Raw genomic sequence first — 141,171 nt, 5'->3', positions numbered from 1 at the left:
CCCAGCTCGTTGCTTTAACGTGCACATGCCGTCCTGGCATTCAGTGCACAGTGAAAGCAATCGCAAAAGTCCAGCAGCTGCTGACTCCCAAACACAAGGCGCTGGCTATGTTCTTGCTTCTCGACAACTCAACGCAGCCCTTCATTTCTGCAGTTGCCATCGAGGTCTCTGCATGTCGGAGACTCAGAGGACGAGCACGAGTTTCCCACGAGGGGCTGCATCAGGAGGAATTCAAAACTCCAGAAAATTGTCCTGGAACACCTTCCATAAGGATGCTAGAAGGGAATTGAAGAGGCAGGCGAGCGGCCACCACCGTCCTCTAGCAGTCCTTAGGGTCTGCGCAAAAGCCCGGTGCTCTTCGGCTTCGTTCTTCGCCCCCGTACAAGCTACCGCTCTGTCCGGCTCCGAGAGCAGGAGAAGAGGCTGCTTCGCGCACACAACAGCGGAGCGGCAGCCGTACGCTCCGAAGCGCTGCTTCAGACGAAAGACGCCGGCCACCGGCGCTTGGCTTCGGACAGCAGCCGAGAGCCGTAGTGTGCGTCTGCACTAGACTGCATCATAGCGAAAAGCTTTGACAGTGTGTCTCGCAGGGAGATACCTTAGGAGCGCAGCGCACTTATGCCTCCCTTGCCCAGAAACACGGATTTGCTGCACACTCTAAAAGCACTGCTCTTTCCATGGTACTATGTAAGCTGCTGTATGACGCCCGTTCACTTCTGCCCACTCTTGCCCAGCTCGTTGTTTCAGCGTGCACGTGCCGTCCTGGCATTCAGTGCACAGTGAAAGCAATCGCAAAAGTCCAGCAGCTGCTGACTCCCAAACACAAGGCGCTTGTCTACGTTCTTGCTTCTCGACAACTCAACGAAGCCCTTCATTTCTGCAGCTGCCATCGAGTTTTCTGTATCTCGAGCCTTCTGGGACGAGCACCAATTTCCCAAGAGGGGCTGCATCAGGACTAAGCCAAAACCCAGGAAAGTTGTTTCGGAACACCTTCAATAAAGCATGCCAGCAGTGCATTGAAAAGGCAGGTAGCTTTAGCCACCGTCCTCTAGCAGTCGCAAGGCTGTGCACACAATGTCGTCTCCCTGCGGCAACGTTCTTCGCCCTCGTGCAAGCTACCGCTCTGTCCGGCTCCCGGAGCAGGAGAAGCGGCTGCTTCGCGCACACAACAGCGGAGCGGCAGCCGTACGATCCGAAGCGCTGCTTCAGCCGAAAGACGCCGGCCACCGGCGCTTGGCTTCGGACAGCTCCGGAGAGCCGTAGTGTGCGTCTGCACTAGACTGCATCATAGCGAAAAGCTTTGGCATTGTGTCGCGCAGGGAGATACCTTAGGAGCGCAGCGCACTTATGCCTCCCTTGCCCAGAAACACGATTTTACTGCACACTCCAAAAACAGTACTCTTTCCAGGGCAATATATAAGCTGCTTTCTGACGGCCGTGATCTTTCGATTACTCTTGCCCAGCTCGTTGCTTTAACGTGCACATGCCGTCCTGGCATTCAGTGCACAGTGAAAGCAATCGCAAAAGTCCAGCAGCTGCTGACTCCCAAACACAAGGCGCTGGCTATGTTCTTGCTTCTCGACAACTCAACGCAGCCCTTCATTTCTGCAGTTGCCATCGAGGTCTCTGCATGTCGGAGACTCAGAGGACGAGCACGAGTTTCCCACGAGGGGCTGCATCAGGAGGAATTCAAAACTCCAGAAAATTGTCCTGGAACACCTTCCATAAGGATGCTAGAAGGGAATTGAAGAGGCAGGCGAGCGGCCACCACCGTCCAGTAGCAGTCCTTAGGGTCTGCGCAAAAGCCCGGTGCTCTTCGGCTTCGTTCTTCGCCCCCGTACAAGCTACCGCTCTGTCCGGCTCCGAGAGCAGGAGAAGCGGCTGCTTCGCGCACACAACAGCGGAGCGGCAGCCGTACGCTCCGAAGCGCTGCTTCAGACGAAAGACGCCGGCCACCGGCGCTTGGCTTCGGACAGCAGCCGAGAGCCGTAGTGTGCGTCTGCACTAGACTGCATCATAGCGAAAAGCTTTGACAGTGTGTCTCGCAGGGAGATACCTTAGGAGCGCAGCGCACTTATGCCTCCCTTGCCCAGAAACACGGATTTGCTGCACACTCTAAAAACACTGCTCTTTCCATGGTACTATGTAAGCTGCTGTCTGACGCCCGTTCACTTCTGCCCACTCTTGCCCAGCTCGTTGTTTCAGCGTGCACGTGCCGTCCTGGCATTCAGTGCACAGTGAAAGCAATCGCAAAAGTCCAGCAGCTGCTGACTCCCAAACACAAGGCGCTTGTCTACGTTCTTGCTTCTCGACAACTCAACGAAGCCCTTCATTTCTGCAGCTGCCATCGAGTTTTCTGTATCTCGAGCCTTCTGGGACGAGCACCAATTTCCCAAGAGGGGCTGCATCAGGACTAAGCCAAAACCCAGGAAAGTTGTTTCGGAACACCTTCAATAAAGCATGCCAGCAGTGCATTGAAAAGGCAGGTAGCTTTAGCCACCGTCCTCTAGCAGTCGCAAGGCTGTGCACACAATGTCGTCTCCCTGCGGCAACGTTCTTCGCCCTCGTGCAAGCTACCGCTCTGTCCGGCTCCCGGAGCAGGAGAAGCGGCTGCTTCGCGCACACAACAGCGGAGCGGCAGCCGTACGATCCGAAGCGCTGCTTCAGCCGAAAGACGCCGGCCACCGGCGCTTGGCTTCGGACAGCTCCGGAGAGCCGTAGTGTGCGTCTGCACTAGACTGCATCATAGCGAAAAGCTTTGGCATTGTGTCGCGCAGGGAGATACCTTAGGAGCGCAGCGCACTTATGCCTCCCTTGCCCAGAAACACGATTTTACTGCACACTCCAAAAACAGTACTCTTTCCAGGGCAATATATAAGCTGCTTTCTGACGGCCGTGATCTTTCGATTACTCTTGCCCAGCTCGTTGCTTTAACGTGCACATGCCGTCCTGGCATTCAGTGCACAGTGAAAGCAATCGCAAAAGTCCAGCAGCTGCTGACTCCCAAACACAAGGCGCTGGCTATGTTCTTGCTTCTCGACAACTCAACGCAGCCCTTCATTTCTGCAGTTGCCATCGAGGTCTCTGCATGTCGGAGACTCAGAGGACGAGCACGAGTTTCCCACGAGGGGCTGCATCAGGAGGAATTCAAAACTCCAGAAAATTGTCCTGGAACACCTTCCATAAGGATGCTAGAAGGGAATTGAAGAGGCAGGCGAGCGGCCACCACCGTCCAGTAGCAGTCCTTAGGGTCTGCGCAAAAGCCCGGTGCTCTTCGGCTTCGTTCTTCGCCCCCGTACAAGCTACCGCTCTGTCCGGCTCCGAGAGCAGGAGAAGCGGCTGCTTCGCGCACACAACAGCGGAGCGGCAGCCGTACGCTCCGAAGCGCTGCTTCAGACGAAAGACGCCGGCCACCGGCGCTTGGCTTCGGACAGCAGCCGAGAGCCGTAGTGTGCGTCTGCACTAGACTGCATCATAGCGAAAAGCTTTGACAGTGTGTCTCGCAGGGAGATACCTTAGGAGCGCAGCGCACTTATGCCTCCCTTGCCCAGAAACACGGATTTGCTGCACACTCTAAAAACACTGCTCTTTCCATGGTACTATGTAAGCTGCTGTCTGACGCCCGTTCACTTCTGCCCACTCTTGCCCAGCTCGTTGTTTCAGCGTGCACGTGCCGTCCTGGCATTCAGTGCACAGTGAAAGCAATCGCAAAAGTCCAGCAGCTGCTGACTCCCAAACACAAGGCGCTGTCTACGTTCTTGCTTCTCCACACTTCAACAGAGTCCTTCATTTCTGCAGCTGCCATCGAGTTTTCTGCATCTCGAGCCTTCTGGGACGAGCACCAATTTCCCAGGAGGGGCTGCATCAGGACTAAGTCAAAACCCAGGAAAGTTGTCTCGGAACACCTTCAATAAAGCATGCCAGCAGTGCATTGAAAAGGCAGGTAGCTTTAGCCACCGTCCTCTAGCAGTCGCAAGGCTGTGCACACAACGTCGTCTCCCTGCGTCAACGTTCTTCGCCCTCGTACAAGCTACCGCTCTGTCCGGCTCCAGGAGCAGGAGAAGCGGCTGCTTCGCGCACACAACAGCGGAGCGGCAGCCCTACGCTCCGAAGCGCTGCTTCAGCCGAAAGACGCCGGCCACCGGCGCTTTGCTTCGGACAGCTCCGGAGAGCCGTAGTGTGCGTCTGCACTAGACTGCATCATAGCGAAAAGCTATGGCAGTGTGTCTCGCAGGGAGATAGCTTAGGAGCGCAGCGCACTTATGCCTCCCTTGCCCAGAAACACGATTTTACAGCACACACTAAAAACACTGCCCTTTCCAGGGCAAGATGCCAGATGCTCTCTGATGGCCGTGCTCTCTCCCTGCTCTTGCCCAGCTCGTTGTTTTAACGTGCACATGCCGTCCTGGCATTCAGTGCACAGTGAAAGCAATCGCAAAAGTCCAGCAGCTGCTGACTCCCAAACACAAGGCGCTGGCTATGTTCTTGCTTCTCGACAACTCAACGCAGCCCTTCATTTCTGCAGTTGCCATCGAGGTCTCTGCATGTCGGAGACTCAGAGGACGAGCACGAGTTTCCCACGAGGGGCTGCATCAGGAGGAATTCAAAACTCCAGAAAATTGTCCTGGAACACCTTCCATAAGGATGCTAGAAGGGAATTGAAGAGGCAGGCGAGCGGCCACCACCGTCCAGTAGCAGTCCTTAGGGTCTGCGCAAAAGCCCGGTGCTCTTCGGCTTCGTTCTTCGCCCCCGTACAAGCTACCGCTCTGTCCGGCTCCGAGAGCAGGAGAAGAGGCTGCTTCGCGCACACAACAGCGGAGCGGCAGCCGTACGCTCCGAAGCGCTGCTTCAGACGAAAGACGCCGGCCACCGGCGCTTGGCTTCGGACAGCAGCCGAGAGCCGTAGTGTGCGTCTGCACTAGACTGCATCATAGCGAAAAGCTTTGACAGTGTGTCTCGCAGGGAGATACCTTAGGAGCGCAGCGCACTTATGCCTCCCTTGCCCAGAAACACGGATTTGCTGCACACTCTAAAAGCACTGCTCTTTCCATGGTACTATGTAAGCTGCTGTCTGACGCCCGTTCACTTCTGCCCACTCTTGCCCAGCTCGTTGTTTCAGCGTGCACGTGCCGTCCTGGCATTCAGTGCACAGTGAAAGCAATCGCAAAAGTCCAGCAGCTGCTGACTCCCAAACACAAGGCGCTTGTCTACGTTCTTGCTTCTCGACAACTCAACGAAGCCCTTCATTTCTGCAGCTGCCATCGAGTTTTCTGTATCTCGAGCCTTCTGGGACGAGCACCAATTTCCCAAGAGGGGCTGCATCAGGACTAAGCCAAAACCCAGGAAAGTTGTTTCGGAACACCTTCAATAAAGCATGCCAGCAGTGCATTGAAAAGGCAGGTAGCTTTAGCCACCGTCCTCTAGCAGTCGCAAGGCTGTGCACACAATGTCGTCTCCCTGCGGCAACGTTCTTCGCCCTCGTGCAAGCTACCGCTCTGTCCGGCTCCCGGAGCAGGAGAAGCGGCTGCTTCGCGCACACAACAGCGGAGCGGCAGCCGTACGATCCGAAGCGCTGCTTCAGCCGAAAGACGCCGGCCACCGGCGCTTGGCTTCGGACAGCTCCGGAGAGCCGTAGTGTGCGTCTGCACTAGACTGCATCATAGCGAAAAGCTTTGGCATTGTGTCGCGCAGGGAGATACCTTAGGAGCGCAGCGCACTTATGCCTCCCTTGCCCAGAAACACGATTTTACTGCACACTCCAAAAACAGTACTCTTTCCAGGGCAATATATAAGCTGCTTTCTGACGGCCGTGATCTTTCGATTACTCTTGCCCAGCTCGTTGCTTTAACGTGCACATGCCGTCCTGGCATTCAGTGCACAGTGAAAGCAATCGCAAAAGTCCAGCAGCTGCTGACTCCCAAACACAAGGCGCTGGCTATGTTCTTGCTTCTCGACAACTCAACGCAGCCCTTCATTTCTGCAGTTGCCATCGAGGTCTCTGCATGTCGGAGACTCAGAGGACGAGCACGAGTTTCCCACGAGGGGCTGCATCAGGAGGAATTCAAAACTCCAGAAAATTGTCCTGGAACACCTTCCATAAGGATGCTAGAAGGGAATTGAAGAGGCAGGCGAGCGGCCACCACCGTCCAGTAGCAGTCCTTAGGGTCTGCGCAAAAGCCCGGTGCTCTTCGGCTTCGTTCTTCGCCCCCGTACAAGCTACCGCTCTGTCCGGCTCCGAGAGCAGGAGAAGCGGCTGCTTCGCGCACACAACAGCGGAGCGGCAGCCGTACGCTCCGAAGCGCTGCTTCAGACGAAAGACGCCGGCCACCGGCGCTTGGCTTCGGACAGCAGCCGAGAGCCGTAGTGTGCGTCTGCACTAGACTGCATCATAGCGAAAAGCTTTGACAGTGTGTCTCGCAGGGAGATACCTTAGGAGCGCAGCGCACTTATGCCTCCCTTGCCCAGAAACACGGATTTGCTGCACACTCTAAAAACACTGCTCTTTCCATGGTACTATGTAAGCTGCTGTCTGACGCCCGTTCACTTCTGCCCACTCTTGCCCAGCTCGTTGTTTCAGCGTGCACGTGCCGTCCTGGCATTCAGTGCACAGTGAAAGCAATCGCAAAAGTCCAGCAGCTGCTGACTCCCAAACACAAGGCGCTGTCTACGTTCTTGCTTCTCCACACTTCAACAGAGACCTTCATTTCTGCAGCTGCCATCGAGTTTTCTGCATCTCGAGCCTTCTGGGACGAGCACCAATTTCCCAAGAGGGGCTGCATCAGGACTAAGTCAAAACCCAGGAAAGTTGTCTCGGAACACCTTCAATAAAGCATGCCAGCAGTGCATTGAAAAGGCAGGTAGCTTTAGCCACCGTCCTCTAGCAGTCGCAAGGCTGTGCACACAACGTCGTCTCCCTGCGGCAACGTTCTTCGCCCTCGTACAAGCTACCGCTCTGTCCGGCTCCAGGAGCAGGAGAAGCGGCTGCTTCGCGCACACAACAGCGGAGCGGCAGCCCTACGCTCCGAAGCGCTGCTTCAGCCGAAAGACGCCGGCCACCGGCGCTTTGCTTCGGACAGCTCCAGAGAGCCGTAGTGTGCGTCTGCACTAGACTGCATCATAGCGAAAAGCTATGGCAGTGTGTCTCGCAGGGAGATAGCTTAGGAGCGCAGCGCAATTATGCCTCCCTTGCCCAGAAACACGATTTTACTGCACACTCCAAAAACAGTACTCTTTCCAGGGCAATATATAAGCTGCTTTCTGACGGCCGTGCTCTCTCCCTGCTCTTGCCCAGCTCGTTGTTTTAACGTGCACATGCCGTCCTGGCATTCAGTGCACAGTGAAAGCAATCGCAAAAGTCCAGCAGCTGCTGACTCCCAAACACAAGGCGCTGGCTATGTTCTTGCTTCTCGACAACTCAACGCAGCCCTTCATTTCTGCAGTTGCCATCGAGGTCTCTGCATGTCGGAGACTCAGAGGACGAGCACGAGTTTCCCACGAGGGGCTGCATCAGGAGGAATTCAAAACTCCAGAAAATTGTCCTGGAACACCTTCCATAAGGATGCTAGAAGGGAATTGAAGAGGCAGGCGAGCGGCCACCACCGTCCAGTAGCACTCCTTAGGGTCTGCGCAAAAGCCCGGTGCTCTTCGGCTTCGTTCTTCGCCCCCGTACAAGCTACCGCTCTGTCCGGCTCCGAGAGCAGGAGAAGCGGCTGCTTCGCGCACACAACAGCGGAGCGGCAGCCGTACGCTCCGAAGCGCTGCTTCAGACGAAAGACGCCGGCCACCGGCGCTTGGCTTCGGACAGCAGCCGAGAGCCGTAGTGTGCGTCTGCACTAGACTGCATCATAGCGAAAAGCTTTGACAGTGTGTCTCGCAGGGAGATACCTTAGGAGCGCAGCGCACTTATGCCTCCCTTGCCCAGAAACACGGATTTGCTGCACACTCTAAAAGCACTGCTCTTTCCATGGTACTATGTAAGCTGCTGTCTGACGCCCGTTCACTTCTGCCCACTCTTGCCCAGCTCGTTGTTTCAGCGTGCACGTGCCGTCCTGGCATTCAGTGCACAGTGAAAGCAATCGCAAAAGTCCAGCAGCTGCTGACTCCCAAACACAAGGCGCTGTCTACGTTCTTGCTTCTCCACACTTCAACAGAGTCCTTCATTTCTGCAGCTGCCATCGAGTTTTCTGCATCTCGAGCCTTCTGGGACGAGCACCAATTTCCCAGGAGGGGCTGCATCAGGACTAAGCCAAAACCCAGGAAAGTTGTTTCGGAACACCTTCAATAAAGCATGCCAGCAGTGCATTGAAAAGGCAGGTAGCTTTAGCCACCGTCCTCTAGCAGTCGCAAGGCTGTGCACACAATGTCGTCTCCCTGCGGCAACGTTCTTCGCCCTCGTGCAAGCTACCGCTCTGTCCGGCTCCCGGAGCAGGAGAAGCGGCTGCTTCGCGCACACAACAGCGGAGCGGCAGCCGTACGCTCCGAAGCGCTGCTTCAGCCGAAAGACGCCGACCACCGGCTCTTCGCTTCGGACAGCTCCGGAGAGCCGTAGTGTGCGTCTGCACTAGACTGCATCATAGCGAAAAGCTTTGGCAGTGTGTCTCGCAGGGAGATAGCTTAGGAGCGCAGCGCACTTATGCCTCCCTTGCCCAGAAACACGATTTTATTGCAAACTCCAAAAACAGTACTCTTTCCAGGGCAATATATAAGCTGTTTTCTGACGGCCGTGATCTTTCGATTACTCTTGCCCAGCTCGTTGTTTCAGCGTGCACGTGCCGTCCTGGCATTCAGTGCACAGTGAAAGCAATCGCAAAAGTCCAGCAGCTGCTGACTCCCAAACACAAGGCGCTGTCTACGTTCTTGCTTCTCCACACTTCAACAGAGTCCTTCATTTCTGCAGCTGCCATCGAGTTTTCTGCATCTCGAGCCTTCTGGGACGAGCACCAATTTCCCAAGAGGGGCTGCATCAGATCTAAGCCAAAACCCAGGAAAGTTGTCTCGGAACACCTTCAATAAAGCATGCCAGCAGTGCATTGAAAAGGCATGGAGCTTTAGCCACCGTCCTCTAGCAGTCGCAAGGCTGTGCACACAATGTCGTCTCCCTGCGGCAACGTTCTTCGCCCTCGTGCAAGCTACCGCTCTGTCCGGCTCCCGGAGCAGGAGAAGCGGCTGCTTCGCGCACACAACAGCGGAGCGGCAGCCGTACACTCCGAAGCGCTGCTTCAGCCGAAAGACGCCGACCACCGGCGCTTTGCTTCGGACAGCTCCGGAGAGCCGTAGTGTGCGTCTGCACTAGACTGCATCATAGCGAAAAGCTTTGGCAGTGTGTCTCGCAGGGAGATAGCTTAGGAGCGCAGGGCACTTATGCCTCCCTTGCCCAGAAACACGATTTTATTGCAAACTCCAAAAACAGTACTCTTTCCAGGGCAATATATAAGCTGTTTTCTGACGGCCGTGATCTTTCGATTACTCTTGCCCAGCTCGTTGTTTCAGCGTGCACGTGCCGTCCTGGCATTCAGTGCACAGTGAAAGCAATCGCAAAAGTCCAGCAGCTGCTGACTCCCAAACACAAGGCGCTGTCTACGTTCTTGCTTCTCCACACTTCAACAGAGTCCTTCATTTCTGCAGCTGCCATCGAGTTTTCTGCATCTCGAGCCTTCTGGGACGAGCACCAATTTCCCAGGAGGGGCTGCATCAGGACTAAGTCAAAACCCAGGAAAGTTGTCTCGGAACACCTTCAATAAAGCATGCCAGCAGTGCATTGAAAAGGCAGGTAGCTTTAGCCACCGTCCTCTAGCAGTCGCAAGGCTGTGCACACAACGTCGTCTCCCTGCGGCAACGTTCTTCGCCCTCGTACAAGCTACCGCTCTGTCCGGCTCCAGGAGCAGGAGAAGCGGCTGCTTCGCGCACACAACAGCGGAGCGGCAGCCCTACGCTCCGAAGCGCTGCTTCAGCCGAAAGACGCCGGCCACCGGCGCTTTGCTTCGGACAGCTCCGGAGAGCCGTAGTGTGCGTCTGCACTAGACTGCATCATAGCGAAAAGCTATGGCAGTGTGTCTCGCAGGGAGATAGCTTAGGAGCGCAGCGCACTTATGCCTCCCTTGCCCAGAAACACGATTTTACAGCACACACTAAAAACACTGCCCTTTCCAGGGCAAGATGCCAGATGCTCTCTGATGGCCGTGCTCTCTCCCTGCTCTTGCCCAGCTCGTTGTTTTAACGTGCACATGCCGTCCTGGCATTCAGTGCACAGTGAAAGCAATCGCAAAAGTCCAGCAGCTGCTGACTCCCAAACACAAGGCGCTGGCTATGTTCTTGCTTCTCGACAACTCAACGCAGCCCTTCATTTCTGCAGTTGCCATCGAGGTCTCTGCATGTCGGAGACTCAGAGGACGAGCACGAGTTTCCCACGAGGGGCTGCATCAGGAGGAATTCAAAACTCCAGAAAATTGTCCTGGAACACCTTCCATAAGGATGCTAGAAGGGAATTGAAGAGGCAGGCGAGCGGCCACCACCGTCCAGTAGCAGTCCTTAGGGTCTGCGCAAAAGCCCGGTGCTCTTCGGCTTCGTTCTTCGCCCCCGTACAAGCTACCGCTCTGTCCGGCTCCGAGAGCAGGAGAAGCGGCTGCTTCGCGCGCACAACAGCGGAGCGGCAGCCGTACGCTCCGAAGCGCTGCTTCAGACGAAAGACGCCGGCCACCGGCGCTTGGCTTCGGACAGCAGCCGAGAGCCGTAGTGTGCGTCTGCACTAGACTGCATCATAGCGAAAAGCTTTGACAGTGTGTCTCGCAGGGAGATACCTTAGGAGCGCAGCGCACTTATGCCTCCCTTGCCCAGAAACACGGATTTGCTGCACACTCTAAAAACACTGCTCTTTCCATGGTACTATGTAAGCTGCTGTCTGACGCCCGTTCACTTCTGCCCACTCTTGCCCAGCTCGTTGTTTCAGCGTGCACGTGCCGTCCTGGCATTCAGTGCACAGTGAAAGCAATCGCAAAAGTCCAGCAGCTGCTGACTCCCAAACACAAGGCGCTGTCTACGTTCTTGCTTCTCCACACTTCAACAGAGTCCTTCATTTCTGCAGCTGCCATCGAGTTTTCTGCATCTCGAGCCTTCTGGGACGAGCACCAATTTCCCAGGAGGGGCTGCATCAGGACTAAGCCAAAACCCAGGAAAGTTGTTTCGGAACACCTTCAATAAAGCATGCCAGCAGTGCATTGAAAAGGCAGGTAGCTTTAGCCACCGTCCTCTAGCAGTCGCAAGGCTGTGCACACAATGTCGTCTCCCTGCGGCAACGTTCTTCGCCCTCGTGCAAGCTACCGCTCTGTCCGGCTCCCGGAGCAGGAGAAGCGGCTGCTTCGCGCACACAACAGCGGAGCGGCAGCCCTACGATCCGAAGCGCTGCTTCAGCCGAAAGACGCCGGCCACCGGCGCTTGGCTTCGGACAGCTCCGGAGAGCCGTAGTGTGCATCTGCACTAGACTGCATCATAGCGAAAAGCTTTGGCATTGTGTCGCGCAGGGAGATACCTTAGGAGCGCAGCGCACTTATGCCTCCCTTGCCCAGAAACACGATTTTACTGCACACTCCAAAAACAGTACTCTTTCCAGGGCAATATATAAGCTGCTTTCTGACGGCCGTGATCTTTCGATTACTCTTGCCCAGCTCGTTGCTTTAACGTGCACATGCCGTCCTGGCATTCAGTGCACAGTGAAAGCAATCGCAAAAGTCCAGCAGCTGCTGACTCCCAAACACAAGGCGCTGGCTATGTTCTTGCTTCTCGACAACTCAACGCAGCCCTTCATTTCTGCAGTTGCCATCGAGGTCTCTGCATGTCGGAGACTCAGAGGACGAGCACGAGTTTCCCACGAGGGGCTGCATCAGGAGGAATTCAAAACTCCAGAAAATTGTCCTGGAACACCTTCCATAAGGATGCTAGAAGGGAATTGAAGAGGCAGGCGAGCGGCCACCACCGTCCAGTAGCAGTCCTTAGGGTCTGCGCAAAAGCCCGGTGCTCTTCGGCTTCATTCTTCGCCCCCGTACAAGCTACCGCTCTGTCCGGCTCCGAGAGCAGGAGAAGCGGCTGCTTCGCGCACACAACAGCGGAGCGGCAGCCGTACGCTCCGAAGCGCTGCTTCAGACGAAAGACGCCGGCCACCGGCGCTTGGCTTCGGACAGCAGCCGAGAGCCGTAGTGTGCGTCTGCACTAGACTGCATCATAGCGAAAAGCTTTGACAGTGTGTCTCGCAGGGAGATACCTTAGGAGCGCAGCGCACTTATGCCTCCCTTGCCCAGAAACACGGATTTGCTGCACACTCTAAAAACACTGCTCTTTCCATGGTACTATGTAAGCTGCTGTCTGACGCCCGTTCACTTCTGCCCACTCTTGCCCAGCTCGTTGTTTCAGCGTGCACGTGCCGTCCTGGCATTCAGTGCACAGTGAAAGCAATCGCAAAAGTCCAGCAGCTGCTGACTCCCAAACACAAGGCGCTGTCTACGTTCTTGCTTCTCCACACTTCAACAGAGTCCTTCATTTCTGCAGCTGCCATCGAGTTTTCTGCATCTCGAGCCTTCTGGGACGAGCACCAATTTCCCAGGAGGGGCTGCATCAGGACTAAGTCAAAACCCAGGAAAGTTGTTTCGGAACACCTTCAATAAAGCATGCCAGCAGTGCATTGAAAAGGCAGGTAGCTTTAGCCACCGTCCTCTAGCAGTCGCAAGGCTGTGCACACAACGTCGTCTCCCTGCGGCAACGTTCTTCGCCCTCGTACAAGCTACCGCTCTGTCCGGCTCCAGGAGCAGGAGAAGCGGCTGCTTCGCGCACACAACAGCGGAGAGGCAGCCCTACGCTCCGAAGCGCTGCTTCAGCCGAAAGACGCCGGCCACCGGCGCTTTGCTTCGGACAGCTCCGGAGAGCCGTAGTGTGCGTCTGCACTAGACTGCATCATAGCGAAAAGCTATGGCAGTGTGTCTCGCAGGGAGATAGCTTAGGAGCGCAGCGCACTTATGCCTCCCTTGCCCAGAAACACGATTTTACAGCACACACTAAAAACACTGCCCTTTCCAGGGCAAGATGCCAGATGCTCTCTGATGGCCGTGCTCTCTCCCTGCTCTTGCCCAGCTCGTTGTTTTAACGTGCACATGCCGTCCTGGCATTCAGTGCACAGTGAAAGCAATCGCAAAAGTCCAGCAGCTGCTGACTCCCAAACACAAGGCGCTGGCTATGTTCTTGCTTCTCGACAACTCAACGCAGCCCTTCATTTCTGCAGTTGCCATCGAGGTCTCTGCATGTCGGAGACTCAGAGGACGAGCACGAGTTTCCCACGAGGGGCTGCATCAGGAGGAATTCAAAACTCCAGAAAATTGTCCTGGAACACCTTCCATAAGGATGCTAGAAGGGAATTGAAGAGGCAGGCGAGCGGCCACCACCGTCCAGTAGCAGTCCTTAGGGTCTGCGCAAAAGCCCGGTGCTCTTCGGCTTCGTTCTTCGCCCCCGTACAAGCTACCGCTCTGTCCGGCTCCGAGAGCAGGAGAAGCGGCTGCTTCGCGCACACAACAGCGGAGCGGCAGCCGTACGCTCCGAAGCGCTGCTTCAGACGAAAGACGCCGGCCACCGGCGCTTGGCTTCGGACAGCAGCCGAGAGCCGTAGTGTGCGTCTGCACTAGACTGCATCATAGCGAAAACCTTTGGCAGTGTGCCTCGCAGGGAGATACCTTAGGAGCGCAGCGCACTTATGCCTCCCTTGCCCAGAAACACGGATTTGCTGCACACTCTAAAAACACTGCTCTTTCCATGGTACTATGTAAGCTGCTGTCTGACGCCCGTTCACTTCTGCCCACTCTTGCCCAGCTCGTTGTTTCAGCGTGCACGTGCCGTCCTGGCATTCAGTGCACAGTGAAAGCAATCGCAAAAGTCCAGCAGCTGCTGACTCCCAAACACAAGGCGCTTGTCTACGTTCTTGCTTCTCGACAACTCAACGAAGCCCTTCATTTCTGCAGCTGCCATCGAGTTTTCTGTATCTCGAGCCTTCTGGGACGAGCACCAATTTCCCAAGAGGGGCTGCATCAGGACTAAGCCAAAACCCAGGAAAGTTGTTTCGGAACACCTTCAATAAAGCATGCCAGCAGTGCATTGAAAAGGCAGGTAGCTTTAGCCACCGTCCTCTAGCAGTCGCAAGGCTGTGCACACAATGTCGTCTCCCTGCGGCAACGTTCTTCGCCCTCGTGCAAGCTACCGCTCTGTCCGGCTCCCGGAGCAGGAGAAGCGGCTGCTTCGCGCACACAACAGCGGAGCGGCAGCCGTACGATCCGAAGCGCTGCTTCAGCCGAAAGACGCCGGCCACCGGCGCTTGGCTTCGGACAGCTCCGGAGAGCCGTAGTGTGCGTCTGCACTAGACTGCATCATAGCGAAAAGCTTTGGCATTGTGTCGCGCAGGGAGATACCTTAGGAGCGCAGCGCACTTATGCCTCCCTTGCCCAGAAACACGATTTTACTGCACACTCCAAAAACAGTACTCTTTCCAGGGCAATATATAAGCTGCTTTCTGACGGCCGTGATCTTTCGATTACTCTTGCCCAGCTCGTTGCTTTAACGTGCACATGCCGTCCTGGCATTCAGTGCACAGTGAAAGCAATCGCAAAAGTCCAGCAGCTGCTGACTCCCAAACACAAGGCGCTGGCTATGTTCTTGCTTCTCGACAACTCAACGCAGCCCTTCATTTCTGCAGTTGCCATCGAGGTCTCTGCATGTCGGAGACTCAGAGGACGAGCACGAGTTTCCCACGAGGGGCTGCATCAGGAGGAATTCAAAACTCCAGAAAATTGTCCTGGAACACCTTCCATAAGGATGCTAGAAGGGAATTGAAGAGGCAGGCGAGCGGCCACCACCGTCCAGTAGCAGTCCTTAGGGTCTGCGCAAAAGCCCGGTGCTCTTCGGCTTCGTTCTTCGCCCCCGTACAAGCTACCGCTCTGTCCGGCTCCGAGAGCAGGAGAAGCGGCTGCTTCGCGCACACAACAGCGGAGCGGCAGCCGTACGCTCCGAAGCGCTGCTTCAGACGAAAGACGCCGGCCACCGGCGCTTGGCTTCGGACAGCAGCCGAGAGCCGTAGTGTGCGTCTGCACTAGACTGCATCATAGCGAAAAGCTTTGACAGTGTGTCTCGCAGGGAGATACCTTAGGAGCGCAGCGCACTTATGCCTCCCTTGCCCAGAAACACGGATTTGCTGCACACTCTAAAAACACTGCTCTTTCCATGGTACTATGTAAGCTGCTGTCTGACGCCCGTTCACTTCTGCCCACTCTTGCCCAGCTCGTTGTTTCAGCGTGCACGTGCCGTCCTGGCATTCAGTGCACAGTGAAAGCAATCGCAAAAGTCCAGCAGCTGCTGACTCCCAAACACAAGGCGCTGTCTACGTTCTTGCTTCTCCACACTTCAACAGAGTCCTTCATTTCTGCAGCTGCCATCGAGTTTTCTGCATCTCGAGCCTTCTGGGACGAGCACCAATTTCCCAGGAGGGGCTGCATCAGGACTAAGCCAAAACCCAGGAAAGTTGTTTCGGAACACCTTCAATAAAGCATGCCAGCAGTGCATTGAAAAGGCAGGTAGCTTTAGCCACCGTCCTCTAGCAGTCGCAAGGCTGTGCACACAATGTCGTCTCCCTGCGGCAACGTTCTTCGCCCTCGTGCAAGCTACCGCTCTGTCCGGCTCCCGGAGCAGGAGAAGCGGCTGCTTCGCGCACACAACAGCGGAGCGGCAGCCGTACGCTCCGAAGCGCAGCTTCAGCCGAAAGACGCCGACCACCGGCTCTTCGCTTCGGACAGCTCCGGAGAGCCGTAGTGTGCGTCTGCACTAGACTGCATCATAGCGAAAAGCTTTGGCAGTGTGTCTCGCAGGGAGATAGCTTAGGAGCGCAGCGCACTTATGCCTCCCTTGCCCAGAAACACGATTTTATTGCAAACTCCAAAAACAGTACTCTTTCCAGGGCAATATATAAGCTGTTTTCTGACGGCCGTGATCTTTCGATTACTCTTGCCCAGCTCGTTGTTTTAACGTGCACATGCCGTCCTGGCATTCAGTGCACAGTGAAAGCAATCGCAAAAGTCCAGCAGCTGCTGACTCCCAAACACAAGGCGCTGGCTATGTTCTTGCTTCTCGACAACTCAACGCAGCCCTTCATTTCTGCAGTTGCCATCGAGGTCTCTGCATGTCGGAGACTCAGAGGACGAGCACGAGTTTCCCACGAGGGGCTGCATCAGGAGGAATTCAAAACTCCAGAAAATTGTCCTGGAACACCTTCCATAAGGATGCTAGAAGGGAATTGAAGAGGCAGGCGAGCGGCCACCACCGTCCAGTAGCAGTCCTTAGGGTCTGCGCAAAAGCCCGGTGCTCTTCGGCTTCGTTCTTCGCCCCCGTACAAGCTACCGCTCTGTCCGGCTCCGAGAGCAGGAGAAGCGGCTGCTTCGCGCACACAACAGCGGAGCGGCAGCCGTACGCTCCGAAGCGCTGCTTCAGACGAAAGACGCCGGCCACCGGCGCTTGGCTTCGGACAGCAGCCGAGAGCCGTAGTGTGCGTCTGCACTAGACTGCATCATAGCGAAAACCTTTGGCAGTGTGCCTCGCAGGGAGATACCTTAGGAGCGCAGCGCACTTATGCCTCCCTTGCCCAGAAACACGGATTTGCTGCACACTCTAAAAACACTGCTCTTTCCATGGTACTATGTAAGCTGCTGTCTGACGCCCGTTCACTTCTGCCCACTCTTGCCCAGCTCGTTGTTTCAGCGTGCACGTGCCGTCCTGGCATTCAGTGCACAGTGAAAGCAATCGCAAAAGTCCAGCAGCTGCTGACTCCCAAACACAAGGCGCTTGTCTACGTTCTTGCTTCTCGACAACTCAACGAAGCCCTTCATTTCTGCAGCTGCCATCGAGTTTTCTGTATCTCGAGCCTTCTGGGACGAGCACCAATTTCCCAAGAGGGGCTGCATCAGGACTAAGCCAAAACCCAGGAAAGTTGTTTCGGAACACCTTCAATAAAGCATGCCAGCAGTGCATTGAAAAGGCAGGTAGCTTTAGCCACCGTCCTCTAGCAGTCGCAAGGCTGTGCACACAATGTCGTCTCCCTGCGGCAACGTTCTTCGCCCTCGTGCAAGCTACCGCTCTGTCCGGCTCCCGGAGCAGGAGAAGCGGCTGCTTCGCGCACACAACAGCGGAGCGGCAGCCGTACGATCCGAAGCGCTGCTTCAGCCGAAAGACGCCGGCCACCGGCGCTTGGCTTCGGACAGCTCCGGAGAGCCGTAGTGTGCGTCTGCACTAGACTGCATCATAGCGAAAAGCTTTGGCATTGTGTCGCGCAGGGAGATACCTTAGGAGCGCAGCGCACTTATGCCTCCCTTGCCCAGAAACACGATTTTACTGCACACTCCAAAAACAGTACTCTTTCCAGGGCAATATATAAGCTGCTTTCTGACGGCCGTGATCTTTCGATTACTCTTGCCCAGCTCGTTGCTTTAACGTGCACATGCCGTCCTGGCATTCAGTGCACAGTGAAAGCAATCGCAAAAGTCCAGCAGCTGCTGACTCCCAAACACAAGGCGCTGGCTATGTTCTTGCTTCTCGACAACTCAACGCAGCCCTTCATTTCTGCAGTTGCCATCGAGGTCTCTGCATGTCGGAGACTCAGAGGACGAGCACGAGTTTCCCACGAGGGGCTGCATCAGGAGGAATTCAAAACTCCAGAAAATTGTCCTGGAACACCTTCCATAAGGATGCTAGAAGGGAATTGAAGAGGCAGGCGAGCGGCCACCACCGTCCAGTAGCAGTCCTTAGGGTCTGCGCAAAAGCCCGGTGCTCTTCGGCTTCGTTCTTCGCCCCCGTACAAGCTACCGCTCTGTCCGGCTCCGAGAGCAGGAGAAGCGGCTGCTTCGCGCACACAACAGCGGAGCGGCAGCCGTACGCTCCGAAGCGCTGCTTCAGACGAAAGACGCCGGCCACCGGCGCTTGGCTTCGGACAGCAGCCGAGAGCCGTAGTGTGCGTCTGCACTAGACTGCATCATAGCGAAAAGCTTTGACAGTGTGTCTCGCAGGGAGATACCTTAGGAGCGCAGCGCACTTATGCCTCCCTTGCCCAGAAACACGGATTTGCTGCACACTCTAAAAACACTGCTCTTTCCATGGTACTATGTAAGCTGCTGTCTGACGCCCGTTCACTTCTGCCCACTCTTGCCCAGCTCGTTGTTTCAGCGTGCACGTGCCGTCCTGGCATTCAGTGCACAGTGAAAGCAATCGCAAAAGTCCAGCAGCTGCTGACTCCCAAACACAAGGCGCTGTCTACGTTCTTGCTTCTCCACACTTCAACAGAGTCCTTCATTTCTGCAGCTGCCATCGAGTTTTCTGCATCTCGAGCCTTCTGGGACGAGCACCAATTTCCCAGGAGGGGCTGCATCAGGACTAAGCCAAAACCCAGGAAAGTTGTTTCGGAACACCTTCAATAAAGCATGCCAGCAGTGCATTGAAAAGGCAGGTAGCTTTAGCCACCGTCCTCTAGCAGTCGCAAGGCTGTGCACACAATGTCGTCTCCCTGCGGCAACGTTCTTCGCCCTCGTGCAAGCTACCGCTCTGTCCGGCTCCCGGAGCAGGAGAAGCGGCTGCTTCGCGCACAGAACAGCGGAGCGGCAGCCGTACGCTCCGAAGCGCAGCTTCAGCCGAAAGACGCCGACCACCGGCTCTTCGCTTCGGACAGCTCCGGAGAGCCGTAGTGTGCGTCTGCACTAGACTGCATCATAGCGAAAAGCTTTGGCAGTGTGTCTCGCAGGGAGATACCTTAGGAGCGCAGCGCACTTATGCCTCCCTGGCACAGAAACACGATTTTATTGCAAACTCCAAAAACAGTACTCTTTCCAGGGCAATATATAAGCTGTTTTCTGACGGCCGTGATCTTTCGATTACTCTTGCCCAGCTCGTTGTTTTAACGTGCACGTGCCGTCCTGGCATTCAGTGCACAGTGAAAGCAATCGCAAAAGTCCAGCAGCTGCTGACTCCCAAACACAAGGCGCTGGCTATGTTCTTGCTTCTCGACAACTCAACGCAGCCCTTCATTTCTGCAGTTGCCATCGAGGTCTCTGCATGTCGGAGACTCAGAGGACGAGCACCAATTTCCCAGGAGGGGCTGCATCAGGACTAAGTCAAAACCCAGGAAAGTTGTTTCGGAACACCTTCAATAAAGCATGCCAGCAGTGCATTGAAAAGGCAGGTAGCTTTAGCCACCGTCCTCTAGCAGTCGCAAGGCTGTGCACACAACGTCGTCTCCCTGCGGCAACGTTCTTCGCCCTCGTACAAGCTACCGCTCTGTCCGGCTCCAGGAGCAGGAGAAGCGGCTGCTTCGCGCACACAACAGCGGAGCGGCAGCCCTACGCTCCGAAGCGCTGCTTCAGCCGAAAGACGCCGGCCACCGGCGCTTTGCTTCGGACAGCTCCGGAGAGCCGTAGTGTGCGTCTGCACTAGACTGCATCATAGCGAAAAGCTATGGCAGTGTGTCTCGCAGGGAGATAGCTTAGGAGCGCAGCGCACTTATGCCTCCCTTGCCCAGAAACACGATTTTACAGCACACACTAAAAACACTGCCCTTTCCAGGGCAAGATGCCAGATGCTCTCTGATGGCCGTGCTCTCTCCCTGCTCTTGCCCAGCTCGTTGTTTTAACGTGCACATGCCGTCCTGGCATTCAGTGCACAGTGAAAGCAATCGCAAAAGTCCAGCAGCTGCTGACTCCCAAACACAAGGCGCTGGCTATGTTCTTGCTTCTCGACAACTCAACGCAGCCCTTCATTTCTGCAGTTGCCATCGAGGTCTCTGCATGTCGGAGACTCAGAGGACGAGCACGAGTTTCCCACGAGGGGCTGCATCAGGAGGAATTCAAAACTCCAGAAAATTGTCCTGGAACACCTTCCATAAGGATGCTAGAAGGGAATTGAAGAGGCAGGCGAGCGGCCACCACCGTCCAGTAGCAGTCCTTAGGGTCTGCGCAAAAGCCCGGTGCTCTTCGGCTTCGTTCTTCGCCCCCGTACAAGCTACCGCTCTGTCCGGCTCCGAGAGCAGGAGAAGCGGCTGCTTCGCGCACACAACAGCGGAGCGGCAGCCGTACGCTCCGAAGCGCTGCTTCAGACGAAAGACGCCGGCCACCGGCGCTTGGCTTCGGACAGCAGCCGAGAGCCGTAGTGTGCGTCTGCACTAGACTGCATCATAGCGAAAACCTTTGGCAGTGTGCCTCGCAGGGAGATACCTTAGGAGCGCAGCGCACTTATGCCTCCCTTGCCCAGAAACACGGATTTGCTGCACACTCTAAAAACACTGCTCTTTCCATGGTACTATGTAAGCTGCTGTCTGACGCCCGTTCACTTCTGCCCACTCTTGCCCAGCTCGTTGTTTCAGCGTGCACGTGCCGTCCTGGCATTCAGTGCACAGTGAAAGCAATCGCAAAAGTCCAGCAGCTGCTGACTCCCAAACACAAGGCGCTTGTCTACGTTCTTGCTTCTCGACAACTCAACGAAGCCCTTCATTTCTGCAGCTGCCATCGAGTTTTCTGTATCTCGAGCCTTCTGGGACGAGCACCAATTTCCCAAGAGGGGCTGCATCAGGACTAAGCCAAAACCCAGGAAAGTTGTTTCGGAACACCTTCAATAAAGCATGCCAGCAGTGCATTGAAAAGGCAGGTAGCTTTAGCCACCGTCCTCTAGCAGTCGCAAGGCTGTGCACACAATGTCGTCTCCCTGCGGCAACGTTCTTCGCCCTCGTGCAAGCTACCGCTCTGTCCGGCTCCCGGAGCAGGAGAAGCGGCTGCTTCGCGCACACAACAGCGGAGCGGCAGCCGTACGATCCGAAGCGCTGCTTCAGCCGAAAGACGCCGGCCACCGGCGCTTGGCTTCGGACAGCTCCGGAGAGCCGTAGTGTGCGTCTGCACTAGACTGCATCATAGCGAAAAGCTTTGGCATTGTGTCGCGCAGGGAGATACCTTAGGAGCGCAGCGCACTTATGCCTCCCTTGCCCAGAAACACGATTTTACTGCACACTCCAAAAACAGTACTCTTTCCAGGGCAATATATAAGCTGCTTTCTGACGGCCGTGATCTTTCGATTACTCTTGCCCAGCTCGTTGCTTTAACGTGCACATGCCGTCCTGGCATTCAGTGCACAGTGAAAGCAATCGCAAAAGTCCAGCAGCTGCTGACTCCCAAACACAAGGCGCTGGCTATGTTCTTGCTTCTCGACAACTCAACGCAGCCCTTCATTTCTGCAGTTGCCATCGAGGTCTCTGCATGTCGGAGACTCAGAGGACGAGCACGAGTTTCCCACGAGGGGCTGCATCAGGAGGAATTCAAAACTCCAGAAAATTGTCCTGGAACACCTTCCATAAGGATGCTAGAAGGGAATTGAAGAGGCAGGCGAGCGGCCACCACCGTCCAGTAGCAGTCCTTAGGGTCTGCGCAAAAGCCCGGTGCTCTTCGGCTTCGTTCTTCGCCCCCGTACAAGCTACCGCTCTGTCCGGCTCCGAGAGCAGGAGAAGCGGCTGCTTCGCGCACACAACAGCGGAGCGGCAGCCGTACGCTCCGAAGCGCTGCTTCAGACGAAAGACGCCGGCCACCGGCGCTTGGCTTCGGACAGCAGCCGAGAGCCGTAGTGTGCGTCTGCACTAGACTGCATCATAGCGAAAAGCTTTGACAGTGTGTCTCGCAGGGAGATACCTTAGGAGCGCAGCGCACTTATGCCTCCCTTGCCCAGAAACACGGATTTGCTGCACACTCTAAAAACACTGCTCTTTCCATGGTACTATGTAAGCTGCTGTCTGACGCCCGTTCACTTCTGCCCACTCTTGCCCAGCTCGTTGTTTCAGCGTGCACGTGCCGTCCTGGCATTCAGTGCACAGTGAAAGCAATCGCAAAAGTCCAGCAGCTGCTGACTCCCAAACACAAGGCGCTGTCTACGTTCTTGCTTCTCCACACTTCAACAGAGTCCTTCATTTCTGCAGCTGCCATCGAGTTTTCTGCATCTCGAGCCTTCTGGGACGAGCACCAATTTCCCAGGAGGGGCTGCATCAGGACTAAGCCAAAACCCAGGAAAGTTGTTTCGGAACACCTTCAATAAAGCATGCCAGCAGTGCATTGAAAAGGCAGGTAGCTTTAGCCACCGTCCTCTAGCAGTCGCAAGGCTGTGCACACAATGTCGTCTCCCTGCGGCAACGTTCTTCGCCCTCGTGCAAGCTACCGCTCTGTCCGGCTCCCGGAGCAGGAGAAGCGGCTGCTTCGCGCACAGAACAGCGGAGCGGCAGCCGTACGCTCCGAAGCGCAGCTTCAGCCGAAAGACGCCGACCACCGGCTCTTCGCTTCGGACAGCTCCGGAGAGCCGTAGTGTGCGTCTGCACTAGACTGCATCATAGCGAAAAGCTTTGGCAGTGTGTCTCGCAGGGAGATAGCTTAGGAGCGCAGCGCACTTATGCCTCCCTTGCCCAGAAACACGATTTTATTGCAAACTCCAAAAACAGTACTCTTTCCAGGGCAATATATAAGCTGTTTTCTGACGGCCGTGATCTTTCGATTACTCTTGCCCAGCTCGTTGTTTTAACGTGCACATGCCGTCCTGGCATTCAGTGCACAGTGAAAGCAATCGCAAAAGTCCAGCAGCTGCTGACTCCCAAACACAAGGCGCTGGCTATGTTCTTGCTTCTCGACAACTCAACGCAGCCCTTCATTTCTGCAGTTGCCATCGAGGTCTCTGCATGTCGGAGACTCAGAGGACGAGCACGAGTTTCCCACGAGGGGCTGCATCAGGAGGAATTCAAAACTCCAGAAAATTGTCCTGGAACACCTTCCATAAGGATGCTAGAAGGGAATTGAAGAGGCAGGCGAGCGGCCACCACCGTCCAGTAGCAGTCCTTAGGGTCTGCGCAAAAGCCCGGTGCTCTTCGGCTTCGTTCTTCGCCCCCGTACAAGCTACCGCTCTGTCCGGCTCCGAGAGCAGGAGAAGCGGCTGCTTCGCGCACACAACAGCGGAGCGGCAGCCGTACGCTCCGAAGCGCTGCTTCAGACGAAAGACGCCGGCCACCGGCGCTTGGCTTCGGACAGCAGCCGAGAGCCGTAGTGTGCGTCTGCACTAGACTGCATCATAGCGAAAAGCTTTGACAGTGTGTCTCGCAGGGAGATACCTTAGGAGCGCAGCGCACTTATGCCTCCCTTGCCCAGAAACACGGATTTGCTGCACACTCTAAAAACACTGCTCTTTCCATGGTACTATGTAAGCTGCTGTCTGACGCCCGTTCACTTCTGCCCACTCTTGCCCAGCTCGTTGTTTCAGCGTGCACGTGCCGTCCTGGCATTCAGTGCACAGTGAAAGCAATCGCAAAAGTCCAGCAGCTGCTGACTCCCAAACACAAGGCGCTGTCTACGTTCTTGCTTCTCCACACTTCAACAGAGTCCTTCATTTCTGCAGCTGCCATCGAGTTTTCTGCATCTCGAGCCTTCTGGGACGAGCACCAATTTCCCAGGAGGGGCTGCATCAGGACTAAGCCAAAACCCAGGAAAGTTGTTTCGGAACACCTTCAATAAAGCATGCCAGCAGTGCATTGAAAAGGCAGGTAGCTTTAGCCACCGTCCTCTAGCAGTCGCAAGGCTGTGCACACAATGTCGTCTCCCTGCGGCAACGTTCTTCGCCCTCGTGCAAGCTACCGCTCTGTCCGGCTCCCGGAGCAGGAGAAGCGGCTGCTTCGCGCACACAACAGCGGAGCGGCAGCCGTACGCTCCGAAGCGCTGCTTCAGCCGAAAGACGCCGACCACCGGCTCTTCGCTTCGGACAGCTCCGGAGAGCCGTAGTGTGCGTCTGCACTAGACTGCATCATAGCGAAAAGCTTTGGCAGTGTGTCTCGCAGGGAGATAGCTTAGGAGCGCAGCGCACTTATGCCTCCCTTGCCCAGAAACACGATTTTATTGCAAACTCCAAAAACAGTACTCTTTCCAGGGCAATATATAAGCTGTTTTCTGACGGCCGTGATCTTTCGATTACTCTTGCCCAGCTCGTTGTTTTAACGTGCACATGCCGTCCTGGCATTCAGTGCACAGTGAAAGCAATCGCAAAAGTCCAGCAGCTGCTGACTCCCAAACACAAGGCGCTGGCTATGTTCTTGCTTCTCGACAACTCAACGCAGCCCTTCATTTCTGCAGTTGCCATCGAGGTCTCTGCATGTCGGAGACTCAGAGGACGAGCACGAGTTTCCCACGAGGGGCTGCATCAGGAGGAATTCAAAACTCCAGAAAATTGTCCTGGAACACCTTCCATAAGGATGCTAGAAGGGAATTGAAGAGGCAGGCGAGCGGCCACCACCGTCCAGTAGCAGTCCTTAGGGTCTGCGCAAAAGCCCGGTGCTCTTCGGCTTCGTTCTTCGCCCCCGTACAAGCTACCGCTCTGTCCGGCTCCGAGAGCAGGAGAAGCGGCTGCTTCGCGCACACAACAGCGGAGCGGCAGCCGTACGCTCCGAAGCGCTGCTTCAGACGAAAGACGCCGGCCACCGGCGCTTGGCTTCGGACAGCAGCCGAGAGCCGTAGTGTGCGTCTGCACTAGACTGCATCATAGCGAAAAGCTTTGACAGTGTGTCTCGCAGGGAGATACCTTAGGAGCGCAGCGCACTTATGCCTCCCTTGCCCAGAAACACGGATTTGCTGCACACTCTAAAAACACTGCTCTTTCCATGGTACTATGTAAGCTGCTGTCTGACGCCCGTTCACTTCTGCCCACTCTTGCCCAGCTCGTTGTTTCAGCGTGCACGTGCCGTCCTGGCATTCAGTGCACAGTGAAAGCAATCGCAAAAGTCCAGCAGCTGCTGACTCCCAAACACAAGGCGCTTGTCTACGTTCTTGCTTCTCGACAACTCAACGAAGCCCTTCATTTCTGCAGCTGCCATCGAGTTTTCTGTATCTCGAGCCTTCTGGGACGAGCACCAATTTCCCAAGAGGGGCTGCATCAGGACTAAGCCAAAACCCAGGAAAGTTGTCTCGGAACACCTTCAATAAAGCATGCCAGCAGTGCATTGAAAAGGCAGGTAGCTTTAGCCACCGTCCTCTAGCAGTCGCAAGGCTGTGCACACAATGTCGTCTCCCTGCGGCAACGTTCTTCGCCCTCGTGCAAGCTACCGCTCTGTCCGGCTCCCGGAGCAGGAGAAGCGGCTGCTTCGCGCACACAACAGCGGAGCGGCAGCCGTACGCTCCGAAGCGCTGCTTCAGCCGAAAGACGCCGACCACCGGCTCTTCGCTTCGGACAGCTCCGGAGAGCCGTAGTGTGCGTCTGCACTAGACTGCATCATAGCGAAAAGCTTTGGCAGTGTGTCTCGCAGGGAGATAGCTTAGGAGCGCAGCGCACTTATGCCTCCCTTGCCCAGAAACACGATTTTATTGCAAACTCCAAAAACAGTACTCTTTCCAGGGCAATATATAAGCTGTTTTCTGACGGCCGTGATCTTTCGATTACTCTTGCCCAGCTCGTTGTTTCAGCGTGCACGTGCCGTCCTGGCATTCAGTGCACAGTGAAAGCAATCGCAAAAGTCCAGCAGCTGCTGACTCCCAAACACAAGGCGCTGTCTACGTTCTTGCTTCTCCACACTTCAACAGAGTCCTTCATTTCTGCAGCTGCCATCGAGTTTTCTGCATCTCGAGCCTTCTGGGACGAGCACCAATTTCCCAAGAGGGGCTGCATCAGATCTAAGCCAAAACCCAGGAAAGTTGTCTCGGAACACCTTCAATAAAGCATGCCAGCAGTGCATTGAAAAGGCATGGAGCTTTAGCCACCGTCCTCTAGCAGTCGCAAGGCTGTGCACACAATGTCGTCTCCCTGCGGCAACGTTCTTCGCCCTCGTGCAAGCTACCGCTCTGTCCGGCTCCCGGAGCAGGAGAAGCGGCTGCTTCGCGCACACAACAGCGGAGCGGCAGCCGTACGCTCCGAAGCGCTGCTTCAGCCGAAAGACGCTGACCACCGGCTCTTCGCTTCGGACAGCTCCGGAGAGCCGTAGTGTGCGTCTGCACTAGACTGCATCATAGCGAAAAGCTTTGGCAGTGTGTCTCGCAGGGAGATACCTTAGGAGCGCAGCGCACTTATGCCTCCCTTGCCCAGAAACACGATTTTATTGCAAACTCCAAAAACAGTACTCTTTCCAGGGCAATATATAAGCTGTTTTCTGACGGCCGTGATCTTTCGATTACTCTTGCCCAGCTCGTTGTTTCAGCGTGCACGTGCCGTCCTGGCATTCAGTGCACAGTGAAAGCAATCGCAAAAGTCCAGCAGCTGCTGACTCCCAAACACAAGGCGCTGTCTACGTTCTTGCTTCTCCACACTTCAACAGAGTCCTTCATTTCTGCAGCTGCCATCGAGTTTTCTGCATCTCGAGCCTTCTGGGACGAGCACCAATTTCCCAAGAGGGGCTGCATCAGGACGAAGTCAAAACCCAGGAAAGTTGTCTCGGAACACCTTCAATAAAGCATGCCAGCAGTGCATTGAAAAGGCAGGTAGCTTTAGCCACCGTCCTCTAGCAGTCGCAAGGCTGTGCACACAATGTCGTCTCCCTGCGGCAACGTTCTTCGCCCTCGTGCAAGCTACCGCTCTGTCCGGCTCCCGGAGCAGGAGAAGCGGCTGCTTCGCGCACACAACAGCGGAGCGGCAGCCCTACGCTCCGAAGCGCTGCTTCAGCCGAAAGACGCCGGCCACCGGCGCTTTGCTTCGGACAGCTCCGGAGAGCCGTAGTGTGCGTCTGCACTAGACTGCATCATAGCGAAAAGCTATGGCAGTGTGTCTCGCAGGGAGATAGCTTAGGAGCGCAGCGCACTTATGCCTCCCTTGCCCAGAAACACGATTTTACAGCACACACTAAAAACACTGCCCTTTCCAGGGCAAGATGCCAGATGCTCTCTGATGGCCGTGCTCTCTCCCTGCTCTTGCCCAGCTCGTTGTTTTAACGTGCACATGCCGTCCTGGCATTCAGTGCACAGTGAAAGCAATCGCAAAAGTCCAGCAGCTGCTGACTCCCAAACACAAGGCGCTGGCTATGTTTTTGCTTCTCGACAACTCAACGCAGCCCTTCATTTCTGCAGTTGCCATCGAGGTCTCTGCATGTCGGAGACTCAGAGGACGAGCACGAGTTTCCCACGAGGGGCTGCATCAGGAGGAATTCAAAACTCCAGAAAATTGTCCTGGAACACCTTCCATAAGGATGCTAGAAGGGAATTGAAGAGGCAGGCGAGCGGCCACCACCGTCCAGTAGCAGTCCTTAGGGTCTGCGCAAAAGCCCGGTGCTCTTCGGCTTCGTTCTTCGCCCCCGTACAAGCTACCGCTCTGTCCGGCTCCGAGAGCAGGAGAAGCGGCTGCTTCGCGCACACAACAGCGGAGCGGCAGCCGTACGCTCCGAAGCGCTGCTTCAGACGAAAGACGCCGGCCACCGGCGCTTGGCTTCGGACAGCAGCCGAGAGCCGTAGTGTGCGTCTGCACTAGACTGCATCATAGCGAAAAGCTTTGACAGTGTGTCTCGCAGGGAGATACCTTAGGAGCGCAGCGCACTTATGCCTCCCTTGCCCAGAAACACGGATTTGCTGCACACTCTAAAAACACTGCTCTTTCCATGGTACTATGTAAGCTGCTGTCTGACGCCCGTTCACTTCTGCCCACTCTTGCCCAGCTCGTTGTTTCAGCGTGCACGTGCCGTCCTGGCATTCAGTGCACAGTGAAAGCAATCGCAAAAGTCCAGCAGCTGCTGACTCCCAAACACAAGGCGCTGTCTTACGTTCTTGCTTCTCCACACTTCAACAGAGTCCTTCATTTCTGCAGCTGCCATCGAGTTTTCTGCATCTCGAGCCTTCTGGGACGAGCACCAATTTCCCAAGAGGGGCTGCATCAGGACTAAGCCAAAACCCAGGAAAGTTGTCTCGGAACACCTTCAATAAAGCATGCCAGCAGTGCATTGAAAAGGCATGGAGCTTTAGCCACCGTCCTCTAGCAGTCGCAAGGCTGTGCACACAATGTCGTCTCCCTGCGGCAACGTTCTTCGCCCTCGTGCAAGCTACCGCTCTGTCCGGCGCCCGGAGCAGGAGAAGCGGCTGCTTCGCGCACACAACAGCGGAGCGGCAGCCCTACGATCCGAAGCGCTGCTTCAGCCGAAAGACGCCGACCACCGGCTCTTCGCTTCGGACAGCTCCGGAGAGCCGTAGTGTGCGTCTGCACTAGACTGCATCATAGCGAAAAGCTTTGGCAGTGTGTCTCGCAGGGAGATAGCTTAGGAGCGCAGCGCACTTATGCCTCCCTTGCCCAGAAACACGATTTTATTGCAAACTCCAAAAACAGTACTCTTTCCAGTGCAATATATAAGCTGTTTTCTGACGGCCGTGATCTTTCGATTACTCTTGCCCAGCTCGTTGTTTCAGCGTGCACGTGCCGTCCTGGCATTCAGTGCACAGTGAAAGCAATCGCAAAAGTCCAGCAGCTGCTGACTCCCAAACACAAGGCGCTTGTCTACGTTCTTGCTTCTCGACAACTCAACGAAGCCCTTCATTTCTGCAGCTGCCATCGAGTTTTCTGCATCTCGAGCCTTCTGGGACGAGCACCAATTTCCCAAGAGGGGCTGCATCAGGACTAAGCCAAAACCCAGGAAAGTTGTTTCGGAACACCTTCAATAAAGCATGCCAGCAGTGCATTGAAAAGGCAGGTAGCTTTAGCCACCGTCCTCTAGCAGTCGCAAGGCTGTGCACACAATGTCGTCTCCCTGCGGCAACGTTCTTCGCCCTCGTGCAAGCTACCGCTCTGTCCGGCTCCCGGAGCAGGAGAAGCGGCTGCTTCGCGCACACAACAGCGGAGCGGCAGCCGTACGCTCCGAAGCGCTGCTTCAGCCGAAAGACGCCGACCACCGGCTCTTCGCTTCGGAAAGCTCCGGAGAGCCGTAGTGTGCGTCTGCACTAGACTGCATCATAGCGAAAAGCTTTGGCAGTGTGTCTCGCAGGGAGATAGCTTAGGAGCGCAGCGCACTTATGCCTCCCTTGCCCAGAAACACGATTTTACAGCACACACTAAAAACACTGCCCTTTCCAGGGCAAGATGCCAGATGCTCTCTGATGGCCGTGCTCTCTCCCTGCTCTTGCCCAGCTCGTTGTTTTAACGTGCACATGCCGTCCTGGCATTCAGTGCACAGTGAAAGCAATCGCAAAAGTCCAGCAGCTGCTGACTCCCAAACACAAGGCGCTGTCTACGTTCTTGCTTCTCCACACTTCAACAGAGTCCTTCATTTCTGCAGCTGCCATTGAGTTTTCTGCATCTCGAGCCTTCTGGGACGAGCACCAATTTCCCAAGAGGGGCTGCATCAGGACTAAGTCAAAACCCAGGAAAGTTGTCTCGGAACACCTTCAATAAAGCATGCCAGCAGTGCATTGAAAAGGCAGGTAGCTTTAGCCACCGTCCTCTAGCAGTCGCAAGGCTGTGCACACAATGTCGTCTCCCTGCGGCAACGTTCTTCGCCCTCGTGCAAGCTACCGCTCTGTCCGGCTCCCGGAGCAGGAGAAGCGGCTGCTTCGCGCACACAACAGCGGAGCGGCAGCCCTACGCTCCGAAGCGCTGCTTCAGCCGAAAGACGCCGGCCACCGGCGCTTTGCTTCGGACAGCTCCGGAGAGCCGTAGTGTGCGTCTGCACTAGACTGCATCATAGCGAAAAGCTATGGCAGTGTGTCTCGCAGGGAGATAGCTTAGGAGCGCAGCGCACTTATGCCTCCCTTGCCCAGAAACACGATTTTATTGCAAACTCCAAAAACAGTACTCTTTCCAGGGCAATATATAGGCTGTTTTCTGACGGCCGTGATCTTTCGATTACTCTTGCCCAGCTCGTTGTTTCAGCGTGCACGTGCCGTCCTGGCATTCAGTGCACAGTGAAAGCAATCGCAAAAGTCCAGCAGCTGCTGACTCCCAAACACAAGGCGCTGTCTACGTTCTTGCTTCTCCACACTTCAACAGAGTCCTTCATTTCTGCAGCTGCCATCGAGTTTTCTACATCTCGAGCCTTCTGGGACGAGCACCAATTTCCCAAGAGGGGCTGCATCAGGACTAAGTCAAAACCCAGGAAAGTTGTCTCGGAACACCTTCAATAAAGCATGCCAGCAGTGCATTGAAAAGGCAGGTAGCTTTAGCCACCGTCCTCTAGCAGTCGCAAGGCTGTGCACACAATGTCGTCTCCCTGCGGCAACGTTCTTCGCCCTCGTGCAAGCTACCGCTCTGTCCGGCTCCCGGAGCAGGAGAAGCGGCTGCTTCGCGCACACAACAGCGGAGCGGCAGCCGTACGCTCCGAAGCGCTGCTTCAGACGAAAGACGCCGGCCACCGGCGCTTGGCTTCGGACAGCAGCCGAGAGCCGTAGTGTGCGTCTGCACTAGACTGCATCATAGCGAAAAGCTTTGACAGTGTGTCTCGCAGGGAGATACCTTAGGAGCGCAGCGCACTTATGCCTCCCTTGCCCAGAAACACGGATTTGCTGCACACTCTAAAAACACTGCTCTTTCCATGGTACTATGTAAGCTGCTGTCTGACGCCCGTTCACTTCTGCCCACTCTTGCCCAGCTCGTTGTTTCAGCGTGCACGTGCCGTCCTGGCATTCAGTGCACAGTGAAAGCAATCGCAAAAGTCCAGCAGCTGCTGACTCCCAAACACAAGGCGCTGTCTACGTTCTTGCTTCTCCACACTTCAACAGAGTCCTTCATTTCTGCAGCTGCCATCGAGTTTTCTGTATCTCGAGCCTTCTGGGACGAGCACCAATTTCCCAAGAGGGGCTGCATCAGGACTAAGCCAAAACCCAGGAAAGTTGTCTCGGAACACCTTCAATAAAGCATGCCAGCAGTGCATTGAAAAGGCAGGGAGCTTTAGCCACCGTCCTCTAGCAGTCGCAAGGCTGTGCACACAATGACGTCTCCCTGCGGCAACGTTCTTCGCCCTCGTGCAAGCTACCGATCTGTCCGGCTCCCGGAGCAGGAGAAGCGGCTGCTTCGCGCACACAACAGCGGAGCGGCAGCCGTACGCTCCGAAGCGCTGCTTCAGCCGAAAGACGCCGACCACCGGCTCTTCGCTTCGGAAAGCTCCGGAGAGCCGTAGTGTGCGTCTGCACTAGACTGCATCATAGCGAAAAGCTTTGGCAGTGTGTCTCGCAGGGAGATAGCTTAGGAGCGCAGCGCACTTATGCCTCCCTTGCCCAGAAACACGATTTTACAGCACACACTAAAAACACTGCCCTTTCCAGGGCAAGATGCCAGATGCTCTCTGATGGCCGTGCTCTCTCCCTGCTCTTGCCCAGCTCGTTGTTTTAACGTGCACATGCCGTCCTGGCATTCAGTGCACAGTGAAAGCAATCGCAAAAGTCCAGCAGCTGCTGACTCCCAAACACAAGGCGCTGGCTATGTTCTTGCTTCTCGACAACTCAACGCAGCCCTTCATTTCTGCAGTTGCCATCGAGGTCTCTGCATGTCGGAGACTCAGAGGACGAGCACGAGTTTCCCACGAGGGGCTGCATCAGGAGGAATTCAAAACTCCAGAAAATTGTCCTGGAACACCTTCCATAAGGATGCTAGAAGGGAATTGAAGAGGCAGGCGAGCGGCCACCACCGTCCAGTAGCAGTCCTTAGGGTCTGCGCAAAAGCCCGGTGCTCTTCGGCTTCGTTCTTCGCCCCCGTACAAGCTACCGCTCTGTCCGGCTCCGAGAGCAGGAGAAGCGGCTGCTTCGCGCACACAACAGCGGAGCGGCAGCCGTACGCTCCGAAGCGCTGCTTCAGACGAAAGACGCCGGCCACCGGCGCTTGGCTTCGGACAGCAGCCGAGAGCCGTAGTGTGCGTCTGCACTAGACTGCATCATAGCGAAAAGCTTTGACAGTGTGTCTCGCAGGGAGATACCTTAGGAGCGCAGCGCACTTATGCCTCCCTTGCCCAGAAACACGGATTTGCTGCACACTCTAAAAACACTGCTCTTTCCATGGTACTATGTAATCTGCTGTCTGACGCCCGTTCACTTCTGCCCACTCTTGCCCAGCTCGTTGTTTCAGCGTGCACGTGCCGTCCTGGCATTCAGTGCACAGTGAAAGCAATCGCAAAAGTCCAGCAGCTGCTGACTCCCAAACACAAGGCGCTTGTCTACGTTCTTGCTTCTCGACAACTCAACGAAGCCCTTCATTTCTGCAGCTGCCATCGAGTTTTCTGTATCTCGAGCCTTCTGGGACGAGCACCAATTTCCCAAGAGGGGCTGCATCAGGACGAAGTCAAAACCCAGGAAAGTTATCTCGGAACACCTTCAATAAAGCATGCCAGCAGTGCATTGAAAAGGCAGGTAGCTTTAGCCACCGTCCTCTAGCAGTCGCAAGGCTGTGCACACAATGTCGTCTCCCTGCGGCAACGTTCTTCGCCCTCGTGCAAGCTACCGCTCTGTCCGGCTCCCGGAGCAGGAGAAGCGGCTGCTTCGCGCACACAACAGCGGAGCGGCAGCCGTACGCTCCGAAGCGCTGCTTCAGCCGAAAGACGCCGACCACCGGCTCTTCGCTTCGGACAGCTCCGGAGAGCCGTAGTGTGCGTCTGCACTAGACTGCATCATAGCGAAAAGCTTTGGCAGTGTGTCTCGCAGGGAGATAGCTTAGGAGCGCAGCGCACTTATGCCTCCCTTGCCCAGAAACACGATTTTATTGCAAACTCCAAAAACAGTACTCTTTCCAGGGCAATATATAAGCTGTTTTCTGACGGCCGTGATCTTTCGATTACTCTTGCCCAGCTCGTTGTTTCAGCGTGCACGTGCCGTCCTGGCATTCAGTGCACAGTGAAAGCAATCGCAAAAGTCCAGCAGCTGCTGACTCCCAAACACAAGGCGCTGTCTACGTTCTTGCTTCTCCACACTTCAACAGAGTCCTTCATTTCTGCAGCTGCCATCGAGTTTTCTGCATCTCGAGCCTTCTGGGACGAGCACCAATTTCCCAAGAGGGGCTGCATCAGATCTAAGCCAAAACCCAGGAAAGTTGTCTCGGAACACCTTCAATAAAGCATGCCAGCAGTGCATTGAAAAGGCATGGAGCTTTAGCCACCGTTCTCTAGCAGTCGCAAGGCTGTGCACACAATGTCGTCTCCCTGCGGCAACGTTCTTCGCCCTCGTGCAAGCTACCGCTCTGTCCGGCTCCCGGAGCAGGAGAAGCGGCTGCTTCGCGCACACAACAGCGGAGCGGCAGCCGTACGCTCCGAAGCGCTGCTTCAGCCGAAAGACGCCGACCACCGGCTCTTCGCTTCGGACAGCTCCGGAGAGCCGTAGTGTGCGTCTGCACTAGACTGCATCATAGCGAAAAGCTTTGGCAGTGTGTCTCGCAGGGAGATACCTTAGGAGCGCAGCGCACTTATGCCTCCCTTGCCCAGAAACACGATTTTATTGCAAACTCCAAAAACAGTACTCTTTCCAGGGCAATATATAGGCTGTTTTCTGACGGCCGTGATCTTTCGATTACTCTTGCCCAGCTCGTTGTTTCAGCGTGCACGTGCCGTCCTGGCATTCAGTGCACAGTGAAAGCAATCGCAAAAGTCCAGCAGCTGCTGACTCCCAAACACAAGGCGCTGTCTACGTTCTTGCTTCTCCACACTTCAACAGAGTCCTTCATTTCTGCAGCTGCCATCGAGTTTTCTGCATCTCGAGCCTTCTGGGACGAGCACCAATTTCCCAAGAGGGGCTGCATCAGGACGAAGTCAAAACCCAGGAAAGTTGTCTCGGAACACCTTCAATAAAGCATGCCAGCAGTGCATTGAAAAGGCAGGTAGCTTTAGCCACCGTCCTCTAGCAGTCGCAAGGCTGTGCACACAATGTCGTCTCCCTGCGGCAACGTTCTTCGCCCTCGTGCAAGCTACCGCTCTGTCCGGCTCCCGGAGCAGGAGAAGCGGCTGCTTCGCGCACACAACAGCGGAGCGGCAGCCGTACGCTCCGAAGCGCTGCTTCAGCCGAAAGACGCCGACCACCGGCTCTTCGCTTCGGACAGCTCCGGAGAGCCGTAGTGTGCGTCTGCACTAGACTGCATCATAGCGAAAAGCTTTGGCAGTGTGTCTCGCAGGGAGATAGCTTAGGAGCGCAGCGCACTTATGCCTCCCTTGCCCAGAAACACGATTTTATTGCAAACTCCAAAAACAGTACTCTTTCCAGGGCAATATATAAGCTGTTTTCTGACGGCCGTGATCTTTCGATTACTCTTGCCCAGCTCGTTGTTTCAGCGTGCACGTGCCGTCCTGGCATTCAGTGCACAGTGAAAGCAATCGCAAAAGTCCAGCAGCTGCTGACTCCCAAACACAAGGCGCTGTCTACGTTCTTGCTTCTCCACACTTCAACAGAGTCCTTCATTTCTGCAGCTGCCATCGAGTTTTCTGCATCTCGAGCCTTCTGGGACGAGCACCAATTTCCCAAGAGGGGCTGCATCAGGACTAAGCCAAAACCCAGGAAAGTTGTCTCGGAACACCTTCAATAAAGCATGCCAGCAGTGCATTGAAAAGGCAGGTAGCTTTAGCCACCGTCCTCTAGCAGTCGCAAGGCTGTGCACACAATGTCGTCTTCCTGCGGCAACGTTCTTCGCCCTCGTGCAAGCTACCGCTCTGTCCGGCTCCCGGAGCAGGAGAAGCGGCTGCTTCGCGCACACAACAGCGGAGCGGCAGCCCTACGCTCCGAAGCGCTGCTTCAGCCGAAAGACGCCGGCCACCGGCGCTTGGCTTCGGACAGCTCCGGAGAGCCGTAGTGTGCGTCTGCACTAGACTGCATCATAGCGAAAAGCTATGGCAGTGTGTCTCGCAGGGAGATAGCTTAGGAGCGCAGCGCACTTATGCCTCCCTTGCCCAGAAACACGATTTTATTGCAAACTCCAAAAACAGTACTCTTTCCAGGGCAATATATAAGCTGTTTTCTGACGGCCGTGATCTTTCGATTACTCTTGCCCAGCTCGTTGTTTCAGCGTGCACGTGCCGTCCTGGCATTCAGTGCACAGTGAAAGCAATCGCAAAAGTCCAGCAGCTGCTGACTCCCAAACACAAGGCGCTGTCTACGTTCTTGCTTCTCCACACTTCAACAGAGTCCTTCATTTCTGCAGCTGCCATCGAGTTTTCTGCATCTCGAGCCTTCTGGGACGAGCACCAATTTCCCAAGAGGGGCTGCATCAGGACTAAGCCAAAACCCAGGAAAGTTGTCTCGGAACACCTTCAATAAAGCATGCCAGCAGTGCATTGAAAAGGCATGGAGCTTTAGCCACCGTCCTCTAGCAGTCGCAAGGCTGTGCACACAATGTCGTCTCCCTGCGGCAACGTTCTTCGCCCTCGTGCAAGCTACCGCTCTGTCCGGCTCCCGGAGCAGGAGAAGCGGCTGCTTCGCGCACACAACAGCGGAGCGGCAGCCGTACGCTCCGAAGCGCAGCTTCAGCCGAAAGACGCCGACCACCGGCGCTTGGCTTCGGACAGCAGCCGAGAGCCGTAGTGTGCGTCTGCACTAGACTGCATCATAGCGAAAAGCTTTGACAGTGTGTCTCGCAGGGAGATACCTTAGGAGCGCAGCGCACTTATGCCTCCCTTGCCCAGAAACACGGATTTGCTGCACACTCTAAAAACACTGCTCTTTCCATGGTACTATGTAAGCTGCTGTCTGACGCCCGTTCACTTCTGCCCACTCTTGCCCAGCTCGTTGTTTCAGCGTGCACGTGCCGTCCTGGCATTCAGTGCACAGTGAAAGCAATCGCAAAAGTCCAGCAGCTGCTGACTCCCAAACACAAGGCGCTGTCTTACGTTCTTGCTTCTCCACACTTCAACAGAGTCCTTCATTTCTGCAGCTGCCATCGAGTTTTCTGCATCTCGAGCCTTCTGGGACGAGCACCAATTTCCCAAGAGGGGCTGCATCAGGACTAAGCCAAAACCCAGGAAAGTTGTCTCGGAACACCTTCAATAAAGCATGCCAGCAGTGCATTGAAAAGGCATGGAGCTTTAGCCACCGTCCTCTAGCAGTCGCAAGGCTGTGCACACAATGACGTCTCCCTGCGGCAACGTTCTTCGCCCTCGTGCAAGCTACCGCTCTGTCCGGCTCCCGGAGCAGGAGAAGCGGCTGCTTCGCGCACACAACAGCGGAGCGGCAGCCGTACGCTCCGAAGCGCTGCTTCAGCCGAAAGACGCCGACCACCGGCTCTTCGCTTCGGACAGCTCCGGAGAGCCGTAGTGTGCGTCTGCACTAGACTGCATCATAGCGAAAAGCTTTGGCAGTGTGTCTTGCAGGGAGATAGCTTAGGAGCGCAGCGCACTTATGCCTCCCTTGCCCAGAAACACGATTTTATTGCAAACTCCAAAAACAGTACTCTTTCCAGGGCAATATATAAGCTGTTTTCTGACGGCCGTGATCTTTCGATTACTCTTGCGCAGCTCGTTGTTTCAGCGTGCACGTGCCGTCCTGGCATTCAGTGCACAGTGAAAGCAATCGCAAAAGTCCAGCAGCTGCTGACTCCCAAACACAAGGCGCTTGTCTACGTTCTTGCTTCTCGACAACTCAACGCAGCCCTTCATTTCTGCAGCTGCCATCGAGTTTTCTGTATCTCGAGCCTTCTGGGACGAGCACAAATTTCCCAAGAGGGGCTGCATCAGGACGAAGTCAAAACCCAGGAAAGTTGTCTCGGAACACCTTCAATAAAGCATGCCAGCAGTGCATTGAAAAGGCAGGTAGCTTTAGCCACCGTCCTCTAGCAGTCGCAAGGCTGTGCACACAATGTCGTCTCCCTGCGGCAACGTTCTTCGCCATCGTGCAAGCTACCGCTCTGTCCGGCTCCCGGAGCAGGAGAAGCGGCTGCTTCGCGCACACAACAGCGGAGCGGCAGCCGTACGCTCCGAAGCGCTGCTTCAGCCGAAAGACGCCGACCACCGGCTCTTCGCTTCGGACAGCTCCGGAGAGCCGTAGTGTGCGTCTGCACTAGACTGCATCATAGCGAAAAGCTTTGGCAGTGTGTCTCGCAGGGAGATAGCTTAGGAGCGCAGCGCACTTATGCCTCCCTTGCCCAGAAACACGATTTTATTGCAAACTCCAAAAACAGTACTCTTTCCAGGGCAATATATAAGCTGTTTTCTGACGGCCGTGATCTTTCGATTACTCTTGCGCAGCTCGTTGTTTCAGCGTGCACGTGCCGTCCTGGCATTCAGTGCACAGTGAAAGCAATCGCAAAAGTCCAGCAGCTGCTGACTCCCAAACACAAGGCGCTGTCTACGTTCTTGCTTCTCCACACTTCAACAGAGTCCTTCATTTCTGCAGCTGCCATCGAGTTTTCTGTATCTCGAGCCTTCTGGGACGAGCACCAATTTCCCAAGAGGGGCTGCATCAGGACTAAGCCAAAACCCAGGAAAGTTGTCTCGGAACACCTTCAATAAAGCATGCCAGCAGTGCATTGAAAAGGCATGGAGCTTTAGCCACCGTCCTCTAGCAGTCGCAAGGCTGTGCACACAATGTCGTCTCCCTGCGGCAACGTTCTTCGCCCTCGTGCAAGCTACCGCTCTGTCCGGCTCCCGGAGCAGGAGAAGCGGCTGCTTCGCGCACACAACAGCGGAGCGGCAGCCGTACGCTCCGAAGCGCTGCTTCAGCCGAAAGACGCCGACCACCGGCTCTTCGCTTCGGACAGCTCCGGAGAGCCGTAGTGTGCATCTGCACTAGACTGCATCATAGCGAAAAGCTTTGGCAGTGTGTCTCGCAGGGAGATAGCTTAGGAGCGCAGCGCACTTATGCCTCCCTTGCCCAGAAACACGATTTTATTGCAAACTCCAAAAACAGTACTCTTTCCAGGGCAATATATAAGCTGTTTTCTGACGGCCGTGATCTTTCGATTACTCTTGCCCAGCTCGTTGTTTCAGCGTGCACGTGCCGTCCTGGCATTCAGTGCACAGTGAAAGCAATCGCAAAAGTCCAGCAGCTGCTGACTCCCAAACACAAGGCGCTGTCTACGTTCTTGCTTCTCCACACTTCAACAGAGTCCTTCATTTCTGCAGCTGCCATCGAGTTTTCTGCATCTTGAGTTTTCTGGGACGAGCACCAATTTCCCAAGAGGGGCTGCATCAGGACTAAGTCAAAACCCAGGAAAGTTGTCTCGGAACACCTTCAATAAAGCATGCCAGCAGTGCATTGAAAAGGCAGGTAGCTTTAGCCACCGTCCAGTAGCAGTCGCAAGGCTGTGCACACAATGTCGTCTCCCTGCGGCAACGTTCTTCGCCCTCGTGCAAGCTACCGCTCTGTCCGGCTCCCGAAGCAGGAGAAGCGGCTGCTTCGCGCACACAACAGCGGAGCGGCAGCCCTACGCTCCGAAGCGCTGCTTCAGCCGAAAGACGCCGGCCACCGGTGCTTTGCTTCGGACAGCTCCGGAGAGCCGTAGTGTGCGTCTGCACTAGACTGCATCATAGCGAAAAGCTATGGCAGTGTGTCTCGCAGGGAGATAGCTTAGGAGCGCAGCGCACTTATGCCTCCCTTGCCCAGAAACACGATTTTACAGCACACACTAAAAACACTGCCCTTTCCAGGGCAAGATGCCAGATGCTCTCTGATGGCCGTGCTCTCTCCCTGCTCTTGCCCAGCTCGTTGTTTTAACGTGCACATGCCGTCCTGGCATTCAGTGCACAGTGAAAGCAATCGCAAAAGTCCAGCAGCTGCTGACTCCCAAACACAAGGCGCTGGCTATGTTCTTGCTTCTCGACAACTCAACGCAGCCCTTCATTTCTGCAGTTGCCATCGAGGTCTCTGCATGTCGGAGACTCAGAGGACGAGCACGAGTTTCCCACGAGGGGCTGCATCAGGAGGAATTCAAAACTCCAGAAAATTGTCCTGGAACACCTTCCATAAGGATGCTAGAAGGGAATTGAAGAGGCAGGCGAGCGGCCACCACCGTCCAGTAGCAGTCCTTAGGGTCTGCGCAAAAGCCCGGTGCTCTTCGGCTTCGTTCTTCGCCCCCGTACAAGCTACCGCTCTGTCCGGCTCCGAGAGCAGGAGAAGCGGCTGCTTCGCGCACACAACAGCGGAGCGGCAGCCGTACGCTCCGAAGCGCTGCTTCAGACGAAAGACGCCGGCCGCCGGCGCTTGGCTTCGGACAGCAGCCGAGAGCCGTAGTGTGCGTCTGCACTAGACTGCATCATAGCGAAAAGCTTTGACAGTGTGTCTTGCAGGGAGATAGCTTAGGAGCGCAGCGCACTTATGCCTCCCTTGCCCAGAAACACGGATTTGCTGCACACTCTAAAAACACTGCTCTTTCCATGGTACTATGTAAGCTGCTGTCTGACGCCCGTTCACTTCTGCCCACTCTTGCCCAGCTCGTTGTTTCAGCGTGCACGTGCCGTCCTGGCATTCAGTGCACAGTGAAAGCAATCGCAAAAGTCCAGCAGCTGCTGACTCCCAAACACAAGGCGCTTGTCTACGTTCTTACTTCTCGACAACTCAACGAAGCCCTTCATTTCTGCAGCTGCCATCGAGTTTTCTGTATCTCGAGCCTTCTGGGACGAGCACCAATTTCCCAAGAGGGGCTGCATCAGGACGAAGTCAAAACCCAGGAAAGTTGTCTCGGAACACCTTCAATAAAGCATGCCAGCAGTGCATTGAAAAGGCAGGTAGCTTTAGCCACCGTCCTCTAGCAGTCGCAAGGCTGTGCACACAATGTCGTCTCCCTGCGGCAACGTTCTTCGCCCTCGTGCAAGCTACCGCTCTGTCCGGCTCCCGGAGCAGGAGAAGCGGCTGCTTCGCGCACACAACAGCGGAGCGGCAGCCGTACGCTCCGAAGCGCTGCTTCAGCCGAAAGACGCCGACCACCGGCTCTTCGCTTCGGACAGCTCCGGAGAGCCGTAGTGTGCGTCTGCACTAGACTGCATCATAGCGAAAAGCTTTGGCAGTGTGTCTCGCAGGGAGATAGCTTAGGAGCGCAGCGCACTTATGCCTCCCTTGCCCAGAAACACGATTTTATTGCAAACTCCAAAAACAGTACTCTTTCCAGGGCAATATATAAGCTGTTTTCTGACGGCCGTGATCTTTCGATTACTCTTGCCCAGCTCGTTGTTTCAGCGTGCACGTGCCGTCCTGGCATTCAGTGCACAGTGAAAGCAATCGCAAAAGTCCAGCACCTGCTGACTCCCAAACACAAGGCGCTGTCTACGTTCTTGCTTCTCCACACTTCAACAGAGTCCTTCATTTCTGCAGCTGCCATCGAGTTTTCTGCATCTCGAGCCTTCTGGGACGAGCACGAGTTTCCCAGGAGGGGCTGCATCAGGACGAAGTCAAAACCCAGGAAAGTTGTCTCGGAACACCTTCAATAAAGCATGCCAGCAGTGCATTGAAAAGGCAGGTAGCTTTAGCCACTGTCCTCTAGCAGTCGCAAGGCTGTGCACACAATGTCGTCTCCCTGCGGCAACGTTCTTCGCCCTCGTACAAGCTACCGCTCTGTCCGGCTCCCGGAGCAGGAGAAGCGGCTGCTTCGCGCACACAACAGCGGAGCGGCAGCCCTACGCTCCGAAGCGCTGCTTCAGCCGAAAGACGCCAGCCACCGGCGCTTTGCTTCGGACAGCTCCGGAGAGCCGTAGTGTGCGTCTGCACTAGACTGCATCATAGCGAAAAGCTATGGCAGTGTGTCTCGCAGGGAGATAGCTTAGGAGCGCAGCGCACTTATGCCTCCCTTGCCCAGAAACACGATTTTACAGCACACACTAAAAACACTGCCCTTTCCAGGGCAAGATGCCAGATGCTCTCTGATGGCCGTGCTCTCTCCCTGCTCTTGCCCAGCTCGTTGTTTTAACGTGCACATGCCGTCCTGGCATTCAGTGCACAGTGAAAGCAATCGCAAAAGTCCAGCAGCTGCTGACTCCCAAACACAAGGCGCTGGCTATGTTCTTGCTTCTCGACAACTCAACGCAGCCCTTCATTTCTGCAGTTGCCATCGAGGTCTCTGCATGTCGGAGACTCAGAGGACGAGCACGAGTTTCCCACGAGGGGCTGCATCAGGAGGAATTCAAAACTCCAGAAAATTGTCCTGGAACACCTTCCATAAGGATGCTAGAAGGGAATTGAAGAGGCAGGCGAGCGGCCACCACCGTCCAGTAGCAGTCCTTAGGGTCTGCGCAAAAGCCCGGTGCTCTTCGGCTTCGTTCTTCGCCCCCGTACAAGCTACCGCTCTGTCCGGCTCCGAGAGCAGGAGAAGCGGCTGCTTCGCGCACACAACAGCGGAGCGGCAGCCGTACGCTCCGAAGCGCTGCTTCAGACGAAAGACGCCGGCCACCGGCGCTTGGCTTCGGACAGCAGCCGAGAGCCGTAGTGTGCGTCTGCACTAGACTGCATCATAGCGAAAAGCTTTGACAGTGTGTCTCGCAGGGAGATACCTTAGGAGCGCGACGCACTTATGCCTCCCTTGCCCAGAAACACGGATTTGCTGCACACTCTAAAAACACTGCTCTTTCCATGGTACTATGTAAGCTGCTGTCTGACGCCCGTTCACTTCTGCCCACTCTTGCCCAGCTCGTTGTTTCAGCGTGCACGTGCCGTCCTGGCATTCAGTGCACAGTGAAAGCAATCGCAAAAGTCCAGCAGCTGCTGACTCCCAAACACAAGGCGCTGTCTACGTTCTTGCTTCTCCACACTTCAACAGAGTCCTTCATTTCTGCAGCTGCCATCGAGTTTTCTGTATCTCGAGCCTTCTGGGACGAGCACCAATTTCCCAAGAGGGGCTGCATCAGGACTAAGCCAAAACCCAGGAAAGTTGTCTCGGAACACCTTCAATAAAGCATGCCAGCAGTGCATTGAAAAGGCATGGAGCTTTAGCCACCGTCCTCTAGCAGTCGCAAGGCTGTGCACACAATGTCGTCTCCCTGCGGCAACGTTCTTCGCCCTCGTGCAAGCTACCGCTCTGTCCGGCTCCCGGAGCAGGAGAAGCGGCTGCTTCGCGCACACAACAGCGGAGCGGCAGCCGTACGCTCCGAAGTGCTGCTTCAGCCGAAAGACGCCGACCACCGGCTCTTCGCTTCGGACAGCTCCGGAGAGCCGTAGTGTGCGTCTGCACTAGACTGCATCATAGCGAAAAGCTTTGGCAGTGTGTCTCGCAGGGAGATAGCTTAGGAGCGCAGCGCACTTATGCCTCCCTGGCACAGAAACACGATTTTATTGCAAACTCCAAAAACAGTACTCTTTCCAGGGCAATATATAAGCTGTTTTCTGACGGCCGTGATCTTTCGATTACTCTTGCCCAGCTCGTTGTTTCAGCGTGCACGTGCCGTCCTGGCATTCAGTGCACAGTGAAAGCAATCGCAAAAGTCCAGCAGCTGCTGACTCCCAAACACAAGGCGCTGTCTACGTTCTTGCTTCTCCACACTTCAACAGAGTCCTTCATTTCTGCAGCTGCCATCGAGTTTTCTGCATCTCGAGCCTTCTGGGACGAGCACCAATTTCCCAAGAGGGGCTGCATCAGGACTAAGCCAAAACCCAGGAAAGTTGTCTCGGAACACCTTCAATAAAGCATGCCAGCAGTGCATTGAAAAGGCATGGAGCTTTAGCCACCGTCCTCTAGCAGTCCCAAGGCTGTGCACACAATGTCGTCTCCCTGCGGCAACGTTCTTCGCCCTCGTACAAGCTACCGCTCTGTCCGGCTCCCGGAGCAGGAGAAGCGGCTGCTTCACGCACACAACAGCGGAGCGGCAACCCTACGATCCGAAGCGCTGCTTCAGCCGAAAGACGCCGGCCACCGGCGCTTGGCTTCGGACAGCTCCGGAGAGCCGTAGTGTGCGTCTGCACTAGACTGCATCATAGCGAAAAGCTTTGGCATTGTGTCGCGCAGGGAGATACCTTAGGAGCGCAGCGCACTTATGCCTCCCTTGCCCAGAAACACGATTTTACTGCACACTCCAAAAACAGTACTCTTTCCAGGGCAATATATAAGCTGCTTTCTGACGGCCGTGATCTTTCGATTACTCTTGCCCAGCTCGTTGCTTTAACGTGCACATGCCGTCCTGGCATTCAGTGCACAGTGAAAGCAATCGCAAAAGTCCAGCAGCTGCTGACTCCCAAACACAAGGCGCTGGCTATGTTCTTGCTTCTCGACAACTCAACGCAGCCCTTCATTTCTGCAGTTGCCATCGAGGTCTCTGCATGTCGGAGACTCAGAGGACGAGCACGAGTTTCCCAGGAGGGGCTGCATCAGGAGGAATTCAAAACTCCAGAAAATTGTCCTGGAACACCTTCCATAAGGATGCTAGAAGGGAATTGAAGAGGCAGGCGAGCGGCCACCACCGTCCAGTAGCAGTCCTTAGGGTCTGCGCAAAAGCCCGGTGCTCTTCGGCTTCGTTCTTCGCCCCCGTACAAGCTACCGCTCTGTCCGGCTCCGAGAGCAGGAGAAGCGGCTGCTTCGCGCACACAACAGCGGAGCGGCAGCCGTACGCTCCGAAGCGCTGCTTCAGACGAAAGACGCCGGCCACCGGCGCTTGGCTTCGGACAGCAGCCGAGAGCCGTAGTGTGCGTCTGCACTAGACTGCATCATAGCGAAAAGCTTTGGCATTGTGTCGCGCAGGGAGATAGCTTAGGAGCGCAGCGCACTTATGCCTCCCTTGCCCAGAAACACGGATTTGCTGCACACTCTAAAAACAGTACTCTTTCCATGGTACTATGTAAGCTGCTGTCTGACGCCCGTTCACTTCTGCCCACTCTTGCCCAGCTGGTTGTTGCAGCGTGCACGTGCCTTTCTGGCATTAAGAGCACAGTGAAAGCAATCGCAAAAGTCCAGCAGCTGCTGACTCCCAAACACAAGGCGCTTGTCTACGTTCTTACTTCTCGACAACTCAACGAAGCCCTTCATTTCTGCAGCTGCCATCGAGTTTTCTGTATCTCGAGCCTTCTGGGACGAGCACCAATTTCCCAAGAGGGGCTGCATCAGGACGAAGTCAAAACCCAGGAAAGTTGTCTCGGAACACCTTCAATAAAGCATGCCAGCAGTGCATTGAAAAGGCAGGTAGCTTTAGCCACCGTCCTCTAGCAGTCGCAAGGCTGTGCACACAATGTCGTCTCCCTGCGGCAACGTTCTTCGCCCTCGTGCAAGCTACCGCTCTGTCCGGCTCCCGGAGCAGGAGAAGCGGCTGCTTCGCGCACACAACAGCGGAGCGGCAGCCGTACGCTCCGAAGCGCTGCTTCAGCCGAAAGACGCCGACCACCGGCTCTTCGCTTCGGACAGCTCCGGAGAGCCGTAGTGTGCGTCTGCACTAGACTGCATCATAGCGAAAAGCTTTGGCAGTGTGTCGCGCAGGGAGATAGCTTAGGAGCGCAGCGCACTTATGCCTCCCTTGTCCAGAAACACGATTTTACTGCACACTCCAAAAACAGTACTCTTTCCAGGGCAATATATAAGCTGCTTTCTGACGGCCGTGATCTTTCGATTACTCTTGCCCAGCTCGTTGCTTTAACGTGCACATGCCGTCCTGGCATTCAGTGCACAGTGAAAGCAATCGCAAAAGTCCAGCAGCTGCTGACTCCCAAACACAAGGCGCTGGCTATGTTCTTGCTTCTCGACAACTCAACGCAGCCCTTCATTTCTGCAGTTGCCATCGAGGTCTCTGCATGTCGGAGACTCAGAGGACGAGCACGAGTTTCCCACGAGGGGCTGCATCAGGAGGAATTCAAAACTCCAGAAAATTGTCCTGGAACACCTTCCATAAGGATGCTAGAAGGGAATTGAAGAGGCAGGCGAGCGGCCACCACCGTCCAGTAGCAGTCCTTAGGGTCTGCGCAAAAGCCCGGTGCTCTTCGGCTTCGTTCTTCGCCCCCGTACAAGCTACCGCTCTGTCCGGCTCCGAGAGCAGGAGAAGCGGCTGCTTCGCGCACACAACAGCGGAACGGCAGCCGTACGCTCCGAAGCGCTGCTTCAGACGAAAGACGCCGGCCACCGGCGCTTGGCTTCGGACAGCAGCCGAGAGCCGTAGTGTGCGTCTGCACTAGACTGCATCATAGCGAAAAGCTTTGACAGTGTGTCTCGCAGGGAGATACCTTAGGAGCGCAGCGCACTTATGCCTCCCTTGCCCAGAAACACGGATTTGCTGCACACTCTAAAAACACTGCTCTTTCCATGGTACTATGTAAGCTGCTGTCTGACGCCCGTTCACTTCTGCCCACTCTTGCCCAGCTGGTTGTTGCAGCGTGCACGTGCCTTCCTGGCATTAAGAGCACAGTGAAAGCAATCGCAAAAGTCCAGCAGCTGCTGACTCCCAAACACAAGGCGCTTGTCTACGTTCTTGCTTCTCGACAACTCAACGCAGCCCTTCATTTCTGCAGCTGCCATCGAGTTTTCTGTATCTCGAGCCTTCTGGGACGAGCACCAATTTCCCAAGAGGGGCTGCATCAGGACGAAGTCAAAACCCAGGAAAGTTGTCTCGGAACACCTTCAATAAAGCATGCCAGCAGTGCATTGAAAAGGCAGGTAGCTTTAGCCACCGTCCTCTAGCAGTCGCAAGGCTGTGCACACAATGTCGTCTCCCTGCAGCAACGTTCTTCGCCCTCGTACAAGCTACCGCTCTGTCCGGCTCCCGGAGCAGGAGAAGCGGCTGCTTCGCGCACACAACAGCGGAGCGGCAGCCCTACGCTCCGAAGCGCTGCTTCAGCCGAAAGACGCCGACCACCGGCTCTTCGCTTCGGAAAGCTCCGGAGAGCCGTAGTGTGCGTCTGCACTAGACTGCATCATAGCGAGAAGCTTTGGCAGTGTGTCTCGCAGGGAGATAGCTTAGGAGCGCAGCGCACTTATGCCTCCCTTGCCCAGAAACACGATTTTATTGCAAACTCCAAAAACAGTACTCTTTCCAGGGCAATATATAAGCTGTTTTCTGACGGCCGTGATCTTTCGATTACTCTTGCCCAGCTCGTTGTTTCAGCGTGCACGTGCCGTCCTGGCATTCAGTGCACAGTGAAAGCAATCGCAAAAGTCCAGCAGCTGCTCACTCCCAAACACAAGGCGCTGTCTACGTTCTTGCTTCTCCACACTTCAACAGAGTCCTTCATTTCTGCAGCTGCCATCGAGTTTTCTGCATCTCGAGCCCTCTGGGACGAGCACCAATTTCTCAAGAGGGGCTGCATCAGGACTAAGCCAAAACCCAGGAAAGTTGTCTCGGAACACCTTCAATAAAGCATGCCAGCAGTGCATTGAAAAGGCATGGAGCTTTAGCCACCGTCCTCTAGCAGTCGCAAGGCTGTGCACACAATGTCGTCTCCCTGCGGCAACGTTCTTCGCCCTCGTGCAAGCTACCGCTCTGTCCGGCTCCCGGAGCAGGAGAAGCGGCTGCTTCGCGCACACAACAGCGGAGCGGCAGCCCTACGCTCCGAAGCGCTACTTCAGCCGAAAGACGCCGGCCACCGGCGCTTTGCTTCGGACAGCAGCCGAGAGCCGTAGTGTGCGTCTGCACTTGACTGCATCATAGCGAAAAGCTTTGACAGTGTGTCTCCAGGGAGATACCTTAGGAGCGCCGCGCACTTATACCTCCCTTGCCCAGAAACACGGATTTGCCGCACACTCTAAAAACACTGCTCTTTCCATGGTACTATGTAAGCTGCTGTCTGACGCCCGTTCACTTCTGCCCACTCTTGCCCAGCTCGTTGTTGCAGCGTGCACGTGCCTTCCTGGCATTAAGAGCACAGTGAAAGCAATCGCAAAAGTCCAGCAGCTGCTGACTCCCAAACACAAGGCGCTTGTCTACGTTCTTGCTTCTCGACAACTCAACGAAGCCCTTCATTTCTGCAGCTGCCATCGAGTTTTCTGTATCTCGAGCCTTCTGGGACGAGCACCAATTTCCCAAGAGGGGCTGCATCAGGACGAAGTCAAAACCCAGGAAAGTTGTCTCGGAACACCTTCAATAAAGCATGCCAGCAGTGCATTGAAAAGGCAGGTAGCTTTAGCCACCGTCCTCTAGCAGTCGCAAGGCTGTGCACACAATGTCGTCTCCCTGCGGCAACGTTCTTCGCCCTCGTGCAAGCTACCGCTCTGTCCGGCTCCCGGAGCAGGAGAAGCGGCTGCTTCGCGCACACAACAGCGGAGCGGCAGCCGTACGCTCCGAAGCGCTGCTTCAGCCGAAAGACGCCGGCCACCGGCGCTTTGCTTCGGACAGCTCCGGAGAGCCGTAGTGTGCGTCTGCACTAGACTGCATCATAGCGAAAAGCTATGGCAGTGTGTCTCGCAGGGAGATAGCTTAGGAGCGCAGCGCACTTATGCCTCCCTTGCCCAGAAACACGATTTTACAGCACACACTAAAAACACTGCCCTTTCCAGGGCAAGATGCCAGATGCTCTCTGATGGCCGTGCTCTCTCCCTGCTCTTGCCCAGCTCGTTGTTTTAACGTGCACATGCCGTCCTGGCATTCAGTGCACAGTGAAAGCAATCGCAAAAGTCCAGCAGCTGCTGACTCCCAAACACAAGGCGCTGGCTATGTTCTTGCTTCTCGACAACTCAACGCAGCCCTTCATTTCTGCAGTTGCCATCGAGGTCTCTGCATGTCGGAGACTCAGAGGACGAGCACGAGTTTCCCACGAGGGGCTGCATCAGGAGGAATTCAAAACTCCAGAAAATTGTCCTGGAACACCTTCCATAAGGATGCTAGAAGGGAATTGAAGAGGCAGGCGAGCGGCCACCACCGTCCAGTAGCAGTCCTTAGGGTCTGCGCAAAAGCCCGGTGCTCTTCGGCTTCGTTCTTCGCCCCCGTACAAGCTACCGCTCTGTCCGGCTCCGAGAGCAGGAGAAGCGGCTGCTTCGCGCACACAACAGCGGAGCGGCAGCCGTACGCTCCGAAGCGCTGCTTCAGACGAAAGACGCCGGCCACCGGCGCTTGGCTTCGGACAGCAGCCGAGAGCCGTAGTGTGCGTCTGCACTAGACTGCATCATAGCGAAAAGCTTTGACAGTGTGTCTCGCAGGGAGATACCTTAGGAGCGCAGCGCACTTATGCCTCCCTTGCCCAGAAACACGGATTTGCTGCACACTCTAAAAACACTGCTCTTTCCATGGTACTATGTAAGCTGCTGTCTGACGCCCGTTCACTTCTGCCCACTCTTGCCCAGCTCGTTGTTTCAGCGTGCACGTGCCGTCCTGGCATTCAGTGCACAGTGAAAGCAATCGCAAAAGTCCAGCAGCTGCTGACTCCCAAACACAAGGCGCTGTCTACGTTCTTGCTTCTCCACACTTCAACAGAGTCCTTCATTTCTGCAGCTGCCATCGAGTTTTCTGCATCTCGAGCCTTCTGGGACGAGCACCAATTTCCCAAGAGGGGCTGCATCAGGACTAAGCCAAAACCCAGGAAAGTTGTCTCGGAACACCTTCAATAAAGCATGCCAGCAGTGCATTGAAAAGGCATGGAGCTTTAGCCACCGTCCTCTAGCAGTCTCAAGGCTGTGCACACAATGTCGTCTCCCTGCGGCAACGTTCTTCGCCCTCGTACAAGCTACCGCTCTGTCCGGCTCCCGGAGCAGGAGAAGCGGCTGCTTCGCGCACACAACAGCGGAGCGGCAGCCCTACGATCCGAAGCGCTGCTTCAGCCGAAAGACGCCGGCCACCGGCGCTTGGCTTCGGACAGCTCCGGAGAGCCGTAGTGTGCGTCTGCACTAGACTGCATCATAGCGAAAAGCTTTGGCATTGTGTCGCGCAGGGAGATACCTTAGGAGCGCAGCGCACTTATGCCTCCCTTGCCCAGAAACACGATTTTACTGCACACTCCAAAAACAGTACTCTTTCCAGGGCAATATATAAGCTGCTTTCTGACGGCCGTGATCTTTCGATTACTCTTGCCCAGCTCGTTGCTTTAACGTGCACATGCCGTCCTGGCATTCAGTGCACAGTGAAAGCAATCGCAAAAGTCCAGCAGCTGCTGACTCCCAAACACAAGGCGCTGGCTATGTTCTTGCTTCTCGACAACTCAACGCAGCCCTTCATTTCTGCAGTTGCCATCGAGGTCTCTGCATGTCGGAGACTCAGAGGACGAGCACGAGTTTCCCAGGAGGGGCTGCATCAGGAGGAATTCAAAACTCCAGAAAATTGTCCTGGAACACCTTCCATAAGGATGCTAGAAGGGAATTGAAGAGGCAGGCGAGCGGCCACCACCGTCCAGTAGCAGTCCTTAGGGTCTGCGCAAAAGCCCGGTGCTCTTCGGCTTCGTTCTTCGCCCCCGTACAAGCTACCGCTCTGTCCGGCTCCGAGAGCAGGAGAAGCGGCTGCTTCGCGCACACAACAGCGGAGCGGCAGCCGTACGCTCCGAAGCGCTGCTTCAGACGAAAGACGCCGGCCACCGGCGCTTGGCTTCGGACAGCAGCCGAGAGCCGTAGTGTGCGTCTGCACTAGACTGCATCATAGCGAAAAGCTTTGACAGTGTGTCTCGCAGGGAGATACCTTAGGAGCGCAGCGCACTTATGCCTCCCTTGCCCAGAAACACGGATTTGCTGCACACTCTAAAAACACTGCTCTTTCCATGGTACTATGTAAGCTGCTGTCTGACGCCCGTTCACTTCTGCCCACTCTTGCCCAGCTCGTTGTTTCAGCGTGCACGTGCCGTCCTGGCATTCAGTGCACAGTGAAAGCAATCGCAAAAGTCCAGCAGCTGCTGACTCCCAAACACAAGGCGCTGTCTACGTTCTTGCTTCTCCACACTTCAACAGAGTCCTTCATTTCTGCAGCTGCCATCGAGTTTTCTGTATCTCGAGCCTTCTGGGACGAGCACCAATTTCCCAAGAGGGGCTGCATCAGGACTAAGCCAAAACCCAGGAAAGTTGTCTCGGAACACCTTCAATAAAGCATGCCAGCAGTGCATTGAAAAGGCATGGAGCTTTAGCCACCGTCCTCTAGCAGTCGCAAGGCTGTGCACACAATGTCGTCTCCCTGCGGCAACGTTCTTCGCCGTCGTGCAAGCTACCGCTCTGTCCGGCTCCCGGAGCAGGAGAAGCGGCTGCTTCGCGCACACAACAGCGGAGCGGCAGCCGTACGCTCCGAAGCGCTGCTTCAGCCGAAAGACGCCGACCACCGGCTCTTCGCTTCGGACAGCTCCGGAGAGCCGTAGTGTGCGTCTGCACTAGACTGCATCATAGCGAAAAGCTTTGGCAGTGTGTCTCGCAGGGAGATAGCTTAGGAGCGCAGCGCACTTATGCCTCCCTTGCCCAGAAACACGATTTTACTGCACACTCCAAAAACAGTACTCTTTTTAGGGCAATATATAAGCTGCTTTCTGACGGCCGTGATCTTTCGATTACTCTTGCCCAGCTCGTTGCTTTAACGTGCACATGCCGTCCTGGCATTCAGTGCACAGTGAAAGCAATCGCAAAAGTCCAGCAGCTGCTGACTCCCAAACACAAGGCGCTGGCTATGTTCTTGCTTCTCGACAACTCAACGCAGCCCTTCATTTCTGCAGTTGCCATCGAGGTCTCTGCATGTTGGAGACTCAGAGGACGAGCACGAGTTTCCCAGGAGGGGCTGCATCAGGAGGAATTCAAAACTCCAGAAAATTGTCCTGGAACACCTTCCATAAGGATGCTAGAAGGGAATTGAAGAGGCAGGCGAGCGGCCACCACCGTCCAGTAGCAGTCCTTAGGGTCTGCGCAAAAGCCCGGTGCTCTTCGGCTTCGTTCTTCGCCCCCGTACAAGCTACCGCTCTGTCCGGCTCCGAGAGCAGGAGAAGCGGCTGCTTCGCGCACACAACAGCGGAGCGGCAGCCGTACGCTCCGAAGCGCTGCTTCAGACGAAAGACGCCGGCCACCGGCGCTTGGCTTCGGACAGCAGCCGAGAGCCGTAGTGTGCGTCTGCACTAGACTGCATCATAGCGAAAAGCTTTGACAATGTGTCTCGCAGGGAGATACCTTAGGAGCGCAGCGCACTTATGCCTCCCTTGCCCAGAAACACGGATTTGCTGCACACTCTAAAAACACTGCTCTTTCCATGGTACTATGTAAGCTGCTGTCTGACGCCCGTTCACTTCTGCCCACTCTTGCCCAGCTCGTTGTTTCAGCGTGCACGTGCTGTCCTGGCATTCAGTGCACAGTGAAAGCAATCGCAAAAGTCCAGCAGCTGCTGACTCCCAAACACAAGGCGCTTGTCTACGTTCTTGCTTCTCCACACTTCAACAGAGTCCTTCATTTCTGCAGCTGCCATCGAGTTTTCTGCATCTCGAGCCTTCTGGGACGAGCACGAGTTTCCCAGGAGGGGCTGCATCAGGACGAAGTCAAAACCCAGGAAAGTTGTCTCGGAACACCTTCAATAAAGCATGCCAGCAGTGCATTGAAAAGGCAGGTAGCTTTAGCCACCGTCCTCCAGAATTGCCAAGGCTGTGCACACAATGTCGTCTCCCTGCGGCAACGTTCTTCGCCCTCGTGCAAGCTACCGCTCTGTCCGGCTCCCGGAGCAGGAGAAGCGGCTGCTTCGCGCACACAACAGCGGAGCGGCAGCCGTACGCTCCGAAGCGCTGCTTCAGCCGAAAGACGCCGGCCACCGGCGCTTTGCTTCGGACAGCTCCGGAGAGCCGTAGTGTGCGTCTGCACTAGACTGCATCATAGCGAAAAGCTATGGCAGTGTGTCTCGCAGGGAGATAGCTTAGGAGCGCAGCGCACTTATGCCTCCCTTGCCCAGAAACACGTTTTTACAGCACACACTAAAAACACTGCCCTTTCCAGGGCAAGATGCCAGATGCTCTCTGATGGCCGTGCTCTCTCCCTGCTCTTGCCCAGCTCGTTGTTTCAGCGTGCACATGCCGTCCTGGCATTCAGTGCACAGTGAAAGCAATCGCAAAAGTCCAGCAGCTGCTGACTCCCAAACACAAGGCGCTGGCTATGTTCTTGCTTCTCTACAACTCAACGCAGCCCTTCATTTCTGCAGTTGCCATCGAGGTCTCTGCATGTCGGAGACTCAGAGGACGAGCACGAGTTTCCCAGGAGGGGCTGCATCAGGAGGAATTCAAAACTCCAGAAAATTGTCCTGGAACACCTTCCATAAGGATGCTAGAAGGGAATTGAAGAGGCAGGCGAGCGGCCACCACCGTCCAGTAGCAGTCCTTAGGGTCTGCGCAAAAGCCCGGTGCTCTTCGGCTTCGTTCTTCGCCCCCGTACAAGCTACCGCTCTGTCCGGCTCCGAGAGCAGGAGAAGCGGCTGCTTCGCGCACACAACAGCGGAGCGGCAGCCGTACGCTCCGAAGCGCTGCTTCAGACGAAAGACGCCGGCCACCGGCGCTTGGCTTCGGACAGCAGCCGAGAGCCGTAGTGTGCGTCTGCACTAGACTGCATCATAGCGAAAAGCTTTGACAGTGTGTCTCGCAGGGAGATACCTTAGGAGCGCAGCGCACTTATGCCTCCCTTGCCCAGAAACACGGATTTGCTGCACACTCTAAAAACACTGCTCTTTCCATGGTACTATGTAAGCTGCTGTCTGACGCCCGTTCACTTCTGCCCACTCTTGCCCAGCTCGTTGTTTCAGCGTGCACGTGCTGTCCTGGCATTCAGTGCACAGTGAAAGCAATCGCAAAAGTCCAGCAGCTGCTGACTCCCAAACACAAGGCGCTTGTCTACGTTCTTGCTTCTCCACACTTCAACAGAGTCCTTCATTTCTGCAGCTGCCATCGAGTTTTCTGCATCTCGAGCCTTCTGGGACGAGCACGAGTTTCCCAGGAGGGGCTGCATCAGGACGAAGTCAAAACCCAGGAAAGTTGTCTCGGAACACCTTCAATAAAGCATGCCAGCAGTGCATTGAAAAGGCAGGTAGCTTTAGCCACCGTCCTCCAGAATTGCCAAGGCTGTGCACACAATGTCGTCTCCCTGCGGCAACGTTCTTCGCCCTCGTGCAAGCTACCGCTCTGTCCGGCTCCCGGAGCAGGAGAAGCGGCTGCTTCGCGCACACAACAGCGGAGCGGCAGCCGTACGCTCCGAAGCGCTGCTTCAGCCGAAAGACGCCGGCCACCGGCGCTTTGCTTCGGACAGCTCCGGAGAGCCGTAGTGTGCGTCTGCACTAGACTGCATCATAGCGAAAAGCTATGGCAGTGTGTCTCGCAGGGAGATAGCTTAGGAGCGCAGCGCACTTATGCCTCCCTTGCCCAGAAACACGATTTTACAGCACACACTAAAAACACTGCCCTTTCCAGGGCAAGATGCCAGATGCTCTCTGATGGCCGTGCTCTCTCCCTGCTCTTGCCCAGCTCGTTGTTTCAGCGTGCACATGCCGTCCTGGCATTCAGTGCACAGTGAAAGCAATCGCAAAAGTCCAGCAGCTGCTGACTCCCAAACACAAGGCGCTGGCTATGTTCTTGCTTCTCGACAACTCAACGCAGCCCTTCATTTCTGCAGTTGCCATCGAGGTCTCTGCATGTCGGAGACTCAGAGGACGAGCACGAGTTTCCCAGGAGGGGCTGCATCAGGAGGAATTCAAAACTCCAGAAAATTGTCCTGGAACACCTTCCATAAGGATGCTAGAAGGGAATTGAAGAGGCAGGCGAGCGGCCACCACCGTCCAGTAGCAGTCCTTAGGGTCTGCGCAAAAGCCCGGTGCTCTTCGGCTTCGTTCTTCGCCCCCGTACAAGCTACCGCTCTGTCCGGCTCCGAGAGCAGGAGAAGCGGCTGCTTCGCGCACACAACAGCGGAGAGGCAGCCGTACGCTCCGAAGCGCTGCTTCAGACGAAAGACGCCGGCCACCGGCGCTTGGCTTCGGACAGCAGCCGAGAGCCGTAGTGTGCGTCTGCACTAGACTGCATCATAGCGAAAAGCTTTGACAGTGTGTCTCGCAGGGAGATACCTTAGGAGCGCAGCGCACTTATGCCTCCCTTGCCCAGAAACACGGATTTGCTGCACACTCTAAAAACACTGCTCTTTCCATGGTACTATGTAAGCTGCTGTCTGACGCCCGTTCACTTCTGCCCACTCTTGCCCAGCTCGTTGTTTCAGCGTGCACGTGCCGTCCTGGCATTCAGTGCACAGTGAAAGCAATCGCAAAAGTCCAGCAGCTGCTGACTCCCAAACACAAGGCGCTTGTCTACGTTCTTGCTTCTCCACACTTCAACAGAGTCCTTCATTTCTGCAGCTGCCATCGAGTTTTCTGCATCTCGAGCCTTCTGGGACGAGCACGAGTTTCCCAGGAGGGGCTGCATCAGGACGAAGTCAAAACCCAGGAAAGTTGTCTCGGAACACCTTCAATAAAGCATGCCAGCAGTGCATTGAAAAGGCAGGTAGCTTTAGCCACCGTCCTCCAGAATTGCCAAGGCTGTGCACACAATGTCGTCTCCCTGCGGCAACGTTCTTCGCCCTCGTGCAAGCTACCGCTCTGTCCGGCTCCCGGAGCAGGAGAAGCGGCTGCTTCGCGCACACAACAGCGGAGCGGCAGCCGTACGCTCCGAAGCGCTGCTTCAGCCGAAAGACGCCTTCCACCGGCGCTTTGCTTCGGACAGCTCCGGAGAGCCGTAGTGTGCGTCTGCACTAGACTGCATCATAGCGAAAAGCTATGGCAGTGTGTCTCGCAGGGAGATAGCTTAGGAGCGCAGCGCACTTATGCCTCCCTTGCCCAGAAACACGATTTTACAGCACACACTAAAAACACTGCCCTTTCCAGGGCAAGATGCCAGATGCTCTCTGATGGCCGTGCTCTCTCCCTGCTCTTGCCCAGCTCGTTGTTTTAACGTGCACATGCCGTCCTGGCATTCAGTGCACAGTGAAAGCAATCGCAAAAGTCCAGCAGCTGCTGACTCCCAAACACAAGGCGCTGTCTACGTTCTTGCTTCTCCACACTTCAACAGAGTCCTTCATTTCTGCAGCTGCCATCGAGTTTTCTGTATCTCGAGCCTTCTGGGACGAGCACCAATTTCCCAAGAGGGGCTGCATCAGGACTAAGCCAAAACCCAGGAAAGTTGTCTCGGAACACCTTCAATAAAGCATGCCAGCAGTGCATTGAAAAGGCATGGAGCTTTAGCCACCGTCCTCTAGCAGTCTCAAGGCTGTGCACACAATGTCGTCTCCCTGCGGCAACGTTCTTCGCCCTCGTACAAGCTACCGCTCTGTCCGGCTCCCGGAGCAGGAGAAGCGGCTGCTTCGCGCACACAACAGCGGAGCGGCAGCCCTACGATCCGAAGCGCTGCTTCAGCCGAAAGACGCCGGCCACCGGCGCTTGGCTTCGGACAGCTCCGGAGAGCCGTAGTGTGCGTCTGCACTAGACTGCATCATAGCGAAAAGCTTTGGCATTGTGTCGCGCAGGGAGATAGCTTAGGAGCGCAGCGCACTTATGCCTCCCTTGCCCAGAAACACGGATTTGCTGCACACTCTAAAAACAGTACTCTTTCCATGGTACTATGTAAGCTGCTGTCTGACGCCCGTTCACTTCTGCCCACTCTTGCCCAGCTGGTTGTTGTAGCGTGCACGTGCCTTTCTGGCATTAAGAGCACAGTGAAAGCAATCGCAAAAGTCCAGCAGCTGCTGACTCCCAAACACAAGGCGCTTGTCTACGTTCTTACTTCTCGACAACTCAACGAAGCCCTTCATTTCTGCAGCTGCCATCGAGTTTTCTGTATCTCGAGCCTTCTGGGACGAGCACCAATTTCCCAAGAGGGGCTGCATCAGGACGAAGTCAAAACCCAGGAAAGTTGTCTCGGAACACCTTCAATAAAGCATGCCAGCAGTGCATTGAAAAGGCAGGTAGCTTTAACCACCGTCCTCTAGCAGTCGCAAGGCTGTGCACACAATGTCGTCTCCCTGCGGCAACGTTCTTCGCCCTCGTGCAAGCTACCGCTCTGTCCGGCTCCCGGAGCAGGAGAAGCGGCTGCTTCGCGCACACAACAGCGGAGCGGCTGCCCTACGATCCGAAGCGCTGCTTCAGCCGAAAGACGCCGACCACCGGCTCTTCGCTTCGGACAGCTCCGGAGAGCCGTAGTGTGCGTCTGCACTAGACTGCATCATAGCGAAAAGCTTTGGCAGTGTGTCTCGCAGGGAGATACCTTAGGAGCGCAGCGCACTTATGCCTCCCTTGCCCAGAAACACGATTTTATTGCAAACTCCAAAAACAGTACTCTTTCCAGGGCAATATATAAGCTGTTTTCTGACGGCCGTGATCTTTCGATTACTCTTGCCCAGCTCGTTGTTTCAGCGTGCACGTGCCGTCCTGGCATTCAGTGCACAGTGAAAGCAATCGCAAAAGTCCAGCACCTGCTGACTCCCAAACACAAGGCGCTGTCTACGTTCTTGCTTCTCCACACTTCAACAGAGTCCTTCATTTCTGCAGCTGCCATCGAGTTTTCTGCATCTCGAGCCTTCTGGGACGAGCACGAGTTTCCCAGGAGGGGCTGCATCAGGACGAAGTCAAAACCCAGGAAAGTTGTCTCGGAACACCTTCAATAAAGCATGCCAGCAGTGCATTGAAAAGGCAGGTAGCTTTAGCCACTGTCCTCTAGCAGTCGCAAGGCTGTGCACACAATGTCGTCTCCCTGCGGCAACGTTCTTCGCCCTCGTACAAGCTACCGCTCTGTCCGGCTCCCGGAGCAGGAGAAGCGGCTGCTTCGCGCACACAACAGCGGAGCGGCTGCCCTACGATCCGAAGCGCTGCTTCAGCCGAAAGACGCCGGCCACCGGCGCTTGGCTTCGGACAGCTCCGGAGAGCCGTAGTGTGCGTCTGCACTAGACTGCATCATAGCGAAAAGCTTTGGCATTGTGTCGCGCAGGGAGATAGCTTAGGAGCGCAGCGCACTTATGCCTCCCTTGTCCAGAAACACGATTTTACTGCACACTCCAAAAACAGTACTCTTTCCAGGGCAATATATAAGCTGCTTTCTGACGGCCGTGATCTTTCGATTACTCTTGCCCAGCTCGTTGCTTTAACGTGCACATGCCGTCCTGGCATTCAGTGCACAGTGAAAGCAATCGCAAAAGTCCAGCAGCTGCTGACTCCCAAACACAAGGCGCTGGCTATGTTCTTGCTTCTCGACAACTCAACGCAGCCCTTCATTTCTGCAGTTGCCATCGAGGTCTCTGCATGTCGGAGACTCAGAGGACGAGCACGAGTTTCCCAGGAGGGGCTGCATCAGGAGGAATTCAAAACTCCAGAAAATTGTCCTGGAACACCTTCCATAAGGATGCTAGAAGGGAATTGAAGAGGCAGGCGAGCGGCCACCACCGTCCAGTAGCAGTCCTTAGGGTCTGCGCAAAAGCCCGGTGCTCTTCGGCTTCGTTCTTCGCCCCCGTACAAGCTACCGCTCTGTCCGGCTCCGAGAGCAGGAGAAGCGGCTGCTTCGCGCACACAACAGCGGAGCGGCAGCCGTACGCTCCGAAGCGCTGCTTCAGACGAAAGACGCCGGCCACCGGCGCTTGGCTTCGGACAGCAGCCGAGAGCCGTAGTGTGCGTCTGCACTAGACTGCATCATAGCGAAAAGCTTTGACAGTGTGTCTCGCAGGGAGATACCTTAGGAGCGCAGCGCACTTATGCCTCCCTTGCCCAGAAACACGGATTTGCTGCACACTCTAAAAACACTGCTCTTTCCATGGTACTATGTAAGCTGCTGTCTGACGCCCGTTCACTTCTGCCCACTCTTGCCCAGCTCGTTGTTTCAGCGTGCACGTGCTGTCCTGGCATTCAGTGCACAGTGAAAGCAATCGCAAAAGTCCAGCAGCTGCTGACTCCCAAACACAAGGCGCTTGTCTACGTTCTTGCTTCTCCACACTTCAACAGAGTCCTTCATTTCTGCAGCTGCCATCGAGTTTTCTGCATCTCGAGCCTTCTGGGACGAGCACGAGTTTCCCAGGAGGGGCTGCATCAGGACGAAGTCAAAACCCAGGAAAGTTGTCTCGGAACACCTTCAATAAAGCATGCCAGCAGTGCATTGAAAAGGCAGGTAGCTTTAGCCACCGTCCTCTAGCAGTCGCAAGGCTGTGCACACAATGTCGTCTCCCTGCGGCAACGTTCTTCGCCCTCGTACAAGCTACCGCTCTGTCCGGCTCCCGGAGCAGGAGAAGCGGCTGCTTCGCGCACACAACAGCGGAGCGGCAGCCCTACGCTCCGAAGCGCTGCTTCAGCCGAAAGACGCCGACCACCGGCTCTTCGCTTCGGAAAGCTCCGGAGAGCCGTAGTGTGCGTCTGCACTAGACTGCATCATAGCGAGAAGCTTTGGCAGTGTGTCTCGCAGGGAGATAGCTTAGGAGCGCAGCGCACTTATGCCTCCCTTGCCCAGAAACACGATTTTATTGCAAACTCCAAAAACAGTACTCTTTCCAGGGCAATATATAAGCTGTTTTCTGACGGCCGTGATCTTTCGATTACTCTTGCCCAGCTCGTTGTTTCAGCGTGCACGTGCCGTCCTGGCATTCAGTGCACAGTGAAAGCAATCGCAAAAGTCCAGCAGCTGCTGACTCCCAAACACAAGGCGCTGTCTACGTTCTTGCTTCTCCACACTTCAACAGAGTCCTTCATTTCTGCAGCTGCCATCGAGTTTTCTGCATCTCGAGCCCTCTGGGACGAGCACCAATTTCTCAAGAGGGGCTGCATCAGGACTAAGCCAAAACCCAGGAAAGTTGTCTCGGAACACCTTCAATAAAGCATGCCAGCAGTGCATTGAAAAGGCATGGAGCTTTAGCCACCGTCCTCTAGCAGTCGCAAGGCTGTGCACACAATGTCGTCTCCCTGCGGCAACGTTCTTCGCCCTCGTGCAAGCTACCGCTCTGTCCGGCTCCCGGAGCAGGAGAAGCGGCTGCTTCGCGCACACAACAGCGGAGCGGCAGCCCTACGCTCCGAAGCGCTACTTCAGCCGAAAGACGCCGGCCACCGGCGCTTTGCTTCGGACAGCAGCCGAGAGCCGTAGTGTGCGTCTGCACTAGACTGCATCATAGCGAAAAGCTTTGACAGTGTGTCTCCAGGGAGATACCTTAGGAGCGCAGCGCACTTATGCCTCCCTTGCCCAGAAACACGGATTTGCCGCACACTCTAAAAACACTGCTCTTTCCATGGTACTATGTAAGCTGCTGTCTGACGCCCGTTCACTTCTGCCCACTCTTGCCCAGCTCGTTGTTGCAGCGTGCACGTGCCTTCCTGGCATTAAGAGCACAGTGAAAGCAATCGCAAAAGTCCAGCAGCTGCTGACTCCCAAACACAAGGCGCTTGTCTACGTTCTTGCTTCTCGACAACTCAACGAAGCCCTTCATTTCTGCAGCTGCCATCGAGTTTTCTGTATCTCGAGCCTTCTGGGACGAGCACCAATTTCCCAAGAGGGGCTGCATCAGGACGAAGTCAAAACCCAGGAAAGTTGTCTCGGAACACCTTCAATAAAGCATGCCAGCAGTGCATTGAAAAGGCAGGTAGCTTTAGCCACCGTCCTCTAGCAGTCGCAAGGCTGTGCACACAATGTCGTCTCCCTGCGGCAACGTTCTTCGCCCTCGTGCAAGCTACCGCTCTGTCCGGCTCCCGGAGCAGGAGAAGCGGCTGCTTCGCGCACACAACAGCGGAGCGGCAGCCGTACGCTCCGAAGCGCTGCTTCAGCCGAAAGACGCCGGCCACCGGCGCTTTGCTTCGGACAGCTCCGGAGAGCCGTAGTGTGCGTCTGCACTAGACTGCATCATAGCGAAAAGCTATGGCAGTGTGTCTCGCAGGGAGATAGCTTAGGAGCGCAGCGCACTTATGCCTCCCTTGCCCAGAAACACGATTTTACAGCACACACTAAAAACACTGCCCTTTCCAGGGCAAGATGCCAGATGCTCTCTGATGGCCGTGCTCTCTCCCTGCTCTTGCCCAGCTCGTTGTTTTAACGTGCACATGCCGTCCTGGCATTCAGTGCACAGTGAAAGCAATCGCAAAAGTCCAGCAGCTGCTGACTCCCAAACACAAGGCGCTGGCTATGTTCTTGCTTCTCGACAACTCAACGCAGCCCTTCATTTCTGCAGTTGCCATCGAGGTCTCTGCATGTCGGAGACTCAGAGGACGAGCACGAGTTTCCCACGAGGGGCTGCATCAGGAGGAATTCAAAACTCCAGAAAATTGTCCTGGAACACCTTCCATAAGGATGCTAGAAGGGAATTGAAGAGGCAGGCGAGCGGCCACCACCGTCCAGTAGCAGTCCTTAGGGTCTGCGCAAAAGCCCGGTGCTCTTCGGCTTCGTTCTTCGCCCCCGTACAAGCTACCGCTCTGTCCGGCTCCGAGAGCAGGAGAAGCGGCTGCTTCGCGCACACAACAGCGGAGCGGCAGCCGTACGCTCCGAAGCGCTGCTTCAGACGAAAGACGCCGGCCACCGGCGCTTGGCTTCGGACAGCAGCCGAGAGCCGTAGTGTGCGTCTGCACTAGACTGCATCATAGCGAAAAGCTTTGACAGTGTGTCTCGCAGGGAGATACCTTAGGAGCGCAGCGCACTTATGCCTCCCTTGCCCAGAAACACGGATTTGCTGCACACTCTAAAAACACTGCTCTTTCCATGGTACTATGTAAGCTGCTGTCTGACGCCCGTTCACTTCTGCCCACTCTTGCCCAGCTCGTTGTTTCAGCGTGCACGTGCCGTCCTGGCATTCAGTGCACAGTGAAAGCAATCGCAAAAGTCCAGCAGCTGCTGACTCCCAAACACAAGGCGCTGTCTACGTTCTTGCTTCTCCACACTTCAACAGAGTCCTTCATTTCTGCAGCTGCCATCGAGTTTTCTGCATCTCGAGCCTTCTGGGACGAGCACCAATTTCCCAAGAGGGGCTGCATCAGGACTAAGCCAAAACCCAGGAAAGTTGTCTCGGAACACCTTCAATAAAGCATGCCAGCAGTGCATTGAAAAGGCATGGAGCTTTAGCCACCGTCCTCTAGCAGTCTCAAGGCTGTGCACACAATGTCGTCTCCCTGCGGCAACGTTCTTCGCCCTCGTACAAGCTACCGCTCTGTCCGGCTCCCGGAGCAGGAGAAGCGGCTGCTTCGCGCACACAACAGCGGAGCGGCAGCCCTACGATCCGAAGCGCTGCTTCAGCCGAAAGACGCCGGCCACCGGCGCTTGGCTTCGGACAGCTCCGGAGAGCCGTAGTGTGCGTCTGCACTAGACTGCATCATAGCGAAAAGCTTTGGCATTGTGTCGCGCAGGGAGATACCTTAGGAGCGCAGCGCACTTATGCCTCCCTTGCCCAGAAACACGATTTTACTGCACACTCCAAAAACAGTACTCTTTCCAGGGCAATATATAAGCTGCTTTCTGACGGCCGTGATCTTTCGATTACTCTTGCCCAGCTCGTTGCTTTAACGTGCACATGCCGTCCTGGCATTCAGTGCACAGTGAAAGCAATCGCAAAAGTCCAGCAGCTGCTGACTCCCAAACACAAGGCGCTGGCTATGTTCTTGCTTCTCGACAACTCAACGCAGCCCTTCATTTCTGCAGTTGCCATCGAGGTCTCTGCATGTCGGAGACTCAGAGGACGAGCACGAGTTTCCCAGGAGGGGCTGCATCAGGAGGAATTCAAAACTCCAGAAAATTGTCCTGGAACACCTTCCATAAGGATGCTAGAAGGGAATTGAAGAGGCAGGCGAGCGGCCACCACCGTCCAGTAGCAGTCCTTAGGGTCTGCGCAAAAGCCCGGTGCTCTTCGGCTTCGTTCTTCGCCCCCGTACAAGCTACCGCTCTGTCCGGCTCCGAGAGCAGGAGAAGCGGCTGCTTCGCGCACACAACAGCGGAGCGGCAGCCGTACGCTCCGAAGCGCTGCTTCAGACGAAAGACGCCGGCCACCGGCGCTTGGCTTCGGACAGCAGCCGAGAGCCGTAGTGTGCGTCTGCACTAGACTGCATCATAGCGAAAAGCTTTGACAGTGTGTCTCGCAGGGAGATACCTTAGGAGCGCAGCGCACTTATGCCTCCCTTGCCCAGAAACACGGATTTGCTGCACACTCTAAAAACACTGCTCTTTCCATGGTACTATGTAAGCTGCTGTCTGACGCCCGTTCACTTCTGCCCACTCTTGCCCAGCTCGTTGTTTCAGCGTGCACGTGCCGTCCTGGCATTCAGTGCACAGTGAAAGCAATCGCAAAAGTCCAGCAGCTGCTGACTCCCAAACACAAGGCGCTTGTCTACGTTCTTGCTTCTCCACACTTCAACAGAGTCCTTCATTTCTGCAGCTGCCATCGAGTTTTCTGCATCTCGAGCCTTCTGGGACGAGCACGAGTTTCCCAGGAGGGGCTGCATCAGGACGAAGTCAAAACCCAGGAAAGTTGTCTCGGAACACCTTCAATAAAGCATGCCAGCAGTGCATTGAAAAGGCAGGTAGCTTTAGCCACCGTCCTCCAGAATTGCCAAGGCTGTGCACACAATGTCGTCTCCCTGCGGCAACGTTCTTCGCCCTCGTGCAAGCTACCGCTCTGTCCGGCTCCCGGAGCAGGAGAAGCGGCTGCTTCGCGCACACAACAGCGGAGCGGCAGCCGTACGCTCCGAAGCGCTGCTTCAGCCGAAAGACGCCGGCCACCGGCGCTTTGCTTCGGACAGCTCCGGAGAGCCGTAGTGTGCGTCTGCACTAGACTGCATCATAGCGAAAAGCTATGGCAGTGTGTCTCGCAGGGAGATAGCTTAGGAGCGCAGCGCACTTATGCCTCCCTTGCCCAGAAACACGATTTTACAGCACACACTAAAAACACTGCCCTTTCCAGGGCAAGATGCCAGATGCTCTCTGATGGCCGTGCTCTCTCCCTGCTCTTGCCCAGCTCGTTGTTTTAACGTGCACATGCCGTCCTGGCATTCAGTGCACAGTGAAAGCAATCGCAAAAGTCCAGCAGCTGCTGACTCCCAAACACAAGGCGCTGGCTATGTTCTTGCTTCTCGACAACTCAACGCAGCCCTTCATTTCTGCAGTTGCCATCGAGGTCTCTGCATGTCGGAGACTCAGAGGACGAGCACGAGTTTCCCAGGAGGGGCTGCATCAGGAGGAATTCAAAACTCCAGAATATTGTCCTGGAACACCTTCCATAAGGATGCTAGAAGGGAATTGAAGAGGCAGGCGAGCGGCCACCACCGTCCAGTAGCAGTCCTTAGGGTCTGCGCAAAAGCCCGGTGCTCTTCGGCTTCGTTCTTCGCCCCCGTACAAGCTACCGCTCTGTCCGGCTCCGAGAGCAGGAGAAGCGGCTGCTTCGCGCACACAACAGCGGAGCGGCAGCCGTACGCTCCGAAGCGCTGCTTCAGACGAAAGACGCCGGCCACCGGCGCTTGGCTTCGGACAGCAGCCGAGAGCCGTAGTGTGCGTCTGCACTAGACTGCATCATAGCGAAAAGCTTTGACAGTGTGTCTCGCAGGGAGATACCTTAGGAGCGCAGCGCACTTATGCCTCCCTTGCCCAGAAACACGGATTTGCTGCACACTCTAAAAACACTGCTCTTTCCATGGTACTATGTAAGCTGCTGTCTGACGCCCGTTCACTTCTGCCCACTCTTGCCCAGCTCGTTGTTTCAGCGTGCACGTGCCGTCCTGGCATTCAGTGCACAGTGAAAGCAATCGCAAAAGTCCAGCAGCTGCTGACTCCCAAACACAAGGCGCTTGTCTACGTTCTTGCTTCTCCACACTTCAACAGAGTCCTTCATTTCTGCAGCTGCCATCGAGTTTTCTGTATCTCGAGCCTTCTGGGACGAGCACCAATTTCCCAAGAGGGGCTGCATCAGGACTAAGCCAAAACCCAGGAAAGTTGTCTCGGAACACCTTCAATAAAGCATGCCAGCAGTGCATTGAAAAGGCATGGAGCTTTAGCCACCGTCCTCTAGCAGTCTCAAGGCTGTGCACACAATGTCGTCTCCCTGCGGCAACGTTCTTCGCCCTCGTGCAAGCTACCGCTCTGTCCGGCTCCCGGAGCAGGAGAAGCGGCTGCTTCGCGCACACAACAGCGGAGCGGCAGCCGTACGCTCCGAAGCGCTGCTTCAGCCGAAAGACGCCGACCACCGGCTCTTCGCTTCGGACAGCTCCGGAGAGCCGTAGTGTGCGTCTGCACTAGACTGCATCATAGCGAAAAGCTTTGGCATTGTGTCTCGCAGGGAGATAGCTTAGGAGCGCAGCGCACTTATGCCTCCCTTGCCCAGAAACACGATTTTACTGCACACTCCAAAAACAGTACTCTTTCCAGGGCAATATATAAGCTGCTTTCTGACGGCCGTGATCTTTCGATTACTCTTGCCCAGCTCGTTGCTTTAACGTGCACATGCCGTCCTGGCATTCAGTGCACAGTGAAAGCAATCGCAAAAGTCCAGCAGCTGCTGACTCCCAAACACAAGGCGCTGGCTATGTTCTTGCTTCTCGACAACTCAACGCAGCCCTTCATTTCTGCAGTTGCCATCGAGGTCTCTGCATGTCGGAGACTCAGAGGACGAGCACGAGTTTCCCAGGAGGGGCTGCATCAGGAGGAATTCAAAACTCCAGAAAATTGTCCTGGAACACCTTCCATAAGGATGCTAGAAGGGAATTGAAGAGGCAGGCGAGCGGCCACCACCGTCCAGTAGCAGTCCTTAGGGTCTGCGCAAAAGCCCGGTGCTCTTCGGCTTCGTTCTTCGCCCCCGTACAAGCTACCGCTCTGTCCGGCTCCGAGAGCAGGAGAAGCGGCTGCTTCGCGCACACAACAGCGGAGCGGCAGCCGTACGCTCCGAAGCGCTGCTTCAGACGAAAGACGCCGGCCACCGGCGCTTGGCTTCGGACAGCAGCCGAGAGCCGTAGTGTGCGTCTGCACTAGACTGCATCATAGCGAAAAGCTTTGACAGTGTGTCTCGCAGGGAGATACCTTAGGAGCGCAGCGCACTTATGCCTCCCTTGCCCAGAAACACGGATTTGCTGCACACTCTAAAAACACTGCTCTTTCCATGGTACTATGTAAGCTGCTGTCTGACGCCCGTTCACTTCTGCCCACTCTTGCCCAGCTCGTTGTTTCAGCGTGCACGTGCTGTCCTGGCATTCAGTGCACAGTGAAAGCAATCGCAAAAGTCCAGCAGCTGCTGACTCCCAAACACAAGGCGCTTGTCTACGTTCTTGCTTCTCCACACTTCAACAGAGTCCTTCATTTCTGCAGCTGCCATCGAGTTTTCTGCATCTCGAGCCTTCTGGGACGAGCACGAGTTTCCCAGGAGGGGCTGCATCAGGACGAAGTCAAAACCCAGGAAAGTTGTCTCGGAACACCTTCAATAAAGCATGCCAGCAGTGCATTGAAAAGGCAGGTAGCTTTAGCCACCGTCCTCCAGAATTGCCAAGGCTGTGCACACAATGTCGTCTCCCTGCGGCAACATTCTTCGCCCTCGTGCAAGCTACCGCTCTGTCCGGCTCCCGGAGCAGGAGAAGCGGCTGCTTCGCGCACACAACAGCGGAGCGGCAGCCGTACGCTCCGAAGCGCTGCTTCAGACGAAAGACGCCGGCCACCGGCGCTTGGCTTCGGACAGCAGCCGAGAGCCGTAGTGTGCGTCTGCACTAGACTGCATCATAGCGAAAAGCTTTGACAGTGTGTCTCGCAGGGAGATACCTTAGGAGCGCAGCGCACTTATGCCTCCCTTGCCCAGAAACACGGATTTGCTGCACACTCTAAAAACACTGCTCTTTCCATGGTACTATGTAAGCTGCTGTCTGACGCCCGTTCACTTCTGCCCACTCTTGCCCAGCTCGTTGTTTCAGCGTGCACGTGCCGTCCTGGCATTCAGTGCACAGTGAAAGCAATCGCAAAAGTCCAGCAGCTGCTGACTCCCAAACACAAGGCGCTGTCTACGTTCTTGCTTCTCCACACTTCAACAGAGTCCTTCATTTCTGCAGCTGCCATCGAGTTTTCTGTATCTCGAGCCTTCTGGGACGAGCACCAATTTCCCAAGAGGGGCTGCATCAGGACTAAGCCAAAACCCAGGAAAGTTGTCTCGGAACACCTTCAATAAAGCATGCCAGCAGTGCATTGAAAAGGCATGGAGCTTTAGCCACCGTCCTCCAGAATTGCCAAGGCTGTGCACACAATGTCGTCTCCCTGCGGCAACGTTCTTCGCCCTCGTGCAAGCTACCGCTCTGTCCGGCTCCCGGAGCAGGAGAAGCGGCTGCTTCGCGCACACAACAGCGGAGCGGCAGCCGTACGCTCCGAAGCGCTGCTTCAGCCGAAAGACGCCGACCACCGGCTCTTCGCTTCGGACAGCTCCGGAGAGCCGTAGTGTGCGTCTGCACTAGACTGCATCATAGCGAAAAGCTTTGGCAGTGTGTCTCGCAGGGAGATACCTTAGGAGCGCAGCGCACTTATGCCTCCCTGGCACAGAAACACGATTTTATTGCAAACTCCAAAAACAGTACTCTTTCCAGGGCAATATATAAGCTGTTTTCTGACGGCCGTGATCTTTCGATTACTCTTGCCCAGCTCGTTGTTTCAGCGTGCACGTGCCGTCCTGGCATTCAGTGCACAGTGAAAGCAATCGCAAAAGTCCATCAGCTGCTGACTCCCAAACACAAGGCGCTGTCTACGTTCTTGCTTCTCCACACTTCAACAGAGTCCTTCATTTCTGCAGCTGCCATCGAGTTTTCTGCATCTCGAGCCTTCTGGGACGAGCACCAATTTCCCAAGAGGGGCTGCATCAGGACTAAGCCAAAACCCAGGAAAGTTGTCTCGGAACACCTTCAATAAAGCATGCCAGCAGTGCATTGAAAAGGCATGGAGCTTTAGCCACCGTCCTCTAGCAGTCTCAAGGCTGTGCACACAATGTCGTCTCCCTGCGGCAACGTTCTTCGCCCTCGTACAAGCTACCGCTCTGTCCGGCTCCCGGAGCAGGAGAAGCGGCTGCTTCGCGCACACAACAGCGGAGCGGCAGCCCTACGATCCGAAGCGCTGCTTCAGCCGAAAGACGCCGGCCACCGGCGCTTGGCTTCGGACAGCTCCGGAGAGCCGTAGTGTGCGTCTGCACTAGACTGCATCATAGCGAAAAGCTTTGGCATTGTGTCGCGCAGGGAGATACCTTAGGAGCGCAGCGCACTTATGCCTCCCTTGCCCAGAAACACGATTTTACTGCACACTCCAAAAACAGTACTCTTTCCAGGGCAATATATAAGCTGCTTTCTGACGGCCGTGATCTTTCGATTACTCTTGCCCAGCTCGTTGCTTTAACGTGCACATGCCGTCCTGGCATTCAGTGCACAGTGAAAGCAATCGCAAAAGTCCAGCAGCTGCTGACTCCCAAACACAAGGCGCTGGCTATGTTCTTGCTTCTCGACAACTCAACGCAGCCCTTCATTTCTGCAGTTGCCATCGAGGTCTCTGCATGTCGGAGACTCAGAGGACGAGCACGAGTTTCCCACGAGGGGCTGCATCAGGAGGAATTCAAAACTCCAGAAAATTGTCCTGGAACACCTTCCATAAGGATGCTAGAAGGGAATTGAAGAGGCAGGCGAGCGGCCACCACCGTCCAGTAGCAGTCCTTAGGGTCTGCGCAAAAGCCCGGTGCTCTTCGGCTTCGTTCTTCGCCCCCGTACAAGCTACCGCTCTGTCCGGCTCCGAGAGCAGGAGAAGCGGCTGCTTCGCGCACACAACAGCGGAGCGGCAGCCGTACGCTCCGAAGCGCTGCTTCAGACGAAAGACGCCGGCCACCGGCGCTTGGCTTCGGACAGCAGCCGAGAGCCGTAGTGTGCGTCTGCACTAGACTGCATCATAGCGAAAAGCTTTGACAGTGTGTCTCGCAGGGAGATACCTTAGGAGCGCAGCGCACTTATGCCTCCCTTGCCCAGAAACACGGATTTGCTGCACACTCTAAAAACACTGCTCTTTCCATGGTACTATGTAAGCTGCTGTCTGACGCCCGTTCACTTCTGCCCACTCTTGCCCAGCTCGTTGTTTCAGCGTGCACGTGCCGTCCTGGCATTCAGTGCACAGTGAAAGCAATCGCAAAAGTCCAGCAGCTGCTGACTCCCAAACACAAGGCGCTGTCTACGTTCTTGCTTCTCCACACTTCAACAGAGTCCTTCATTTCTGCAGCTGCCATCGAGTTTTCTGCATCTCGAGCCTTCTGGGACGAGCACGAGTTTCCCAGGAGGGGCTGCATCAGGACGAAGTCAAAACCCAGGAAAGTTGTCTCGGAACACCTTCAATAAAGCATGCCAGCAGTGCATTGAAAAGGCAGGTAGCTTTAGCCACCGTCCTCCAGAATTGCCAAGGCTGTGCACACAATGTCGTCTCCCTGCGGCAACGTTCTTCGCCCTCGTGCAAGCTACCGCTCTGTCCGGCTCCCGGAGCAGGAGAAGCGGCTGCTTCGCGCACACAACAGCGGAGCGGCAGCCCTACGATCCGAAGCGCTGCTTCAGCCGAAAGACGCCGGCCACCGGCGCTTGGCTTCGGACAGCTCCGGAGAGCCGTAGTGTGCGTCTGCACTAGACTGCATCATAGCGAAAAGCTTTGGCATTGTGTCGCGCAGGGAGATACCTTAGGAGCGCAGCGCACTTATGCCTCCCTTGCCCAGAAACACGATTTTACTGCACACTCCAAAAACAGTACTCTTTCCAGGGCAATATATAAGCTGCTTTCTGACGGCCGTGATCTTTCGATTACTCTTGCCCAGCTTGTTGCTTTAACGTGCACATGCCGTCCTGGCATTCAGTGCACAGTGAAAGCAATCGCAAAAGTCCAGCAGCTGCTGACTCCCAAACACAAGGCGCTGGCTATGTTCTTGCTTCTCGACAACTCAACGCAGCCCTTCATTTCTGCAGTTGCCATCGAGGTCTCTGCATGTCGGAGACTCAGAGGACGAGCACGAGTTTCCCAGGAGGGGCTGCATCAGGAGGAATTCAAAACTCCAGAATATTGTCCTGGAACACCTTCCATAAGGATGCTAGAAGGGAATTGAAGAGGCAGGCGAGCGGCCACCACCGTCCAGTAGCAGTCCTTAGGGTCTGCGCAAAAGCCCGGTGCTCTTCGGCTTCGTTCTTCGCCCCCGTACAAGCTACCGCTCTGTCCGGCTCCGAGAGCAGGAGAAGCGGCTGCTTCGCGCACACAACAGCGGAGCGGCAGCCGTACGCTCCGAAGCGCTGCTTCAGACGAAAGACGCCGGCCACCGGCGCTTGGCTTCGGACAGCAGCCGAGAGCCGTAGTGTGCGTCTGCACTAGACTGCATCATAGCGAAAAGCTTTGACAGTGTGTCTCGCAGGGAGATACCTTAGGAGCGCAGCGCACTTATGCCTCCCTTGCCCAGAAACACGGATTTGCTGCACACTCTAAAAACACTGCTCTTTCCATGGTACTATGTAAGCTGCTGTCTGACGCCCGTTCACTTCTGCCCACTCTTGCCCAGCTCGTTGTTTCAGCGTGCACGTGCCGTCCTGGCATTCAGTGCACAGTGAAAGCAATCGCAAAAGTCCAGCAGCTGCTGACTCCCAAACACAAGGCGCTGTCTACGTTCTTGCTTCTCCACACTTCAACAGAGTCCTTCATTTCTGCAGCTGCCATCGAGTTTTCTGCATCTCGAGCCTTCTGGGACGAGCACGAGTTTCCCAGGAGGGGCTGCATCAGGACGAAGTCAAAACCCAGGAAAGTTGTCTCGGAACACCTTCAATAAAGCATGCCAGCAGTGCATTGAAAAGGCAGGTAGCTTTAGCCACCGTCCTCCAGAATTGCCAAGGCTGTGCACACAATGTCGTCTCCCTGCGGCAACGTTCTTCGCCCTCGTGCAAGCTACCGCTCTGTCCGGCTCCCGGAGGAGGAGAAGCGGCTGCTTCGCGCACACAACAGCGGAGCGGCAGCCCTACGCTCCGAAGCGCTGCTTCAGCCGAAAGACGCCGGCCACCGGCGCTTTGCTTCGGACAGCTCCGGAGAGCCGTAGTGTGCGTCTGCACTAGACTGCATCATAGCGAAAAGCTATGGCAGTGTGTCTCGCAGGGAGATAGCTTAGGAGCGCAGCGCACTTATGCCTCCCTTGCCCAGAAACACGATTTTACAGCACACACTAAAAACACTGTCCTTTCCAGGGCAAGATGCCAGATGCTCTCTGATGGCCGTGCTCTCTCCCTGCTCTTGCCCAGCTCGTTGTTTTAACGTGCACATGCCGTCCTGGCATTCAGTGCACAGTGAAAGCAATCGCAAAAGTCCAGCAGCTGCTGACTCCCAAACACAAGGCGCTGGCTATGTTCTTGCTTCTCGACAACTCAACGCAGCCCTTCATTTCTGCAGTTGCCATCGAGGTCTCTGCATGTCGGAGACTCAGAGGACGAGCACGAGTTTCCCACGAGGGGCTGCATCAGGAGGAATTCAAAACTCCAGAAAATTGTCCTGGAACACCTTCCATAAGGATGCTAGAAGGGAATTGAAGAGGCAGGCGAGCGGCCACCACCGTCCAGTAGCAGTCCTTAGGGTCTGCGCAAAAGCCCGGTGCTCTTCGGCTTCGTTCTTCGCCCCCGTACAAGCTACCGCTCTGTCCGGCTCCGAGAGCAGGAGAAGCGGCTGCTTCGCGCACACAACAGCGGAGCGGCAGCCGTACGCTCCGAAGCGCTGCTTCAGACGAAAGACGCCGGCCACCGGCGCTTGGCTTCGGACAGCAGCCGAGAGCCGTAGTGTGCGTCTGCACTAGACTGCATCATAGCGAAAAGCTTTGACAGTGTGTCTCGCAGGGAGATACCTTAGGAGCGCAGCGCACTTATGCCTCCCTTGCCCAGAAACACGGATTTGCTGCACACTCTAAAAACACTGCTCTTTCCATGGTACTATGTAAGCTGCTGTCTGACGCCCGTTCACTTCTGCCCACTCTTGCCCAGCTCGTTGTTTCAGCGTGCACGTGCCGTCCTGGCATTCAGTGCACAGTGAAAGCAATCGCAAAAGTCCAGCAGCTGCTGACTCCCAAACACAAGGCGCTTGTCTACGTTCTTGCTTCTCCACACTTCAACAGAGTCCTTCATTTCTGCAGCTGCCATCGAGTTTTCTGCATCTCGAGCCTTCTGGGACGAGCACCAATTTCCCAAGAGGGGCTGCATCAGGACTAAGCCAAAACCCAGGAAAGTTGTCTCGGAACACCTTCAATAAAGCATGCCAGCAGTGCATTGAAAAGGCATGGAGCTTTAGCCACCGTCCTCTAGCAGTCGCAAGGCTGTGCACACAATGTCGTCTCCCTGCGGCAACGTTCTTCGCCCTCGTGCAAGCTACCGCTCTGTCCGGCTCCCGGAGCAGGAGAAGCGGCTGCTTCGCGCACACAACAGCGGAGCGGCAGCCGTACGCTCCGAAGCGCTGCTTCAGCCGAAAGACGCCGACCACCGGCTCTTCGCTTCGGACAGCTCCGGAGAGCCGTAGTGTGCGTCTGCACTAGACTGCATCATAGCGAAAAGCTTTGGCAGTGTGTCTCGCAGGGAGATAGCTTAGGAGCGCAGCGCACTTATGCCTCCCTGGCACAGAAACACGATTTTATTGCAAACTCCAAAAACAGTACTCTTTCCAGGGCAATATATAAGCTGTTTTCTGACGGCCGTGATCTTTCGATTACTCTTGCCCAGCTCGTTGTTTCAGCGTGCACGTGCCGTCCTGGCATTCAGTGCACAGTGAAAGCAATCGCAAAAGTCCATCAGCTGCTGACTCCCAAACACAAGGCGCTGTCTACGTTCTTGCTTCTCCACACTTCAACAGAGTCCTTCATTTCTGCAGCTGCCATCGAGTTTTCTGCATCTCGAGCCTTCTGGGACGAGCACCAATTTCCCAAGAGGGGCTGCATCAGGACTAAGCCAAAACCCAGGAAAGTTGTCTCGGAACACCTTCAATAAAGCATGCCAGCAGTGCATTGAAAAGGCATGGAGCTTTAGCCACCGTCCTCTAGCAGTCTCAAGGCTGTGCACACAATGTCGTCTCCCTGCGGCAACGTTCTTCGCCCTCGTACAAGCTACCGCTCTGTCCGGCTCCCGGAGCAGGAGAAGCGGCTGCTTCGCGCACACAACAGCGGAGCGGCAGCCCTACGATCCGAAGCGCTGCTTCAGCCGAAAGACGCCGGCCACCGGCGCTTGGCTTCGGACAGCTCCGGAGAGCCGTAGTGTGCGTCTGCACTAGACTGCATCATAGCGAAAAGCTTTGGCATTGTGTCGCGCAGGGAGATACCTTAGGAGCGCAGCGCACTTATGCCTCCCTTGCCCAGAAACACGATTTTACTGCACACTCCAAAAACAGTACTCTTTCCAGGGCAATATATAAGCTGCTTTCTGACGGCCGTGATCTTTCGATTACTCTTGCCCAGCTCGTTGCTTTAACGTGCACATGCCGTCCTGGCATTCAGTGCACAGTGAAAGCAATCGCAAAAGTCCAGCAGCTGCTGACTCCCAAACACAAGGCGCTGGCTATGTTCTTGCTTCTCGACAACTCAACGCAGCCCTTCATTTCTGCAGTTGCCATCGAGGTCTCTGCATGTCGGAGACTCAGAGGACGAGCACGAGTTTCCCACGAGGGGCTGCATCAGGAGGAATTCAAAACTCCAGAAAATTGTCCTGGAACACCTTCCATAAGGATGCTAGAAGGGAATTGAAGAGGCAGGCGAGCGGCCACCACCGTCCAGTAGCAGTCCTTAGGGTCTGCGCAAAAGCCCGGTGCTCTTCGGCTTCGTTCTTCGCCCCCGTACAAGCTACCGCTCTGTCCGGCTCCGAGAGCAGGAGAAGCGGCTGCTTCGCGCACACAACAGCGGAGCGGCAGCCGTACGCTCCGAAGCGCTGCTTCAGACGAAAGACGCCGGCCACCGGCGCTTGGCTTCGGACAGCAGCCGAGAGCCGTAGTGTGCGTCTGCACTAGACTGCATCATAGCGAAAAGCTTTGACAGTGTGTCTCGCAGGGAGATACCTTAGGAGCGCAGCGCACTTATGCCTCCCTTGCCCAGAAACACGGATTTGCTGCACACTCTAAAAACACTGCTCTTTCCATGGTACTATGTAAGCTGCTGTCTGACGCCCGTTCACTTCTGCCCACTCTTGCCCAGCTCGTTGTTTCAGCGTGCACGTGCCGTCCTGGCATTCAGTGCACAGTGAAAGCAATCGCAAAAGTCCAGCAGCTGCTGACTCCCAAACACAAGGCGCTGTCTACGTTCTTGCTTCTCCACACTTCAACAGAGTCCTTCATTTCTGCAGCTGCCATCGAGTTTTCTGCATCTCGAGCCTTCTGGGACGAGCACGAGTTTCCCAGGAGGGGCTGCATCAGGACGAAGTCAAAACCCAGGAAAGTTGTCTCGGAACACCTTCAATAAAGCATGCCAGCAGTGCATTGAAAAGGCAGGTAGCTTTAGCCACCGTCCTCCAGAATTGCCAAGGCTGTGCACACAATGTCGTCTCCCTGCGGCAACGTTCTTCGCCCTCGTGCAAGCTACCGCTCTGTCCGGCTCCCGGAGCAGGAGAAGCGGCTGCTTCGCGCACACAACAGCGGAGCGGCAGCCCTACGATCCGAAGCGCTGCTTCAGCCGAAAGACGCCGGCCACCGGCGCTTGGCTTCGGACAGCTCCGGAGAGCCGTAGTGTGCGTCTGCACTAGACTGCATCATAGCGAAAAGCTTTGGCATTGTGTCGCGCAGGGAGATACCTTAGGAGCGCAGCGCACTTATGCCTCCCTTGCCCAGAAACACGATTTTACTGCACACTCCAAAAACAGTACTCTTTCCAGGGCAATATATAAGCTGCTTTCTGACGGCCGTGATCTTTCGATTACTCTTGCCCAGCTTGTTGCTTTAACGTGCACATGCCGTCCTGGCATTCAGTGCACAGTGAAAGCAATCGCAAAAGTCCAGCAGCTGCTGACTCCCAAACACAAGGCGCTGGCTATGTTCTTGCTTCTCGACAACTCAACGCAGCCCTTCATTTCTGCAGTTGCCATCGAGGTCTCTGCATGTCGGAGACTCAGAGGACGAGCACGAGTTTCCCAGGAGGGGCTGCATCAGGAGGAATTCAAAACTCCAGAATATTGTCCTGGAACACCTTCCATAAGGATGCTAGAAGGGAATTGAAGAGGCAGGCGAGCGGCCACCACCGTCCAGTAGCAGTCCTTAGGGTCTGCGCAAAAGCCCGGTGCTCTTCGGCTTCGTTCTTCGCCCCCGTACAAGCTACCGCTCTGTCCGGCTCCGAGAGCAGGAGAAGCGGCTGCTTCGCGCACACAACAGCGGAGCGGCAGCCGTACGCTCCGAAGCGCTGCTTCAGACGAAAGACGCCGGCCACCGGCGCTTGGCTTCGGACAGCAGCCGAGAGCCGTAGTGTGCGTCTGCACTAGACTGCATCATAGCGAAAAGCTTTGACAGTGTGTCTCGCAGGGAGATACCTTAGGAGCGCAGCGCACTTATGCCTCCCTTGCCCAGAAACACGGATTTGCTGCACACTCTAAAAACACTGCTCTTTCCATGGTACTATGTAAGCTGCTGTCTGACGCCCGTTCACTTCTGCCCACTCTTGCCCAGCTCGTTGTTTCAGCGTGCACGTGCCGTCCTGGCATTCAGTGCACAGTGAAAGCAATCGCAAAAGTCCAGCAGCTGCTGACTCCCAAACACAAGGCGCTGTCTACGTTCTTGCTTCTCCACACTTCAACAGAGTCCTTCATTTCTGCAGCTGCCATCGAGTTTTCTGCATCTCGAGCCTTCTGGGACGAGCACGAGTTTCCCAGGAGGGGCTGCATCAGGACGAAGTCAAAACCCAGGAAAGTTGTCTCGGAACACCTTCAATAAAGCATGCCAGCAGTGCATTGAAAAGGCAGGTAGCTTTAGCCACCGTCCTCCAGAATTGCCAAGGCTGTGCACACAATGTCGTCTCCCTGCGGCAACGTTCTTCGCCCTCGTGCAAGCTACCGCTCTGTCCGGCTCCCGGAGGAGGAGAAGCGGCTGCTTCGCGCACACAACAGCGGAGCGGCAGCCCTACGCTCCGAAGCGCTGCTTCAGCCGAAAGACGCCGGCCACCGGCGCTTTGCTTCGGACAGCTCCGGAGAGCCGTAGTGTGCGTCTGCACTAGACTGCATCATAGCGAAAAGCTATGGCAGTGTGTCTCGCAGGGAGATAGCTTAGGAGCGCAGCGCACTTATGCCTCCCTTGCCCAGAAACACGATTTTACAGCACACACTAAAAACACTGTCCTTTCCAGGGCAAGATGCCAGATGCTCTCTGATGGCCGTGCTCTCTCCCTGCTCTTGCCCAGCTCGTTGTTTTAACGTGCACATGCCGTCCTGGCATTCAGTGCACAGTGAAAGCAATCGCAAAAGTCCAGCAGCTGCTGACTCCCAAACACAAGGCGCTGGCTATGTTCTTGCTTCTCGACAACTCAACGCAGCCCTTCATTTCTGCAGTTGCCATCGAGGTCTCTGCATGTCGGAGACTCAGAGGACGAGCACGAGTTTCCCACGAGGGGCTGCATCAGGAGGAATTCAAAACTCCAGAAAATTGTCCTGGAACACCTTCCATAAGGATGCTAGAAGGGAATTGAAGAGGCAGGCGAGCGGCCACCACCGTCCAGTAGCAGTCCTTAGGGTCTGCGCAAAAGCCCGGTGCTCTTCGGCTTCGTTCTTCGCCCCCGTACAAGCTACCGCTCTGTCCGGCTCCGAGAGCAGGAGAAGCGGCTGCTTCGCGCACACAACAGCGGAGCGGCAGCCGTACGCTCCGAAGCGCTGCTTCAGACGAAAGACGCCGGCCACCGGCGCTTGGCTTCGGACAGCAGCCGAGAGCCGTAGTGTGCGTCTGCACTAGACTGCATCATAGCGAAAAGCTTTGACAGTGTGTCTCGCAGGGAGATACCTTAGGAGCGCAGCGCACTTATGCCTCCCTTGCCCAGAAACACGGATTTGCTGCACACTCTAAAAACACTGCTCTTTCCATGGTACTATGTAAGCTGCTGTCTGACGCCCGTTCACTTCTGCCCACTCTTGCCCAGCTCGTTGTTTCAGCGTGCACGTGCCGTCCTGGCATTCAGTGCACAGTGAAAGCAATCGCAAAAGTCCAGCAGCTGCTGACTCCCAAACACAAGGCGCTTGTCTACGTTCTTGCTTCTCCACACTTCAACAGAGTCCTTCATTTCTGCAGCTGCCATCGAGTTTTCTGCATCTCGAGCCTTCTGGGACGAGCACCAATTTCCCAAGAGGGGCTGCATCAGGACTAAGCCAAAACCCAGGAAAGTTGTCTCGGAACACCTTCAATAAAGCATGCCAGCAGTGCATTGAAAAGGCATGGAGCTTTAGCCACCGTCCTCTAGCAGTCGCAAGGCTGTGCACACAATGTCGTCTCCCTGCGGCAACGTTCTTCGCCCTCGTGCAAGCTACCGCTCTGTCCGGCTCCCGGAGCAGGAGAAGCGGCTGCTTCGCGCACACAACAGCGGAGCGGCAGCCGTACGCTCCGAAGCGCTGCTTCAGCCGAAAGACGCCGACCACCGGCTCTTCGCTTCGGACAGCTCCGGAGAGCCGTAGTGTGCGTCTGCACTAGACTGCATCATAGCGAAAAGCTTTGGCAGTGTGTCTCGCAGGGAGATAGCTTAGGAGCGCAGCGCACTTATGCCTCCCTGGCACAGAAACACGATTTTATTGCAAACTCCAAAAACAGTACTCTTTCCAGGGCAATATATAAGCTGTTTTCTGACGGCCGTGATCTTTCGATTACTCTTGCCCAGCTCGTTGTTTCAGCGTGCACGTGCCGTCCTGGCATTCAGTGCACAGTGAAAGCAATCGCAAAAGTCCAGCAGCTGCTGACTCCCAAACACAAGGCGCTGTCTACGTTCTTGCTTCTCCACACTTCAACAGAGTCCTTCATTTCTGCAGCTGCCATCGAGTTTTCTGCATCTCGAGCCTTCTGGGACGAGCACCAATTTCCCAAGAGGGGCTGCATCAGGACTAAGCCAAAACCCAGGAAAGTTGTCTCGGAACACCTTCAATAAAGCATGCCAGCAGTGCATTGAAAAGGCATGGAGCTTTAGCCACCGTCCTCTAGCAGTCTCAAGGCTGTGCACACAATGTCGTCTCCCTGCGGCAACGTTCTTCGCCCTCGTACAAGCTACCGCTCTGTCCGGCTCCCGGAGCAGGAGAAGCGGCTGCTTCGCGCACACAACAGCGGAGCGGCAGCCCTACGATCCGAAGCGCTGCTTCAGCCGAAAGACGCCGGCCACCGGCGCTTGGCTTCGGACAGCTCCGGAGAGCCGTAGTGTGCGTCTGCACTAGACTGCATCATAGCGAAAAGCTTTGGCATTGTGTCGCGCAGGGAGATACCTTAGGAGCGCAGCGCACTTATGCCTCCCTTGCCCAGAAACACGATTTTACTGCACACTCCAAAAACAGTACTCTTTCCAGGGCAATATATAAGCTGCTTTCTGACGGCCGTGATCTTTCGATTACTCTTGCCCAGCTCGTTGCTTTAACGTGCACATGCCGTCCTGGCATTCAGTGCACAGTGAAAGCAATCGCAAAAGTCCAGCAGCTGCTGACTCCCAAACACAAGGCGCTGGCTATGTTCTTGCTTCTCGACAACTCAACGCAGCCCTTCATTTCTGCAGTTGCCATCGAGGTCTCTGCATGTCGGAGACTCAGAGGACGAGCACGAGTTTCCCACGAGGGGCTGCATCAGGAGGAATTCAAAACTCCAGAAAATTGTCCTGGAACACCTTCCATAAGGATGCTAGAAGGGAATTGAAGAGGCAGGCGAGCGGCCACCACCGTCCAGTAGCAGTCCTTAGGGTCTGCGCAAAAGCCCGGTGCTCTTCGGCTTCGTTCTTCGCCCCCGTACAAGCTACCGCTCTGTCCGGCTCCGAGAGCAGGAGAAGCGGCTGCTTCGCGCACACAACAGCGGAGCGGCAGCCGTACGCTCCGAAGCGCTGCTTCAGACGAAAGACGCCGGCCACCGGCGCTTGGCTTCGGACAGCAGCCGAGAGCCGTAGTGTGCGTCTGCACTAGACTGCATCATAGCGAAAAGCTTTGACAGTGTGTCTCGCAGGGAGATACCTTAGGAGCGCAGCGCACTTATGCCTCCCTTGCCCAGAAACACGGATTTGCTGCACACTCTAAAAACACTGCTCTTTCCATGGTACTATGTAAGCTGCTGTCTGACGCCCGTTCACTTCTGCCCACTCTTGCCCAGCTCGTTGTTTCAGCGTGCACGTGCCGTCCTGGCATTCAGTGCACAGTGAAAGCAATCGCAAAAGTCCAGCAGCTGCTGACTCCCAAACACAAGGCGCTGTCTACGTTCTTGCTTCTCCACACTTCAACAGAGTCCTTCATTTCTGCAGCTGCCATCGAGTTTTCTGCATCTCGAGCCTTCTGGGACGAGCACGAGTTTCCCAGGAGGGGCTGCATCAGGACGAAGTCAAAACCCAGGAAAGTTGTCTCGGAACACCTTCAATAAAGCATGCCAGCAGTGCATTGAAAAGGCAGGTAGCTTTAGCCACCGTCCTCCAGAATTGCCAAGGCTGTGCACACAATGTCGTCTCCCTGCGGCAACGTTCTTCGCCCTCGTGCAAGCTACCGCTCTGTCCGGCTCCCGGAGCAGGAGAAGCGGCTGCTTCGCGCACACAACAGCGGAGCGGCAGCCCTACGATCCGAAGCGCTGCTTCAGCCGAAAGACGCCGGCCACCGGCGCTTGGCTTCGGACAGCTCCGGAGAGCCGTAGTGTGCGTCTGCACTAGACTGCATCATAGCGAAAAGCTTTGGCATTGTGTCGCGCAGGGAGATACCTTAGGAGCGCAGCGCACTTATGCCTCCCTTGCCCAGAAACACGATTTTACTGCACACTCCAAAAACAGTACTCTTTCCAGGGCAATATATAAGCTGCTTTCTGACGGCCGTGATCTTTCGATTACTCTTGCCCAGCTTGTTGCTTTAACGTGCACATGCCGTCCTGGCATTCAGTGCACAGTGAAAGCAATCGCAAAAGTCCAGCAGCTGCTGACTCCCAAACACAAGGCGCTGGCTATGTTCTTGCTTCTCGACAACTCAACGCAGCCCTTCATTTCTGCAGTTGCCATCGAGGTCTCTGCATGTCGGAGACTCAGAGGACGAGCACGAGTTTCCCAGGAGGGGCTGCATCAGGAGGAATTCAAAACTCCAGAATATTGTCCTGGAACACCTTCCATAAGGATGCTAGAAGGGAATTGAAGAGGCAGGCGAGCGGCCACCACCGTCCAGTAGCAGTCCTTAGGGTCTGCGCAAAAGCCCGGTGCTCTTCGGCTTCGTTCTTCGCCCCCGTACAAGCTACCGCTCTGTCCGGCTCCGAGAGCAGGAGAAGCGGCTGCTTCGCGCACACAACAGCGGAGCGGCAGCCGTACGCTCCGAAGCGCTGCTTCAGACGAAAGACGCCGGCCACCGGCGCTTGGCTTCGGACAGCAGCCGAGAGCCGTAGTGTGCGTCTGCACTAGACTGCATCATAGCGAAAAGCTTTGACAGTGTGTCTCGCAGGGAGATACCTTAGGAGCGCAGCGCACTTATGCCTCCCTTGCCCAGAAACACGGATTTGCTGCACACTCTAAAAACACTGCTCTTTCCATGGTACTATGTAAGCTGCTGTCTGACGCCCGTTCACTTCTGCCCACTCTTGCCCAGCTCGTTGTTTCAGCGTGCACGTGCCGTCCTGGCATTCAGTGCACAGTGAAAGCAATCGCAAAAGTCCAGCAGCTGCTGACTCCCAAACACAAGGCGCTGTCTACGTTCTTGCTTCTCCACACTTCAACAGAGTCCTTCATTTCTGCAGCTGCCATCGAGTTTTCTGCATCTCGAGCCTTCTGGGACGAGCACGAGTTTCCCAGGAGGGGCTGCATCAGGACGAAGTCAAAACCCAGGAAAGTTGTCTCGGAACACCTTCAATAAAGCATGCCAGCAGTGCATTGAAAAGGCAGGTAGCTTTAGCCACCGTCCTCCAGAATTGCCAAGGCTGTGCACACAATGTCGTCTCCCTGCGGCAACGTTCTTCGCCCTCGTGCAAGCTACCGCTCTGTCCGGCTCCCGGAGGAGGAGAAGCGGCTGCTTCGCGCACACAACAGCGGAGCGGCAGCCCTACGCTCCGAAGCGCTGCTTCAGCCGAAAGACGCCGGCCACCGGCGCTTTGCTTCGGACAGCTCCGGAGAGCCGTAGTGTGCGTCTGCACTAGACTGCATCATAGCGAAAAGCTATGGCAGTGTGTCTCGCAGGGAGATAGCTTAGGAGCGCAGCGCACTTATGCCTCCCTTGCCCAGAAACACGATTTTACAGCACACACTAAAAACACTGTCCTTTCCAGGGCAAGATGCCAGATGCTCTCTGATGGCCGTGCTCTCTCCCTGCTCTTGCCCAGCTCGTTGTTTTAACGTGCACATGCCGTCCTGGCATTCAGTGCACAGTGAAAGCAATCGCAAAAGTCCAGCAGCTGCTGACTCCCAAACACAAGGCGCTGGCTATGTTCTTGCTTCTCGACAACTCAACGCAGCCCTTCATTTCTGCAGTTGCCATCGAGGTCTCTGCATGTCGGAGACTCAGAGGACGAGCACGAGTTTCCCACGAGGGGCTGCATCAGGAGGAATTCAAAACTCCAGAAAATTGTCCTGGAACACCTTCCATAAGGATGCTAGAAGGGAATTGAAGAGGCAGGCGAGCGGCCACCACCGTCCAGTAGCAGTCCTTAGGGTCTGCGCAAAAGCCCGGTGCTCTTCGGCTTCGTTCTTCGCCCCCGTACAAGCTACCGCTCTGTCCGGCTCCGAGAGCAGGAGAAGCGGCTGCTTCGCGCACACAACAGCGGAGCGGCAGCCGTACGCTCCGAAGCGCTGCTTCAGACGAAAGACGCCGGCCACCGGCGCTTGGCTTCGGACAGCAGCCGAGAGCCGTAGTGTGCGTCTGCACTAGACTGCATCATAGCGAAAAGCTTTGACAGTGTGTCTCGCAGGGAGATACCTTAGGAGCGCAGCGCACTTATGCCTCCCTTGCCCAGAAACACGGATTTGCTGCACACTCTAAAAACACTGCTCTTTCCATGGTACTATGTAAGCTGCTGTCTGACGCCCGTTCACTTCTGCCCACTCTTGCCCAGCTCGTTGTTTCAGCGTGCACGTGCCGTCCTGGCATTCAGTGCACAGTGAAAGCAATCGCAAAAGTCCAGCAGCTGCTGACTCCCAAACACAAGGCGCTTGTCTACGTTCTTGCTTCTCCACACTTCAACAGAGTCCTTCATTTCTGCAGCTGCCATCGAGTTTTCTGCATCTCGAGCCTTCTGGGACGAGCACCAATTTCCCAAGAGGGGCTGCATCAGGACTAAGCCAAAACCCAGGAAAGTTGTCTCGGAACACCTTCAATAAAGCATGCCAGCAGTGCATTGAAAAGGCATGGAGCTTTAGCCACCGTCCTCTAGCAGTCGCAAGGCTGTGCACACAATGTCGTCTCCCTGCGGCAACGTTCTTCGCCCTCGTGCAAGCTACCGCTCTGTCCGGCTCCCGGAGCAGGAGAAGCGGCTGCTTCGCGCACACAACAGCGGAGCGGCAGCCGTACGCTCCGAAGCGCTGCTTCAGCCGAAAGACGCCGACCACCGGCTCTTCGCTTCGGACAGCTCCGGAGAGCCGTAGTGTGCGTCTGCACTAGACTGCATCATAGCGAAAAGCTTTGGCAGTGTGTCTCGCAGGGAGATAGCTTAGGAGCGCAGCGCACTTATGCCTCCCTGGCACAGAAACACGATTTTATTGCAAACTCCAAAAACAGTACTCTTTCCAGGGCAATATATAAGCTGTTTTCTGACGGCCGTGATCTTTCGATTACTCTTGCCCAGCTCGTTGTTTCAGCGTGCACGTGCCGTCCTGGCATTCAGTGCACAGTGAAAGCAATCGCAAAAGTCCAGCAGCTGCTGACTCCCAAACACAAGGCGCTGTCTACGTTCTTGCTTCTCCACACTTCAACAGAGTCCTTCATTTCTGCAGCTGCCATCGAGTTTTCTGCATCTCGAGCCTTCTGGGACGAGCACCAATTTCCCAAGCGGGGCTGCATCAGGACTAAGCCAAAACCCAGGAAAGTTGTCTCGGAACACCTTCAATAAAGCATGCCAGCAGTGCATTGAAAAGGCATGGAGCTTTAGCCACCGTCCTCTAGCAGTCTCAAGGCTGTGCACACAATGTCGTCTCCCTGCGGCAACGTTCTTCGCCCTCGTACAAGCTACCGCTCTGTCCGGCTCCCGGAGCAGGAGAAGCGGCTGCTTCGCGCACACAACAGCGGAGCGGCAGCCCTACGATCCGAAGCGCTGCTTCAGCCGAAAGACGCCGGCCACCGGCGCTTGGCTTCGGACAGCTCCGGAGAGCCGTAGTGTGCGTCTGCACTAGACTGCATCATAGCGAAAAGCTTTGGCATTGTGTCGCGCAGGGAGATACCTTAGGAGCGCAGCGCACTTATGCCTCCCTTGCCCAGAAACACGATTTTACTGCACACTCCAAAAACAGTACTCTTTCCAGGGCAATATATAAGCTGCTTTCTGACGGCCGTGATCTTTCGATTACTCTTGCCCAGCTCGTTGCTTTAACGTGCACATGCCGTCCTGGCATTCAGTGCACAGTGAAAGCAATCGCAAAAGTCCAGCAGCTGCTGACTCCCAAACACAAGGCGCTGGCTATGTTCTTGCTTCTCGACAACTCAACGCAGCCCTTCATTTCTGCAGTTGCCATCGAGGTCTCTGCATGTCGGAGACTCAGAGGACGAGCACGAGTTTCCCACGAGGGGCTGCATCAGGAGGAATTCAAAACTCCAGAAAATTGTCCTGGAACACCTTCCATAAGGATGCTAGAAGGGAATTGAAGAGGCAGGCGAGCGGCCACCACCGTCCAGTAGCAGTCCTTAGGGTCTGCGCAAAAGCCCGGTGCTCTTCGGCTTCGTTCTTCGCCCCCGTACAAGCTACCGCTCTGTCCGGCTCCGAGAGCAGGAGAAGCGGCTGCTTCGCGCACACAACAGCGGAGCGGCAGCCGTACGCTCCGAAGCGCTGCTTCAGACGAAAGACGCCGGCCACCGGCGCTTGGCTTCGGACAGCAGCCGAGAGCCGTAGTGTGCGTCTGCACTAGACTGCATCATAGCGAAAAGCTTTGACAGTGTGTCTCGCAGGGAGATACCTTAGGAGCGCAGCGCACTTATGCCTCCCTTGCCCAGAAACACGGATTTGCTGCACACTCTAAAAACACTGCTCTTTCCATGGTACTATGTAAGCTGCTGTCTGACGCCCGTTCACTTCTGCCCACTCTTGCCCAGCTCGTTGTTTCAGCGTGCACGTGCCGTCCTGGCATTCAGTGCACAGTGAAAGCAATCGCAAAAGTCCAGCAGCTGCTGACTCCCAAACACAAGGCGCTGTCTACGTTCTTGCTTCTCCACACTTCAACAGAGTCCTTCATTTCTGCAGCTGCCATCGAGTTTTCTGCATCTCGAGCCTTATGGGACGAACACGAGTTTCCCAGGAGGGGCTGCATCAGGACGAAGTCAAAACCCAGGAAAGTTGTCTCGGAACACCTTCAATAAAGCATGCCAGCAGTGCATTGAAAAGGCAGGTAGCTTTAGCCACCGTCCTCCAGAATTGCCAAGGCTGTGCACACAATGTCGTCTCCCTGCGGCAACGTTCTTCGCCCTCGTGCAAGCTACCGCTCTGTCCGGCTCCCGGAGCAGGAGAAGCGGCTGCTTCGCGCACACAACAGCGGAGCGGCAGCCGTACGCTCCGAAGCGCTGCTTCAGCCGAAAGACGCCGGCCACCGGCGCTTTGCTTCGGACAGCTCCGGAGAGCCGTAGTGTGCGTCTGCACTAGACTGCATCATAGCGAAAAGCTATGGCAGTGTGTCTCGCAGGGAGATAGCTTAGGAGCGCAGCGCACTTATGCCTCCCTTGCCCAGAAACACGATTTTACAGCACACACTAAAAACACTGCCCTTTCCAGGGCAAGATGCCAGATGCTCTCTGATGGCCGTGCTCTCTCCCTGCTCTTGCCCAGCTCGTTGTTTTAACGTGCACATGCCGTCCTGGCATTCAGTGCACAGTGAAAGCAATCGCAAAAGTCCAGCAGCTGCTGACTCCCAAACACAAGGCGCTGGCTATGTTCTTGCTTCTCGACAACTCAACGCAGCCCTTCATTTCTGCAGTTGCCATCGAGGTCTCTGCATGTCGGAGACTCAGAGGACGAGCACGAGTTTCCCAGGAGGGGCTGCATCAGGAGGAATTCAAAACTCCAGAAAATTGTCCTGGAACACCTTCCATAAGGATGCTAGAAGGGAATTGAAGAGGCAGGCGAGCGGCCACCACCGTCCAGTAGCAGTCCTTAGGGTCTGCGCAAAAGCCCGGTGCTCTTCGGCTTCGTTCTTCGCCCCCGTACAAGCTACCGCTCTGTCCGGCTCCGAGAGCAGGAGAAGCGGCTGCTTCGCGCACACAACAGCGGAGCGGCAGCCGTACGCTCCGAAGCGCTGCTTCAGACGAAAGACGCCGGCCACCGGCGCTTGGCTTCGGAAAGCAGCCGAGAGCCGTAGTGTGCGTCTGCACTAGACTGCATCATAGCGAAAAGCTTTGACAGTGTGTCTCGCAGGGAGATACCTTAGGAGCGCAGCGCACTTATGCCTCCCTTGCCCAGAAACACGGATTTGCTGCACACTCTAAAAACACTGCTCTTTCCATGGTACTATGTAAGCTGCTGTCTGACGCCCGTTCACTTCTGCCCACTCTTGCCCAGCTCGTTGTTTCAGCGTGCACGTGCCGTCCTGGCATTCAGTGCACAGTGAAAGCAATCGCAAAAGTCCAGCAGCTGCTGACTCCCAAACACAAGGCGCTGTCTACGTTCTTGCTTCTCCACACTTCAACAGAGTCCTTCATTTCTGCAGCTGCCATCGAGTTTTCTGCATCTCGAGCCTTCTGGGACGAGCACCAATTTCCCAAGAGGGGCTGCATCAGGACTAAGCCAAAACCCAGGAAAGTTGTCTCGGAACACCTTCAATAAAGCATGCCAGCAGTGCATTGAAAAGGCATGGAGCTTTAGCCACCGTCCTCTAGCAGTCTCAAGGCTGTGCACACAATGTCGTCTCCCTGCGGCAACGTTCTTCGCCCTCGTACAAGCTACCGCTCTGTCCGGCTCCCGGAGCAGGAGAAGCGGCTGCTTCGCGCACACAACAGCGGAGCGGCAGCCCTACGATCCGAAGCGCTGCTTCAGCCGAAAGACGCCGGCCACCGGCGCTTGGCTTCGGACAGCTCCGGAGAGCCGTAGTGTGCGTCTGCACTAGACTGCATCATAGCGAAAAGCTTTGGCATTGTGTCGCGCAGGGAGATACCTTAGGAGCGCAGCGCACTTATGCCTCCCTTGCCCAGAAACACGATTTTACTGCACACTCCAAAAACAGTACTCTTTCCAGGGCAATATATAAGCTGCTTTCTGACGGCCGTGATCTTTCGATTACTCTTGCCCAGCTCGTTGCTTTAACGTGCACATGCCGTCCTGGCATTCAGTGCACAGTGAAAGCAATCGCAAAAGTCCAGCAGCTGCTGACTCCCAAACACAAGGCGCTGGCTATGTTCTTGCTTCTCGACAACTCAACGCAGCCCTTCATTTCTGCAGTTGCCTTCGAGGTCTCTGCATGTCGGAGACTCAGAGGACGAGCACGAGTTTCCCAGGAGGGGCTGCATCAGGAGGAATTCAAAACTCCAGAAAATTGTCCTGGAACACCTTCCATAAGGATGCTAGAAGGGAATTGAAGAGGCAGGCGAGCGGCCACCACCGTCCAGTAGCAGTCCTTAGGGTCTGCGCAAAAGCCCGGTGCTCTTCGGCTTCGTTCTTCGCCCCCGTACAAGCTACCGCTCTGTCCGGCTCCGAGAGCAGGAGAAGCGGCTGCTTCGCGCACACAACAGCGGAGCGGCAGCCGTACGCTCCGAAGCGCTGCTTCAGACGAAAGACGCCGGCCACCGGCGCTTGGCTTCGGAAAGCAGCCGAGAGCCGTAGTGTGCGTCTGCACTAGACTGCATCATAGCGAAAAGCTTTGACAGTGTGTCTCGCAGGGAGATACATTAGGAGCGCAGCGCACTTATGCCTCCCTTGCCCAGAAACACGGATTTGCTGCACACTCTAAAAACACTGCTCTTTCCATGGTACTATGTAAGCTGCTGTCTGACGCCCGTTCACTTCTGCCCACTCTTGCCCAGCTCGTTGTTTCAGCGTGCACGTGCCGTCCTGGCATTCAGTGCACAGTGAAAGCAATCGCAAAAGTCCAGCAGCTGCTGACTCCCAAACACAAGGCGCTGTCTACGTTCTTGCTTCTCCACACTTCAACAGAGTCCTTCATTTCTGCAGCTGCCATCGAGTTTTCTGTATCTCGAGCCTTCTGGGACGAGCACCAATTTCCCAAGAGGGGCTGCATCAGGACTAAGCCAAAACCCAGGAAAGTTGTCTCGGAACACCTTCAATAAAGCATGCCAGCAGTGCATTGAAAAGGCATGGAGCTTTAGCCACCGTCCTCTAGCAGTCGCAAGGCTGTGCACACAATGTCGTCTCCCTGCGGCAACGTTCTTCGCCCTCGTGCAAGCTACCGCTCTGTCCGGCTCCCGGAGCAGGAGAAGCGGCTGCTTCGCGCACACAACAGCGGAGCGGCAGCCGTACGCTCCGAAGCGCTGCTTCAGCCGAAAGACGCTGACCACCGGCTCTTCGCTTCGGACAGCTCCGGAGAGCCGTAGTGTGCGTCTGCACTAGACTGCATCATAGCGAAAAGCTTTGGCAGTGTGTCTCGCAGGGAGATAGCTTAGGAGCGCAGCGCACTTATGCCTCCCTGGCACAGAAACACGATTTTATTGCAAACTCCAAAAACAGTACTCTTTCCAGGGCAATATATAAGCTGTTTTCTGACGGCCGTGATCTTTCGATTACTCTTGCCCAGCTCGTTGTTTCAGCGTGCACGTGCCGTCCTGGCATTCAGTGCACAGTGAAAGCAATCGCAAAAGTCCAGCAGCTGCTGACTCCCAAACACAAGGCGCTGTCTACGTTCTTGCTTCTCCACACTTCAACAGAGTCCTTCATTTCTGCAGCTGCCATCGAGTTTTCTGCATCTTGAGCCTTCTGGGACGAGCACCAATTTCCCAAGAGGGGCTGCATCAGGACTAAGCCAAAACCCAGGAAAGTTGTCTCGGAACACCTTCAATAAAGCATGCCAGCAGTGCATTGAAAAGGCATGGAGCTTTAGCCACCGTCCTCTAGCAGTCGCAAGGCTGTGCACACAATGTCGTCTCCCTGCGGCAACGTTCTTCGCCCTCGTGCAAGCTACTGCTCTGTCCGGCTCCCGGAGCAGGAGAAGCGGCTGCTTCGCGCACACAACAGCGGAGCGGCAGCCGTACGCTCCGAAGCGCTGCTTCAGCCGAAAGACGCCGACCACCGGCTCTTCGCTTCGGACAGCTCCGGAGAGCCGTAGTGTGCGTCTGCACTAGACTGCATCATAGCGAAAAGCTTTGGCAGTGTGTCTCGCAGGGAGATAGCTTAGGAGCGCAGCGCACTTATGCCTCCCTTGCCCAGAAACACGATTTTATTGCAAACTCCAAAAACAGTACTCTTTCCAGGGCAATATATAAGCTGTTTTCTGACGGCCGTGATCTTTCGATTACTCTTGCCCAGCTCGTTGTTTCAGCGTGCACGTGCCGTCCTGGCATTCAGTGCACAGTGAAAGCAATCGCAAAAGTCCAGCAGCTGCTGACTCCCAAACACAAGGCGCTGTCTACGTTCTTGCTTCTCCACACTTCAACAGAGTCCTTCATTTCTGCAGCTGCCATCGAGTTTTCTGCATCTCGAGCCTTCTGGGACGAGCACCAATTTCCCAAGAGGGGCTGCATCAGGACTAAGCCAAAACCCAGGAAAGTTGTCTCGGAACACCTTCAATAAAGCATGCCAGCAGTGCATTGAAAAGGCATGGAGCTTTAGCCACCGTCCTCTAGCAGTCTCAAGGCTGTGCACACAATGTCGTCTCCCTGCGGCAACGTTCTTCGCCCTCGTACAAGCTACCGCTCTGTCCGGCTCCCGGAGCAGGAGAAGCGGCTGCTTCGCGCACACAACAGCGGAACGGCAGCCCTACGATCCGAAGCGCTGCTTCAGCCGAAAGACGCCGGCCACCGGCGCTTGGCTTCGGACAGCTCCGGAGAGCCGTAGTGTGCGTCTGCACTAGACTGCATCATAGCGAAAAGCTTTGGCATTGTGTCGCGCAGGGAGATACCTTAGGAGCGCAGCGCACTTATGCCTCCCTTGCCCAGAAACACGATTTTACTGCACACTCCAAAAACAGTACTCTTTCCAGGGCAATATATAAGCTGTTTTCTGACGGCCGTGATCTTTCGATTACTCTTGCCCAGCTCGTTGCTTTAACGTGCACATGCCGTCCTGGCATTCAGTGCACAGTGAAAGCAATCGCAAAAGTCCAGCAGCTGCTGACTCCCAAACACAAGGCGCTGGCTATGTTCTTGCTTCTCGACAACTCAACGCAGCCCTTCATTTCTGCAGTTGCCATCGAGGTCTCTGCATGTCGGAGACTCAGAGGACGAGCACGAGTTTCCCACGAGGGGCTGCATCAGGAGGAATTCAAAACTCCAGAAAATTGTCCTGGAACACCTTCCATAAGGATGCTAGAAGGGAATTGAAGAGGCAGGCGAGCGGCCACCACCGTCCAGTAGCAGTCCTTAGGGTCTGCGCAAAAGCCCGGTGCTCTTCGGCTTCGTTCTTCGCCCCCGTACAAGCTACCGCTCTGTCCGGCTCCGAGAGCAGGAGAAGCGGCTGCTTCGCGCACACAACAGCGGAGCGGCAGCCGTACGCTCCGAAGCGCTGCTTCAGACGAAAGACGCCGGCCACCGGCGCTTGGCTTCGGACAGCAGCCGAGAGCCGTAGTGTGCGTCTGCACTAGACTGCATCATAGCGAAAAGCTTTGACAGTGTGTCTCGCAGGGAGATACCTTAGGAGCGCAGCGCACTTATGCCTCCCTTGCCCAGAAACACGGATTTGCTGCACACTCTAAAAACACTGCTCTTTCCATGGTACTATGTAAGCTGCTGTCTGACGCCCGTTCACTTCTGCCCACTCTTGCCCAGCTCGTTGTTTCAGCGTGCACGTGCCGTCCTGGCATTCAGTGCACAGTGAAAGCAATCGCAAAAGTCCAGCAGCTGCTGACTCCCAAACACAAGGCGCTGTCTACGTTCTTGCTTCTCCACACTTCAACAGAGTCCTTCATTTCTGCAGCTGCCATCGAGTTTTCTGCATCTCGAGCCTTCTGGGACGAGCACCAATTTCCCAAGAGGGGCTGCATCAGGACTAAGCCAAAACCCAGGAAAGTTGTCTCGGAACACCTTCAATAAAGCATGCCAGCAGTGCATTGAAAAGGCATGGAGCTTTAGCCACCGTCCTCTAGCAGTCTCAAGGCTGTGCACACAATGTCGTCTCCCTGCGGCAACGTTCTTCGCCCTCGTACAAGCTACCGCTCTGTCCGGCTCCCGGAGCAGGAGAAGCGGCTGCTTCGCGCACACAACAGAGGAGCGGCAGCCCTACGATCCGAAGCGCTGCTTCAGCCGAAAGACGCCGGCCACCGGCGCTTGGCTTCGGACAGCTCCGGAGAGCCGTAGTGTGCGTCTGCACTAGACTGCATCATAGCGAAAAGCTTTGGCATTGTGTCGCGCAGGGAGATACCTTAGGAGCGCAGCGCACTTATGCCTCCCTTGCCCAGAAACACGATTTTACTGCACACTCCAAAAACAGTACTCTTTCCAGGGCAATATATAAGCTGCTTTCTGACGGCCGTGATCTTTCGATTACTCTTGCCCAGCTCGTTGCTTTAACGTGCACATGCCGTCCTGGCATTCAGTGCACAGTGAAAGCAATCGCAAAAGTCCAGCAGCTGCTGACTCCCAAACACAAGGCGCTGGCTATGTTCTTGCTTCTCGACAACTCAACGCAGCCCTTCATTTCTGCAGTTGCCATCGAGGTCTCTGCATGTCGGAGACTCAGAGGACGAGCACGAGTTTCCCACGAGGGGCTGCATCAGGAGGAATTCAAAACTCCAGAAAATTGTCCTGGAACACCTTCCATAAGGATGCTAGAAGGGAATTGAAGAGGCAGGCGAGCGGCCACCACCGTCCAGTAGCAGTCCTTAGGGTCTGCGCAAAAGCCCGGTGCTCTTCGGCTTCGTTCTTCGCCCCCGTACAAGCTACCGCTCTGTCCGGCTCCGAGAGCAGGAGAAGCGGCTGCTTCGCGCACACAACAGCGGAGCGGCAGCCGTACGCTCCGAAGCGCTGCTTCAGACGAAAGACGCCGGCCACCGGCGCTTGGCTTCGGACAGCAGCCGAGAGCCGTAGTGTGCGTCTGCACTAGACTGCATCATAGCGAAAAGCTTTGACAGTGTGTCTCGCAGGGAGATACCTTAGGAGCGCAGCGCACTTATGCCTCCCTTGCCCAGAAACACGGATTTGCTGCACACTCTAAAAACACTGCTCTTTCCATGGTACTATGTAAGCTGCTGTCTGACGCCCGTTCACTTCTGCCCACTCTTGCCCAGCTCGTTGTTTCAGCGTGCACGTGCCGTCCTGGCATTCAGTGCACAGTGAAAGCAATCGCAAAAGTCCAGCAGCTGCTGACTCCCAAACACAAGGCGCTTGTCTACGTTCTTGCTTCTCGACAACTCAACGCAGCCCTTCATTTCTGCAGCTGCCATCGAGTTTTCTGTATCTCGAGCCTTCTGGGACGAGCACCAATTTCCCAAGAGGAGCTGCATCAGGACGAAGTCAAAACCCAGGAAAGTTGTCTCGGAACACCTTCAATAAAGCATGCCAGCAGTGCATTGAAAAGGCAGGTAGCTTTAGCCACCGTCCTCTAGCAGTCGCAAGGCTGTGCACACAATGTCGTCTCCCTGCGGCAACGTTCTTCGCCCTCGTGCAAGCTACCGCTCTGTCCGGCTCCCGGAGCAGGAGAAGCGGCTGCTTCGCGCACACAACAGCGGAGCGGCAGCCGTACGCTCCGAAGCGCTGCTTCAGCCGAAAGACGCCGACCACCGGCTCTTCGCTTCGGACAGCTCCGGAGAGCCGTAGTGTGCGTCTGCACTAGACTGCATCATAGCGAAAAGCTTTGGCAGTGTGTCTCGCAGGGAGATAGCTTAGGAGCGCAGCGCACTTATGCCTCCCTTGCCCAGAAACACGATTTTATTGCAAACTCCAAAAACAGTACTCTTTCCAGGGCAATATATAAGCTGTTTTCTGACGGCCGTGATCTTTCGATTACTCTTGCCCAGCTCGTTGTTTCAGCGTGCACGTGCCGTCCTGGCATTCAGTGCACAGTGAAAGCAATCGCAAAAGTCCAGCAGCTGCTGACTCCCAAACACAAGGCGCTGTCTACGTTCTTGCTTCTCCACACTTCAACAGAGTCCTTCATTTCTGCAGCTGCCATCGAGTTTTCTGCATCTCGAGCCTTCTGGGACGAGCACCAATTTCCCAAGAGGGGCTGCATCAGGACTAAGCCAAAACCCAGGAAAGTTGTCTCGGAACACCTTCAATAAAGCATGCCAGCAGTGCATTGAAAAGGCATGGAGCTTTAGCCACCGTCCTCTAGCAGTCTCAAGGCTGTGCACACAATGTCGTCTCCCTGCGGCAACGTTCTTCGCCCTCGTACAAGCTACCGCTCTGTCCGGCTCCCGGAGCAGGAGAAGCGGCTGCTTCGCGCACACAACAGCGGAGCGGCAGCCCTACGCTCCGAAGCGCTGCTTCAGCCGAAAGACGCCGGCCACCGGCGCTTGGCTTCGGACAGCTCCGGAGAGCCGTAGTGTGCGTCTGCACTAGACTGCATCATAGCGAAAAGCTTTGGCATTGTGTCGCGCAGGGAGATACCTTAGGAGCGCAGCGCACTTATGCCTCCCTTGCCCAGAAACACGATTTTACTGCACACTCCAAAAACAGTACTCTTTCCAGGGCAATATATAAGCTGCTTTCTGACGGCCGTGATCTTTCGATTACTCTTGCCCAGCTCGTTGCTTTAACGTGCACATGCCGTCCTGGCATTCAGTGCACAGTGAAAGCAATCGCAAAAGTCCAGCAGCTGCTGACTCCCAAACACAAGGCGCTGGCTATGTTCTTGCTTCTCGACAACTCAACGCAGCCCTTCATTTCTGCAGTTGCCATCGAGGTCTCTGCATGTCGGAGACTCAGAGGACGAGCACGAGTTTCCCACGAGGGGCTGCATCAGGAGGAATTCAAAACTCCAGAAAATTGTCCTGGAACACCTTCCATAAGGATGCTAGAAGGGAATTGAAGAGGCAGGCGAGCGGCCACCACCGTCCAGTAGCAGTCCTTAGGGTCTGCGCAAAAGCCCGGTGCTCTTCGGCTTCGTTCTTCGCCCCCCTACAAGCTACCGCTCTGTCCGGCTCCGAGAGCAGGAGAAGCGGCTGCTTCGCGCACACAACAGCGGAGCGGCAGCCGTACGCTCCGAAGCGCTGCTTCAGACGAAAGACGCCGGCCACCGGCGCTTGGCTTCGGACAGCAGCCGAGAGCCGTAGTGTGCGTCTGCACTAGACTGCATCATAGCGAAAAGCTTTGACAGTGTGTCTCGCAGGGAGATACCTTAGGAGCGCAGCGCACTTATGCCTCCCTTGCCCAGAAACACGGATTTGCTGCACACTCTAAAAACACTGCTCTTTCCATGGTACTATTTAAGCTGCTGTCTGACGCCCGTTCACTTCTGCCCACTCTTGCCCAGCTCGTTGTTTCAGCGTGCACGTGCCGTCCTGGCATTCAGTGCACAGTGAAAGCAATCGCAAAAGTCCAGCAGCTGCTGACTCCCAAACACAAGGCGCTGTCTACGTTCTTGCTTCTCCACACTTCAACAGAGTCCTTCATTTCTGCAGCTGCCATCGAGTTTTCTGCATCTCGAGCCTTCTGGGACGAGCACGAGTTTCCCAGGAGGGGCTGCATCAGGACGAAGTCAAAACCCAGGAAAGTTGTCTCGGAACACCTTCAATAAAGCATGCCAGCAGTGCATTGAAAAGGCAGGTAGCTTTAGCCACCGTCCTCCAGAATTGCCAAGGCTGTGCACACAATGTCGTCTCCCTGCGGCAACGTTCTTCGCCCTCGTGCAAGCTACCGCTCTGTCCGGCTCCCGGAGCAGGAGAAGCGGCTGCTTCGCGCACACAACAGCGGAGCGGCAGCCGTACGCTCCGAAGCGCTGCTTCAGCCGAAAGACGCCGACCACCGGCTCTTCGCTTCGGACAGCTCCGGAGAGCCGTAGTGTGCGTCTGCACTAGACTGCATCATAGCGAAAAGCTTTGGCAGTGTGTCTCGCAGGGAGATAGCTTAGGAGCGCAGCGCACTTATGCCTCCCTTGCCCAGAAACACGATTTTATTGCAAACTCCAAAAACAGTACTCTTTCCAGGGCAATATATAAGCTGTTTTCTGACGGCCGTGATCTTTCGATTACTCTTGCCCAGCTCGTTGTTTCAGCGTGCACGTGCCGTCCTGGCATTCAGTGCACAGTGAAAGCAATCGCAAAAGTCCAGCAGCTGCTGACTCCCAAACACAAGGCGCTGTCTACGTTCTTGCTTCTCCACACTTCAACAGAGTCCTTCATTTCTGCAGCTGCCATCGAGTTTTCTGTATCTCGAGCCTTCTGGGACGAGCACCAATTTCCCAAGAGGGGCTGCATCAGGACGAAGTCAAAACCCAGGAAAGTTGTCTCGGAACACCTTCAATAAAGCATGCCAGCAGTGCATTGAAAAGGCAGGTAGCTTTAGCCACCGTCCTCTAGCAGTCGCAAGGCTGTGCACACAATGTCGTCTCCCTGCGGCAACGTTCTTCGCCCTCGTACAAGCTACCGCTCTGTCCGGCTCCCGGAGCAGGAGAAGCGGCTGCTTCGCGCACACAACAGCGGAGCGGCAGCCCTACGATCCGAAGCGCTGCTTCAGCCGAAAGACGCCGGCCACCGGCGCTTGGCTTCGGACAGCTCCGGAGAGCCGTAGTGTGCGTCTGCACTAGACTGCATCATAGTGAAAAGCTTTGGCATTGTGTCGCGCAGGGAGATACCTTAGGAGCACAGCGCACTTATGCCTCCCTTGCCCAGAAACACGATTTTACTGCACACTCCAAAAACAGTACTCTTTCCAGGGCAATATATAAGCTGCTTTCTGACGGCCGTGCTCTCTCCCTGCTCTTGCCCAGCTCGTTGTTTTAACGTGCACATGCCGTCCTGGCATTCAGTGCACAGTGAAAGCAATCGCAAAAGTCCAGCAGCTGCTGACTCCCAAACACAAGGCGCTGGCTATGTTCTTGCTTCTCGACAACTCAACGCAGCCCTTCATTTCTGCAGTTGCCATCGAGGTCTCTGCATGTCGGAGACTCAGAGGACGAGCACGAGTTTCCCACGAGGGGCTGCATCAGGAGGAATTCAAAACTCCAGAAAATTGTCCTGGAACACCTTCCATAAGGATGCTAGAAGGGAATTGAAGAGGCAGGCGAGCGGCCACCACCGTCCAGTAGCAGTCCTTAGGGTCTGCGCAAAAGCCCGGTGCTCTTCGGCTTCGTTCTTCGCCCCCGTACAAGCTACCACTCTGTCCGGCTCCGAGAGCAGGAGAAGCGGCTGCTTCGCGCACACAACAGCGGAGCGGCAGCCGTACGCTCCGAAGCGCTGCTTCAGACGAAAGACGCCGGCCACCGGCGCTTGGCTTCGGACAGCAGCCGAGAGCCGTAGTGTGCGTCTGCACTAGACTGCATCATAGCGAAAAGCTTTGACAGTGTGTCTCGCAGGGAGATACCTTAGGAGCGCAGTGCACTTATGCCTCCCTTGCCCAGAAACACGGATTTGCTGCACACTCTAAAAACACTGCTCTTTCCATGGTACTATGTAAGCTGCTGTCTGACGCCCGTTCACTTCTGCCCACTCTTGCCCAGCTGGTTGTTGCAGCATGCACGTGCCTTCCTGGCATTAAGAGCACAGTGAAAGCAATCGCAAAAGTCCAGCAGCTGCTGACTCCCAAACACAAGGCGCTTGTCTACGTTCTTGCTTCTCGACAACTCAACGAAGCCCTTCATTTCTGCAGCTGCCATCGAGTTTTCTGTATCTCGAGCCTTCTGGGACGAGCACCAATTTCCCAAAGGGGGGCTGCATCAGGACGAAGTCAAAACCCAGGAAAGTTGTCTCGGAACACCTTCAATAAAGCATGCCAGCAGTGCATTGAAAAGGCAGGTAGCTTTAGCCACCGTCCTCTAGCAGTCGCAAGGCTGTGCACACAATGTCGTCTCCCTGCGGCAACGTTCTTCGCCCTCGTGCAAGCTACCGCTCTGTCCGGCTCCCGGAGCAGGAGAAGCGGCTGCTTCGCGCACACAACAGCGGAGCGGCAGCCGTACGCTCCGAAGCGCTGCTTCAGCCGAAAGACGCCGACCACCGGCTCTTCGCTTCGGACAGCTCCGGAGAGCCGTAGTGTGCGTCTGCACTAGACTGCATCATAGCGAAAAGCTTTGGCAGTGTGTCTCGCAGGGAGATAGCTTAGGAGTGCAGCGCACTTATGCCTCCCTTGCCCAGAAACACGATTTTATTGCAAACTCCAAAAACAGTACTCTTTCCAGGGCAATATATAAGCTGTTTTCTGACGGCCGTGATCTTTCGATTACTCTTGCCCAGCTCGTTGTTTCAGCGTGCACGTGCCGTCCTGGCATTCAGTGCACAGTGAAAGCAATCGCAAAAGTCCAGCAGCTGCTGACTCCCAAACACAAGGCGCTGTCTACGTTCTTGCTTCTCCACACTTCAACAGAGTCCTTCATTTCTGCAGCTGCCATCGAGTTTTCTGCATCTCGAGCCTTCTGGGACGAGCACGAGTTTCCCAGGAGGGGCTGCATCAGGACGAAGTCAAAACCCAGGAAAGTTGTCTCGGAACACCTTCAATAAAGCATGCCAGCAGTGCATTGAAAAGGCAGGTAGCTTTAGCCACCGTCCTCCAGAATTGCCAAGGCTGTGCACACAATGTCGTCTCCCTGCGGCAACGTTCTTCGCCCTCGTGCAAGCTACCGCTCTGTCCGGCTCCCGGAGCAGGAGAAGCGGCTGCTTCGCGCACACAACAGCGGAGCGGCAGCCGTACGCTCCGAAGCGCTGCTTCAGCCGAAAGACGCCGACCACCGGCTCTTCGCTTCGGACAGCTCCGGAGAGCCGTAGTGTGCGTCTGCACTAGACTGCATCATAGCGAAAAGCTTTGGCAGTGTGTCTCGCAGGGAGATAGCTTAGGAGCGCAGCGCACTTATGCCTCCCTTGCCCAGAAACACGATTTTATTGCAAACTCCAAAAACAGTACTCTTTCCAGGGCAATATATAAGCTGTTTTCTGACGGCCGTGATCTTTCGATTACTCTTGCCCAGCTCGTTGTTTCAGCGTGCACGTGCCGTCCTGGCATTCAGTGCACAGTGAAAGCAATCGCAAAAGTCCAGCAGCTGCTGACTCCCAAACACAAGGCGCTGTCTACGTTCTTGCTTCTCCACACTTCAACAGAGTCCTTCATTTCTGCAGCTGCCATCGAGTTTTCTGCATCTCGAGCCTTCTGGGACGAGCACCAATTTCCCAAGAGGGGCTGCATCAGGACTAAGCCAAAACCCAGGAAAGTTGTCTCGGAACACCTTCAATAAAGCATGCCAGCAGTGCATTGAAAAGGCATGGAGCTTTAGCCACCGTCCTCTAGCAGTCGCAAGGCTGTGCACACAATGTCGTCTCCCTGCGGCAACGTTCTTCGCCCTCGTGCAAGCTACCGCTCTGTCCGGCTCCCGGAGCAGGAGAAGCGGCTGCTTCGCGCACACAACAGCGGAGCGGCAGCCGTACGCTCCGAAGCGCTGCTTCAGCCGAAAGACACCGACCACCGGCTCTTCGCTTCGGACAGCTCCGGAGAGCCGTAGTGTGCGTCTGCACTAGACTGCATCATAGCGAAAAGCTTTGGCAGTGTGTCTCGCAGGGAGATAGCTTAGGAGCGCAGCGCACTTATGCCTCCCTTGCCCAGAAACACGATTTTATTGCAAACTCCAAAAACAGTACTCTTTCCAGGGCAATATATAAGCTGTTTTCTGACGGCCGTGATCTTTCGATTACTCTTGCCCAGCTCGTTGTTTCAGCGTGCACGTGCCGTCCTGGCATTCAGTGCACAGTGAAAGCAATCGCAAAAGTCCAGCAGCTGCTGACTCCCAAACACAAGGCGCTTGTCTACGTTCTTGCTTCTCGACAACTCAACGCAGCCCTTCATTTCTGCAGCTGCCATCGAGTTTTCTGTATCTCGAGCCTTCTGGGACGAGCACCAATTTCCCAAGAGGGGCTGCATCAGGACGAAGTCAAAACCCAGGAAAGTTGTCTCGGAACACCTTCAATAAAGCATGCCAGCAGTGCATTGAAAAGGCAGGTAGCTTTAGCCACCGTCCTCTAGCAGTCACAAGGCTGTGCACACAATGTCGTCTCCCTGCGGCAACGTTCTTCGCCCTCGTGCAAGCTACCGCTCTGTCCGGCTCCCGGAGCAGGAGAAGCGGCTGCTTCGCGCACACAACAGCGGAGCGGCAGCCGTACGCTCCGAAGCGCTGCTTCAGCCGAAAGACGCCGACCACCGGCTCTTCGCTTCGGACAGCTCCGGAGAGCCGTAGTGTGCGTCTGCACTAGACTGCATCATAGCGAAAAGCTTTGGCAGTGTGTCTCGCAGGGAGATAGCTTAGGAGCGCAGCGCACTTATGCCTCCCTTGCCCAGAAACACGATTTTACAGCACACACTAAAAACACTGCCCTTTCCAGGGCAAGATGCCAGATGCTCTCTGATGGCCGTGCTCTCTCCCTGCTCTTGCCCAGCTCGTTGTTTTAACGTGCACATGCCGTCCTGGCATTCAGTGCACAGTGAAAGCAATCGCAAAAGTCCAGCAGCTGCTGACTCCCAAACACAAGGCGCTGGCTATGTTCTTGCTTCTCGACAACTCAACGCAGCCCTTCATTTCTGCAGTTGCCATCGAGGTCTCTGCATGTCGGAGACTCAGAGGACGAGCACGAGTTTCCCACGAGGGGCTGCATCAGGAGGAATTCAAAACTCCAGAAAATTGTCCTGGAACACCTTCCATAAGGATGCTAGAAGGGAATTGAGGAGGCAGGCGAGCGGCCACCACCGTCCAGTAGCAGTCCTTAGGGTCTGCGCAAAAGCCCGGTGCTCTTCGGCTTCGTTCTTCGCCCCCGTACAAGCTACCGCTCTGTCCGGCTCCGAGAGCAGGAGAAGCGGCTGCTTCGCGCACACAACAGCGGAGCGGCAGCCGTACGCTCCGAAGCGCTGCTTCAGACGAAAGACGCCGGCCACCGGCGCTTGGCTTCGGACAGCAGCCGAGAGCCGTAGTGTGCGTCTGCACTAGACTGCATCATAGCGAAAAGCTTTGACAGTGTGTCTCGCAGGGAGATACCTTAGGAGCGCAGCGCACTTATGCCTCCCTTGCCCAGAAACACGGATTTGCTGCACACTCTAAAAACACTGCTCTTTCCATGGTACTATGTAAGCTGCTGTCTGACGCCCGTTCACTTCTGCCCACTCTTGCCCAGCTCGTTGTTTCAGCGTGCACGTGCCGTCCTGGCATTCAGTGCACAGTGAAAGCAATCGCAAAAGTCCAGCAGCTGCTGACTCCCAAACACAAGGCGCTGTCTACGTTCTTGCTTCTCCACACTTCAACAGAGTCCTTCATTTCTGCAGCTGCCATCGAGTTTTCTGTATCTCGAGCCTTCTGGGACGAGCACCAATTTCCCAAGAGGGGCTGCATCAGGACGAAGTCAAAACCCAGGAAAGTTGTCTCGGAACACCTTCAATAAAGCATGCCAGCAGTGCATTGAAAAGGCAGGTAGCTTTAGCCACCGTCCTCTAGCAGTCGCAAGGCTGTGCACACAATGTCGTCTCCCTGCGGCAACGTTCTTCGCCCTCGTACAAGCTACCGCTCTGTCCGGCTCCCGGAGCAGGAGAAGCGGCTGCTTCGCGCACACAACAGCGGAGCGGCAGCCCTACGATCCGAAGCGCTGCTTCAGCCGAAAGACGCCGGCCACCGGCGCTTGGCTTCGGACAGCTCCGGAGAGCCGTAGTGTGCGTCTGCACTAGACTGCATCATAGCGAAAAGCTTTGGCATTGTGTCGCGCAGGGAGATACCTTAGGAGCGCAGCGCACTTATGCCTCCCTTGCCCAGAAACACGATTTTACTGCACACTCCAAAAACAGTACTCTTTCCAGGGCAATATATAAGCTGCTTTCTGACGGCCGTGCTCTCTCCCTGCTCTTGCCCAGCTCGTTGTTTTAACGTGCACATGCCGTCCTGGCATTCAGTGCACAGTGAAAGCAATCGCAAAAGTCCAGCAGCTGCTGACTCCCAAACACAAGGCGCTGGCTATGTTCTTGCTTCTCGACAACTCAACGCAGCCCTTCATTTCTGCAGTTGCCATCGAGGTCTCTGCATGTCGGAGACTCAGAGGACGAGCACGAGTTTCCCACGAGGGGCTGCATCAGGAGGAATTCAAAACTCCAGAAAATTGTCCTGGAACACCTTCCATAAGGATGCTAGAAGGGAATTGAAGAGGCAGGCGAGCGGCCACCACCGTCCAGTAGCAGTCCTTAGGGTCTGCGAAAAAGCCCGGTGCTCTTCGGCTTCGTTCTTCGCCCCCGTACAAGCTACCGCTCTGTCCGGCTCCGAGAGCAGGAGAAGCGGCTGCTTCGCGCACACAACAGCGGAGCGGCAGCCGTACGCTCCGAAGCGCTGCTTCAGACGAAAGACGCCGGCCACCGGCGCTTGGCTTCGGACAGCAGCCGAGAGCCGTAGTGTGCGTCTGCACTAGACTGCATCATAGCGAAAAGCTTTGACAGTGTGTCTCGCAGGGAGATAGCTTAGGAGCGCAGCGCACTTATGCCTCCCTTGCCCAGAAACACGGATTTGCTGCACACTCTAAAAACACTGCTCTTTCCATGGTACTATGTAAGCTGCTGTCTGACGCCCGTTCACTTCTGCCCACTCTTGCCCAGCTCGTTGTTTCAGCGTGCACGTGCCGTCCTGGCATTCAGTGCACAGTGAAAGCAATCGCAAAAGTCCAGCAGCTGCTGACTCCCAAACACAAGGCGCTTGTCTACGTTCTTGCTTCTCGACAACTCAACGAAGCCCTTCATTTCTGCAGCTGCCATCGAGTTTTCTGTATCTCGAGCCTTCTGGGACGAGCACCAATTTCCCAAGAGGGGCTGCATCAGGACGAAGTCAAAACCCAGGAAAGTTGTCTCGGAACACCTTCAATAAAGCATGCCAGCAGTGCATTGAAAAGGCAGGTAGCTTTAGCCACCGTCCTCTAGCAGTCGCAAGGCTGTGCACACAATGTCGTCTCCCTGCGGCAACGTTCTTCGCCCTCGTGCAAGCTACCGCTCTGTCCGGCTCCCGGAGCAGGAGAAGCGGCTGCTTCGCGCACACAACAGCGGAGCGGCAGCCGTACGCTCCGAAGCGCTGCTTCAGCCGAAAGACGCCGACCGCCGGCTCTTCGCTTCGGACAGCTCCGGAGAGCCGTAGTGTGCGTCTGCACTAGACTGCATCATAGCGAAAAGCTTTGGCAGTGTGTCTCGCAGGGAGATAGCTTAGGAGCGCAGCGCACTTATGCCTCCCTTGCCCAGAAACACGATTTTATTGCAAACTCCAAAAACAGTACTCTTTCCAGGGCAATATATAAGCTGTTTTCTGACGGCCGTGATCTTTCGATTACTCTTGCCCAGCTCGTTGTTTCAGCGTGCACGTGCCGTCCTGGCATTCAGTGCACAGTGAAAGCAATCGCAAAAGTCCAGCAGCTGCTGACTCCCAAACAGAAGGCGCTGTCTACGTTCTTGCTTCTCCACACTTCAACAGAGTCCTTCATTTCTGCAGCTGCCATCGAGTTTTCTGCATCTCGAGCCTTCTGGGACGAGCACGAGTTTCCCAGGAGGGGCTGCATCAGGACGAAGTCAAAACCCAGGAAAGTTGTCTCGGAACACCTTCAATAAAGCATGCCAGCAGTGCATTGAAAAGACAGGTAGCTTTAGCCACCGTCCTCTAGCAGTCGCAAGGCTGTGCACACAATGTCGTCTCCCTGCGGCAACGTTCTTCGCCCTCGTACAAGCTACCGCTCTGTCCGGCTCCCGGAGCAGGAGAAGCGGCTGCTTCGCGCACACAACAGCGGAGCGGCAGCCCTACGATCCGAAGCGCTGCTTCAGCCGAAAGACGCCGGCCACCGGCGCTTGGCTTCGGACAGCTCCGGAGAGCCGTAGTGTGCGTCTGCACTAGACAGCATCATAGCGAAAAGCTTTGGCATTGTGTCGCGCAGGGAGATACCTTAGGAGCGCAGCGCACTTATGCCTCCCTTGCCCAGAAACACGATTTTACTGCACACTCCAAAAACAGTACTCTTTCCAGGGCAATATATAAGCTGCTTTCTGACGGCCGTGATCTTTCGATTACTCTTGCCCAGCTCGTTGCTTTAACGTGCACATGCCGTCCTGGCATTCAGTGCACAGTGAAAGCAATCGCAAAAGTCCAGCAGCTGCTGACTCCCAAACACAAGGCGCTGGCTATGTTCTTGCTTCTCGACAACTCAACGCAGCCCTTCATTTCTGCAGTTGCCATCGAGGTCTCTGCATGTCGGAGACTCAGAGGACGAGCACGAGTTTCCCACGAGGGGCTGCATCAGGAGGAATTCAAAACTCCAGAAAATTGTCCTGGAACACCTTCCATAAGGATGCTAGAAGGGAATTGAAGAGGCAGGCGAGCGGCCACCACCGTCCAGTAGCAGTCCTTAGGGTCTGCGCAAAAGCCCGGTGCTCTTCGGCTTCGTTCTTCGCCCCCGTACAAGCTACCGCTCTGTCCGGCTCCGAGAGCAGGAGAAGCGGCTGCTTCGCGCACACAACAGCGGAGCGGCAGCCGTACGCTCCGAAGCGCTGCTTCAGACGAAAGACGCCGGCCACCGGCGCTTGGCTTCGGACAGCAGCCGAGAGCCGTAGTGTGCGTCTGCACTAGACTGCATCATAGCGAAAAGCTTGGACAGTGTGTCTCGCAGGGAGATACCTTAGGAGCGCAGCGCACTTATGCCTCCCTTGCCCAGAAACACGGATTTGCTGCACACTCTAAAAACACTGCTCTTTCCATGGTACTATGTAAGCTGCTGTCTGACGCCCGTTCACTTCTGCCCACTCTTGCCCAGCTCGTTGTTTCAGCGTGCACGTGCCGTCCTGGCATTCAGTGCACAGTGAAAGCAATCGCAAAAGTCCAGCAGCTGCTGACTCCCAAACACAAGGCGCTGTCTACGTTCTTGCTTCTCCACACTTCAACAGAGTCCTTCATTTCTGCAGCTGCCATCGAGTTTTCTGCATCTCGAGCCTTCTGGGACGAGCACCAATTTCCCAGGAGGGGCTGCATCAGGACTAAGCCAAAACCCAGGAAAGTTGTCTCGGAACACCTTCAATAAAGCATGCCAGCAGTGCATTGAAAAGGCAGGTAGCTTTAGCCACCGTCCTCTAGCAGTCGCAAGGCTGTGCACACAATGTCGTCTCCCTGCGGCAACGTTCTTCGCCCTCGTGCAAGCTACCGCTCTGTCCGGCTCCCGGAGCAGGAGAAGCGGCTGCTTCGCGCACACAACAGCGGAGCGGCAGCCGTACGATCCGAAGCGCTGCTTCAGCCGAAAGACGCCGGCCACCGGCGCTTGGCTTCGGACAGCTCCGGAGAGCCGTAGTGTGCGTCTGCACTAGACTGCATCATAGCGAAAAGCTTTGGCATTGTGTCGCGCAGGGAGATACCTTAGGAGCGCAGCGCACTTATGCCTCCCTTGCCCAGAAACACGATTTTACTGCACACTCCAAAAACAGTACTCTTTCCAGGGCAATATATAAGCTGTTTTCTGACGGCCGTGATCTTTTGATTACTCTTGCCCAGCTCGTTGTTTCAGCGTGCACGTGCCGTCCTGGCATTCAGTGCACAGTGAAAGCAATCGCAAAAGTCCAGCAGCTGCTGACTCCCAAACACAAGGCGCTGTCTACGTTCTTGCTTCTCCACACTTCAACAGAGTCCTTCATTTCTGCAGCTGCCATCGAGTTTTCTGCATCTCGAGCCTTCTGGGACGAGCACCAATTTCCCAGGAGGGGCTGCATCAGGACGAAGTCAAAACCCAGGAAAGTTGTCTCGGAACACCTTCAATAAAGCATGCCAGCAGTGCATTGAAAAGGCAGGTAGCTTTAGCCACCGTCCTCTAGCAGTCTCAAGGCTGTGCACACAATGTCGTCTCCCTGCGGCAACGTTCTTCGCCCTCGTACAAGCTACCGCTCTGTCCGGCTCCCGGAGCAGGAGAAGCGGCTGCTTCGCGCACACAACAGCGGAGCGGCAGCCCTACGATCCGAAGCGCTGCTTCAGCCGAAAGACGCCGGCCACCGGCGCTTGGCTTCGGACAGCTCCGGAGAGCCGTAGTGTGCGTCTGCACTAGACTGCATCATAGCGAAAAGCTTTGGCATTGTGTCGCGCAGGGAGATACCTTAGGAGCGCAGCGCACTTATGCCTCCCTTGCCCAGAAACACGATTTTACTGCACACTCCAAAAACAGTACTCTTTCCAGGGCAATATATAAGCTGCTTTCTGACGGCCGTGATCTTTCGATTACTCTTGCCCAGCTCGTTGCTTTAACGTGCACATGCCGTCCTGGCATTCAGTGCACAGTGAAAGCAATCGCAAAAGTCCAGCAGCTGCTGACTCCCAAACACAAGGCGCTGGCTATGTTCTTGCTTCTCGACAACTCAACGCAGCCCTTCATTTCTGCAGTTGCCATCGAGGTCTTTGCATGTCGGAGACTCAGAGGACGAGCACGAGTTTCCCACGAGGGGCTGCATCAGGAGGAATTGAAAACTCCAGAAAATTGTCCTGGAACACCTTCCATAAGGATGCTAGAAGGGAATTGAGGAGGCAGGCGAGCGGCCACCACCGTCCAGTAGCAGTCCTTAGGGTCTGCGCAAAAGCCCGGTGCTCTTCGGCTTCGTTCTTCGCCCCCGTACAAGCTACCGCTCTGTCCGGCTCCGAGAGCAGGAGAAGCGGCTGCTTCGCGCACACAACAGCGGAGCGGCAGCCGTACGCTCCGAAGCGCTGCTTCAGACGAAAGACGCCGGCCACCGGCGCTTGGCTTCGGACAGCAGCCGAGAGCCGTAGTGTGCGTCTGCACTAGACTGCATCATAGCGAAAAGCTTTGACAGTGTGTCTCGCAGGGAGATACCTTAGGAGCGCAGCGCACTTATGCCTCCCTTGCCCAGAAACACGGATTTGCTGCACACTCTAAAAACACTGCTCTTTCCATGGTACTATGTAAGCTGCTGTCTGACGCCCGTTCACTTCTGCCCACTCTTGCCCAGCTCGTTGTTTCAGCGTGCACGTGCCGTCCTGGCATTCAGTGCACAGTGAAAGCAATCATAAAAGTCCAGCAGCTGCTGACTCCCAAACACAAGGCGCTGTCTACGTTCTTGCTTCTCCACACTTCAACAGAGTCCTTCATTTCTGCAGCTGCCATCGAGTTTTCTGCATCCCGAGCCTTCTGGGACGAGCACCAATTTCCCAAGAGGGGCTGCATCAGGACTAAGCCAAAACCCAGGAAAGTTGTCTCGGAACACCTTCAATAAAGCATGCCAGCAGTGCATTGAAAAGGCATGGAGCTTTAGCCACCGTCCTCTAGCAGTCGCAAGGCTGTGCACACAATGTCGTCTCCCTGCGGCAACGTTCTTCGCCCTCGTGCAAGCTACCGCTCTGTCCGGCTCCCGGAGCAGGAGAAGCGGCTGCTTCGCGCACACAACAGCGGAGCGGCAGCCGTACGCTCCGAAGCGCTGCTTCAGCCGAAAGACGCCGACCACCGGCTCTTCGCTTCGGACAGCTCCGGAGAGCCGTAGTGTGCGTCTGCACTAGACTGCATCATAGCGAAAAGCTTTGGCAGTGTGTCTCGCAGGGAGATAGCTTAGGAGCGCAGCGCACTTATGCCTCCCTTGCCCAGAAACACGATTTTATTGCAAACTCCAAAAACAGTACTCTTTCCAGGGCAATATATAAGCTGTTTTCTGACGGCCGTGATCTTTCGATTACTCTTGCCCAGCTCGTTGTTTCAGCGTGCACGTGCCGTCCTGGCATTCAGTGCACAGTGAAAGCAATCGCAAAAGTCCAGCAGCTGCTGACTCCCAAACACAAGGCGCTGGCTATGTTCTTGCTTCTCGACAACTCAACGCAGCCCTTCATTTCTGCAGTTGCCATCGAGGTCTCTGCATGTCGGAGACTCAGAGGACGAGCACGAGTTTCCCAGGAGGGGCTGCATCAGGAGGAATATCAAAACTCCAGAAAATTGTCCTGGAACACCTTCCATAAGGATGCTAGAAGGGAATTGAAGAGGCAGGCGAGCGGCCACCACCGTCCAGTAGCAGTCCTTATGGTCTGCGCAAAAGCCCGGTGCTCTTCGGCTTCGTTCTTCGCCCCCGTACAAGCTACCGCTCTGTCCGGCTCCGAGAGCAGGAGAAGCGGCTGCTTCGCGCACACAACAGCGGAGCGGCAGCCGTACGCTCCGAAGCGCTGCTTCAGACGAAAGACGCCGGCCACCGGCGCTTGGCTTCGGACAGCAGCCGAGAGCCGTAGTGTGCGTCTGCACTAGACTGCATCATAGCGAAAAGCTTTGACAGTGTGTCTCGCAGGGAGATACCTTAGGAGCGCAGCGCACTTATGCCTCCCTTGCCCAGAAACACGGATTTGCTGCACACTCTAAAAACACTGCTCTTTCCATGGTACTATGTAAGCTGCTGTCTGACGCCCGTTCACTTCTGCCCACTCTTGCCCAGCTCGTTGTTTCAGCGTGCACGTGCCGTCCTGGCATTCAGTGCACAGTGAAAGCAATCGCAAAAGTCCAGCAGCTGCTGACTCCCAAACACAAGGCGCTTGTCTACGTTCTTGCTTCTCCACACTTCAACAGAGTCCTTCATTTCTGCAGCTGCCATCGAGTTTTCTGCATCTCGAGCCTTCTGGGACGAGCACCAATTTCCCAAGAGGGGCTGCATCAGGACTAAGTCAAAACCCAGGAAAGTTGTCTCGGAACACCTTCAATAAAGCATGCCAGCAGTGCATTGAAAAGGCAGGTAGCTTTAGCCACCGTCCTCCAGAATTGCCAAGGCTGTGCACACAATGTCGTCTCCCTGCGGCAACGTTCTTCGCCCTCGTGCAAGCTACCGCTCTGTCCGGCTCCCGGAGCAGGAGAAGCGGCTGCTTCGCGCACACAACAGCGGAGCGGCAGCCGTACGCTCCGAAGCGCTGCTTCAGCCGAAAGACGCCGGCCACCGGCGCTTTGCTTCGGACAGCTCCGGAGAGCCGTAGTGTGCGTCTGCACTAGACTGCATCATAGCGAAAAGCTATGGCAGTGTGTCTCGCAGGGAGATAGCTTAGGAGCGCAGCGCACTTATGCCTCCCTTGCCCAGAAACACGATTTTACAGCACACACTAAAAACACTGCCCTTTCCAGGGCAAGATGCCAGATGCTCTCTGATGGCCGTGCTCTCTCCCTGCTCTTGCCCAGCTCGTTGTTTTAACGTGCACATGCCGTCCTGGCATTCAGTGCACAGTGAAAGCAATCGCAAAAGTCCAGCAGCTGCTGACTCCCAAACACAAGGCGCTGGCTATGTTCTTGCTTCTCGACAACTCAACGCAGCCCTTCATTTCTGCAGTTGCCATCGAGGTCTCTGCATGTCGGAGACTCAGAGGACGAGCACGAGTTTCCCAGGAGGGGCTGCATCAGGAGGAATATCAAAACTCCAGAAAATTGTCCTGGAACACCTTCCATAAGGATGCTAGAAGGGAATTGAAGAGGCAGGCGAGCGGCCACCACCGTCCAGTAGCAGTCCTTAGGGTCTGCGCAAAAGCCCGGTGCTCTTCGGCTTCGTTCTTCGCCCCCGTACAAGCTACCGCTCTGTCCGGCTCCGAGAGCAGGAGAAGCGGCTGCTTCGCGCACACAACAGCGGAGCGGCAGCCGTACGCTCCGAAGCGCTGCTTCAGACGAAAGACGCCGGCCACCGGCGCTTGGCTTCGGACAGCAGCCGAGAGCCGTAGTGTGCGTCTGCACTAGACTGCATCATAGCGAAAAGCTTTGACAGTGTGTCTCGCAGGGAGATACCTTAGGAGCGCAGCGCACTTATGCCTCCCTTGCCCAGAAACACGGATTTGCTGCACACTCTAAAAACACTGCTCTTTCCATGGTACTATGTAAGCTGCTGTCTGACGCCCGTTCACTTCTGCCCACTCTTGCCCAGCTGGTTGTTGCAGCGTGCACGTGCCTTCCTGGCATTAAGAGCACAGTGAAAGCAATCGCAAAAGTCCAGCAGCTGCTGACTCCCAAACACAAGGCGCTTGTCTACGTTCTTGCTTCTCGACAACGCAACGAAGCCCTTCATTTCTGCAGCTGCCATCGAGTTTTCTGTATCTCGAGCCTTCTGGGACGAGCACCAATTTCCCAAGAGGGGCTGCATCAGGACGAAGTCAAAACCCAGGAAAGTTGTCTCGGAACACCTTCAATAAAGCATGCCAGCAGTGCATTGAAAAGGCAGGTAGCTTTAGCCACCGTCCTCTAGCAGTCGCAAGGCTGTGCACACAATGTCGTCTCCCTGCGGCAACGTTCTTCGCCCTCGTGCAAGCTACCGCTCTGTCCGGCTCCCGGAGCAGGAGAAGCGGCTGCTTCGCGCACACAACAGCGGAGCGGCAGCCGTACGCTCCGAAGCGCTGCTTCAGCCGAAAGACGCCGACCACCGGCTCTTCCCTTCGGAAAGCTCCGGAGAGCCGTAGTGTGCGTCTGCACTAGACTGCATCATAGCGAAAAGCTTTGGCAGTGTGTCTCGCAGGGAGATAGCTTAGGAGCGCAGCGCACTTATGCCTCCCTTGCCCAGAAACACGATTTTATTGCAAACTCCAAAAACAGTACTCTTTCCAGGGCACTATATAAGCTGTTTTCTGACGGCCGTGATCTTTCGATTACTCTTGCCCAGCTCGTTGTTTCAGCGTGCACGTGCCGTCCTGGCATTCAGTGCACAGTGAAAGCAATCGCAAAAGTCCAGCAGCTGCTGACTCCCAAACACAAGGCGCTGGCTATGTTCTTGCTTCTCGACAACTCAACGCAGCCCTTCATTTCTGCAGTTGCCATCGAGGTCTCTGCATGTCGGAGACTCAGAGGACGAGCACGAGTTTCCCACGAGGGGCTGCATCAGGAGGAATATCAAAACTCCAGAAAATTGTCCTGGAACACCTTCCATAAGGATGCTAGAAGGGAATTGAAGAGGCAGGCGAGCGGCCACCACCGTCCAGTAGCAGTCCTTAGGGTCTGCGCAAAAGCCCGGTGCTCTTCGGCTTCGTTCTTCGCCCCCGTACAAGCTACCGCTCTGTCCGGCTCCGAGAGCAGGAGAAGCGGCTGCTTCGCGCACACAACAGCGGAGCGGCAGCCGTACGCTCCGAAGCGCTGCTTCAGACAAAAGACGCCGGCCACCGGCGCTTGGCTTCGGACAGCTCCCGAGAGCCGTAGTGTGCGTCTGCACTAGACTGCATCATAGCGAAAAGCTTTGACAGTGTGTCTCGCAGGGAGATACCTTAGGAGCGCAGCGCACTTATGCCTCCCTTGCCCAGAAACACGGATTTGCTGCACACTCTAAAAACACTGCTCTTTCCATGGTACTATGTAAGCTGCTGTCTGACGCCCGTTCACTTCTGCCCACTCTTGCCCAGCTCGTTGTTTCAGCGTGCACGTGCCGTCCTGGCATTCAGTGCACAGTGAAAGCAATCGCAAAAGTCCAGCAGCTGCTGACTCCCAAACACAAGGCGCTTGTCTACGTTCTTGCTTCTCCACACTTCAACAGAGTCCTTCATTTCTGCAGCTGCCATCGAGTTTTCTGCATCTCGAGCCTTCTGGGACGAGCACGAGTTTCCCAGGAGGGGCTGCATCAGGACGAAGTCAAAACCCAGGAAAGTTGTCTCGGAACACCTTCAATAAAGCATGCCAGCAGTGCATTGAAAAGGCAGGTAGCTTTAGCCACCGTCCTCCAGAATTGCCAAGGCTGTGCACACAATGTCGTCTCCCTGCGGCAACGTTCTTCGCCCTCGTGCAAGCTACCGCTCTGTCCGGCTCCCGGAGCAGGAGAAGCGGCTGCTTCGCGCACACAACAGCGGAGCGGCAGCCGTACGCTCCGAAGCGCTGCTTCAGCCGAAAGACGCCGGCCACCGGCGCTTTGCTTCGGACAGCTCCGGAGAGCCGTAGTGTGCGTCTGCACTAGACTGCATCATAGCGAAAAGCTATGGCAGTGTGTCTCGCAGGGAGATAGCTTAGGAGCGCAGCGCACTTATGCCTCCCTTGCCCAGAAACACGATTTTACAGCACACACTAAAAACACTGCCCTTTCCAGGGCAAGATGCCAGATGCTCTCTGATGGCCGTGCTCTCTCCCTGCTCTTGCCCAGCTCGTTGTTTTAACGTGCACATGCCGTCCTGGCATTCAGTGCACAGTGAAAGCAATCGCAAAAGTCCAGCAGCTGCTGACTCCCAAACACAAGGCGCTGGCTATGTTCTTGCTTCTCGACAACTCAACGCAGCCCTTCATTTCTGCAGTTGCCATCAAGGTCTCTGCATGTCGGAGACTCAGAGGACGAGCACGAGTTTCCCACGAGGGGCTGCATCAGGAGGAATATCAAAACTCCAGAAAATTGTCCTGGAACACCTTCCATAAGGATGCTAGAAGGGAATTGAAGAGGCAGGCGAGCGGCCACCACCGTCCAGTAGCAGTCCTTAGGGTCTGCGCAAAAGCCCGGTGCTCTTCGGCTTCGTTCTTCGCCCCCGTACAAGCTACTGCTCTGTCCGGCTCCGAGAGCAGGAGAAGCGGCTGCTTCGCGCACACAACAGCGGAGCGGCAGCCGTACGCTCCGAAGCGCTGCTTCAGACGAAAGACGCCGGCCACCGGCGCTTGGCTTCGGACAGCAGCCGAGAGCCGTAGTGTGCGTCTGCACTAGACTGCATCATAGCGAAAAGCTTTGACAGTGTGTCTCGCAGGGAGATACCTTAGGAGCGCAGCGCACTTATGCCTCCCTTGCCCAGAAACACGGATTTGCTGCACACTCTAAAAACACTGCTCTTTCCATGGTACTATGTAAGCTGCTGTCTGACGCCCGTTCACTTCTGCCCACTCTTGCCCAGCTGGTTGTTGCAGCGTGCACGTGCCTTCCTGGCATTAAGAGCACAGTGAAAGCAATCGCAAAAGTCCAGCAGCTGCTGACTCCCAAACACAAGGCGCTTGTCTACGTTCTTGCTTCTCGACAACTCAACGAAGCCCTTCATTTCTGCAGCTGCCATCGAGTTTTCTGTATCTCGAGCCTTCTGGGACGAGCACCAATTTCCCAAGAGGGGCTGCATCAGGACGAAGTCAAAACCCAGGAAAGTTGTCTCGGAACACCTTCAATAAAGCATGCCAGCAGTGCATTGAAAAGGCAGGTAGCTTTAGCCACCGTCCTCTAGCAGTCGCAAGGCTGTGCACACAATGTCGTCTCCCTGCGGCAACGTTCTTCGCCCTCGTGCAAGCTACCGCTCTGTCCGGCTCCCGGAGCAGGAGAAGCGGCTGCTTCGCGCACACAACAGCGGAGCGGCAGCCGTACGCTCCGAAGCGCTGCTTCAGCCGAAAGACGCCGACCACCGGCTCTTCCCTTCGGAAAGCTCCGGAGAGCCGTAGTGTGCGTCTGCACTAGACTGCATCATAGCGAAAAGCTTTGGCAGTGTGTCTCGCAGGGAGATAGCTTAGGAGCGCAGCGCACTTATGCCTCCCTTGCCCAGAAACACGATTTTATTGCAAACTCCAAAAACAGTACTCTTTCCAGGGCACTATATAAGCTGTTTTCTGACGGCCGTGATCTTTCGATTACTCTTGCCCAGCTCGTTGTTTCAGCGTGCACGTGCCGTCCTGGCATTCAGTGCACAGTGAAAGCAATCGCAAAAGTCCAGCAGCTGCTGACTCCCAAACACAAGGCGCTGGCTATGTTCTTGCTTCTCGACAACTCAACGCAGCCCTTCATTTCTGCAGTTGCCATCGAGGTCTCTGCATGTCGGAGACTCAGAGGACGAGCACGAGTTTCCCACGAGGGGCTGCATCAGGAGGAATATCAAAACTCCAGAAAATTGTCCTGGAACACCTTCCATAAGGATGCTAGAAGGGAATTGAAGAGGCAGGCGAGCGGCCACCACCGTCCAGTAGCAGTCCTTATGGTCTGCGCAAAAGCCCGGTGCTCTTCGGCTTCGTTCTTCGCCCCCGTACAAGCTACCGCTCTGTCCGGCTCCGAGAGCAGGAGAAGCGGCTGCTTCGCGCACACAACAGCGGAGCGGCAGCCGTACGCTCCGAAGCGCTGCTTCAGACAAAAGACGCCGGCCACCGGCGCTTGGCTTCGGACAGCTCCCGAGAGCCGTAGTGTGCGTCTGCACTAGACTGCATCATAGCGAAAAGCTTTGACAGTGTGTCTCGCAGGGAGATACCTTAGGAGCGCAGCGCACTTATGCCTCCCTTGCCCAGAAACACGGATTTGCTGCACACTCTAAAAACACTGCTCTTTCCATGGTACTATGTAAGCTGCTGTCTGACGCCCGTTCACTTCTGCCCACTCTTGCCCAGCTCGTTGTTTCAGCGTGCACGTGCCGTCCTGGCATTCAGTGCACAGTGAAAGCAATCGCAAAAGTCCAGCAGCTGCTGACTCCCAAACACAAGGCGCTTGTCTACGTTCTTGCTTCTCCACACTTCAACAGAGTCCTTCATTTCTGCAGCTGCCATCGAGTTTTCTGCATCTCGAGCCTTCTGGGACGAGCACGAGTTTCCCAGGAGGGGCTGCATCAGGACGAAGTCAAAACCCAGGAAAGTTGTCTCGGAACACCTTCAATAAAGCATGCCAGCAGTGCATTGAAAAGGCAGGTAGCTTTAGCCACCGTCCTCTAGCAGTCGCAAGGCTGTGCACACAATGTCGTCTCCCTGCGGCAACGTTCTTCGCCCTCGTGCAAGCTACCGCTCTGTCCGGCTCCCGGAGCAGGAGAAGCGGCTGCTTCGCGCACACAACAGCGGAGCGGCAGCCGTACGCTCCGAAGCGCTGCTTCAGCCGAAAGACGCCGGCCACCGGCGCTTTGCTTCGGACAGCTCCGGAGAGCCGTAGTGTGCGTCTGCACTAGACTGCATCATAGCGAAAAGCTATGGCAGTGTGTCTCGCAGGGAGATAGCTTAGGAGCGCAGCGCACTTATGCCTCCCTTGCCCAGAAACACGATTTTACAGCACACACTAAAAACACTGCCCTTTCCAGGGCAAGATGCCAGATGCTCTCTGATGGCCGTGCTCTCTCCCTGCTCTTGCCCAGCTCGTTGTTTTAACGTGCACATGCCGTCCTGGCATTCAGTGCACAGTGAAAGCAATCGCAAAAGTCCAGCAGCTGCTGACTCCCAAACACAAGGCGCTGGCTATGTTCTTGCTTCTCGACAACTCAACGCAGCCCTTCATTTCTGCAGTTGCCATCGAGGTCTCTGCATGTCGGAGACTCAGAGGACGAGCACGAGTTTCCCACGAGGGGCTGCATCAGGAGGAATATCAAAACTCCAGAAAATTGTCCTGGAACACCTTCCATAAGGATGCTAGAAGGGAATTGAAGAGGCAGGCGAGCGGCCACCACCGTCCAGTAGCAGTCCTTAGGGTCTGCGCAAAAGCCCGGTGCTCTTCGGCTTCGTTCTTCGCCCCCGTACAAGCTACCGCTCTGTCCGGCTCCGAGAGCAGGAGAAGCGGCTGCTTCGCGCACACAACAGCGGAGCGGCAGCCGTACGCTCCGAAGCGCTGCTTCAGACGAAAGACGCCGGCCACCGGCGCTTGGCTTCGGACAGCAGCCGAGAGCCGTAGTGTGCGTCTGCACTAGACTGCATCATAGCGAAAAGCTTTGACAGTGTGTCTCGCAGGGAGATACCTTAGGAGCGCAGCGCACTTATGCCTCCCTTGCCCAGAAACACGGATTTGCTGCACACTCTAAAAACACTGCTCTTTCCATGGTACTATGTAAGCTGCTGTCTGACGCCCGTTCACTTCTGCCCACTCTTGCCCAGCTGGTTGTTGCAGCGTGCACGTGCCTTCCTGGCATTAAGAGCACAGTGAAAGCAATCGCAAAAGTCCAGCAGCTGCTGACTCCCAAACACAAGGCGCTTGTCTACGTTCTTGCTTCTCGACAACTCAACGAAGCCCTTCATTTCTGCAGCTGCCATCGAGTTTTCTGTATCTCGAGCCTTCTGGGACGAGCACCAATTTCCCAAGAGGGGCTGCATCAGGACGAAGTCAAAACCCAGGAAAGTTGTCTCGGAACACCTTCAATAAAGCATGCCAGCAGTGCATTGAAAAGGCAGGTAGCTTTAGCCACCGTCCTCTAGCAGTCGCAAGGCTGTGCACACAATGTCGTCTCCCTGCGGCAACGTTCTTCGCCCTCGTGCAAGCTACCGCTCTGTCCGGCTCCCGGAGCAGGAGAAGCGGCTGCTTCGCACACACAACAGCGGAGCGGCAGCCGTACGCTCCGAAGCGCTGCTTCAGCCGAAAGACGCCGACCACCGGCTCTTCGCTTCGGACAGCTCCGGAGAGCCGTAGTGTGCGTCTGCACTAGACTGCATCATAGCGAAAAGCTTTGGCAGTGTGTCTCGCAGGGAGATAGCTTAGGAGCGCAGCGCACTTATGCCTCCCTTGCCCAGAAACACGGATTTGCTGCACACTCTAAAAACACTGCTCTTTCCATGGTACTATGTAAGCTGCTGTCTGACGCCCGTTCACTTCTGCCCACTCTTGCCCAGCTCGTTGTTTCAGCGTGCACGTGCCGTCCTGGCATTCAGTGCACAGTGAAAGCAATCGCAAAAGTCCAGCAGCTGCTGACTCCCAAACACAAGGCGCTGTCTACGTTCTTGCTTCTCCACACTTCAACAGAGTCCTTCATTTCTGCAGCTGCCATCGAGTTTTCTGCATCTCGAGCCTTCTGGGACGAGCACCAATTTCCCAAGAGGGGCTGCATCAGGACTAAGCCAAAACCCAGGAAAGTTGTCTCGGAACACCTTCAATAAAGCATGCCAGCAGTGCATTGAAAAGGCATGGAGCTTTAGCCACCGTCCTCTAGCAGTCGCAAGGCTGTGCACACAATGTCGTCTCCCTGCGGCAACGTTCTTCGCCCTCGTGCAAGCTACCGCTCTGTCCGGCTCCCGGAGCAGGAGAAGCGGCTGCTTCGCGCACACAACAGCGGAGCGGCAGCCCTACGCTCCGAAGCGCTGCTTCAGCCGAAAGACGCCGACCACCGGCTCTTCCCTTCGGAAAGCTCCGGAGAGCCGTAGTGTGCGTCTGCACTAGACTGCATCATAGCGAAAAGCTTTGGCAGTGTGTCTCGCAGGGAGATACCTTAGGAGCGCAGCGCACTTATGCCTCCCTTGCCCAGAAACACGATTTTATTGCAAACTCCAAAAACAGTACTCTTTCCAGGGCAATATATAAGCTGTTTTCTGACGGCCGTGATCTTTCGATTACTCTTGCCCAGCTCGTTGTTTCAGCGTGCACGTGCCGTCCTGGCATTCAGTGCACAGTGAAAGCAATCGCAAAAGTCCAGCAGCTGCTGACTCCCAAACACAAGGCGCTGTCTACGTTCTTGCTTCTCCACACTTCAACAGAGTCCTTCATTTCTGCAGCTGCCATCGAGTTTTCTGTATCTCGAGCCTTCTGGGACGAGCACCAATTTCCCAAGAGGGGCTGCATCAGGACTAAGCCAAAACCCAGGAAAGTTGTCTCGGAACACCTTCAATAAAGCATGCCAGCAGTGCATTGAAAAGGCAGGTAGCTTTAGCCACCGTCCTCTAGCAGTCGCAAGGCTGTGCACACAATGTCGTCTCCCTGCGGCAACGTTCTTCGCCCTCGTGCAAGCTACCGCTCTGTCCGGCTCCCGGAGCAGGAGAAGCGGCTGCTTCGCGCACACAACAGCGGAGCGGCAGCCGTACGCTCCGAAGCGCTGCTTCAGCCGAAAGACGCCGACCACCGGCTCTTCGCTTCGGACAGCTCCGGAGAGCCGTAGTGTGCGTCTGCACTAGACTGCATCATAGCGAAAAGCTTTGGCAGTGTGTCTCGCAGGGAGATAGCTTAGGAGCGCAGCGCACTTATGCCTCCCTTGCCCAGAAACACGATTTTATTGCAAACTCCAAAAACAGTACTCTTTCCAGGGCAATATATAAGCTGTTTTCTGACGGCCGTGATCTTTCGATTACTCTTGCCCAGCTCGTTGTTTCAGCGTGCACGTGCCGTCCTGGCATTCAGTGCACAGTGAAAGCAATCGCAAAAGTCCAGCAGCTGCTGACTCCCAAACACAAGGCGCTGTCTACGTTCTTGCTTCTCCACACTTCAACAGAGACCTTCATTTCTGCAGCTGCCATCGAGTTTTCTGTATCTCGAGCCTTCTGGGACGAGCACCAATTTCCCAAGAGGGGCTGCATCAGGACTAAGCCAAAACCCAGGAAAGTTGTCTCGGAACACCTTCAATAAAGCATGCCAGCAGTGCATTGAAAAGGCATGGAGCTTTAGCCACCGTCCTCTAGCAGTCGCAAGGCTGTGCACACAATGTCGTCTCCCTGCGGCAACGTTCTTCGCCCTCGTGCAAGCTACCGCTCTGTCCGGCTCCCGGAGCAGGAGAAGCGGCTGCTTCGCGCACACAACAGCGGAGCGGCAGCCGTACGCTCTGAAGCGCTGCTTCAGCCGAAAGACGCCGACCACCGGCTCTTCGCTTCGGACAGCTCCGGAGAGCCGTAGTGTGCGTCTGCACTAGACTGCATCATAGCGAAAAGCTTTGGCAGTGTGTCTCGCAGGGAGATAGCTTAGGAGCGCAGCGCACTTATGCCTCCCTTGCCCAGAAACACGATTTTATTGCAAACTCCAAAAACAGTACTCTTTCCAGGGCAATATATAAGCTGTTTTCTGACGGCCGTGATCTTTCGATTACTCTTGCCCAGCTCGTTGGTTCAGCGTGCACGTGCCGTCCTGGCATTCAGTGCACAGTGAAAGCAATCGCAAAAGTCCAGCAGCTGCTGACTCCCAAACACAAGGCGCTGTCTACGTTCTTGCTTCTCCACACTTCAACAGAGTCCTTCATTTCTGCAGCTGCCATCGAGTTTTCTGTATCTCGAGCCTTCTGGGACGAGCACCAATTTCCCAAGAGGGGCTGCATCAGGACTAAGCCAAAACCCAGGAAAGTTGTCTCGGAACACCTTCAATAAAGCATGCCAGCAGTGCATTGAAAAGGCATGGAGCTTTAGCCACCGTCCTCTAGCAGTCGCAAGGCTGTGCACACAATGTCGTCTCCCTGCGGCAACGTTCTTCGCCCTCGTGCAAGCTACCGCTCTGTCCGGCTCCCGGAGCAGGAGAAGCGGCTGCTTCGCGCACACAACAGCAGAGCGGCAGCCCTACGCTCCGAAGCGCTGCTTCAGCCGAAAGACGCCGGCCACCGGCGCTTTGCTTCGGACAGCTCCGGAGAGCCGTAGTGTGCGTCTGCACTAGACTGCATCATAGCGAAAAGCTATGGCAGTGTGTCTCGCAGGGAGATAGCTTAGGAGCGCAGCGCACTTATGCCTCCCTTGCCCAGAAACACGATTTTACAGCACACACTAAAAACACTGCCCTTTCCAGGGCAAGATGCCAGATGCTCTCTGATGGCCGTGCTCTCTCCCTGCTCTTGCCCAGCTCGTTGCTTTAACGTGCACATGCCGTCCTGGCATTCAGTGCACAGTGGAAGCAATCGCAAAAGTCCAGCAGCTGCTGACTCCCAAACACAAGGCGCTGGCTATGTTCTTGCTTCTCGACAACTCAACGCAGCCCTTCATTTCTGCAGTTGCCATCGAGGTCTCTGCATGTCGGAGACTCAGAGGACGAGCACGAGTTTCCCACGAGGGGCTGCATCAGGAGGAATTCAAAACTCCAGAAAATTGTCCTGGAACACCTTCCATAAGGATGCTAGAAGGGAATTGAAGAGGCAGGCGAGCGGCCACCACCGTCCAGTAGCAGTCCTTAGGGTCTGCGCAAAAGCCCGGTGCTCTTCGGCTTCGTTCTTCGCCCCCGTACAAGCTACCGCTCTGTCCGGCTCCGAGAGCAGGAGAAGCGGCTGCTTCGCGCACACAACAGCGGAGCGGCAGCCGTACGCTCCGAAGCGCTGCTTCAGACGAAAGACGCCGGCCACCGGCGCTTGGCTTCGGACAGCAGCCGAGAGCCGTAGTGTGCGTCTGCACTAGACTGCATCATAGCGAAAAGCTTTGACAGTGTGTCTCGCAGGGAGATACCTTAGGAGCGCAGCGCACTTATGCCTCCCTTGCCCAGAAACACGGATTTGCTGCACACTCTAAAAACACTGCTCTTTCCATGGTACTATGTAAGCTGCTGTCTGACGCCCGTTCACTTCTGCCCACTCTTGCCCAGCTCGTTGTTTCAGCGTGCACGTGCCGTCCTGGCATTCAGTGCACAGTGAAAGCAATCGCAAAAGTCCAGCAGCTGCTGACTCCCAAACACAAGGCGCTGTCTACGTTCTTGCTTCTCCACACTTCAACAGAGTCCTTCATTTCTGCAGCTGCCATCGAGTTTTCTGCATCTCGAGCCTTCTGGGACGAGCACCAATTTCCCAAGAGGGGCTGCATCAGGACTAAGCCAAAACCCAGGAAAGTTGTCTCGGAACACCTTCAATAAAGCATGCCAGCAGTGCATTGAAAAGGCATGGAGCTTTAGCCACCGTCCTCCAGAATTGCCAAGGCTGTGCACACAATGTCGTCTCCCTGCGGCAACGTTCTTCGCCCTCGTGCAAGCTACCGCTCTGTCCGGCTCCCGGAGCAGGAGAAGCGGCTGCTTCGCGCACACAACAGCAGAGCGGCAGCCGTACGCTCCGAAGCGCTGCTTCAGCCGAAAGACGCCGACCACCGGCTCTTGGCTTCGGACAGCTCCGGAGAGCCGTAGTGTGCGTCTGCACTAGACTGCATCATAGCGAAAAGCTTTGGCAGTGTGTCTCGCAGGGAGATAGCTTAGGAGCGCAGCGCACTTATGCCTCCCTTGCCCAGAAACACGATTTTATTGCAAACTCCAAAAACAGTACTCTTTCCAGGGCAATATATAAGCTGTTTTCTGACGGCCGTGATCTTTCGATTACTCTTGCCCAGCTCGTTGTTTCAGCGTGCACGTGCCGTCCTGGCATTCAGTGCACAGTGAAAGCAATCGCAAAAGTCCAGCAGCTGCTGACTCCCAAACACAAGGCGCTGTCTACGTTCTTGCTTCTCCACACTTCAACAGAGTCCTTCATTTCTGCAGCTGCCATCGAGTTTTCTGTATCTCGAGCCTTCTGGGACGAGCACCAATTTCCCAAGAGGGGCTGCATCAGGACGAAGTCAAAACCCAGGAAAGTTGTCTCGGAACACCTTCAATAAAGCATGCCAGCAGTGCATTGAAAAGGCAGGTAGCTTTAGCCACCGTCCTCTAGCAGTCGCAAGGCTGTGCACACAATGTCGTCTCCCTGCGGCAACGTTCTTCGCCCTCGTGCAAGCTACCGCTCTGTCCGGCTCCCGGAGCAGGAGAAGCGGCTGCTTCACGCACACAACAGCGGAGCGGCAGCCCTACGCTCCGAAGCGCTGCTTCAGCCGAAAGACGCCGGCCACCAGCGCTTTGCTTCGGACAGCTCCGGAGAGCCGTAGTGTGCGTCTGCACTAGACTGCATCATAGCGAAAAGCTATGGCAGTGTGTCTCGCAGGGAGATAGCTTAGGAGCGCAGCGCACTTATGCCTCCCTTGCCCAGAAACACGATTTTACAGCACACACTAAAAACACTGCCCTTTCCAGGGCAAGATGCCAGATGCTCTCTGATGGCCGTGCTCTCTCCCTGCTCTTGCCCAGCTCGTTGTTTTAACGTGCACATGCCGTCCTGGCATTCAGTGCACAGTGAAAGCAATCGCAAAAGTCCAGCAGCTGCTGACTCCCAAACACAAGGCGCTGGCTATGTTCTTGCTTCTCGACAACTCAACGCAGCCCTTCATTTCTGCAGTTGCCATCGAGGTCTCTGCATGTCGGAGACTCAGAGGACGAGCACGAGTTTCCCACGAGGGGCTGCATCAGGAGGAATTCAAAACGCCAGAAAATTGTCCTGGAACACCTTCCATAAGGATGCTAGAAGGGAATTGAAGAGGCAGGCGAGCGGCCACCACCGTCCAGTAGCAGTCCTTAGGGTCTGCGCAAAAGCCCGGTGCTCTTCGGCTTCGGTCTTCGCCCCCGTACAAGCTACCGCTCTGTCCGGCTCCGAGAGCAGGAGAAGCGGCTGCTTCGCGCACACAACAGCGGAGCGGCAGCCGTACGCTCCGAAGCGCTGCTTCAGACGAAAGACGCCGGCCACCGGCGCTTGGCTTCGGACAGCAGCCGAGAGCCGTAGTGTGCGTCTGCACTAGACTGCATCATAGCGAAAAGCTTTGACAGTGTGTCTCGCAGGGAGATAGCTTAGGAGCGCAGCGCACTTATGCCTCCCTTGCCCAGAAACACGGATTTGCTGCACACTCTAAAAACACTGCTCTTTCCATGGTACTATGTAAGCTGCTGTCTGACGCCCGTTCACTTCTGCCCACTCTTGCCCAGCTCGTTGTTTCAGCGTGCACGTGCCGTCCTGGCATTCAGTGCACAGTGAAAGCAATCGCAAGAGTCCAGCAGCTGCTGACTCCCAAACACAAGGCGCTGTCTACGTTCTTGCTTCTCCACACTTCAACAGAGTCCTTCATTTCTGCAGCTGCCATCGAGTTTTCTGTATCTCGAGCCTTCTGGGACGAGCACCAATTTCCCAAGAGGGGCTGCATCAGGACTAAGCCAAAACCCAGGAAAGTTGTCTCGGAACACCTTCAATAAAGCATGCCAGCAGTGCATTGAAAAGGCAGGTAGCTTTAGCCACCGTCCTCTAGCAGTCGCAAGGCTGTGCACACAATGTCGTCTCCCTGCGGCAACGTTCTTCGCCCTCGTACAAGCTACCGCTCTGTCCGGCTCCCGGAGCAGGAGAAGCGGCTGCTTCGCGCACACAACAGCGGAGCGGCAGCCCTACGATCCGAAGCGCTGCTTCAGCCGAAAGACGCCGGCCACCGGCGCTTGGCTTCGGACAGCTCCGGAGAGCCGTAGTGTGCGTCTGCACTAGACTGCATCATAGCGAAAAGCTTTGGCATTGTGTCGCGCAGGGAGATAGCTTAGGAGCGCAGCGCACTTATGCCTCCCTTGTCCAGAAACACGATTTTACTGCACACTCCAAAAACAGTACTCTTTCCAGGGCAATATATAAGCTGCTTTCTGACGGCCGTGATCTTTCGATTACTCTTGCCCAGCTCGTTGCTTTAACGTGCACATGCCGTCCTGGCATTCAGTGCACAGTGAAAGCAATCGCAAAAGTCCAGCAGCTGCTGACTCCCAAACACAAGGCGCTGGCTATGTTCTTGCTTCTCGACAACTCAACGCAGCCCTTCATTTCTGCAGTTGCCATCGAGGTCTCTGCATGTCGGAGACTCAGAGGACGAGCACGAGTTTCCCACGAGGGGCTGCATCAGGAGGAATTCAAAACTCCAGAAAATTGTCCTGGAACACCTTCCATAAGGATGCTAGAAGGGAATTGAAGAGGCAGGCGAGCGGCCACCACCGTCCAGTAGCAGTCCTTAGGGTCTGCGCAAAAGCCCGGTGCTCTTCGGCTTCGTTCTTCGCCCCCGTACAAGCTACCGCTCTGTCCGGCTCCGAGAGCAGGAGAAGCGGCTGCTTCGCGCACACAACAGCGGAGCGGCAGCCGTACGCTCCGAAGCGCTGCTTCGGACGAAAGACGCCGGCCACCGGCGCTTGGCTTCGGACAGCAGCCGAGAGCCGTAGTGTGCGTCTGCACTAGACTGCATCATAGCGAAAAGCTTTGACAGTGTGTCTCGCAGGGAGATACCTTAGGAGCGCAGCGCACTTATGCCTCCCTTGCCCAGAAACACGGATTTGCTGCACACTCTAAAAACACTGCTCTTTCCATGGTACTATGTAAGCTGCTGTCTGACGCCCGTTCACTTCTGCCCACTCTTGCCCAGCTCGTTGTTTCAGCGTGCACGTGCCGTCCTGGCATTCAGTGCACAGTGAAAGCAATCGCAAAAGTCCAGCAGCTGCTGACTCCCAAACACAAGGCGCTTGTCTACGTTCTTGCTTCTCCACACTTCAACAGAGTCCTTCATTTCTGCAGCTGCCATCGAGTTTTCTGCATCTCGAGCCTTCTGGGACGAGCACCAATTTCCCAAGAGGGGCTGCATCAGGACTAAGCCAAAACCCAGGAAAGTTGTCTCGGAACACCTTCAATAAAGCATGCCAGCAGTGCATTGAAAAGGCATGGAGCTTTAGCCACCGTCCTCTAGCAGTCGCAAGGCTGTGCACACAATGTCGTCTCCCTGCGGCAACGTTCTTCGCCCTCGTGCAAGCTACCGCTCTGTCCGGCTCCCGGAGCAGGAGAAGCGGCTGCTTCGCGCACACAACAGCGGAGCGGCAGCCGTACGCTCCGAAGCGCTGCTTCAGCCGAAAGACGCCGACCACCGGCTCTTCGCTTCGGAAAGCTCCTGAGAGCCGTAGTGTGCGTCTGCACTAGACTGCATCATAGCGAAAAGCTTTGGCAGTGTGTCTCGCAGGGAGATAGCTTAGGAGCGCAGCGCACTTATGCCTCCCTTGCCCAGAAACACGATTTTATTGCAAACTCCAAAAACAGTACTCTTTCCAGGGCAATATATAAGCTGTTTTCTGACGGCCGTGATCTTTCGATTACTCTTGCGCAGCTCGTTGTTTCAGCGTGCACGTGCCGTCCTGGCATTCAGTGCACAGTGAAAGCAATCGCAAAAGTCCAGCAGCTGCTGACTCCCAAACACAAGGCGCTTGTCTACGTTCTTGCTTCTCGACAACTCAACGCAGCCCTTCATTTCTGCAGCTGCCATCGAGTTTTCTGTATCTCGAGCCTTCTGGGACGAGCACCAATTTCCCAAGAGAAGCTGCATCAGGACGAAGTCAAAACCCAGGAAAGTTGTCGCGGAACACCTTCAATAAAGCATGCCAGCAGTGCATTGAAAAGGCAGGTAGCTTTAGCCACCGTCCTCTAGCAGTCGCAAGGCTGTGCACACAATGTCGTCTCCCTGCGGCAACGTTCTTCGCCCTCGTGCAAGCTACCGCTCTGTCCGGCTCCCGGAGCAGGAGAAGCGGCTGCTTCGCGCACACAACAGCGGAGCGGCAGCCGTACGCTCCGAAGCGCTGCTTCAGCCGAAAGACGCCGACCACCGGCTCTTCGCTTCGGACAGCTCCGGAGAGCCGTAGTGTGCGTCTGCACTAGACTGCATCATAGCGAAAAGCTTTGGCAGTGTGTCTCGCAGGGAGATAGCTTAGGAGCGCAGCGCACTTATGCCTCCCTTGCCCAGAAACACGATTTTACAGCACACACTAAAAACACTGCCCTTTCCAGGGCAAGATGCCAGATGCTCTCTGATGGCCGTGCTCTCTCCCTGCTCTTGCCCAGCTCGTTGTTTTAACGTGCACATGCCGTCCTGGCATTCAGTGCACAGTGAAAGCAATCGCAAAAGTCCAGCAGCTGCTGACTCCCAAACACAAGGCGCTGGCTATGTTCTTGCTTCTCGACAACTCAACGCAGCCCTTCATTTCTGCAGTTGCCATCGAGGTCTCTGCATGTCGGAGACTCAGAGGACGAGCACGAGTTTCCCACGAGGGGATGCATCAGGAGGAATTCAAAACTCCAGAAAATTGTCCTGGAACACCTTCCATAAGGATGCTAGAAGGGAATTGAAGAGGCAGGCGAGCGGCCACCACCGTCCAGTAGCAGTCCTTAGGGTCTGCGCAAAAGCCCGGTGCTCTTCGGCTTCGTTCTTCGCCCCCGTACAAGCTACCGCTCTGTCCGGCTCCGAGAGCAGGAGAAGCGGCTGCTTCGCGCACACAACAGCGGAGCGGCAGCCGTACGCTCCGAAGCGCTGCTTCAGACGAAAGACGCCGACCACCGGCGCTTGGCTTCGGACAGCAGCCGAGAGCCGTAGTGTGCGTCTGCACTAGACTGCATCATAGCGAAAAGCTTTGACAGTGTGTCTCGCAGGGAGATACCTTAGGAGCGCAGTGCACTTATGCCTCCCTTGCCCAGAAACACGGATTTGCTGCACACTCTAAAAACACTGCTCTTTCCATGGTACTATGTAAGCTGCTGTCTGACGCCCGTTCACTTCTGCCCACTCTTGCCCAGCTGGTTGTTGCAGCGTGCACGTGCCTTCCTGGCATTAAGAGCACAGTGAAAGCAATCGCAAAAGTCCAGCAGCTGCTGACTCCCAAACACAAGGCGCTTGTCTACGTTCTTGCTTCTCGACAACTCAACGAAGCCCTTCATTTCTGCAGCTGCCATCGAGTTTTCTGTATCTCGAGCCTTCTGGGACGAGCACCAATTTCCCAAAGGGGGGCTGCATCAGGACGAAGTCAAAACCCAGGAAAGTTGTCTCGGAACACCTTCAATAAAGCATGCCAGCAGTGCATTGAAAAGGCAGGTAGCTTTAGCCACCGTCCTCTAGCAGTCGCAAGGCTGTGCACACAATGTCGTCTCCCTGCGGCAACGTTCTTCGCCCTCGTGCAAGCTACCGCTCTGTCCGGCTCCCGGAGCAGGAGAAGCGGTTGCTTCGCGCACACAACAGCGGAGCGGCAGCCGTACGCTCCGAAGCGCTGCTTCAGCCGAAAGACGCCGACCACCGGCTCTTCGCTTCGGACAGCTCCGGAGAGCCGTAGTGTGCGTCTGCACTAGACTGCATCATAGCGAAAAGCTTTGGCAGTGTGTCTCGCAGGGAGATAGCTTAGGAGTGCAGCGCACTTATGCCTCCCTTGCCCAGAAACACGATTTTATTGCAAACTCCAAAAACAGTACTCTTTCCAGGGCAATATATAAGCTGTTTTCTAACGGCCGTGATCTTTCGATTACTCTTGCCCAGCTCGTTGTTTCAGCGTGCACGTGCCGTCCTGGCATTCAGTGCACAGTGAAAGCAATCGCAAAAGTCCAGCAGCTGCTGACTCCCAAACACAAGGCGCTGTCTACGTTCTTGCTTCTCCACACTTCAACAGAGTCCTTCATTTCTGCAGCTGCCATCGAGTTTTCTGCATCTCGAGCCTTCTGGGACGAGCACGAGTTTCCCAGGAGGGGCTGCATCAGGACGAAGTCAAAACCCAGGAAAGTTGTCTCGGAACACCTTCAATAAAGCATGCCAGCAGTGCATTGAAAAGGCAGGTAGCTTTAGCCACCGTCCTCTAGCAGTCGCAAGGCTGTGCACACAATGTCGTCTCCCTGCGGCAACGTTCTTCGCCCTCGTACAAGCTACCGCTCTGTCCGGCTCCCGGAGCAGGAGAAGCGGCTGCTTCGCGCACACAACAGCGGAGCGGCAGCCCTACGATCCGAAGCGCTGCTTCAGCCGAAAGACGCCGGCCACCGGCGCTTGGCTTCGGACAGCTCCGGAGAGCCGTAGTGTGCGTCTGCACTAGACTGCATCATAGCGAAAAGCTTTGGCATTGTGTCGCGCAGGGAGATACCTTAGGAGCGCAGCGCACTTATGCCTCCCTTGCCCAGAAACACGATTTTACTGCACACTCCAAAAACAGTACTCTTTCCAGGGCAATATATAAGCTGCTTTCTGACGGCCGTGATCTTTCGATTACTCTTGCCCAGCTCGTTGCTTTAACGTGCACATGCCGTCCTGGCATTCAGTGCACAGTGAAAGCAATCGCAAAAGTCCAGCAGCTGCTGACTCCCAAACACAAGGCGCTGGCTATGTTCTTGCTTCTCGACAACTCAACGCAGCCCTTCATTTCTGCAGTTGCCATCGAGGTCTCTGCATGTCGGAGACTCAGAGGACGAGCACGAGTTTCCCACGAGGGGCTGCATCAGGAGGAATTCAAAACTCCAGAAAATTGTCCTGGAACACCTTCCATAAGGATGCTAGAAGGGAATTGAAGAGGCAGGCGAGCGGCCACCACCGACCAGTAGCAGTCCTTAGGGTCTGCGCAAAAGCCCGGTGCTCTTCGGCTTCGTTCTTCGCCCCCGTACAAGCTACCGCTCTGTCCGGCTCCGAGAGCAGGAGAAGCGGCTGCTTCGCGCACACAACAGCGGAGCGGCAGCCGTACGCTCTGAAGTGCTGCTTCAGACGAAAGACGCCGGCCACCGGCGCTTGGCTTCGGACAGCAGCCGAGAGCCGTAGTGTGCGTCTGCACTAGACTGCATCATAGTGAAAAGCTTTGACAGTGTGTCTCGCAGGGAGATACCTTAGGAGCGCAGCGCACTTATGCCTCCCTTGCCCAGAAACACGGATTTGCTGCACACTCTAAAAACACTGCTCTTTCCATGGTACTATGTAAGCTGCTGTCTGACGCCCGTTCACTTCTGCCCACTCTTGCCCAGCTCGTTGTTTCAGCGTGCACGTGCCGTCCTGGCATTCAGTGCACAGTGAAAGCAATCGCAAAAGTCCAGCAGCTGCTGACTCCCAAACACAAGGCGCTGTCTACGTTCTTGCTTCTCCACACTTCAACAGAGTCCTTCATTTCTGCAGCTGCCATCGAGTTTTCTGTATCTCGAGCCTTCTGGGACGAGCACCAATTTCCCAGGAGGGGCTGCATCAGGACTAAGCCAAAACCCAGGAAAGTTGTCTCGGAACACCTTCAATAAAGCATGCCAGCAGTGCATTGAAAAGGCAGGTAGCTTTAGCCACCGTCCTCTAGCAGTCGCGAGGCTGTGCACACAATGTCGTCTCCCTGCGGCAACGTTCTTCGCCCTCGTGCAAGCTACCGCTCTGTCCGGCTCCCGGAGCAGGAGAAGCGGCTGCTTCGCGCACACAACAGCGGAGCGGCAGCCGTACGCTCCGAAGCGCTGCTTCAGCCGAAAGACGCCGGCCACTGGCGCTTGGCTTCGGACAGCTCCGGAGAGCCGTAGTGTGCGTCTGCACTAGACTGCATCATAGCAAAAAGCTTTGGCATTGTGTCGCGCAGGGAGATACCTTAGGAGCGCAGCGCACTTATGCCTCCCTTGCCCAGAAACACGATTTTACTGCACACTCCAAAAACAGTACTCTTTCCAGGGTAATATATAAGCTGTTTTCTGACGGCCGTGATCTTTCGATTACTCTTGCCCAGCTCGTTGTTTCAGCGTGCACGTGCCGTCCTGGCATTCAGTGCACAGTGAAAGCAATCGCAAAAGTCCAGCAGCTGCTGACTCCCAAACACAAGGCGCTGTCTACGTTCTTGCTTCTCCACACTTCAACAGAGTCCTTCATTTCTGCAGCTGCCATCGAGTTTTCTGCATCTCGAGCCTTCTGGGACGAGCACCAATTTCCCAGGAGGGGCTGCATCAGGACGAAGTCAAAACCCAGGAAAGTTGTCTCGGAACACCTTCAATAAAGCATGCCAGCAGTGCATTGAAAATGCAGGTAGCTTTAGCCACCGTCCTCTAGCAGTCTCAAGGCTGTGCACACAATGTCGTCTCCCTGCGGCAACGTTCTTCGCCCTCGTACAAGCTACCGCTCTGTCCGGCTCCCGGAGCAGGAGAAGCGGCTGCTTCGCGCACACAACAGCGGAGCGGCAGCCCTACGATCCGAAGCGCTGCTTCAGCCGAAAGACGCCGGCCACCGGCGCTTGGCTTCGGACAGCTCCGGAGAGCCGTAGTGTGCGTCTGCACTAGACTGCATCATAGCGAAAAGCTTTGGCATTGTGTCGCGCAGGGAGATACCTTAGGAGCGCAGCGCACTTATGCCTCCCTTGCCCAGAAACACGATTTTACTGCACACTCCAAAAACAGTACTCTTTCCAGGGCAATATATAAGCTGCTTTCTGACGGCCGTGATCTTTCGATTACTCTTGCCCAGCTCGTTGCTTTAACGTGCACATGCCGTCCTGGCATTCAGTGCACAGTGAAAGCAATCGCAAAAGTCCAGCAGCTGCTGACTCCCAAACACAAGGCGCTGGCTATGTTCTTGCTTCTCGACAACTCAACGCAGCCCTTCATTTCTGCAGTTGCCATCGAGATCTTTGCATGTCGGAGACTCAGAGGACGAGCACGAGTTTCCCACGAGGGGCTGCATCAGGAGGAATTCAAAACTCCAGAAAATTGTCCTGGAACACCTTCCATAAGGATGCTAGAAGGGAATTGAAGAGGCAGGCGAGCGACCACCACCGTCCAGTAGCAGTCCTTAGGGTCTGCGCAAAAGCCCGGTGCTCTTCGGCTTCGTTCTTCGCCCCCGTACAAGCTACCGCTCTGTCCGGCTCCGAGAGCAGGAGAAGCGGCTGCTTCGCGCACACAACAGCGGAGCGGCAGCCGTACGCTCCGAAGCGCTGCTTCAGACGAAAGACGCCGGCCACCGGCGCTTGGCTTTGGACAGCAGCCGAGAGCCGTAGTGTGCGTCTGCACTAGACTGCATCATAGCGAAAAGCTTTGGCAGTGTGTCTCGCAGGGAGATACCTTAGGAGCGCAGCGCACTTATGCCTCCCTTGCCCAGAAACACGGATTTGCTGCACACTCTAAAAACACTGCTCTTTCCATGGTACTATGTAAGCTGCTGTCTGACGCCCGTTCACTTCTGTCCACTCTTGCCCAGCTCGTTGTTTCAGCGTGCACGTGCCGTCCTGGCATTCAGTGCACAGTGAAAGCAATCGCAAAAGTCCAGCAGCTGCTGACTCCCAAACACAAGGCGCTGTCTACGTTCTTGCTTCTCCACACTTCAACAGAGTCCTTCATTTCTGCAGCTGCCCTCGAGTTTTCTGTATCTCGAGCCTTCTGGGACGAGCACCAATTTCCCAAGAGGGGCTGCATCAGGACTAAGCCAAAACCCAGGAAAGTTGTCTCGGAACACCTTCAATAAAGCATGCCAGCAGTGCATTGAAAAGGCATGGAGCTTTAGCCACCGTCCTCTAGCAGTTGCAAGGCTGTGCACACAATGTCGTCTCCCTGCGGCAACGTTCTTCGCCCTCGTGCAAGCTACCGCTCTGTCCGGCTCCCGGAGCAGGAGAAGCGGCTGCTTCGCGCACACAACAGCGGAGCGGCAGCCGTACGCTCCGAAGCGCTGCTTCAGCCGAAAGACGCCGACCACCGGCTCTTCGCTTCTGACAGCTCCGGAGAGCCGTAGTGTGCGTCTGCACTAGACTGCATCATAGCGAAAAGCTTTGGCAGTGTGTCTCGCAGGGAGATAGCTTAGGAGCGCAGCGCACTTATGCCTCCCTTGCCCAGAAACACGATTTTATTGCAAACTCCAAAAACAGTACTCTTTCCAGGGCAATATATAAGCTGTTTTCTGACGGCCGTGATCTTTCGATTACTCTTGCCCAGCTCGTTGTTTCAGCGTGCACGTGCCGTCCTGGCATTCAGTGCACAGTGAAAGCAATCGCAAAAGTCCAGCAGCTGCTGACTCCCAAACACAAGGCGCTGTCTACGTTCTTGCTTCTCCACACTTCAACAGAGTCCTTCATTTCTGCAGCTGCCATCGAGTTTTCTGCATCTCGAGCCTTCTGGGACGAGCACGAGTTTCCCAGGAGGGGCTGCATCAGGACGAAGTCAAAACCCAGGAAAGTTGTCTCGGAACACCTTCAATAAAGCATGCCAGCAGTGCATTGAAAAGGCAGGTAGCTTTAGCCACTGTCCTCTAGCAGTCGCAAGGCTGTGCACACAATGTCGTCTCCCTGCGGCAACGTTCTTCGCCCTCGTACAAGCTACCGCTCTGTCCGGCTCCCGGAGGAGGAGAAGCGGCTGCTTCGCGCACACAACAGCGGAGCGGCAGCCCTACGATCCGAAGCGCTGCTTCAGCCGAAAGACGCCGGCCACCGGCGCTTGGCTTCGGACAGCTCCGGAAAACCGTAGTGTGCGTCTGCACTAGACTGCATCATAGCGAAAAGCTTTGGCATTGTGTCGCGCAGGGAGATACCTTAGGAGCGCAGCGCACTTATGCCTCCCTTGCCCAGAAACACGATTTTACTGCACACTCCAAAAACAGTACTCTTTCCAGGGCAATATATAAGCTGCTTTCTGACGGCCGTGATCTTTCGATTACTCTTGCCCAGCTCGTTGCTTTAACGTGCACATGCCGTCCTGGCATTCAGTGCACAGTGAAAGCAATCGCAAAAGTCCAGCAGCTGCTGACTCCCAAACACAAGGCGCTGGCTATGTTCTTGCTTCTCGACAACTCAACGCAGCCCTTCATTTCTGCAGTTGCCACCGAGGTCTCTGCATGTCGGAGACTCAGAGGACGAGCACGAGTTTCCCACGAGGGGCTGCATCAGGAGGAATTCAAAACTCCAGAAAATTGTCCTGGAACACCTTCCATAAGGATGCTAGAAGAGAATTGAAGAGGCAGGCGAGCGGCCACCACCGTCCAGTAGCAGTCCTTAGGGTCTGCGCAAAAGCCCGGTGCTCTTCGGCTTCGTTCTTCGCCCCCGTACAAGCTACCGCTCTGTCCGGCTCCGAGAGCAGGAGAAGCGGCTGCTTCGCGCACACAACAGCGGAGTGGCAACCGTACGCTCCGAAGCGCTGCTTCAGACAAAAGACGCCGGCCACCGGCGCTTGGCTTCGGACAGCTCCCGAGAGCCGTAGTGTGCGTCTGCACTAGACTGCATCATAGCGAAAAGCTTTGACAGTGTGTCTCGCAGGGAGATACCTTAGGAGCGCAGCGCACTTATGCCTCCCTTGCCCAGAAACACGGATTTGCTGCACACTCTAAAAACACTGCTCTTTCCATGGTACTATGTAAGCTGCTGTCTGACGCCCGTTCACTTCTGCCCACTCTTGCCCAGCTCGTTGTTTCAGCGTGCACGTGCCGTCCTGGCATGCAGTGCACAGTGAAAGCAATCGCAAAAGTCCAGCAGCTGCTGACTCCCAAACACAAGGCACTGTCTACGTTCTTGCTTCTCCACACTTCAACAGAGTCCTTCATTTCTGCAGCTGCCATCGAGTTTTCTGCATCTCGAGCCTTCTGGGACGAGCACCAATTTCCCAAGAGGGGCTGCATCAGGACTAAGCCAAAACCCAGGAAAGTTGTCTCGGAACACCTTCAATAAAGCATGCCTGCAGTGCATTGAAAAGGCAGGTAGCTTTAGCCACCGTCCTCTAGCAGTCGCAAGGCTGTGCACACAATGTCGTCTCCCTGCGGCAACGTTCTTCGCCCTCGTGCAAGCTACCGCTCTGTCCGGCTCCCGGAGCAGGAGAAGCGGCTGCTTCGCGCACACAACAGCGGAGCGGCAGCCCTACGCTCCGAAGCGCTGCTTCAGCCGAAAGACGCCGGCCACCGGCGCTTTGCTTCGGACAGCTCCGGAGAGCCGTAGTGTGCGTCTGCACTAGACTGCATCATAGCGAAAAGCTATGGCAGTGTGTCTCGCAGGGAGATAGCTAAGGAACGCAGCGCACTTATGCCTCCCTTGCCCAGAAACACGGATTTGCTGCACACTCTAAAAACAGTACTCTTTCCATGGTACTATGTAAGCTGCTGTCTGACGCCCGTTCACTTCTGCCCACTCTTGCCCAGCTGGTTGTTGCAGCGTGCACGTGCCTTTCTGGCATTAAGAGCACAGTGAAAGCAATCGCAAAAGTCCAGCAGCTGCTGACTCCCAAACACAAGGCGCTTGTCTACGTTCTTGCTTCTCGACAACTCAACGCAGCCCTTCATTTCTGCAGCTGCCATCGAGTTTTCTGTATCTCGAGCCTTCTGGGACGAGCACCAATTTCCCAAGAGGGGCTGCATCAGGACGAAGTCAAAACCCAGGAAAGTTGTCTCGGAACACCTTCAATAAAGCATGCCAGCAGTGCATTGAAAAGGCAGGTAGCTTTAGCCACCGTCCTCTAGCAGTCGCAAGGCTGTGCACACAATGTCGTCTCCCTGCGGCAACGTTCTTCGCCCTCGTGCAAGCTACCGCTCTGTCCGGCTCCCGGAGCAGGAGAAGCGGCTGCTTCGCGCACACAACAGCGGAGCGGCAGCCGTACGCTCCGAAGCGCTGCTTCAGCCGAAAGACGCCGACCACCGGCTCTTCGCTTCGGACAGCTCCGGAGAGCCGTAGTGTGCGTCTGCACTAGACTGCATCATAGCGAAAAGCTTTGGCAGTGTGTCTCGCAGGGAGATAGCTTAGGAGCGCAGCGCACTTATGCCTCCCTTGCCCAGAAACACGATTTTATTGCAAACTCCAAAAACAGTACTCTTTCCAGGGCAATATATAAGCTGTTTTCTGACGGCCGTGATCTTTCGATTACTCTTGCCCAGCTCGTTGTTTCAGCGTGCACGTGCCGTCCTGGCATTCAGTGCACAGTGAAAGCAATCATAAAAGTCCAGCAGCTGCTGACTCCCAAACACAAGGCGCTGTCTACGTTCTTGCTTCTCCACACTTCAACAGAGTCCTTCATTTCTGCAGCTGCCATCGAGTTTTCTGCATCTCGAGCCTTCTTGGACGAGCACCAATTTCTCAAGAGGGGCTGCATCAGGACTAAGCCAAAACCCAGGAAAGTTGTCTCGGAACACCTTCAATAAAGCATGCCAGCAGTGCATTGAAAAGGCATGGAGCTTTAGCCACCGTCCTCTAGCAGTCGCAAGGCTGTGCACACAATGTCGTCTCCCTGCGGCAACGTTCTTCGCCCTCGTGCAAGCTACCGCTCTGTCCGGCTCCCGGAGCAGGAGAAGCGGCTGCTTCGCGCACACAACAGCGGAGCGGCAGCCCTACGCTCCGAAGCGCTACTTCAGCCGAAAGACGCCGGCCACCGGCGCTTTGCTTCGGACAGCAGCCGAGTGCCGTAGTGTGCGTCTGCACTAGACTGCATCATAGCGAAAAGCTTTGACAGTGTGTCTCGCAGGGAGATACCTTAGGAGCGCAGCGCACTTATGCCTCCCTTGCCCAGAAACACGGATTTGCTGCACACTCTAAAAACACTGCTCTTTCCATGGTACTATGTAAGCTGCTGTCTGACGCCCGTTCACTTCTGCCCACTCTTGCCCAGCTCGTTGTTTCAGCGTGCACGTGCCGTCCTGGCATTCAGTGCACAGTGAAAGCAATCGCAAAAGTCCAGCAGCTGCTGACTCCCAAACACAAGGCGCTGTCTACGTTCTTGCTTCTCCACACTTCAACAGAGTCCTTCATTTCTGCAGCTGCCATCGAGTTTTCTGCATCTCGAGCCTTCTGGGACGAGCACCAATTTCCCAGGAGGGGCTGCATCAGGACTAAGCCAAAACCCAGGAAAGTTGTCTCGGAACACCTTCAATAAAGCATGCCAGCAGTGCATTGAAAAGGCAGGTAGCTTTAGCCACCGTCCTCTAGCAGTCGCAAGGCTGTGCACACAATGTCGTCTCCCTGCGGCAACGTTCTTCGCCCTCGTGCAAGCTACCGCTCTGTCCGGCTCCCGGAGCAGGAGAAGCGGCTGCTTCGTGCACACAACAGCGGAGCGGCAGCCGTACGATCCGAAGCGCTGCTTCAGCCGAAAGACGCCGGCCACCGGCGCTTGGCTTCGGACAGCTCCGGAGAGCCGTAGTGTGCGTCTGCACTAGACTGCATCATAGCGAAAAGCTTTGGCATTGTGTCGCGCAGGGAGATACCTTAGGAGCGCAGCGCACTTATGCCTCCCTTGCCCAGAAACACGATTTTACTGCACACTCCAAAAACAGTACTCTTTCCAGGGCAATATATAAGCTGTTTTCTGACGGCCGTGATCTTTTGATTACTCTTGCCCAGCTCGTTGTTTCAGCGTGCACGTGCCGTCCTGGCATTCAGTGCACAGTGAAAGCAATCGCAAAAGTCCAGCAGCTGCTGACTCCCAAACACAAGGCGCTGTCTACGTTCTTGCTTCTCCACACTTCAACAGAGTCCTTCATTTCTGCAGCTGCCATCGAGTTTTCTGCATCTCGAGCCTTCTGGGACGAGCACCAATTTCCCAGGAGGGGCTGCATCAGGACGAAGTCAAAACCCAGGAAAGTTGTCTCGGAACACCTTCAATAAAGCATGCCAGCAGTGCATTGAAAAGGCAGGTAGCTTTAGCCACCGTCCTCTAGCAGTCTCAAGGCTGTGCACACAATGTCGTCTCCCTGCGGCAACGTTCTTCGCCCTCGTACAAGCTACCGCTCTGTCCGGCTCCCGGAGCAGGAGAAGCGGCTGCTTCGCGCACACAACAGCGGAGCGGCAGCCCTACGATCCGAAGCGCTGCTTCAGCCGAAAGACGCCGGCCACCGGCGCTTGGCTTCGGACAGCTCCGGAGAGCCGTAGTGTGCGTCTGCACTAGACTGCATCATAGCGAAAAGCTTTGGCATTGTGTCGCGCAGGGAGATACCTTAGGAGCGCAGCGCACTTATGCCTCCCTTGCCCAGAAACACGATTTTACTGCACACTCCAAAAACAGTACTCTTTCCAGGGCAATATATAAGCTGCTTTCTGACGGCCGTGATCTTTCGATTACTCTTGCCCAGCTCGTTGCTTTAACGTGCACATGCCGTCCTGGCATTCAGTGCACAGTGAAAGCAATCGCAAAAGTCCAGCAGCTGCTGACTCCCAAACACAAGGCGCTGGCTATGTTCTTGCTTCTCGACAACTCAACGCAGCCCTTCATTTCTGCAGTTGCCATCGAGGTCTTTGCATGTCGGAGACTCAGAGGACGAGCACGAGTTTCCCACGAGGGGCTGCATCAGGAGGAATTGAAAACTCCAGAAAATTGTCCTGGAACACCTTCCATAAGGATGCTAGAAGGGAATTGAGGAGGCAGGCGAGCGGCCACCACCGTCCAGTAGCAGTCCTTAGGGTCTGCGCAAAAGCCCGGTGCTCTTCGGCTTCGTTCTTCGCCCCCGTACAAGCTACCGCTCTGTCCGGCTCCGAGAGCAGGAGAAGCGGCTGCTTCGCGCACACAACAGCGGAGCGGCAGCCGTACGCTCCGAAGCGCTGCTTCAGACGAAAGACGCCGGCCACCGGCGCTTGGCTTCGGACAGCAGCCGAGAGCCGTAGTGTGCGTCTGCACTAGACTGCATCATAGCGAAAAGCTTTGACAGTGTGTCTCGCAGGGAGATACCTTAGGAGCGCAGCGCACTTATGCCTCCCTTGCCCAGAAACACGGATTTGCTGCACACTCTAAAAACACTGCTCTTTCCATGGTACTATGTAAGCTGCTGTCTGACGCCCGTTCACTTCTGCCCACTCTTGCCCAGCTCGTTGTTTCAGCGTGCACGTGCCGTCCTGGCATTCAGTGCACAGTGAAAGCAATCATAAAAGTCCAGCAGCTGCTGACTCCCAAACACAAGGCGCTGTCTACGTTCTTGCTTCTCCACACTTCAACAGAGTCCTTCATTTCTGCAGCTGCCATCGAGTTTTCTGCATCCCGAGCCTTCTGGGACGAGCACCAATTTCCCAAGAGGGGCTGCATCAGGACTAAGCCAAAACCCAGGAAAGTTGTCTCGGAACACCTTCAATAAAGCATGCCAGCAGTGCATTGAAAAGGCATGGAGCTTTAGCCACCGTCCTCTAGCAGTCGCAAGGCTGTGCACACAATGTCGTCTCCCTGCGGCAACGTTCTTCGCCCTCGTGCAAGCTACCGCTCTGTCCGGCTCCCGGAGCAGGAGAAGCGGCTGCTTCGCGCACACAACAGCGGAGCGGCAGCCGTACGCTCCGAAGCGCTGCTTCAGCCGAAAGACGCCGACCACCGGCTCTTCGCTTCGGACAGCTCCGGAGAGCCGTAGTGTGCGTCTGCACTAGACTGCATCATAGCGAAAAGCTTTGGCAGTGTGTCTCGCAGGGAGATAGCTTAGGAGCGCAGCGCACTTATGCCTCCCTTGCCCAGAAACACGATTTTATTGCAAACTCCAAAAACAGTACTCTTTCCAGGGCAATATATAAGCTGTTTTCTGACGGCCGTGATCTTTCGATTACTCTTGCCCAGCTCGTTGTTTCAGCGTGCACGTGCCGTCCTGGCATTCAGTGCACAGTGAAAGCAATCGCAAAAGTCCAGCAGCTGCTGACTCCCAAACACAAGGCGCTGGCTATGTTCTTGCTTCTCGACAACTCAACGCAGCCCTTCATTTCTGCAGTTGCCATCGAGGTCTCTGCATGTCGGAGACTCAGAGGACGAGCACGAGTTTCCCAGGAGGGGCTGCATCAGGAGGAATATCAAAACTCCAGAAAATTGTCCTGGAACACCTTCCATAAGGATGCTAGAAGGGAATTGAAGAGGCAGGCGAGCGGCCACCACCGTCCAGTAGCAGTCCTTATGGTCTGCGCAAAAGCCCGGTGCTCTTCGGCTTCGTTCTTCGCCCCCGTACAAGCTACCGCTCTGTCCGGCTCCGAGAGCAGGAGAAGCGGCTGCTTCGCGCACACAACAGCGGAGCGGCAGCCGTACGCTCCGAAGCGCTGCTTCAGACGAAAGACGCCGGCCACCGGCGCTTGGCTTCGGACAGCAGCCGAGAGCCGTAGTGTGCGTCTGCACTAGACTGCATCATAGCGAAAAGCTTTGACAGTGTGTCTCGCAGGGAGATACCTTAGGAGCGCAGCGCACTTATGCCTCCCTTGCCCAGAAACACGGATTTGCTGCACACTCTAAAAACACTGCTCTTTCCATGGTACTATGTAAGCTGCTGTCTGACGCCCGTTCACTTCTGCCCACTCTTGCCCAGCTCGTTGTTTCAGCGTGCACGTGCCGTCCTGGCATTCAGTGCACAGTGAAAGCAATCGCAAAAGTCCAGCAGCTGCTGACTCCCAAACACAAGGCACTGTCTACGTTCTTGCTTCTCCACACTTCAACAGAGTCCTTCATTTCTGCAGCTGCCATCGAGTTTTCTGTATCTCGAGCCTTCTGGGACGAGCACCAATTTCCCAAGAGGGGCTGCATCAGGACGAAGTCAAAACCCAGGAAAGTTGTCTCGGAACACCTTCAATAAAGCATGCCAGCAGTGCATTGAAAAGGCAGGTAGCTTTAGCCACCGTCCTCCAGAATTGCCAAGGCTGTGCACACAATGTCGTCTCCCTGCGGCAACGTTCTTCGCCCTCGTGCAAGCTACCGCTCTGTCCGGCTCCCGGAGCAGGAGAAGCGGCTGCTTCGCGCACACAACAGCGGAGCGGCAGCCGTACGCTCCGAAGCGCTGCTTCAGCCGAAAGACGCCGACCACCGGCTCTTCCCTTCGGAAAGCTCCGGAGAGCCGTAGTGTGCGTCTGCACTAGACTGCATCATAGCGAAAAGCTTTGGCAGTGTGTCTCGCAGGGAGATAGCTTAGGAGCGCAGCGCACTTATGCCTCCCTTGCCCAGAAACACGATTTTATTGCAAACTCCAAAAACAGTACTCTTTCCAGGGCACTATATAAGCTGTTTTCTGACGGCCGTGATCTTTCGATTACTCTTGCCCAGCTCGTTGTTTCAGCGTGCACGTGCCGTCCTGGCATTCAGTGCACAGTGAAAGCAATCGCAAAAGTCCAGCAGCTGCTGACTCCCAAACACAAGGCGCTGGCTATGTTCTTGCTTCTCGACAACTCAACGCAGCCCTTCATTTCTGCAGTTGCCATCGAGGTCTCTGCATGTCGGAGACTCAGAGGACGAGCACGAGTTTCCCACGAGGGGCTGCATCAGGAGGAATATCAAAACTCCAGAAAATTGTCCTGGAACACCTTCCATAAGGATGCTAGAAGGGAATTGAAGAGGCAGGCGAGCGGCCACCACCGTCCAGTAGCAGTCCTTAGGGTCTGCGCAAAAGCCCGGTGCTCTTCGGCTTCGTTCTTCGCCCCCGTACAAGCTACCGCTCTGTCCGGCTCCGAGAGCAGGAGAAGCGGCTGCTTCGCGCACACAACAGCGGAGCGGCAGCCGTACGCTCCGAAGCGCTGCTTCAGACGAAAGACGCCGGCCACCGGCGCTTGGCTTCGGACAGCTCCCGAGAGCCGTAGTGTGCGTCTGCACTAGACTGCATCATAGCGAAAAGCTTTGACAGTGTGTCTCGCAGGGAGATACCTTAGGAGCGCAGCGCACTTATGCCTCCCTTGCCCAGAAACACGGATTTGCTGCACACTCTAAAAACACTGCTCTTTCCATGGTACTATGTAAGCTGCTGTCTGACGCCCGTTCACTTCTGCCCACTCTTGCCCAGCTGGTTGTTGCAGCGTGCACGTGCCTTCCTGGCATTAAGAGCACAGTGAAAGCAATCGCAAAAGTCCAGCAGCTGCTGACTCCCAAACACAAGGCGCTTGTCTACGTTCTTGCTTCTCGACAACTCAACGAAGCCCTTCATTTCTGCAGCTGCCATCGAGTTTTCTGTATCTCGAGCCTTCTGGGACGAGCACCAATTTCCCAAGAGGGGCTGCATCAGGACGAAGTCAAAACCCAGGAAAGTTGTCTCGGAACACCTTCAATAAAGCATGCCAGCAGTGCATTGAAAAGGCAGGTAGCTTTAGCCACCGTCCTCTAGCAGTCGCAAGGCTGTGCACACAATGTCGTCTCCCTGCGGCAACGTTCTTCGCCCTCGTGCAAGCTACCGCTCTGTCCGGCTCCCGGAGCAGGAGAAGCGGCTGCTTCGCGCACACAACAGCGGAGCGGCAGCCGTACGCTCCGAAGCGCTGCTTCAGCCGAAAGACGCCGACCACCGGCTCTTCCCTTCGGAAAGCTCCGGAGAGCCGTAGTGTGCGTCTGCACTAGACTGCATCATAGCGAAAAGCTTTGGCAGTGTGTCTCGCAGGGAGATAGCTTAGGAGCGCAGCGCACTTATGCCTCCCTTGCCCAGAAACACGATTTTATTGCAAACTCCAAAAACAGTACTCTTTCCAGGGCACTATATAAGCTGTTTTCTGACGGCCGTGATCTTTCGATTACTCTTGCCCAGCTCGTTGTTTCAGCGTGCACGTGCCGTCCTGGCATTCAGTGCACAGTGAAAGCAATCGCAAAAGTCCAGCAGCTGCTGACTCCCAAACACAAGGCGCTGGCTATGTTCTTGCTTCTCGACAACTCAACGCAGCCCTTCATTTCTGCAGTTGCCATCGAGGTCTCTGCATGTCGGAGACTCAGAGGACGAGCACGAGTTTCCCACGAGGGGCTGCATCAGGAGGAATATCAAAACTCCAGAAAATTGTCCTGGAACACCTTCCATAAGGATGCTAGAAGGGAATTGAAGAGGCAGGCGAGCGGCCACCACCGTCCAGTAGCAGTCCTTAGGGTCTGCGCAAAAGCCCGGTGCTCTTCGGCTTCGTTCTTCGCCCCCGTACAAGCTACCGCTCTGTCCGGCTCCGAGAGCAGGAGAAGCGGCTGCTTCGCGCACACAACAGCGGAGCGGCAGCCGTACGCTCCGAAGCGCTGCTTCAGACAAAAGACGCCGGCCACCGGCGCTTGGCTTCGGACAGCTCCCGAGAGCCGTAGTGTGCGTCTGCACTAGACTGCATCATAGCGAAAAGCTTTGACAGTGTGTCTCGCAGGGAGATACCTTAGGAGCGCAGCGCACTTATGCCTCCCTTGCCCAGAAACACGGATTTGCTGCACACTCTAAAAACACTGCTCTTTCCATGGTACTATGTAAGCTGCTGTCTGACGCCCGTTCACTTCTGCCCACTCTTGCCCAGCTCGTTGTTTCAGCGTGCACGTGCCGTCCTGGCATTCAGTGCACAGTGAAAGCAATCGCAAAAGTCCAGCAGCTGCTGACTCCCAAACACAAGGCGCTTGTCTACGTTCTTGCTTCTCCACACTTCAACAGAGTCCTTCATTTCTGCAGCTGCCATCGAGTTTTCTGCATCTCGAGCCTTCTGGGACGAGCACCAATTTCCCAAGAGGGGCTGCATCAGGACTAAGCCAAAACCCAGGAAAGTTGTCTCGGAACACCTTCAATAAAGCATGCCAGCAGTGCATTGAAAAGGCAGGTAGCTTTAGCCACCGTCCTCTAGCAGTCGCAAGGCTGTGCACACAATGTCGTCTCCCTGCGGCAACGTTCTTCGCCCTCGTGCAAGCTACCGCTCTGTCCGGCTCCCGGAGCAGGAGAAGCGGCTGCTTCGCGCACACAACAGCGGAGCGGCAGCCCTACGCTCCGAAGCGCTGCTTCAGCCGAAAGACGCCGGCCACCGGCGCTTGGCTTCGGACAGCTCCGGAGAGCCGTAGTGTGCGTCTGCACTAGACTGCATCATAGCGAAAAGCTTTGGCATTGTGTCGCGCAGGGAGATAGCTTAGGAGCGCAGCGCACTTATGCCTCCCTTGCCCAGAAACACGATTTTACTGCACACTCCAAAAACAGTACTCTTTCCAGGGCAATATATAAGCTGTTTTCTGACGGCCGTGATCTTTTGATTACTCTTGCCCAGCTCGTTGTTTCAGCGTGCACGTGCCGTCCTGGCATTCAGTGCACAGTGAAAGCAATCGCAAAAGTCCAGCAGCTGCTGACTCCCAAACACAAGGCGCTGTCTACGTTCTTGCTTCTCCACACTTCAACAGAGTCCTTCATTTCTGCAGCTGCCATCGAGTTTTCTGCATCTCGAGCCTTCTGGGACGAGCACCAATTTCCCAGGAGGGGCTGCATCAGGACGAAGTCAAAACCCAGGAAAGTTGTCTCGGAACACCTTCAATAAAGCATGCCAGCAGTGCATTGAAAAGGCAGGTAGCTTTAGCCACCGTCCTCTAGCAGTCTCAAGGCTGTGCACACAATGTCGTCTCCCTGCGGCAACGTTCTTCGCCCTCGTACAAGCTACCGCTCTGTCCGGCTCCCGGAGCAGGAGAAGCGGCTGCTTCGCGCACACAACAGCGGAGCGGCAGCCCTACGATCCGAAGCGCTGCTTCAGCCGAAAGACGCCAGCCACCGGCGCTTGGCTTCGGACAGCTCCGGAGAGCCGTAGTGTGCGTCTGCACTAGACTGCATCATAGCGAAAAGCTTTGGCATTGTGTCGCGCAGGGAGATACCTTAGGAGCGCAGCGCACTTATGCCTCCCTTGCCCAGAAACACGATTTTACTGCACACTCCAAAAACAGTACTCTTTCCAGGGCAATATATAAGCTGCTTTCTGACGGCCGTTCACTTCTGCCCACTCTTGCCCAGCTCGTTGTTTCAGCGTGCACGTGCCGTCCTGGCATTCAGTGCACAGTGAAAGCAATCATAAAAGTCCAGCAGCTGCTGACTCCCAAACACAAGGCGCTGTCTACGTTCTTGCTTCTCCACACTTCAACAGAGTCCTTCATTTCTGCAGCTGCCATCGAGTTTTCTGCATCCCGAGCCTTCTGGGACGAGCACCAATTTCCCAAGAGGGGCTGCATCAGGACTAAGCCAAAACCCAGGAAAGTTGTCTCGGAACACCTTCAATAAAGCATGCCAGCAGTGCATTGAAAAGGCATGGAGCTTTAGCCACCGTCCTCTAGCAGTCGCAAGGCTGTGCACACAATGTCGTCTCCCTGCGGCAACGTTCTTCGCCCTCGTGCAAGCTACCGCTCTGTCCGGCTCCCGGAGCAGGAGAAGCGGCTGCTTCGCGCACACAACAGCGGAGCGGCAGCCCTACGCTCCGAAGCGCTGCTTCAGCCGAAAGACGCCGGCCACCGGCGCTTTGCTTCGGACAGCTCCGGAGAGCCGTAGTGTGCGTCTGCACTAGACTGCATCATAGCGAAAAGCTATGGCAGTGTGTCTCGCAGGGAGATAGCTTAGGAACGCAGCGCACTTATGCCTCCCTTGCCCAGAAACACGGATTTGCTGCACACTCTAAAAACAGTACTCTTTCCATGGTACTATGTAAGCTGCTGTCTGACGCCCGTTCACTTCTGCCCACTCTTGCCCAGCTGGTTGTTGCAGCGTGCACGTGCCTTTCTGGCATTAAGAGCACAGTGAAAGCAATCGCAAAAGTCCAGCAGCTGCTGACTCCCAAACACAAGGCGCTTGTCTACGTTCTTGCTTCTCGACAACTCAACGAAGCCCTTCATTTCTGCAGCTGCCATCGAGTTTTCTGTATCTCGAGCCTTCTGGGACGAGCACCAATTTCCCAAGAGGGGCTGCATCAGGACGAAGTCAAAACCCAGGAAAGTTGTCTCGGAACACCTTCAATAAAGCATGCCAGCAGTGCATTGAAAAGGCAGGTAGCTTTAGCCACCGTCCTCTAGCAGTCGCAAGGCTGTGCACACAATGTCGTCTCCCTGCGGCAACGTTCTTCGCCCTCGTTCAAGCTACCGCTCTGTCCGGCTCCCGGAGCAGGAGAAGCGGCTGCTTCGCGCACACAACAGCGGAGCGGCAGCCGTACGCTCCGAAGCGCTGCTTCAGCCGAAAGACGCCGACCACCGGCTCTTCGCTTCGGACAGCTCCGGAGAGCCGTAGTGTGCGTCTGCACTAGACTGCATCATAGCGAAAAGCTTT

Source organism: Lonchura striata, chromosome W (genome assembly GCF_050655825.1).
Source record: "Lonchura striata isolate lonStrDom1 chromosome W, ASM5065582v1, whole genome shotgun sequence".
Taxonomy (NCBI): domain Eukaryota; kingdom Metazoa; phylum Chordata; class Aves; order Passeriformes; family Estrildidae; genus Lonchura; species Lonchura striata.
This window is presented reverse-complemented; position numbering follows the sequence as displayed.